This window comes from Indicator indicator, chromosome Z, assembly GCF_027791375.1.
Source record: "Indicator indicator isolate 239-I01 chromosome Z, UM_Iind_1.1, whole genome shotgun sequence".
Classification (NCBI taxonomy): domain Eukaryota; kingdom Metazoa; phylum Chordata; class Aves; order Piciformes; family Indicatoridae; genus Indicator; species Indicator indicator.
Genome location: NC_072053.1, coordinates 81,649,068 through 81,789,440, shown reverse-complemented (window position 1 = coordinate 81,789,440; position 140,373 = coordinate 81,649,068). Strand labels below are relative to the sequence as shown.

Below are 140,373 nucleotides of genomic sequence, written 5' to 3'. Positions count from 1 at the left end.
GAAGCTGCTGAACCCTCAGACAAGCACACTGAGTGACCTCACTTGCTGCCTTCCAGCCCAGCCCAGGTGGAAACATGATGAATGAAGACTGAGGCTCCCCATGCCTCTCACCCCAGACAAATTTTCTCTCCCATAGCTCTGAGAGATGGCCTGATTCAAACCCACTGTGAACTGATTTTCTTTTTCACCCAGAAGAATGACTACAACAGCTACCTCAAGCCTCCCTCATGAATATTCAGGTGATGCTTTCAGCAAGCAATTCTTTCTCCCCTGCAGCCCCAAGTTCACAGAGAAAACTCAGTCAGGGGCTGAGAAGCAGAATGAATTTAGAGAAACAGGGCAGATATAAACACCCAGGCACATGAACATCTGATGCAAATGTGCAGTGGACACATTCCACTAGTCTGTTGCTCTCCAGACCCTCATCTGGGGTGTGATGAGGTTCTCTGAAGCAGCTGCACACCAGTTCTCCCTCAGAGCTTTCACCTTGGTCCCCACACCACATTCTGGGTTTAAAATGTTTCCAAAATCCCTGTCATCACCTCTCTGCTTTTGCTTCCCACCAGCTCCAGTCAGGTGCAAGATCACAGACTCAGGGAATCAAACAATTGTTTTTGTTGGAAAAGACCTCAAAGATCATTGAGTCCAGCTGTCAACCTAACACCACCATGGACATCAAACCATGTCCTGAAAGACCAGGTCCACATCTTTCTTGAACAGCTCCAGAGATAGTGACTCCACCACCTCCCTGGGCAGCCTGTTCCAATGCCTGACCACTCTTTCAGGAAAGAAATATCTCCTAATCTCCAACCTAAACCTCTCCTGGCACAATTTCAGCCCATTCTATCACCTAATACTAGGGAGGAGAGACCAACCCCCACCTCATACAACTTCCTTTCAGGTAGTTGTAGAGAGTAATGAGTTGTAGAGAACAATGATGTCTTCAGCTCAATGACTTTGGACACTCCTTTGTGGACATATGCTCTGAAATTGAATGAAGGATGTCTTGTTCCAAGAGACTCAGGCTGGTGGTCCCCTCTCAGATCTTGATCATGAGCTGTGGCAGAGCTCCATGTCACACAGTGTCATGAAGGGTCAGTCTGTGATGCTCTCCACACTTCCAGCAGCAAAATCCCTACATCAAACACAGAACAAATAATAAAAAAGAGAAAAACAAACTTGTCATCCCATCAGAGGGCATCTGTCCTTGGGGTACAGGTTGTGCCATGGTCTTTGTGTTCTCACTTCATCTGTGTTCAGCCAGTCTGATCTGGGATTGTGGCTCTTTGACTTGGAGCACATTAAACACAGCTTTGTTCTTCATGAGACAGAAAAGCAAAGCAAAATGTTTTCTCCCTTCAAAAAGGAGAGGAATTCTGCTGGTGGAACTGAAACTGTGAATGTGTTGCCTCTGGAGGGGCTGCCCACACATTTATGTCCATTTCCCTCTGGTTTGGTTGAGGTGGGAGAAGCCACTCAGGTCACAATGTTAACAGAGAGCAGGGCTTCCCTGCTCTTTAGAGATGTCAGTGGTCTAGTATTTAATATGGGGACAAATGAATGGAAAATTAAGCCTAAAGGATGGGTGGAAATTTCTCTTGGACATCCAAGCAGAGGGGATTTTGGCTGGGGTCATTCTCTGGTTCCTAGTGGCACTGATTCCAGCCTTGAGAGGCCAAGGCACAGTGCCCCTGTGCAGGGTACAATGCAGTGCCTGGTCTCAAAAACAAGGAGCACTTTGATCAGCTGAAGACTGCAGACCTCTGTGTAGGCAGGGTCTGAGCTGGGAAACTGAGACAGAAAAAATAAAAATGCTGACTCCAAACTTGAGTCATAGAACAGTTTCAGTTGGAAAAGACCTCTAAGATCATCAAGTCCAAGCAATGACAAGCTTTATCCCAGAGACCAAAAGAAAGCCCAAGCTTTCCTGCAGATAGTACACATTTCCCAGTGCATTATGAACTCCAAACATTTAACCAAGGCATGGCATTTTCCATTTTACTCACCTTTGCCCCTCCTCCAAAATTAAAATTCAAAAGAACCCCCCAAAATGCTCACAAACATGAAAAGCACCACCTCTTCTGCTGTATCAACAGGCACCACTTTGATTCACAGATGGAGGAGGTCAGCTGCCTAAGATCCAGCTGAGATGACTCTGACTTTCATATTCTCCATAGCTCCTCGCCCACAGGAGCAGGCACTCAAAACCAATGCGTAAAACAGGACCTACTCCTGCTCCCAGAGCAGAGAGCTGAAAATGTTTTTTAAATAGTCTGGTGATAAAGTCAGACTTAGGATGGTCTCCAGGCCACCACATTATACACAACTCCCACTTCACTCACAAATGCTCGTGTTGCAGTTTAACCTGCACAGTGAGGAAAGAAGGAACGAGAGCCAGCTCATGCTGCTCGAGTATCCATTTCACCCTGCAGGGCTCTGCCAAGGAAAGCGCTTTCTTGGAAGAGGATTTTCATCACCAGCAGGGAGGGCAAAAGCAGCTGTTGAGCACCATCCTGCCTCAACACCCAGCTCTTCCGTTCCCCCACCCTCTGCAAAGTGCAAAGCACGATCTGACTTTGCCCTCTGGAGGCACGGAATTGGCATGGCGCAGAGAGACACAGCCCCAGAGCTCACTGAACTGCTGCACTGCCTGCTGGAAAATCTGATAGGAAAAAATTCATCCACAGCCTCCCATGAGCCAGAGAGCAGAGCACTGCAAGGTGAGCCAGCTTCCCAGCTCGCCTTCCACGCTGAAGGAGTCAGCTCCTTGGCTCCTCCAGGGCTTGGTGTGCTTCAAGAACATGGGTGTCAGTAGAGGAGGCTGGTTTTCCTTTTGGCATAAAACCCTGAGGTGTGTGATTTGAAATGCTGCCACACACCTGCAGCCAGCTACCTGGGGCTGCACACATGGGGCCACAGAGAGTGACACTTCATTACTTATCCTGCTAGCTCCATGGTTTCTTCTGCTAGCTGTGTGGGTTTTCCTGCTAGCTCCGTGACTTATCTTGCTAGATCCATGATTTTATTCTGCTAGCTCTATGGCTTACCCTGCTAGCTCCACGGTTTCTTCTGCTAGCTATGTGGTTTTTCCTGCTAGCTCCATGGCTTATCTTGCTAGATCCATGATTTTATTCTGCTAGCTCTATGGCTTATCCTGTTAGTTCCATGGTTTATCCTACTAGTTCCATGGCTTATCCTACTAGTTCCATGGTTTATCTTGCTAGTTCCATGGCTTATCCTACTAGTTCCATGGTTTATCTTGCTAGTTCCATGGCTTATCCTACTAGTACCATGGTTTATCCTACTAGTTCCATGGCTTATCCTACTAGTTCCATGGCTATTCTGCTATCTCCATGGTTTCTTCTGCTAGTTCCATGATTTATCCTGCAAGCTACCAGTTTGCTGAGAACCTGCTCAAATAAGCAGGTGGCTGAAGACAGAAGGAGAAAAATGTTTGACACTGAGGGTGGTGAGATACTGTCACAGGTTACCTAGAGCAGTGGTAGATATCCCATGCCTGGGAAGATTCCAGGTCAGGGTGGAAGGGGCTCTGAGCAACCTGCTCTAGTTGAAGATGGCCCTGCTCCTGAAGGGAGGTTGGACCACATGTTCTTGAAAAGCCCCTTCTAACCCAAACCATTACTCTAAAATCCTTTTATTTAGCTAGGAATCAGGGCTGGAGTTTGTTTGCTGCATGCAAATGTGTCCTCACACACACTGTTTTTTCTCCAAGGAGAGAAATAACTATTGGAAACCTCCAAGGGAGCCTTGTTTCACTAGGATGAAACACCTCCTACCCTCCCCTTGCTCCCCTGGCCATTGTGCAATGGCCAGGAGGGCTTTGGGAAAGGTTTTCCCACAGACATAGACTCAGCAGCAGAATGGTGTCCTGGATTTTGGCAGAACTGGCAGGAGGTACCAAGACATGGGCAGGGTCACCTGCACAGCCACCTCTGGTCAATCTCTCCTGTGCACACGCCTCTGCCAACATCCACCCCCACACACCTGTGGACACTCATTTGTTAGGTCCAGCCACACACCTGTGCACATGGGCACACATTCGCACACACACTTGCATGTCACACCCCCTGACAAACTCTCTTGCAGATACTCAACCCCACACTTGTGCCCTTGCACACCCCTGTACCTGCACAAATTGACCCTTTCCATTCTAGCTCTAGGATCTCCTGCCATCATCTTCATTCTCTGGCTGCCAAGGATCATAGTGCCAGCAGGTGAGGAGTCTTGGGCTGCTCCCAGCCCTGCAGATGGGTGACACAGTTCCTCACCAAGTGGGCACACTGGTGGCACTTGTTCTGACTCACAGTCCTAAGAAGGTCAGGCCCAAGTATTTGAGCAAGCTGGCAGGGAGGTGGTTGAATCCCCTTCCCTGGAGGTGCTGAAAAGATGCTGAGATGTGAAGCTGAGGGACATGGTTCAGCACCAGACTTGGTAGAGTTAGATAATGGTTGGACCTGATGATCTTAAAGGTCTTCTCTAACCAAAATGATTCTATGATTCTTTGTGATTTTGTCCCAGCAGCAGCCTGTGGAGAGCCTGGTGAACTTCCTGGTTGTAAGGATCATGCACCTGGAGGTCCTGTGCCACAAGGATCAGGGACAAGCAGGTCACATCAGAGATTAAACCTAGAGCATGGAAGCTTAGCTGCATGCCAAATCACCATGGAGGGACCAGAATCCATCCTACACAGCAGCTTGGCAGGCAGATTGCACTGCTGAAGCCCACCCTTACCATCTCTCCCCATGAAAATCTGTTTGTTTGCACATTTAATTAGTTACTACCATTTCCCTACCACGAAAGAATGTGAGGCTCCACGAATGGCACTGCCCTGTGCCACAGACCAGCAGCCTTGTGCAGCAGCAGCATGCCTTTCGGCCCCGAAGGGCTCCCAGTCGTGCGGGCAAAGCGCTGGAAAACATGTCCCATGCTCCGACACCCGCACCAGGACCCCGAAGCCGTCCTCACGCCGAGCCCGGTGCCCTGTGCCCCGGAGCTGTGTGCTCCGAATGGACGGGGGCCAGGGGACGGGGGGAGAGGGAAATCACGGGAGGGGAGACGGGGACCACGGGAAGGAGGAGGAGCGGGCGGGGTGGGGGGATGCCGGGGCAAGTCGCTGCCCCTGCCTGCAGCGGCGGCGGCACGCCCGGCCCTGCCCGCTCCTCCCGGGCTGCGGGGCGTTGCAGGGGGAGTGCCGGCCGACCGGGCGCGGAGCTGCCGGACACCGGAGCATAAAAGCCGTGGAGGAAAGGCTCTGTGTCTCCTCGGTTCGGCCCGGCCCCCACTCGGGGCCGCCCCGACGGCCGTATGACTGCCGAGAGCCGCTTGCCGCCGGGCCCCCCGCCGCCACCCCCTCCGCTGAAGGCGGACGCGGCACCGCCGGGAGAAGAGGCGGCGGTGGCGGCGGCGGCGGCGGGGACACGGGGAGGGCGGCGACGGCGCAAACGTCCGGCGGAGCGGGGCAAACCTCCGTACAGCTACATCGCCCTCATCGCCATGGCCATCGGGCAGGCGCCCGAGCGGCGGCTGACGTTGGGTGGCATCTACCGCTTTATCACCGAGCGCTTCCCCTTCTATCGCGACAGCCCCCGCAAGTGGCAGAACAGCATTCGACACAACCTGACTCTCAACGACTGCTTCGTCAAGGTGCCGCGGGAGCCGGGACGCCCCGGCAAGGGTAACTATTGGACGCTGGACCCCCACGCCCGCGATATGTTCGAGAGCGGTTCCTTCCTCCGCCGGAGAAAACGCTTCAAGCGCAGCGACCTCTCCACCTACCCGGCTTTCCTCGCCGAGCGTTCCGCCGCTCCATTCGCGCTGCCAGCACCGCCGCCCAACGCCGACCTGACCCCGGCCCCCACCGCCGCCTCCTGCGCCTTCGCCGCCGCCGCCGCTTTCCCCGCTCAGAGCTGCGCTGCTGCTGCCCTGCCGCACGCCTACGGCCCGCTACCCACCGGCCCCGGGTCCTACACCCCGGCCGGCCCTGGTCAGCTGTACACGCCGTCGGGGCGCATCGTGCTTCCCGCATCGCCACACGCCCCTGCCGGACTCTACGGCCGCCGCTCCCCCACGCCCTACCCGCCGCTGCCCCACTCCTACGGCACCAGCGGGCAGCTGGGTCCCTCCGATCCTGGACCGCGGCACGGCTTCTACCCCGGTGGACCAGACAGATTTGTCCAGGCGCTTTAATTTCTCTTAGCCCGGCGGCCCCGACGGCGCGGACCGGAGCCCGGGAAAGGGGCTGCTTGCAGCTCTTGCCCGGCGCCGCTGGACTGGCAGTCCATCAAGGAACATGCTGAAGGACCTTGGGCTGCGCCTCTGTATCCTGTCACCTGCCTGGGCCTCCCGGTGAAGAGCTCTTCTGCCAGCCTTAGGGCCGGGGGGGGGTCCTGCCAGCCCCATCTTCTCCTACCAGAGAAGTACATGGGGCTCCCAAGTGCCTTAATGAAGCAAACAGCCATTTTCTCTTCTACTGCCTTGTGTGGGGCAGGTGCTGAAAGCTTCCTGCTAGGCTCCCAGCCATCCCAGCACGCTCAGAGGGGCCAGTGGTCTATCCAGGAAGACCTCACTTTGAAATCCACTGTTGATGATTTTGTTTAGAGAACAAAACGTCTGCTGGAGCAGGGGAGGAGGGAGGTGGGAGGAGGTGGCCTCTCACAGCCACAGCTGTTACAGCAGGACGTATGGCTCTAGCACGGTGGTGTGTCTCTGGTGTTGCACAGGGCTACCACATTAGTGTCAGGCTCCACACCAACACCATAGCCAAGCCTGGGCAAGGTTTGGATGCTGGGTTTGCAACCAAACACAGTGAGTCGAGCCCCCCTGGGGTCATGATCTGTGCTGCAAGGATGAGAGAATGGTGGGATTGGATGTATGAAAACTTCTACCATGAGCATGCCCAGCCCCTCGAAGAGGGATGCAGGCAGCTCTGTGGGATCTCTGCCCTTGGAGGTCTTCCCATCTTTACTGGGCAGAGCCTGAGTGACCTGATCTGTCTTTGGAGCTGTATCCAATATTGGATTTGGACCTTCTTTGAGTGGAGTCCAGAATCTATGGAGCTTCTTTCATCCTAAATTGATCCTCAGCCCAGCCTGGCCCTGTCTGTAGCCTAGAGAAATCAGCATCTATGGGGGAAAATTTTACTTCCTGAAACAAATGAGGGAGTCAGGATATGGATTTTGCTTCCACTGCTCCCCTTTCAAGCTCTGCTAGGATGAAAACAAGGCTGGAGGAAAGCACAGAGAGGGATTGGAACAGCTCTGAGAGGTTGTGAGAGGATCTTAAAAATAGATCCATGGGGAAACTCAAGCAAATCTCTCCCAACAGATCCTACCACTCCTGGAAGCAGCCTGGAGAGGTGGTGGATGCCCAGGGCTCTTCCTGGTGATGTGAGCAGGGAGGGAGCAGATGTAGCCATGTTATTTTCCGGATCTCCTTATCCAGATCATTTTGTTGTGCAGGTGGAATCCTGTGTGTCCAGGAGGAGGTTGGTAAGGGCTCCTGCAGCATCATGGGGCCTTGAATCGGGAGAGGTAGATGGAAAGAGCAGCCAGAGCCTTGCCAGGAGCTTTGACAGAGCAGAGAGGGTGCACTTAGACCAGGATCTCTCTCGCCACAGAAGGGTACAGATCATAGCATAACTCAGGTTGGAAGAGACCTTGGGAAGTTTCTATTCTTGTTCTCAAAGCAAAATCAGCTGTGAGTCAGGCCAGGTTGCTTGGGCATATTGAGTTCTAACAGCCTCCAAGGATGGAAACAGCCACAGCCTCTTTGGGCCTCTTGACTGGTCTCATGGGGAAGAAGTTTCTCCTTGTATCCATTCAGCACCTCTCTCATCTCATTTCATCTCTGCTGTTTTGTGCTGCTGCAAAGAGCTTTGATCCCATGTAGACACCTGCACCTTCTGCTCAGTAGAGGACTTTTCAGGTAAGGTGCTCAGCAGGATGAAATTAGTGTAGATCCAGGTTCCTTGCTTTCTCTGGGTACTAAGGTCCAGGTATCCAAGCAGGACTTGAGAGGGAGGAAATGGAATGGAGCAGGAGGGTGGTTGGTTGTCCACACCACACAGTTTAGGGTGGAGGACATGAAAGCCCTCTGCTGTAGGTGGAGAGGGTAAGTTGTATATCTGCCTTCCATGAGGTTTTAGTGTAGGAGATGAGTGTTGGGTTCAAGACACCCATCCCTCAGAGCAGTCAGGATGGCATGTCATGGGCTGAGAGTCTGGGGCTAGTCTGGTACTGCTGCCCCTTGTCCATGTGGACCTCTCTGTGGTACTGCAGGCACTCTGCTGCCTGCACACAGAGCTGGGGAGGCTGGTTGCATTGCCATCAGTGTGAAGCACAAGGCAGTGAGTGTAGCCATCATTCAGATCCTTGGTGTGGTGAAGTTTTTGCCTTCCTTGCCTTCCCTCCTGAAGAGCTGTGTTGTCTCTTTCAATGTTCTCTCTGGTCCTGGTGTTTCCAGTAGCTGCTTCTATCCTGAAAAGAGCAGGGCTCTGCTCCTGCTACTCATCTGCCTCAGCTTGGGATAGGTCTCCTCAGAGGCTGTGCTGGCTCCTCTCCCAGCTTCTCTCTTCACCAGATGGAAGAGGAGCTCTACACCTTGCTGTACGAGCTCTTAGTTTTTTGGTTTTTTTAAACAGATGCCTGCTGGTTCTCTTTCATCTCCTGCAAGGACCAGACTGCATCCCTTTGGCTAGCAAGTTTTTGCTAGCTTCTTTCTGGTTTGGGGATAGCTAGGAGAGGAATTGTCCTTCCTGTTAATGCCCACCTTCCTTCATGTAGGAGCAGTTATCAGTGTGGATCAGATCATTTTCCTGAGCCTAGAGATCTTTTGGCCCTTGTTCCCCATTACTTCAAACTGATTTGATTCTCTGCTCCAGCCCTGATTCTAGCCTAAGATTCAGTTATGATACAGGTGGTAGGTAAGTAAGATGCTCCTGACCTCAGAGATAATCCATAGCAAGTCCAGAGAGTGAAACTAGTGGCTGGAGGACATGCATGGTAGATCTTGATGACTCAGAAGGCACAGGTTCGTTGTGTATTGCTTGCAGGTAAGGTTTAGGTGCTTGTTCTTAGCTCTCTCCAGATCTTTTATACCAACAAGCTAGGGAAACTAGACAATCCTAGAAAGTGTACTTTCTGCAGCAGGTGCAGTGACAAGCCTGTTGCATCAAGGACTTGAGACACATGGCCACATGCTACTTAAACTTCAGCCACAAGCAGCTGGAAGTCCTGGGCAGGAGCTTTGTGCTCAGTGGAGAGCTACATGGATCCTTAAAGGCACTCTATATCTCTGTGGTCTCTCTGTTCTTTGAGGTTTTCAAGAGCAAAACAGACAAAGCTACACCTCCTCTTTGCTGGTGCTGGCAGTACTCCAACCTCCTGCTTGTGGCAGGCCTGGAGACTCCAGAGATCCCCTCCCACCAGCTCTGCAATGATTTTGTGGATACTGCAACCTCTCTGAGCTGTCCTGCAGGCTCAGACACAAAGGGTGCACCGAACATCACAAGTCTGACCAGGCTCTGCCTGTGCTGACCCTGTGCTTGTGCATGTGGCTGTGTGTCTGATGTGACTGTGTGACCCCTGACAGAGGAAGATGTGGTTGTTGCATCCTTTGGGGGGCCATGAGGTTGGGCCTGTCTGCAAGGCTATGGGGATATGCCATGGGGATATGTTGGACAATTGGATTTCAGTCTATGCTTGTGCCATGGGGATATGCTAAACATTTGGATCTCAATCTATTTTTTTTTCTTTTTTTTTTTTTTTGGATGGCTCTTTGCCTGTAATTTGATTTCTAGAAGCTTTACTGTAAATATCTGAGGGCCTTCCTTTTAGCAAAGTTAAGTCTAAGTTTCAAACTTGTCTTTTGACTTCTGAGAGAAGAGTCCAATAAGTTTTGTGTTATAGCCCTGAGGGAACACTAAGTGTACACACTGATGAGAAAAGAGCCTTGAAAAGTGCCCATTCCTCAAAGAACAGAGCCTCTTGGTTCCTGTTCTGCCTGCGTGTTGGCAGGGTCAAGCTCAGCACTGACTTTGAGGAAGAGGTGAATTCTTATATCCTAGGAGAACATTTTATTATGTATGGGAGTTTTTGATTGTTTCGTTTTGTTTTGTTTACTCTTCTACTTCACTTGTAATGGAAATAAATCTCTGACTTCTTGTTTGTAATGAAGTGTTTCTCTAGAGTTTTTTCAAGCCTTCCCTGTGCTCCTGAGACCTGGAGAGTGATGGTACAGAACAAGATGATCACCACATGCTGCTCATTTAATTTCACTGTTTCTGTCCTTACATCAGAGGGAGGGAAGGGGCAGCCAGTCCAGGTGGTTTACCAAATGGCTACAGCAACAAGTCTGCTTTCAAGGTGTCCTGTCAGGCCATGAGTGTGCCCCAGACATCAGTGCATGAGGATCCAGCCCAGTCAGGTGCCTCTGCTAGAAAGGGGCAGGTAAGGAAGCCAAGGATACTCCTTGTGATAGGTACACAAGCTAAGGAATGAGCAAGGGAATCATGCTTGCTGTTACTACTCTGACTACTCCAGAGTGGAGCTGGGCCAGCTGGAGAAGGTTTTGATGCTGGAGACAGCGTTATGTTGCCTATCCTGTGGCAGCAGCACTAGAAATGCTTGGTCTTGCCTCCTGCACCCCAGGCCAGTGAGGTTTTTTGGATGCAGAGATGGATTTCCTGCAGCTGTGGGCTGACACCACGTTCACCTGGTACAACAGCAACATCTGTTGCAATAACCACAGCTAAGGAGGGGGTTGTAGTAGGCCTTCAGCAGTAGCTCCACAGCTCTGGGTGATGATCTGGCTTGCACATGGCTAAGATAATGCCCCTTCTGTCGTTGAGAAGGTGGTGACTGGCTTCCTGAGGGGTTTTGAGGGAAAGTGAGCTCTTCAGCTGGTGCCCTGTCAGCAGCCCAGGCTGCCTGGAGGGCCATGAATGAGTTTGGAGCAGGCAGTTTAATCTGCTAAATTATCAAAGGACAGGTAGGAAGATCTTCAACAGCTTTGGGACTCCCCTGTATGATTACTCTGCCTTTGGAAGAGGCCAAGAATTGCACCAAATTTATGAGAAAGAGGAGGCAGGGGAGGCAGCTGCCATTTGGCCAAGAGGGAGAACCTTGGAGGGCATCCAAAGCTTTGTGAGTTGTAGTTAGGTCAGTCTGTGCAGTTGGAGATGGGCTTTAGCTGCATCTATTGCCTAGAACTGTGATGCCAGCATTAGTGATCAGAAAGGATGTCCCAATCCTGCAACACCTGGGTGTGAACTCATCATGCACAAGGAAGGTTGATGCTCTTTGGGGGACTGACTGCTGTATGGAGATACAGTGACCCACGTTTGCACAGTGAATAGCTTCACACAGTTGTCTGGGTGTAGGCCTGGAGACACCAAGAGACCTGGCAGCATCACAGGAGACACCATCTAGACAACAGAGCTGCTTTCTCAACTCACTTCTCCTGTTTGAATTTATGTCTTCTCCCTGTTCAAGGCCAAGGAGTCAAGGTGGGAGATGGTGACATCAGTAATACCTGTAAGCTGGGCTGATTTCTGGGAGTTACTTTCAGATCTGGAGTGCTCACCCTAACCTTTCTTTGTGCAAGCAGACTGAGAGGAAAGGAACAGGAGTCTTGGTGGGGATCCCCAGCTCAGGGCTGCCAGACTCTGAACTCTCATCTCCTCCATCATCATTCTAACACAGGCTGCAGGTGGTGGTCCCTAGGGCATATAGGGTCCCAATAATGTAGTAAGCATCAAGTACTCTGGCCACACTGCTTAGACCAAGAATAAAAGCAGTCTATATCCTAACCTCTTCTGCTGATGGGAACTCCATAGGGTTGTTGTATGTTCAGGGCCAGATATCTGGCTGAAAGTGGCCACGAAGTAAGCAGGAATGGTGGGTGTGGGTTGGCTCAGAGGACCTCACTGAGCCCACAGCTGTTTCTTCTTTTTCTCTGATGCCAGAAAGCTCAGATTTGCTACCCCATGAGGAATCTGCAGAGCTGTTGTCTGGATGTGAACTACCCAAAAGAGACCTCAGCTGACAAAGGGGCTCATAAGCATCTTCTGAGCTTTCTGTTCAGAGACAGTCCTGAGCCAACAACAGAGCTCTGATGGCTGAGACAGGTCACTTGGTGCATAAAGCTCTATGAGTCAATCATACCTGTAGCTGGCTCTTGCCAGCAGACCACCTGCTCCTCATGTTGACCCCTTCTGCTTGGAAAAAGTGCCCAGGAGGCCAGGCTGTGACCTTTTGAGGTTAATGAGCTGTGCCCTAGCATTCAAATCACTTCTATAACCATGTGTTCCAGCACATACTCTGCATCAGGTTAGTGCTCACTGGAGTGCTGCCCCTGGAACTGACCAGTTAAAGAGTGCCAGTCAAGACTCATCCATCTCACCTGAGCACGTGGAGGATCTCCAGAGCTGTGGCAAAATGGGACATTATGTAGCTGTGAGCACTCAAACACTGGGTTGTGTAAGTGATAGCCCAAAAGAACTTCTGGCTCCACAAAAATTCCCTTTGTTTGAATGCTGCAGTGGGATGGATCATGGTCCAGTTATTTAGGCAGCAGCCAGCTGGATGTAGGCATGGGTATGCCAGCTACCTACCCCTACTTCTTGGTGCTATGTTAAAACTTTCTGTGTCCTCAGGTTGATGGCTGGCTGGAGTGGCTGGGAGGAGGGGGTCTTACAACAAGTTACCAGCATCCTGATGTCTTCGGTCAGGCAGATGATGATGTTCCTCATGAAGGTTTCTTCCTCTTCATGGAGAGACACAGATTAAATAATCATTATCAGTATAAATGAAAACAAATCTAAGTGATACCTGTCTGACCATTGACTCCTGTCACAGCCAAGCAAGCTAAAATCAGCTCTGGCCAAGACAAACCCAGCCAAGTCCCAGTCCTCAACACAAAGCCATGGCCCTGAACAATAACATATTTACAAGCTGCATTTAAGACCAGGTTCTGTCTACTGTCACAACCAAGAGACCTCACACCATTGGGCTGGGTAGAGGACTCTCTCTTGAGGTGCACAAGTTTGTTCTCCTTTCAGTTGTGTCTCAGGGCACTGCATCTGTTGTGGCCTGCTCTCCTCTGCTGCCAGTGGGCAGGTCTGGGGGGTGTGAATGAGACAGATGAAGCCCAGGGAGGGGGTTCCTCTGCTGGGATTGTGTCCACTGGCTCCAGCCTAAAGTCCCTGCTGTAGGATGGAGACTGGGAGCAGGAGCAGGGCTGGAGGCTGGGGGAACATGGAGAGGCAGTGGAAATCTCAGCACTTCAGCTGTCACTGTGAATTTTCTGCTGGCCAGAGATCAGCTGTGTGTGACTTTGACAAACAAAAGAAAACATAGATGGGAGAATCACAGAATGACAGAATGGTTGGGGTTGGAAGGGACCTCGGGGTATCACCTAGTCCAACCCCCCTGCTAAAGAATATTCACCTAGATAAATTGCACAGGATGGCAATGTCCAGGCAGGTTTTGAAAGTCTCCAGAGATGGAGACTCCAACTTTTCTGGCAGTTTGCTCCATGCTTTAGCACAGGAAAGTTTTCCCTCATGTTCGGACAGAACCTCCTGGGTTCCAGTTTGTGGCCATTGCCCCTTGTCCTGTCAGGGGGCACCACTGAAAAGAGTCTGGCCCCATCCTTATGATCCCTGCTCTTTAGCTCTTGTGAGCATTGATCAGATCCCCTCTCAGGCTGCTCTTCTCCAGGCTAAACAGGTCTCTCAGCCTTTTCTTCTCACAGAGATGCTCAAGTGCACTCAGCATCTTCATAGGCCCCCACTGGATTCTCTCCAGTAGTTCCTTGTCTCTTTTGAACTGGGGAGCCCAGAACTGGACACAATACTCCAGATGTGATCTCACCAGGGCAGAGCATAGAGACAAGAGAACCTCCCTCAATCTTCTGGTCACACTCTTCTTAATGCACCCAAGGACACTATGGGCCTTCTTGGCCACAAGAACACATTTCTGGCTTATAGTTAACTTGTTATCCATCAGGACTCACAGGACTCCTTCTCTGTGGAGCTGCTTTCTAGTAGGTCAGTCTGTACTGGTGCAAAGAACTAGCTAGGCTCATTCAGAAGAAATCTGAATGCAGCCCTGCACGTGAGAGCTACCATCAGTGTGGAATCATTGCAGCCCTAAATGCCAGTGCAGTGGGAAGGAGAAGGAGAGGAGAGATGGAAAATTTCCCTGAAAGATCTGCCTGAGTCTGTGGTTGCTGAGGTCTCATCACAGAATGGGTGGCCTGGCTTTTTCTCTCTCTAAGTGACCTACATCTGATGCAAATGGAGTGGAGTCAGTGATGCAGGAGAGTCTGATCTGTGTGCCTGAGTGAAAAAAGCTTTTTAGCAAATGTACTTCAGATCGACTGAAATAATTATCCTAAACCCAACCAACCAAAATGCAACAGAAAGTGCTCCAGGACCTGGCTCTTTGCCACCTCTGTAGCCCCTGAAGTTGCTCTGTGGGTGGAGTTTGGCTGGACAAAAGGCAAGTGGGCTGGTGTGGTTGTTTTAAGGCTATGCCTTTAATTTATTTTCACAGAGTTCAAAGAATGTAAATAAATCACAATTGGATGTAAGAAGGAAAATAATGATTATTCTAAACACTTCCACTGAAGAGACAGAAATGTTTAAGAGTCAGTACTCAAAACAAAGTTCAGTCTGTCTGGTGTTTTTCTGCTGGGCAGTCTAACAGAGTTCTTCTGCATTTCTCTTCTGGCTTAGCTTCCAAGATACTTCCAAGACACCTGCACACTGACCTGCAACGCTAAGTTCTAACAACCTCTCTGCTTCTTGTCTTTCTTCCTTCTGCCAGAGGGGTGTGGAGAAGGCAGGGAAGGGGGGGAGGCAAGGGGCCAGCTTTCCTGGCTTTGGCCAGGAGGGTTTTGTGCTGTTTCTGTTAATTGTACATATCTGTAAATATTGTAAATACTGTATATTTTGTATATATTCACAGTCTCACAGTATATCAGAGGTTGGAAGGGACCTCAAGACATCATCAGGTCCAACCCCCCTGCCAGAGCAGGATCACTCAGGGTAGTCTGTACAGGAATGCATCCAGATGGGTTTGGAAAGTCTCCAGAGAAGGAGACTCCACAACCCCCCTGGGGAGCCTGTTCCAGGGCTCTGTCACCCTCACTGTAAAGAAGTTACTCCTCATGTTGAGCTGAAATCTTCTATGTTCTAGTTTGAACCCATTGTTCCTTGTCCTATCACTGTGAACCACCCAAAAGAGCCTGGCCCCCTCCACTTGACACCCACCCCTCAGATATTTACAGACATTGATCAGATCCCCTCTCAGTCTTCTCTTCTCCAGACTAAACAGCCCCAGGGCTCTCAGTCTCTCTTCACAGGGGAGATGCTCAAGTCCCCTAATCACCCTTGTGGCTCTCCATTGCATTCCATTTTAGACTGTAGTTTTTGCTTGTAAATACAGCTACATTTGCTTCCAAATTGAGCTACTCTGGTGTTGTTAATGTGGGAGGGGAATTTCAGCCCACCACACTACAACAACAAAAATTCCAGGTACTCCAGATGTCCTCACATGGCTTCATACAAAGGCTGACTCCACACCATGGCTCCATTCTCCAGGCGAGAGCAGAAGTGACTGAGTTTGCCACAGAAACCTACTGAGTGGTCCCACGCTGCCATGGTGTGAGAGGCTGTTACCTAGAGTTGTTATTATTAATGCCAGTGGCTTTATTCATGGAGGAAGCAGAGGATGATTCAGGGCTTTGACCTTTAGGCAGGAAACATTAATCTAAAAAACAAAAATCATGTTGCAAAGAACAGTTTTCTGTTTTCTTCTGCATCCTTCTGGGTCACCTTGTCCATATCTTGGTCTTCATGGAGGTTTCCTCCTTCCCTTCCCTTCCCTTCCCTTCCCTTCCCTTCCCTTCCCTTCCCTTCCCTTCCCTTCCCTTCCCTTCCCTTCCCTTCCCTTCCCTTCCCTTCCCTTCCCTTCCCTTCCCTTCCCTTCCCTTCCCTTCCCTTCCCTTCCCTTCCCTTCCCTTCCCTTCCCTTCCCTTCCCTTCCCTTCCCTTCCCTTCCCTTCCCTTCCCTTCCCTTCCCTTCCCTTCCCTTCCCTTCCCTTCCCTTCCCTTCCCTTCCCTTCCCTTCCCTTCCCTTCCCTTCCCTTCCCTTCCCTTCCCTCCCCTCCCCTCCCCTCCCCTCCCCTCCCCTCCCCTCCCCTCCCCTCCCCTCCCCTCCCCTCCCCTCCTCTCCCCTCCCCTTCCCTTCCCTTCCCTTCCCTTCCCAAACCTTCCCTTCCCAAACCTTCCCTTCCCAAACCTTCCCTTCCCAAACCTTCCCTTCCCTTCCCAAACCTTCCCTTCCCTTCCCAAACCTTCCCTTCCCTTCCCTTCCCAAACCTTCCCTTCCCTTCCCTTCCCAAACCTTCCCAAACCTTCCCTTCCCTTCCCAAACCTTCCCTTCCCTTCCCTTCCCAAACCTTCCCTTCCCAAACCTTCCCTTCCCTTCCCTTCCCAAACCTTCCCTTCCCTTCCCTTCCCAAACCTTCCCTTCCCAAACCTTCCCTTCCCAAACCTTCCCTTCCCTTCCCAAACCTTCCCTTCCCTTCCCAAACCTTCCCTTCCCTTCCCTTCCCTTCCCTTCCCTTCCCTTCCCTTCCCTTCCCTTCCCTTCCCTTCCCTTCCCTTCCCAAACCTTCCCTTCCCTTCCCTTCCCTTCCCCCCCCAAGAACAAAAAAATAAAATAACAACAACAAAAACACCACAAAAGAAAGCCCCACCTGAAGCAAAGAGGTTAAATTGTTTCAACCCTTCGAAGTCCAGTCCTACCTGACCAACCTACTGGCCTTCTATGATGGAGTGACTACACCAGTGGGCAAGGGAAGAGCTATGGATGTCATGTACCTGTACTTCTCTAAATCCTTGGACATGATCCCCCACAATGTCCTTCTCTCCAAATTGGTGAGATATGGATTAGATGGGTGAACCATTCAGTGAATAAGGGTTTGGTTAGGTAGTCGCACCCAGAGGGTAGTGGTCAATGACTTGAAGTCCAGGCACATGGAAGACAGAGAGGTGATTGGAGGCAGCCACAGCCTTCTCCCTAAACTGGAGAGAGATGGATTTGCTGGATGAACAGTTTGGTGGATGAGGAATTGGCTGGACAGTCACATCCAGAGGGCAGTGGTGAATGGTTTGATGTCCAGATGGAGATCAGGGGCAAGTGGTGACCCTCAGGGGTCCATGCTGGGACCAATGCTATTTAATATCTTCATCCATGACACAGAGAGGAGGATTGAGACCTCAGCAAGTTTGCAGCTGAGTGGTGTGGTTGGCACACCTGAGCTACAGGAGGTCATCCAGAGGGAACTCCTGGCCAAGCACAAGAAGTGGTACTGTGGAACCTCATGAAGTTCACCAAGGCCAAGTGCAAGCTCCTGTACACACCTCAGAGCAATCCTCAGCATCAGTCCAGGCTGGGGAGTGAAGGGCTGGAGAGCAGCTCTGTGCAGAACGCATTGGGGGTGCTGGGGGTGCAGAGCTGGACATGAGCTGGCACTGAGCACTGCCAGCCCAGAGCCAGCCCTGTCCTGGGCTGATCCCCAACAGTGTGGGCAGCAGGGGCAGGGAGGGGATTCTGCTCCTCTGCTGTGCTCTGCTGAGACCCCCCCTGCAGTGCTGGGGCAGCTCTGGAGCGCTCAGCACAGCACAGACAGGGAGCTGGTGGAGCAGGGCCAGAGGAGGCCACAGCAATGCTGGCAGGGCTGGAAGGGCTCTGCTGGGAGGCTCCAGGCTGAGAGAGTTGGGCTTGGGCAGCCTGCAGAAGAGAAGGCTCCAGGGAGACCTTCTGGTGGCCTTTTGGTGTTTCAAGGTGGCTCAGAAGGAAGCTGGGCACAGACTGCACGGCAGGGCCTGTCGTGACAGGACACGGGGTGAGGACAGGAGGATTCCCCGGGGGTGGAGGTCCCACACACGCCTCCCGCCGCCCTGCCTCGTCCTGAGGCACGGCGCTGCTCCGCACTCCGCCGCAGTCCCGGCCGGCCCCGCGGAGGCCGCGGCCGCTGCTGCCGCTAGAGAGCACTGCGGGATCGTGCCGCAGCCGCCGGCGGGGTGCGAGCCCGCGCCGGGAAGCGGGGCCGCGGGACAGGGCTGGAGCGGAGCCACGGGAGGGGACTGCAGCTGCGAGTGGGACGTGACCAGAGCTGCGGGTGGGGTCTGTGCCTGCGGCTGGGAGGGAACCAGGGCTGCCGGGGACAGGAGGCGCGGGTGGGAGGTGATCAGAGCGGGAGAGGACCGCTGCTGAGGGTGGGGTGGGACCGAGGCCTCGCTCTGGGACCGCGGCCATGAGCAAGGAGGGACAGAGGTGTCGGGCACGGTCAGGGTGCTTGGGTGGGCACTGGAGCCGCGGTGGGTTGCGGCCGAGGCCTTGAGCAGAAGAGGCAGGACAGGACCATGACTGCGGGAGGGGACAAAGGCTGCTGGAGGGGACGGGGACTGCCGGTGGGAGACCACGGGTGCCACACGTGGGTGGGAGATCATCTCCGGAGGATTCCCAGCCCTTTGCAAGCGCCGCAGAAGCCCTGGCAGGACACGGGTGGCTGCTCTCAGCGCTGTGTTGGTTTTTTCTGAGGGACACGCTCAGTGTCAGCTTCCTGAGGGCTGGTGTGTTGCCTGTTGCTCAAGGAATTTCCCACTGGAAATGCAAAGTCAGTGGCTTGGGTTCCCGAAAACGGGTGAGTCGTTCTGCCACAGAATGTGGTGTTTGGCTATGAAACCACAGCAGCTCAACACGTAGACAAACGAGGAGTGATCTCCAAGGGCGTGCAGTGCGGTGCTCAAACCACGCTGGGTGCTTTTGCAAGCTGCTTGGAGGGTGTGTACAGAAGGAGGTTGGAAAAGAGTCATTATTAAAGCTGTGAAGCTCAGACCCTGCTGTTTACCACACAAGCCCTGTTTTGGTTTCTTTGTGCCTTCTGTGTTTTGTCTCTCAAGCAGGAGGACAAAGGCACCATCCATGCTCACAGCCCCACATCCATCCAGATGGATTGGGTTTCAGCCAGTGAGCTGAGGCAAGGGACTGTTCACCCCTTCTTTGTGTGGATGAGCCCACACAGTATTGGAATATGGGATCCAGTTAGGGTAGCCCAGTCCAAGAAAGATGCTATTGTACTGGAACCCAGGTGAAGCCATCAAGGTAGCATGCTGAGCATAGGACAGACTGAGGAAATCAGATTTGTTCAGCTGGAGAAGAGAAGGTGAACATGGAATCTTAACTTGCAGTCCTGAAGAGGTTTAGGGGGAAGATGGAGCTGGGTCTTCTCTGAAGTGCACTTCAATGGGGCATGAGGCAAGCAGCAAAAGCTGTGATGAGTGGTGGCTCCGTGTCCCAGTGGAGGCCAGTGACAAGTAGAGTCCCTGAGAGATCAGTCTTGGGACCAGTCTTGTTTAACATGTCTGTGACATGGACAGAAGCATTGAGTGCACCCTCAGCAAATTTGCTGATGACACCAAGCTGTGTGGTGCAGCAGACATGCTGGAGGGAAGGGATCCATCCAGAGGGACCTTGACAGGCTGGAAAGGTGAGCCCATGACAACCTCATGAGGTTCAACAAGACCAAAGGCAATGTCCTGCATCTGGGTCGAGGCAGTCCCAAGCATAAATCCAGGCTGGGCAGTGACTGGCTTGAGAGCAGCCCTGAGGAGAGGGACTTGGGGGTGCTGGTGGATGAGAAGCTCAACAGGAGCTGTCAATGTGCACTTGCAGCCCAGAAAGCCAACCAGAGCCTGGGCTGCATCAGGAGAAGTGTGGCCAGCAGGTCAAGGGAGGTGATTCTCCCCCTCTGCTCAGCTCTGCTGAGACCCCACCTGGAGTACTGTGTCCAGTTCTGGAGCCTCTGTTACAAGAAGGATGTGGAGGTGCTGGAAGGTGTCCAGAGAAGGGACATGAGGATGATAGAGGGCTGGAGCACCTCTCCTATGAGGACAGACTGAGAGAGTTGGGGCTGTTCAGTCTGGAGAAGAGAAGGCTCTGAGGTGACCTTCTTGTGGCCTTCCAGTATCTGAAGGGGGCTACAAGAGAGCTGGGGAGGGACTTTTTAGGATATCAGGTAGTGATAGGACTGGGGGGACTGGAATAAAGCTGGAAGTGGGGAGATTCAGGATGGAAGTGAGGAAGAAGTTCTTCCCCATGAGAGTGGTGAGAGCCTGGAATGGGTTGTCCAGGGAGGTGGTTGAGGTCCCATCCCTGGAGGTGTTTAAGGTCAGGGTGGATGAGGCTCTGGCCAGCCTGATCCAGTGTGAGGTGTCCCTGCCCATGGCAGGGGGGTTGGAACTGGATGGTCCTTGAGGTCTCTTCCAACCCTGACTGATTCTATCATTCTATGATAGTCTGGGAGGACATAAGGCAAAGCTTTCTTCCCTTGAGAATGAGGCACCCTGGGATGAGGAAAAGAGAGGAGAGGGTCTCTCATCTTGGAGATGGACAACACTTGGTTGGAAAAAGCCTTAAGCAGTCTGGTTAGGGTTATCCATACTTTAAGCAGGGGTTGGGTTCATATTCTCCAGACATCTTGTCCCTCTGAACTTTTTCTACATTTACATGATTTCCTGGTGGAACAGCAGAGCCAGGCCAGTTGGTGGAGCACTGCTGGGCCCAACCGGGCACGCTGCTGCAGTCTCTGGCAGCCCTGCTTAAATGATGAGCACAGGAGAGGAAGAATCAGAGCTAACACACTCTGAGAACGGGAGCAGAGCAGGAAATGGTGGCCACATAGGGAGTGGATATTTGCTGCTACCAGGATTTACTGCTTAAAGTCAATATTTGTAAATCAATTAGAAAGTTTTATTACCTCTGCAAGACCGGGCTCTTACAGGGTGGGATAGCATTTCATTGACCTCTGGTGGAATCTAAGTTGCAGACCCTTTCTCTCTGCTAAGGCTTAGCTATGAGTTCAGTTCTGCTAAGGACCAAAAAATTCTTCCTAGCTGAAAATATCATTCCTGAGCAATAGCCTGCCCCTTGTCACCCCTCACTTTCTGCAGAGGACCTTGTTTCACAGGAGGCATTTAAGAAGCAGGAAGCCAGAATGCATAAACCAAACAACCTCTTTTCTCCATAGTGCTGGAAACATGTTTCCTGGAAGGATATTGAAAGGTAATTGACATCAGAGAAAGGAAAATCTGATTCTCCTGGGTAAGATGTCAGCTTCCATCATCTTAGCTGTCCTGCCAGGGGCTGTCATCCCTCAGAATGGCTCCTCAGGCTCTGCAGGACATGTGGCCCAGAGATGAGCTCACAGCAGCATGGTCAGCCCAGCCCAGATCACATTAACAGACACCAAGTTGAATCTCATGAGTGAGGAGACTGCCATGGTGGTCATACCTACTACGTATCACAGCATGCTTGTCTTGGTTTGCATGGCTCAGGCAGCAGGTCAGAGCATCCTGGCCAAGCCTCATGCAGCCTTCTCACCAGTACAGCCCAGCAAGAAGGAGAGCAATGTGTCAGGCACTGATCCAGCTCTCTGTGCTACCCCCGTAGCTCAGAAACCATCTCCCTGCACCACTCACGAGCTCTTCATCTTCAACAGGGTCAGCGTCAAATGTTTCTTGACCCCCTCCAGCCTTCCTCTTCATGTCAGACCCAGACCTTACTTGTCAGCCTGTGGGGTGAAAATTTCCTTTCTTGGACACCCTGTTAATGGCTCTGGGTAAAGACCCTCGGAATCAGGAAGGAAGGAAGGGAGGGAGAAACTGATGCATTACACATGGGAAAGAGCAGCCTCCTTCCCTGAGATGCAGCCACCCTTACCAGCGCATCCCCAGCTCCACCCAGACAGCAGAAGCTCCCTCAGTGCTGCCCATGTGTCCAGCTTTGCATGTGAAGCCCAGCCCTGTGAGCAAGAGCCCTGTCACCTGTTCTCCTGTCAGAGATAGAGGCAGTGCCTGGCCAGTGAAAGTGCTGATAAGGAGACCTTTATCTTCCCCTGGGTTGGTTTGAGATATGGCTTCTTGCTTGCAGCAATACCTTTCTTCCTGGCTTCCAAAGCAGTCACTTAGAAGGAGAGCTGCTCTGAGAGCCCCCCACTACCCAGGGTGACTCCAGCACCTCGTGACCATCAAAGGTCACAGAATCATAGAATGCCAGGTTGGAAGGGACCTGAAGGATCATCTGGTCCAACCCTTAAAGAGGTGTCCAGAGATGGACAGAAGTGCTTTCTCTGGTTGCCACGAGCCTCTCTGCACACAGGGAGCTCACCAGATCCCCAGGATCAGCATCACTGCCCACAGCTGTTTCAGCAGTGAGATGTATCCTGTGTTCATGGAGACTTCACCCTGCCAGGCCTTTGCCACCTCACAACCCTGGAGAAGGAGGGATCTGGTTGTTTTGTGATGTCTTTGGCTAATAGGAGCTGAGATGAATCTAAATCCTCCTAGAAGTACCTTCTCCTCAAATTCTAAAGAAATCTGGAAACCAGGGGAGCCTAAATGTCTACAGACATGGAGGTGGGTAGCGTGGCTGATTCTCCCTCCCTGTGAGCATTGCAGAGGTTTGGAGAGCTGGAAGGAACCACTAGCTCTTGCTGGTCTGCACCACAACATGTGTGAGGCTTTGCCAGGTGGAAAGGCATCCTGGCCTGCCTGGCAGTAGCAGATTCTACATCCCAGACTCCTTGCAATGTGGTGCAAGCACCACACCTGCAGGAGAACCCCAGCATGTCTTGTGATGAGGCTGCACTGTAGCATGGCCTCCTGCTTCTGACTCTCCTTCAGGCCATCAAAGCCTCAGCTACCTTCACACACTGCCTTGGTCTGGGGTCAGCATCCCCCCTTGCTACAGCTCCCTCCATGCTGCAGGGCTTCCACAAGGCTCTTTGGTTATGCCTTAAGCATTTGGGGTTCTGAATGAGGTTTGAGTAGCTCGTGGCAGAAGAGATCCTGCTCTGCTCCCACCAGCAGCAGTCATTCAAAGGGAGAGTGCAACCTTGTGTCAGCTGAGATGGTCTGTGGAGACCAAAAGAGGGAGACTGAGCCCTCCAGGAGCTGGCCTCATCCCCCAGGGCATGGTTATGGGGCTGCTGGATGCTTTCTGCTTTGACACTCACCAGGTACTTTAGAGCTTCTGGTGGTGTAACTGCAGAGGTCATACCAGGTTTTCGGGGTGCTGGCTCCTCATATGATGGCCCTAGGGCCAGAGTAGGGGCAGGAGTCAGTGATGTCCATCCTGTCACTGCAGAGATGATGTCACTGGTGTCACTGGCAAGTGACAGCAGTGTCTCCAGAGCCATTAAAAAATCCCTAAATCATCCAAATTGACTGTGACCCAAATTGGCCAGCCCTGGCATGCAGGCCTTTGGTGAGTCAGATAATGGCAAGAGAGGACCTTTACCCCAGAGGAGAAAGGCCCTCTGTGTCAGGATATAACAGAGCCACCCTTCCTGCCACCCACAGGAGAGAAGGCCACAGGAAGACCACCAGACCCAAAATGTGTGAAGAGAGAGAGGGTGTTCCATTCATTCCTGCCTTCAGGAGAAATTCTGGGTGCACAGGGGAGTCAGAGAGAGGGCAGGTGTGCCAAGTGGCTCCTAGCTTTGCCCCAGATGACATCTCTTTGTCAAAACTGTGAGGTCCAGCCAAGTTTCAGGCAATCACACTCATCTATTTCCAACCATCTTTTGTTTGCCCAACACAGTGGCTCAGCAAGGTCAGAATGAAGTTGCCCAGGAACTGAAAACAAAACGCTTTCCAGGCTTTAGGAAAGCAAGCTGATGATGAAGGACTTCAAACTGAAGCTAGGAACACCAGGTGTAGCAAAAAGCCTGAGATGGGCATCTCCAGACAGGTGAAAATCTTGGTGGGTTTCAGCTTTGCAACGCCCCTCACATGTTTGCAAATCAGAAATGCCTTTCAGAAACACAGGTGGGTGCTGGTCTGTATGCTTGAACTGCACCATACAGCTCTCCATGGGACCACCAGCTGGGTGAAACAGCCTGCCAGCAGAGAGGGCAGGGGGGTTCATGAGCTGTAGGCAACAGGCAACTCCCAAGGGACTACCCCTGCACAGGTGACTGTGTCCCCCCTCATCATTAGAGAGACAAGGAACTACTGGAGAAAGTCCAATAGAGGCTATGAAGGTGATGAGGGGACTGGAACATCTCTCTGACAGAGAGGTTGAGAGACCTGGGGCTGTTTGGCCTGAAGAAGACTGAGAGGGGATCTTCTCAATTCTTATCAATATCTAAAGGGTGTGGTTCAAGAGGCTGGGGCCAGGCTCTTTTTCAGTGGTAGCCAGTGATAGGGCATGGTGCAGTAAGCATACAGTAGAACACAGGAGGTTCCACCTGAACATGAGGAATAGAGTTGCTCTGAGGGTGACAGAACACTGGAGCAGGCTGCCCGGAGGGGCTGTGCAGTCTCCTTCTCTGGAGGGATTCCAAACCTTCCTGGGCTTGTTCCTGTGCAGCCTGCTCTAGGCAAACCTGCTTTAGCAGGGGGATTGACCTAGATGATCCCCAAAAGTCCCTTCCAGCCCCCACCATTCTGTGATGTTATGATTCTGTAACCTGAAAGAAGCACAGAGACCAGAGACACCAGGAGAGTGTAGGCTTTATTACTCACAAGGCAGGAGCTGGCCAAAAGCGTTCTGCAATATTTTGATATCAAGAGTTTGTCAGGCAGGAGTCAAAGCAGAAAAGGAAAAAAAGGTGCTGGGGGGGTGGGGGAATCAGAAAATTAGAATAGAACGTGCTTGTGGAATTCATTATCCTGGTGGTCATATTCCAGAGGAGTGTTCAAAACTTCTGGTATTTCTGCTTCTGCTGGTTTCAGCACCTCCTCTTCACCTATAAGGCATGTAAGAGAGAGATCATTTCATGCTGGGGGAGTCTCATGTGTTACCCCTCCATGCTGTTCTAAAGCCCCCATGGCCAGGCTCCTGTGATGTTAGGTAGCTCCTGGTGGCCTGCTTGCTTTTCAAAGGACATGGCAGTCTCAAGGGGATGTAGGGGGAAAAGGGAGAGGGTAAAGCCCACGTGGGTAAAGGCAGGAGGCAAATAAACACAGTCCTGATGCTTGCCCATTTCAAGATCTGAAATGTGCCCCAACCAGCACCAGTTGCCAAGATGCAGGATGGTTGTTTTCCATGGCATGAGGACTTTGCACACCTTGCAGCAAGAGGCCTCTTCTTCTCCCCTGGCACAGACATTTCTGGAAATGCAGTATCTGGGGTCAGAGGATGCTCACATCCTCTGAAGCAGGTCCTGGGACCTCCTGGTTTTGAAGCAGCCTGCATGCTTCGCCCACTTAGTAAATGTGCTCTCCTCCTCCCAAGCCAGATCTCCTGCTGGCCCAAGCTGTCTTAGCTGTAAATGAATTTCTTGAGCCCAGATGCCAGTCTGCCATTCAGACCACCTTTGTCCCCATGATGCCCCAGTCCTGGCAGGTTTCAAAGGAGCAGTGCCCTGCAGACATCCATGCCTTGCCCTAGTGCCCACTTTTCCCTCCCCTCTACCCTCATGGTAGCCCCAAACCCAGGTGGACTGTGGCAAGAGCACATATGGGCTTTGACACTCCCTAGCCACTTCTGGTCTCAAGAGACTGCATCTTCTCTCCGCCGCATCTTCTCTCCTCTCTGCCCTGTCCAGAGCTGCAGAGGTGTCTTAGGACAAGGAGCTATTTAGGACAGCGACCACAGGACCCATGCCAGCAATTCTACTGACAGCAGTGGGCTTTTTATCAGTCTCCATGACTTGGAGAATGGTATCTGCCCTCACAGCCCAAACATCTACCCCACCTTTTCACAGCTACCCAAGTCACATGTGGTGGGGTAGGTACCCTTGCCCTAGTGGTGCCACGGGCTGGCTGCTGATAAGATGCATAGAAAACCTTGGCTGACAGTCCTCAAGAGGTGGCACTGCACTGCCTCTCGAGCACTCACGGGGCCAGCAGCTGTCTGGCAGCTCACCCACAGGATCCTGGCTCCTGACTGCCAGCTTCTCGTCTGCCACTCCTGGTTGCATCCCAGTGACCAGGTCGTGGATGGTCAGCATGGGCAGCTGCCCTTGAGGCACCGGCCCGGGTGGTGCCAGCTGGGAGGGTGGTGCGGGCTCAGAGGGTGGTGCCAGCTGGGAGGGTGCTGCTTCATCCTCCTTCTGTGGGTCAGGCTGGGGTTCTGGCTCCAGCTGGGGCTCCAGGCTGGGCTCCACCACCAGCTGGCGGCCCCGTCCTCTCCTGGCTCCTCTGCCTCTCCTCTGTCGTTTGTTCTTCTCTTGCTCCCTGCCAGGGGATTTCACAGGAGTGAAGAGTTGGGTGTATGGTAGATGACTGTTCCAACCATGCTGTGGTTGAGGATTGCTTGCCACCCAACATACCACCTAAGTACTACCTGCTCACCTCTGCCCCATGACATCTGCCTAGACCTTCAGCAGCTACCTGGTACAGGTCACTTTTCTTCACCAATGTGGTGGGTTGAAATTCCCCTCCCCCAACATTAAATTGCCAGACCAGCTCAGTTGGAAGCAAATGAAAGCTGTATATGCAAGCAAAACTGCAATCTACAATGAAATGCAAAGGATATGTACAAGATATAGAGTATTTACATGTATTTACAGGTATTTACAATTGATAAACAGCACAAGAACCCCCCTGGACAAACCAGGGGTGCTAATAGCTTTCCCCTTCCCTGCTCCCCCCACCCCTGTACACAAGGGACAAAAGAAAGAGCAGAGAGTTGTGTGTTAAGCCACGACAAAGAACACATCCAAGATCAGCAAAGCCAGCCAGAAGCACCAGTTAGTGACTTTCAGAGCAAGGAAGCCAAAGAGAGAGAAAGGTAGTTTATACAAACCCACTGTGTTAGTGGTCTGTCCAATGGGGTTGTTTGGAACTTATCATTATTTTCCATTTCAGACCCAATGGTGATTTATTTACATTCATCCACTTTCTGTTCAAGATCTGTGGAAAGTTTTCAAGGCCCAGCCTGAAACTACCACAACCGAAGACTAATGAGGCCTGACTTGGCTCAGTCCTTGTGTGAAGATGGAGGGTCTGGGCTGCTGTGCCTGGGCTCAGGTTAAGTGCACCAAGACAATGACTGCACAGCAGAAGCAAGGTTTACCTCAGATCCCACTGAATGGAGTCTTTCTCCTGGGCTTCTGCTTTTCTCTTCCGGAGAAGCTCCCGGTCTCTCAGGCGGTGGGTGATGATGACATCTACAAGGACAAACTGAGTGTCAGTGTGACATCCTGGACAAAAGACAGTTTGACCTCTCCCTGGCTGGTGACAGAAGACTGATGCAACAGGCCATGCTCTTTTTGTCATGAAGCAGGTCTTGGTGTGAAACAGCTTGGTTCTTCCAGCTCATCCTCCGTGAGCAGGGCTGTGGTGACACACCACTCAAAGCTCCCAGACTTCTGCACTGAAAGCTGCTCCAAGTTCCTGGTTGCAGTTTTCTTCCTGCTGCTGCAGCCTTGGAGTGACCCTTGTCCAACCTGCTCACCACTGTGGCCACCTAGGGCCTGGTGGAAGCATGGGGTAGGGTTCCCATACCATGATGACACTATGAAATACTTTGGCCAGAAGAAAATTCTTCCTCTTTGCTCCATTGTTACCCTTTTCCACAGACTGCTGCAACTGGTGACCACTGACCTTAAGGTGCTCCTAACTAACTTTCTAAGCAGAAAGCCCAGCCCTGCAGAGCATCCAGCCCTACAATGTAGGAACAGGTCTGCGAGGATGAGGGGATGGTCAAGAGGGCACAGGCTTTTCTGTAGGTAAATGCTCGTATGCACTAGGCAGAGACCCTCTAAGGGATGGTGACCCAACCAGAGACCAACCAAGTACCTCAGACCAGGTACTTCTGGGTCTGAGGAGATGGGTCCCAAAGACCACACAAGCAGCCCCAAGCTGGTCTGCAGCTATGAAGAAGACCATGGTGGGGCCGAAGACAGACTCCTATGAAAAAGCTCTGATGCTGACTTCACCATTTGGGGAATCTCAGAATCACAGAGTGTTAGGGCTTGGAAAAGAGGTCCAGAGAAGTCCTCCAAGTGTACCTCTCCTGCCAAAGTAGGATCATCAAGGGCAGGCCTCACAGGAATGCATCTAGGCAGGTTTTGAAAGTCTCCAGAGAAGGAGAGGATGTGCAGGTGACCTACAGCCACCAGGGAAAGGGCACTCCCCAGATCCCATTCATTCTGTTCAATGACTTCTTAGGAACAGGTGAGTTATGCCAATTTCACTGGCTCCAAAGGTCTCCAGATGGCCTTCTGAGGCAAAGACATAAACACATGCCTGAACTTCACTGAAGCCAGCACTGGACTTTCTCCACTATCTCTTTGTCCTAACAGACTTCTCTGATGATGTGGCGATAGGTCTTGTGGTTTCTGATCCAGCCAGCCCTGAGTTTTCTATCTTGGACTCCAAGCTGTGATAATAAGGACCTGGTTTAGATCAAGTAGCACAAGACTGCTCCCTTGAGACAAAGGGCATTGTTGAGGAGCAGCACCACTGCCCCAGGGCCTGGAGGGAGAGGAGACTCTTCCCACACATACACAGACTAGGTCACGAAAGTGCTGATTTTCATAGTTTGAAGAAAACCCACACAACGAGAAAGCAAAACTCTGACCTGCTCTTTCCACATGTAATCAGATACAGCTCCTTCCACAAAGAGCCTCAGTTCACTACTAAAGTACTAGGGTCAAACAGGTGAAGAATGGTCATTTTGTCATGCCTTGGTCCAGCTGGGAGAATTGGCAAGGTGAGATGGACTTCCAAAGCTGAGCTGGGACTAGAGCTTTTCTATCCCAGATGTCTGCTGAGAAACAGACAAGCAAGGCAAAAACATTTTCCATAACAGAAGAAAAGCAAAACTGGCAGCAGGAGACAGGTTTTACCCAGAGCAGTTTGGGTTGTTTGGGCTTTTTTTTGTTTGTTTTGCATGACACTTCTGATAATTAATAATGACCTTGCAGAAATGTAGTTTGGAAAGGTTTTCTGTTCATCCCTGTCTCACCAAAGCAGGGCCAACTTTAAAATTAGAGCAAACCGTCCAGGATCTTATCCAGGGAAGTTGGGAATACCTCAAAGACCACCTCTCTGGTCTCCACACCACTCACTGTTATTTTTCTCTGCCTTTCTACCCAGCCATGTTTGCAGCATAGATCTGGTGCCTCCTGTCCTTTCTCTTTGCATCCCAAAAAAGAGTTTGAGTCTCCCTTCTCTGGAACCCCTGTTAGGCAAAGGATGGATGCAACAAGGTCTCCCTCTCAGCCTTCTCTTCTCCTGGCTGAACAAGTCCTGTTTTCCTCTGTCTGTGCTGATGTGCCATCTACTCCAGCCTTTAGCAGTCTTGGAGGCCCTGCACCAGACTCATCCCAGTATGCCTTTGCCTTTCCTCTGCTGAGCTCTCCAAATCTGGGCACGGTATTCCAAGTGCTGTCTAATAATAACAACAATAACCACCATCACAGCCATAATATGCAAAATAATCCTACTTTCTGTTGTCTTTTCTGTTCTTTTATTGCCTTTTTTTTTTTTTTTTAATGGCAGTTCCAGGAGTCTCCTTTGTTCTCAGAGCAGTAGTTGTGCAGGAGAAGACAGCTCCTCTCAAAAAACCAAATAAATAAATTTAAAAAGCCATCCTAACCAGACCAAAGAAAAGGGGCACATCAGGATGTGGTACAGATGCGAAGGCCACATGCAACAACAGTGCCAGAGTGTCTCAGTTTTGGCAGGGGCATCTCAGCATGACCAGAGATGGTGTCAGCCTCTGAGACAAAAAATGCTGCACTTGGATTGCACAACCTTCAGTCAAGCAGGGAGCCCAAACAGGAGCCCAGTGTGAAGCACTATCAGAGGCAGCAGGGCATGACCAGCAGGAGATGACTCTGCCATCCACATAGCAAGCGGCAGGAAGCTGCCTGGGAAGATGAGGTTACAAGTTGCAGTAGCAGGATCTGCACAAGTCTTCAGTTTAACTACTGAAGCGTGTAATCTCTTGCACGTCCCTTTGCAGCCAAGGTCACTTTCTCTCCTTTTCCAAAACGCCTTGTGAGCCATAGAAGCATTTTTAGCTGCTTGCAACCATCCTCCTTTCCAAACCATCCCAAACAAATGGCCTTGCACAGGTAGCAGAGCCCCCCCCCCTATTCATTTCTAACTGGTCCAAGAGAGCACTTCCACAGCTGCTGCAAAGCTGTCACCTGCTAGGCAGGAAAGGCCACATCAAAACATCTGCACCCTGGTGAAAAATCATTTAGCAGAAGACACAAAGTTATAGAGGCAAAAATGAAATGAGACAAAGCCCTTCAAGCTAGGAGGACAATGAGCCACTATTGCTAGACTGGAAACAGACAACATGTTGATGCTGCCAGAGGGACTTTTTCTGAGCTGAAAAGCCTTTTTAGGTCCTTCTGCCATATAGGTTGGCAGCGAAATTTGCATCCTCCATCCCCCAAGCATGATTATTAATAATAATAATTAACTCCTTTTTTGTTTGTTTGTTTGTTTGTTTGTTTGTTTTGCTTTTTTAGAAACCAGAGGTGACAAAATTCATGCTCTCCTCTCTCTGAAAGCTCAAGTTAGGAGTGGTCTCACCTTTACCTACCTGGCACAGCGTACTCCTTGCGGGCTGCAGGAGGTTGCAGAGAAGAGTCCGAGTAAGGATGGTCTTTGCCTAAACTCTCCATTGCTCTTTGCAGTTTTAAATAGCAAGCAGCCTAGTTCCTTGGGAACAGCATCTGGAGATACTGGTGCAGCATAATGAGAGCTTGAGGAAAAAAAAAAAAGAGTCCAGACTGCCCGCCCAAAAACCTCTTATCTGGCCAGGCCACTAGTAGGGTAATAATATTCCTCTTATCAGAGTGCAAAGGTGTACGAGTCTCTGCCCAGGATCTACTGTGTGGATTCCAAAACATATTAGTGCTTTTATACAGCACCTAATTCCAGCTCAGACACTCCTGCTAAACTGTGGCTCAGATGCCCTCCTTTATGGTAGAGAGAAGCTGTCACGGCGGGGCGGGATGTGGCACTGCCCCACTGATGGTTGCCAGAGGTGCAGGGAGATGTTCTTAGTCCTTGAGGACCCCATGCAAGGTCTCAGATGGGATGTATGCTGTTTGAAAAGTGCTTGAACAACACCCTGAAGTGCTGTGGGGAAGGGACCTCTGTCTCCATGCCAGTCTACCTCACAGCAGGACTGTCTGCTGCATGAGATCAGGGTGGTTGTGGCATCATCTGCTTTGGAAACCCTTGGGGATGGAGACTGACAAATTCATAAGACTCAGCCAAGGGCTGCACCACCTTCCTGGAAAATCCAGAGAGAATAATTAATCCATTCCAGAACTCCAACCAAGGGTCTCTGGGTGTAGAGGCTTCCCAATGACTCAAAGTAATAGAATCATTCAGGGTGGAAAAGACCTTTAATATGAGTGAGTCTACTCACTACCAAGTCTGATGCTAAACCACGTTCCTCAGCACCACATCCACATGTCCTTTAAATACTTCCAGGAATGATGAGTCAATCACTTCCCTGGGTAGTTCCAGGGAAGTTCCAGGGCTTGACAGTCCTTTCAGGGAAGAAATTGTTCCTAATGTCCAGCCTAAACCTCCCCTCATGCAGCTTGAGGCTGTTGTCTCTCATTCTGTCACTTGCTAACTGGGAGAAGACACCAACCCCCACCTGGCTCCAACCTCATTTCAATGAGTTGTGGTGAGTGAGAAGGTCTCCCCTCAGCCACTTTTTCTCCAGGCAAAACAATTCCACTTTTGTCAGCTGCTCCTCACAAAACTTATGTTCTAGACCCTTCACCAGCTTCATTGCCCTTCTCTGGATGCAATCCAGCTCCTCAATGTCCTTGGAGGGACACAGTATTCAAGGTGTGGCCTCACCAGCACTGAGTACTGCAATGGCTTAAAGTCCAGATGGAGAGCAGTAACAGTGATGCCCCTCAGGGGTCTGTACTGGGACCTGTGCTGATTAGTATTTTTCTCACTGCTATAGGCAATGGGATTGAATGGACCATCAGCAGGTTTGCAGATGACACCAAGCTGAGTGGTGCTATTGATACACCAGAGGGACAGGATGGCATCCAGGGGGACCTGGACAAGCTGGAGAGGTGGTGCCCAGGTGAACCTCATGAGGTTCAACAAGAGCAAGTGCAGGGTCCTGCAGCTGGGCTGGAACAATCCTCACTGTCAATGCAGACTCGGGGAGGAGGTGATAGAAAGCAGTCCTGAGGAAAAGGACTTGGGGGTGCTGGTGGATGAGAAGCTGGACAGGAGCAGGCAGTGTGAGCTTGCAGCACTGGGCTGCATCAAGAGCAGCACTGCCAGCAGAGCCAGAGAGGTGATTCTGACACTGCTCTGCTCTGGTGAGACCTCACCTGGAGTACTGTGTACAGGTCTGGAGCCCTCAATACAGGAAGGACATGGAGCTGATGGAGAGAGTCCAGAGAAGGGCCATGAAAATGATCAGGGGTTGGAGCAGCTCTGCTGTGAGGACAGGCTGAGGGAGCTGAGGGTGTTCAGCCTGGAGAAGAGAAGGCTCCAGGCAGACCTAACAGCAGCCTGCCCGTACCTGCAGGGGGCTACAAGAAGGCTGCAGAGAGACTGTTTTCAAAGGGCTGTGGTGACAGGACTGGGGACAATGGCTTCAAACTAGAGCAGAGCAGATTAAGACTGGATGTTAGGAAGAAGTTCTTCACTATGAGGGTGGTGGAACACTGGAACATGTTGCCCAGGGAGGTGGTTGAGGCCCCATCCCTGGAGATATTCAAGGTGAGGCTAAACAGGGCTCTGGGCAGCCTGATCTAGTTGGAGATGTCCCTGCTGACTGCAGAGGGGGTTGGACTGGATGACCTTTGGAGATCCCTTCCAACCCAGACCATTCTGTGATTCTATGATTTTATACTGGGGTACAATCCCTGCTCTGGGGCTGCTGGCCACACTTTTTCTGATCCAGGCCAGGATGATCTTGTCCCTTCTTAGCCACCTGGGCACATGCTGGCCCATGCTCAACTGTCTGTTGATCAAAGTGCCACTGTGTTGGTCCAGGACTCAGTGGATCATGGCTATGAGCAAAGCACTTCCCTCATGAAGCAGAATGGCAATGGACAGCCTCAGTAAAACTAGGGGGAAGACCTAGTTTGTCCTTCACCACCACAGCAACATATACTTTTTGGTTGCTTCTAGCTCCCTGTTGCCTACTGCAGCCCCACACCTGCATAGCTTGCAGGCTGATGCAGGCTCTGTAGGACCACCTTTGGGGTCAGTACAGCTGCAAAGAGAAAGCTTCTGCTTGGTACAGTGGCTTCAATCCTGAGATCTTGCCACCCTGCTCTGCATGTCAGGCCCTCAGGGTAGTCTGCCTCAGTTTACTGCATGTGAGGTGAGGAGGCCTCCTCTGCAAACTGCCTTCAGGGTTCCTCATGCTGGGACAGCACAGAAAAGCTGAAGGTTATGCATGAGCTTAGCAATTCTACTGGACCAAAGACATCACTTAGGCCAGTTTCTTAACGTGCTCAGCACCAAATTGTTCAGGATTCAGCTTCCACCATCACTTTCCTCCATGAGATGTACAACTGCTTATGCTCTGCTGAAGTGCTCATGCCCCTAAACCCTTCCCCCTGTAATGAATTCAAAGTAGCTCTAAGGTTGGTAGAAGAAACCAACAACAGGGCTACACCCAGGCCCTCTGTGACCTGCCTGCCTTTCATGGCAGGGAAGACCCCACCTCTTTGTGCAGTCTCAAAACCTGCCCTGGAGCAGAGCAGCTCTTCAGGGAGGGGAGCAGATCTGGTCTGCCTCCAGTATGTGTTAGGGTTTGTTTGCTTGGTTCTTTTAATGTACAGCTTTTGCTCTCTGCAGGTTCTGTCTCTCAGTTCCTGGAAGCTCCAGAGTTTGACATTTCACGCATGTGGATTTCTTAAGATGTAACCTGGGGGACTGTGGTCATCTGCTGCCTTTCTGCTTATCCCTTGAGTTAGACTTTCTCTAGGGTTCCTCGCAAGTGTCCACTGCAGATTACATGGTACCTCCAGAGAGGTGGGGCAGGTTTAAGAGCCCCAAAAGAAGCATCAGGGTGGTGGCAGCAGAACAGATGTGGGAAGGCTCTGATATGGGATGGTGGGCCAGGAGCATGGATGGCATAAAGAGATGTGAGGCTTCCAAGTCATTCACAGGGGAGTTTCTTGTAGCTCACTCCCACGTGAAGGCAAGGTGTCCCTTGCTGGTGAGAGTGTCCATGTTCCAGCAATGTGTGGTGCTGCACATCACTGGGGTCACCCTGCCTCATGCAAACATCCTGAAAACTCTATCTTGCAGGATGTTCTACCAGGCAAAGACAGTGCTTGGGGAGGAGGAAAACATCATACCTCAAATACTGTGTTGAGGTTTGGGCCCCTTGCTGTCAGAAGGACATTGAGGTGCTGGAGCATGTCCAAAGACCTACAAAGCTGGTGAAGGGTCTAGAGAAAAAGTTTTACAAGGACTGGCTGAGCGGCTTGTTTAGCTTGGAGAAAAGGAGGCTGAGGGGAGACCTTCTCACTCTCTACAACTCCATGAAAGGAGATTGGAGCCAGGTGGGTTTTGGTCTCTTCTCCCAAGTAACAAGCAACAGGACAAGAGCAAACGACCTCACGTTGTACCAGGGGAGGTTTAGGTTGGACATAAGGAGCAATTTTATACTGAAAGGGTTGTCAAGCCCTGGAACAGGTTGCTCAGGACAGTGGCTGAATCACCATTTGTGGAGGTTAAAAGATGTGTAGATGTTGTGGTTAAGGCCATGGTTTGGGGGTGGACTTGATGATCTTTCCCAGACTATATGATTCTATCCTGTGGTTCTATATGCCTGGCCATGGTGGGGAATATCTCATCTGGAATCACTCTTACAAAGACCTTGGCATCTTCTGGTCTGCTTGCTTCTGGTACACCAGCCAGAGCAGGAAGGTTAGTGAAAATATACTCCCACTAATGAGCAAGAATGGTGAGGCACTGACAACAGCCTAGGAGCAGGCTGAGATATTCCACATCTCTTTTGCCTTGCTCTTCACAGCCAACTCTTTCCTCATACCTCCTCATACCTCCTGATCTGATGGCCCACAAGACCAAGGGGAGTCAAGTCTATTCCACTGTAAGAGAAGATCAGGTTAGTGACCACCAGAGGAACCTGAACATACAAAAGTCTATGGGACCTGATGAGATGTACCCCAGAGTCCTGAGGACGTTGGCTGGTGGAGTTGCCAGGCCACTCTCCATGATATTTGAGGAGTCCTGGCAGTCAGGTGAAGCCCCTGGTGACAGGGAGAAAGGAAACCTTGCATCTGCTTTTACAAAGGGTGGAGAGGAGTATTCTGGGAACAGCCAACCTGTCAGCCTCACCTCTATGCCTGGGAAGATCAGGAAACAGACCCTTCTAAAAGCTCTGAGGGCACATGGAAGACAGGGAGGTGACTGGAGGCAGCCACAGCCACAGCCTTCTCCCTAAACTGGAGAGAGATGGATTTGCTGGATGAACAGTTTGGTGGATGAGGAATTGGCTGGACAGTCACATCCAGAGGGCAGTGGTGAATGGTTTGATGTCCAGATGGAGATCAGGGGCAAGTGGTGACCCTCAGGGGTCCATGCTGGGACCAATGCTATTTAATATCTTCATCCATGACACAGAGAGGAGGATTGAGACCTCAGCAAGTTTGCAGCTGAGTGGTGTGGTTGGCACACCTGAGCTACAGGAGGTCATCCAGAGGGAACTCCTGGCCAAGCACAAGAAGTGGTACTGTGGAACCTCATGAAGTTCACCAAGGCCAAGTGCAAGCTCCTGTACACACCTCAGAGCAATCCTCAGCATCAGTCCAGGCTGGGGAGTGAAGGGCTGGAGAGCAGCTCTGTGCAGAAGGCCTTGGGGGTGCTGGGGGTGCAGAGCTGGCCATGAGCTGGCACTGAGCACTGCCAGCCCAGAGCCAGCCCTGTCCTGGGCTGATCCCCAGCAGTGTGGGCAGCAGGGGCAGGGAGGGGATTCTGCCCCTCTGCTGTGCTCTGCTGAGACCCCCCCTGCAGTGCTGGGGCAGCTCTGGAGTGCTCAGCACAGCACAGACAGGGAGCTGGTGGAGCAGGGCCAGAGGAGGCCACAGCAATGCTGGCAGGGCTGGAAGGGCTCTGCTGGGAGGCTCCAGGCTGAGTTGGGCTTGGGCAGCCTGCAGAAGAGAAGGCTCCAGGGAGACCTTTTGTTGGCCTTTTGATGTTTAAAGTGGGCTCAGAAAGAAGCTGGGGACAGACTTTTGAGCAGGGCCTGTTGCAGGAAGGGGTGTTGAGTTAGACTAAAAGAGGGAGATTCAGACAGGATAGAAGGAAAATCATCTACCATGATGAGCATGGTAGAACACTGGCCCAGGCTGACCAGAGAGGTGGTAGATGATGCCCCATCCTTGGAAACATTCCAGGTCAGGCTGTATGGAACCCTGAGCACCCCCCTGTAGGGGAAGGGGTCCCTGCTCCCTGTGGGGGTGTTGGACTAGATGATCTACAAAGGTACCTTCCAGCCTAAAGCATTCTATGAGTAATACAAAGCAAGGAGGAAAGGGTGTAAGGCCCTGGGTGTTTCAGTGCTCCATGGAAACTGGGTGCGTGGCAAACTCACACCCCCCCCCCTCCCTGACATCTACTCAGTCATTGCAAAACCTGGTGAGGTCTGATAAATGACTCTTGACTCAGCAAAACATTGCCACATGACACTGCAGAGCTTATATTGTCAATGTTTCTTCATTCCCAGCATCTTCTAGCTAGGTAGAAACCAAGAGAGCTGTCAAGAACGTTCGTAAAAGACAGAGTTGTTCGGCCACAGCTGTGTCCCCTTTGCTGTGGATGAACTTCTGCAAGTAGGTTGAGCTTTCTGGCCAGCAGCTGCTGCAGATGGACTGCTGCTTCCATCACCTTTCTCTCTGCATTGTGGTTCAGCTAGCTGTGGGTCACCTGCAGTGATGCATCCAGTTTCCTAGGTGAGGATCTGGAGGAGGTCAAGCAGGTGTCCAGCAAGCTGAGCAGCTCCAGTGTCACAGACTACTGAAGAGCCACTGGAGCTTCTCAGTAAGCCCCCATGGCTTCAACTACCCAAAAGCCCAGGGAATGTGTTGTCCAAGTGACAGTTGGACCTGGGGTCTGTTTCCTGGTCCTGTTGGGACTGCTGTCACTGCAGACACAGCAACACCAGGCTGGGGATCTGTGTCTAAGTCAAAGCTCTTTATGAGCCTCAGTTGATATCTCTGTTTACCCCTGTCTGGCAAGGCAATATCCACAGACCTGCCTATCCCTCCTTGCAGTCATGAATGCAGCCCTGATCCCAAGGTTATCTGAGGGATCAACATGGGCAGCTGGAGCAGATATGCTGCTGTCACTCTAGCAGGGTGTCAGGGCACTTCTTCCAGTTTTAAATTGCATGATAATGACAGAGAAGCTATTTTCAGGCTTGTCCTTCACTCCCTGACGTGAGGCATGTCTAGGGGGAACTTGCCTGGTTGCAACACTCTCCTCTGAGAGCAGGACTACCAGTAGTAGCTCTGTGTGGGCAGCTATGGTGCCTGTGAAAGCAGGTTATCCCTTCCTCCTCTGCCTTGGCTGAAGCATGAGAAGATGGGAAATGGATAAATCCAACAGGAAAACTGTATGCAAAAGTCTAAAACCATGTGCATGCCACCTGCCACTGCGTTGCAGGCATCTTCTTGTCCACCAGCAGCCTCCTGAGTCCCACCTGACCTTGTGAGACGCAGGTCTGGCAGGCTTCAGAGCCAGACTCTCTGCACCAGGCTGGACCCAGCCTGGCCCCTGAGGTCTGTGGTGGTGTTAAATCACTCCTGGTGTCTGTCACTTGCACTTGGGCTGTGTGAAATAAACAGGCAAATCCCTCAGTCCCTCTGGGGAGGGTGGGAGGATGGGTGTCTGAGTTTGATGTGTGTACAGTCAATGCCGACACTGTCCTGATGCTGCCCACGCTTTGGCTTGTGGGCATGGCCCTTCAAGCTCCTGAATAAACACTCCACGTTGTGCTGGAGGCCTGTGGTTTCCTTCTTCAGAAGAGCCTCCAAGTTGTTTGTGTTGTTTTTTTCCTGGCCTCTGCAAATAAACAGACGTGGCTCTCAGGGGGACACACAGCGATAGGCTGCTTGTGTGGTTCACCGTGGAAGGGTTTTGGAGGTGCACTTGCAGCCCAGAAAGCAAATCACATCCTGGGCTGCATCAAGAGAAGCACAGCCAGCAGGTAGAGGGAGGTGATTCTCCCCCTCTGCTCCACTCTGGTGAGACCAGTTCTGGAGCCTCTGTTACAAGAGGGATCTGGAGATGCTGGAAGGTGTCCAGAGAAGGGCCACCGGGATGAGCAGAGGGCTGGAGCACCTCTCCTATGAGGACAGACTGAGAGAGTTGGGACTGTTCAGTCTGGAGAAGAGAAGGCTATGAGGTGACCTTCTTGTGGCCTTCCAGTATCTGAAGGGGGCTACAAGAAAGCTGGGGAGGGACTTTTTAGGGTGTCAGGGAGTGATAGGACTGGGGGGAATGGAACAAAACTAGAAATGGGTAGATTCAGATTGGATGTTAGGAAGAAAGTCTTCCCCATGAGAGTGGTGAGACACTGGCACAGGTTGCCCAGGGAGGTGCTGGAAGTCTCATCCCTGGAGGGTTTTAAGGCCAAGCTGGAGGTGGCTCTGAGCAACCTGCTCTAGTGTGAGGTGTCCCTGGCCATGACAGGGGGGGTTGAAGTGGATGATCCTTGAGGTCCCCTTCCAACCCTAACAATTCTATGATTCTATGATAGCCTCACAAAGCTCTTCCCTGTGGTGCAAGGGAGAGAGTATCTGAATGTCTTGCATGGAGTGATTATCAATATGCCAGCAGACCAACCTCTTCACCTCTACCTGAGGACTAGAAGGGAGCAAAGAGTCTTGCAGAGCCCCATGACAAATGAATAGGTGGTGTCATAGCAGCAGCTGTAGACAAGTGAGCAAGTTGTGCCTTCTCTGAACAAGTGGAAAGGGTCCAGGGGGAAAACAGGGATGATCAATGCTTTGGACAACTCTGAGCAACTCTCCAGGCTAGGGTTTTTCAGCCTGGGGAGGAGCTTTTAATGAGGAAAAAGCTTGTAGTGACAGCAGCTGCCTCTGGGGCAGAAAATGTCAGATTCCAGGTCAGGTTGGACCTCACATCTGACCAAGCATGGCTGTTTTATGCTCCTCAATACTGTTTCCAGCTGCAGCATTAAGTGTATCAGCAACAGCTTTGTTGTGCATTTGTGGTGCTGAGGTGTCCCAGCTGGTGGTTCCAGGAAAATACAGAACTGGAAGAGGTGTGTGGGAATGGGATGGACTACATGACCAGCTGGCCAAGCACAGTAGCTATGGCACTGACACAGCTCCCAGACTCTCAGGGTGGTCAATGACTTCAGGGATTCACTTGACTCTGTGATCCACCCCAGACCTTTACTCAGATGCCTGCAAATGAGCTCTGTGTGTAGAGCAGCAAGTCAGAGCAGCATGATCCCCTGTGGATGGTCACAGGAGCTGTCCTTGGAGAGTTTCAGTTCACATTGAAGCACTTCTCAAAGCTGATCAGAGATCTCAACCAGTCATTCTGTAGAAAGACAACATCTGGTGCAGGACTGAGCTGAAGTCAGGAGGCGAGTCCTGAGTTAGCCAATGCCACTGCAAGCAAAGGGAGACCCTTGAATGCTCAGGTTGTGCAATCTCTTGAGAGGTATTTCATGAAAGGTGAGTTGTGACCCACCTGGTAGATGTGGGAGAGGGAAGAGCTGAGGGAGCCCCAAGGACTGCTGATGCTCACTGTTACCTTGGTTGGACTCTGCCCTGCCACACTCCCAAAGGTGGCCCTGACACCAGGAGCAACCCAGACCTGAAACTGGGCAACCATCTGGGAACCTGCAGTTCCTGGAGAGCAGTTCTGGGTAATTAGTTCTGTTTGAAGGTTGCTTTCAAGTGCTGGAGCAGAGATCCAGGGTCCTTTGCATTCAGGGTCTCCACCTGGTCCCTTTCCATGATTACTGTTGGGAAAGGCTCTTGAATAAAGAGCTGAGTCAACATCCAGTATGAGAAATGTGGATGTGACTACTTCCAGGTTACATCAGCTCTGGAAGTGGTGGTGTCTACTAGGGAGACAGGAGTTTGTCTTCTCCCATGCTGAAGAAACTTTCCCTTCATTAAATAGCCTCTTGTAGGAACAAAACAAAAAGGTACTTCAGCACCTTCTTCACCAAGATCTTGGTGTTTCTTGCTGCTCTCATGTGGCCTTTCTCACAGGAATGTGGGTGAAGTAATAGTCACAGTGCACAGCCCTGGTTTGTGAGGTGGATTTGAGATGAATGTTTTGACTGCAGGCTTTTAATAGCCCTTTGTGGGAACTGGCTCGTGCCTCTTTTCCCTCAGCCTTGCATTTAAAAAAAAAAAAAGAAAGAAAGAAAAAAAAAAAAAACCCTGTTGGAATAAGCTTGTGCACATCATTTTATTATTCACCATGGCTAACCTCCATGTGCCATCAGCATGGAGCACACAGGATCAATTAATCACCTGGTTCTAGGCTGAGGGAAGCTACCAGAAAGCTCAGACGTGCTGACATTCCCCATCTCTCAAAATCTGGATGTCTTGCCTGGTTTTCCTAGAATAACACAGTGAGGGGAGGGGAGAGGGGGAGGTGGGAAAAAAAAAATGTGAAAGCTCAAAAATATTCTCCCCAGTCAAACTTTGGCTCCTGTCCAGCTCATGGAACTCAGCTGACTGTTATAAAATTGGCTTGCTCGTTTTCCTGTCTAAAAAGCTGAGGTGGCTGCAAGCCACTCTGGCCCACAAATGTCCTCTCCCTGGGCATGAAGCACTGAAGCCCACCTTGCTCACAGCAGGACTGTCCCCAGTGAGAGGGGATGGTGGCCATGGCTCGCTCTGAGCCACAGACTCACAGAATGCTAGGGGTTGGAAGGGACCTCTGGAGGTCATCTAGTCCAGCCCCCCTGCCAGAGCAGGGTCACCCAGAATGGGTTGCACAGGATAGCATCCAGGCAGGTTTTGAATGACTCCAGAGGAAACTCCACAACCTCTCTGGGCAGCCTACTCCAGTGCTCCAGCACCCTCAGAGTAAAGAATTCTGTTCTTCACACACTCAAAAAATACAGCACCATGCTAGCACCACTGGAGCCTGCTCCAGTGCTCCAGCACCCTCAGAGTAAAGAATTCTGTTCTTCACACACACACAATACAGCACCATGCTGGCAGAATTTAGATTCTTCTTGGGTGCAAAACTTAGATTCATAGAATCATGGATGCCTAAGCAAGTAACAATTTGCTTCCTCAATAGCAAGACTAGCCCAGGAGGTATGTGTTCAACCTGTATTCCACACTGTCCCTCAAAAAAGGATGGTGACTCCCCACTGTATCCATGGTGCACCACTTTCCTGCGGAAGATGCTTCCCCTGTGTCCAGCCTATATCTTCTGTGGCTGCTGCTTCTGCCTGTTGCCCCATGTTACCTCACCTGAGACCACAAAGAGGAGCATGGATCCATCTCATCCGCAGCCATAGGCTGTTGCTAGATCCTCCAGATATCCTCTCTCCCAGATTAGTTGAGTGCAGTTCCTCTACACCTCCTCACAGCTTTCCTTGACAAACTAATCCTCCTGCAGCCCAGCACACAGGTTGTGTCATTTGCTATGCAACTGCACTGCTGACCTGTGTCCAACCTGATCTTCACCCTTTGTCCTTTTCTAGCAGGAACCTCTGCTCAGAGACTCTCTTGCCAGCCTGGATAAAATCACTGCCCCAAAGCAGCCCTTTCTCTTCCCATGAGGTCTTTGTTGCCCTACTTCTCAGGTTTATGATGGTACCTTTGGTTTGAAGCTCTGCCAAAGGAGCAATGAGGCACATAGTTGGGTGTCTGCCTTCCCATAAGTCTCTTTGAAGATCTTAGTGGTGCTATTTGACTGTCCAGACTAGATGCCTAATCATCTAAGTGCAAATCTCCCCTCTTTAATGGCAGGCAGCACAGGTTGTGGGACCTTCTCCCACTCTCTACAAGGCATCTGGTTTGTTGCCAGCTTGCAGGCACTCGTGTTGGAGAGTCTCCCAGCCACAGACTCCTGACCTCACCTCTTGGATATGCTGATCCTGCAGCCACAGGCTGGCCTGATTTAATAAGCTGATCCCACAGATGAATATTCAGCTCTTCTGTGGGATTAGTCCTTTGACAACACAATGCACTAAATCCCTCAGCCTTCAGCTGCACAGCAGCCACCAAACATGATGTCAAGGATGGGACAGGAACCTGCAGGCAAGGGCCTGGGGGCATGCCTGCACCTATCTGTGAAGGTGAAGCTCACAGTCCTCACAGCCCTGCCCCTGGCTCAGCTGATGTGGAGAAGTCCTCTTGCACTTCGCTATCAGGAGCACATGAGCATGTGGGAGCCTGAGTGACGAGTGCCCAGTTTCAGAAAGCCAAAATTAGACCCCTGGAGATCCCTGCCAAGGGCATGAGCTTACATTTGCTCCACACAGAGCTGGCATTCGTTGGCATAGGTGTTGCCATCAGTCCCACAGACAGGCAAGTACAGGAGGGGGCAGGCCTCCACCTGCGTCATGTCTCCACACACTGGCTGGAAAAGAGAAAGAGCAGCACACATTTCAGTGCCAGCAGCACCCTTTGTTCCTCACCCAGCACCCAGGGCAGGAGCATGTGCCACTGGTGCCCTGGTTCCCAGGCTGTGCACACAGAGCAGGAAAGCAGGAAACAGAGACCACCACATCTGTCAGTAGCACTCACAACCTGGGCTCTGATGAAGGTCTGACGTTGGAGCACCAGTACTGGTGAGGTTGGGGATGCTTGCTGGGAGCAGCCTTTCTCCCAAACATGCCAGGCACTAAATCCCATCTCAAGCCATAAACAAGGAAACCCAGAAACCTCTTACCCTTCTCAGGTCATTCCCTTCATACAGCTCTGCTCCTGAAACAGAGCAGAGACCTGTGAGTGTGACACTGGTGTCAGGAACATGAGGCATCAACAGAAGGTCACATCCAAACCAAAGGGCAGACAGGGTTGTGCAGGTCCCACTCAGAACCTGGATCACCTGTGTGGGTTTTGTGAGGGGAGGATCAGCCTGCAGCACACCACCTCCTCAACCATCCCAGCAGCACAGTGTACAGACTTCCATCCACAGCTGAGCCAGCTGGGACAAAGCTGTTCCCAACCTCCCAGTCCCTCTTCTGAGAGCCTTTTCTTCCATTCTCTGGACCAGAAGCTCCACAGAGCGTCCAAGGCAGACCCCATGTAGTGTTGCTCAGGCACATGTGGTATCCTGAGAGGCTGGATGGTGCTGCACAGACAACCAAAAGCCACCCCCAGGGACAGCTGCCCTTGGTGGGTTCCTCTTCTGCGGTCAGGCAGAGCAGTAGCCACAGTTCACAGCTCATCTGTGCCATACACAAATGTCCTGGGAGGCTGCTTGCAGGACCACCACTACATGCTAGGTCAGATTTTCCAGAGCCTACAAACAGCTGCTTCACACAGAAATATGCTGAGCATGTAGTGCTCTTGCAAGGGCTTGGAGGTCTTCATGGAGGCAGGAAGGTAGCTGCCATTTGTTGTCCTCCCAGACCCTGGCTCCCATTGGCATCGTGGCTGTCCTATCCCTCTCCTGAGTGCAGTGCAGTTGGTGAACCAGCCTGTAACCCTTGCCCCAAACTGCTAGTAAGACATGGTGTGTTTGCTCCAGCCCTTCTCAGGGAGGAGGTTGAGTCACCAAGCCTGGATATGTGTTTAAAGGTGGTTTGGTTGTGGTGCTTGGGGGATATGGTTTAGGGGTGAACCTTGTAGAGTAAGGTTCTGGGTTGGACTTGCTGATCCTGAGGGGCTTTGCCAACCTGAATGTTTCTGTGAATCTGTGATTCCACTATGCCACTGCATCTGTTTGCCTTCCTTGCCTCCTCTCCAAACTACCACTTCTGTGTCTTTCCACCCTCCCACCCGTTTCTGCTCCCTCCCTGGTTCCCAGCTGCTGCAGCAAGTTGAGCTTACCTTCAGCAGCCCCCAGAGACACCAGGGCAGCAGCCACCACCACCCCCAGCAGCAGCAGCTCCTTTGCTGGCATGTTCACTTCAGGTGCACACCCTCGTGCCCCTTGCTCTGCTCGTGGCTGGCTTTATAGAGGAGGGCCCCAGCTTATCTCAGCAGCCCTTGGGAAAAGCAGCACTTTGAGCAGTGTTTGATCTGTCCTGGGAACAGCTGGACTGTGCTCCCTGAAAGACCACTTGGGCATTCTCATGCAACTGATAAAGTCACACAAGTTGCCACTTGCCAGCTCCAGGTGCTGGCACTGGAGGCTGCTTTTACAATCCCTGTGTGCTGCAGTCTGGGTTGGGTGCTTGTGTGGAGGTTTTAGGCTGATGCCTAGGAAAATGTTCCACAGACTGAGTAGAAAAGTGGTAGAACGTAAATAAGTTACCATTGGATGGAAAAGGGAAACAATGATAAGGTCTAAGCAATCCCATTGGTCTGAAAAATAACATGAAGTTAGTTGTATAAACTAACTTTCTCTCTTTCTCAGCTTCTTTGCTCTAGCAGGTACTACCTGGTGGCTTTGCTTGGCTGTTGCTGACCTTGGCTGTGTTCTTGTTGAGGCTAAGTACTAACAAGCTACTATCTGCTCTTCTCTCCTCTGTACAGGGGGAAGGGGAGGAAGAGGGGGAAGCTGTTGGTAACCCCCTGATTTTGTCCAGGGGGAGGTTCTTGTGTTGTTTATAAGTTGTAAATACACGTATATGTCATATATTTTGTACATATCCATTGCATTTCATATTTCTATGTTGTAGTTTTGCTTGTACATACAGCTTCATTTGCTTCCCAACCGAGCTGGTCTGGTGAATTTTATTTTGGGGGGTTAATTCTCTCAAATTAGTTGGGGAGTAATTTCAACCCAGACAGCAGTACTGCTCTTCTCCTTTCCACCCAGACAGCTTCCCTCTGGGTCTGTCTTGCCTGAGCCAGCCCTCCAGATTTGTGGCTGCTGTTCTTCATAGGAGGCAGGTATCTCCATTTGGACTGAGAGACTTGGAACAGGTTGCCCAGGGAGGTGGTGGAAACCTCATCCCTTGAGGATTTTAAGGCCAGGCTGGATGTGGCTCTGGGCAACCTGACTTAGAGTGAGGTGTCCCTTCCTGTAGCAGGGAGGCTGGAACTGAATGATCCTTGATTCAGGATGGTTTGGGTGGCTATGCTATGGCCTGAGTGTTATAGTATGAGACCACAAAGATGGTCAGAGGGCTGGGGCACCTCTGCTGTAAGGACAGGCTGAGAGAGCTGGGATTGTTCAGCTCAGAGAAGAGAGGGCTTCAGGGAGACCTAACAGTGGCCTTGCAGTACCTGGAGGGGGCTACAAGAAAGCTGGGGAGGGACATTTTATAAGAGCATGTGGTGACAGGACAAGGGGCAGCCTTCTGAAGAAGATAATTTTGGTCTGTCAGTCTCAGGTGCAACCACTTCTGTGAGCAAGCTGCTGGTCAAAGCAAGGCACTGACCCACCCATGACGACGAGTAGAGCAGCACAGGCAGAAGATGTACCTCTTGCACCCTTCTCCCACTCAGCTGACTTTTTTTCACTCCAACCCCTCTGCACCACTCAGCAATGGGCTGGGCTCTTCATAGCAGGCTGGTAAGCCTCCTGTGTGCTCAAGATCACCCTCCTGGGGTCTTGCCCAGTGTGTCAGGCAGCTGGACATGTCTCACAGAATCACAGAAAGGCTTGAGTTGGAAGGGACTTTAATGATCACCTAGTTCCAAACCCCCTGCCATGGACAGGGACACCTCCTAGACTAGGTTGCTCAAAGCCTCATCCAGCCTGGTATTAAACATTTCCAGAGATGAGGTGAACACAGCTTCTCTGTGGCTACCTGTTTCAGTGCCTCACCACACTCAAAGAACTTCTTCCTAATGTCCAATCTAAATCTACCCTGCTCCAGTTTAAAACCACTGCCCCTTGTGTTCCCGTATGACCTGTGCTGGATTCTATGGTCCTGCAGCGGACACAATGATCTCCAGAGGTCCCTTCCAACCCCTAACATCCTGTGAGCCTGTGATGGGCTCTGCATGAGGCTGGCTCCATGCTTGCCTTTGGGAGATCCTTCCACCTAGCTCACAGCAGGGCTGTGAACAGACTTTGGGAAGGTGACCCATTCAAGGTTCTCCTTGTGGAACCATTCCTCTGGTGTGCTGAGCTGGTTGTGCACATGTTTTATATTCCCTCTTCACGGAGTTTACACGGACCAATAACCTTTGGCTTTTATTGCTCTTCAGCCCTGGAAATCCCTCAACTAAAATAAATATTTAACTGCATTAGCAGTCGTTCCTGAGGCACATGTGGGCCTGTTGGTCTTGTTTAGTCTAGTGTAGAGGAGGCCTAAGGGGGGATCTGAGAGCAGCCTACAGCTGCTGGAAGGTCACTACCTCTTCTTGGTAGTGACAGATGACACAAGAAAAAGTGGCAGGCACAAGCTGCAACCCTGAGATGTCCAGGCTGGGAGCTGGGAAAGAAACCTTACCTTGGAGGGTGAGCAATCTAGACCATCAATAACGTGGGAGATCTCCACCCTTGGTGGACTGTCTACAAAGTTGTGGGTGCTGTGACCAAGCCCTGCTGTGCTCAAGGATTGCTGGACAAGCCCTGGAGGGCTCTGCCACAAGCATCGAGGGTCCTGGAGACACAGCAGCTCTCACTCTCCAGAACACATGGATGTATTTCCTTAAGGTGCCTACCTTTCAAATCTGGTCCCAGCCAACACTCTGCTGTGTGGACAGCATGAGGCCACCTCCTGTAAGCTACTCCCACACCAGGAGAATCACAGAAGTCTTTTCCAACCGAAGCAACTCTAAGATCATTGAATTCAACTGACAGTTCAACACCATCATGGCCACGAAACCATGACCCAAACATCCATGTCTAATGCTCTTAGAACTCTTCCAGGAATGCTGACTCCACCACCTCCCTGGGCAGCCTGTACCAATGCCTGACCACTCTCTCTGTAAAGAATTTTTTCCTAAACCAATCCTGGTGCAACCTGAGGCCATTGGCCTTCCAGTATCTGAAGGGGCCTACAAGAAAGCTGGGGAGGGACTTTTTAGGCTATCAGGTAGTGATAGGACTGGGGGGGAATGGAATAAAGCTGGAAGTGGGGAGATTCTGACTGGATGTGAGGAAGAAGTTCTTCCCCATGAGAGTGGTGAGAGACTGGAATGGGTTGTCCAGGGAGGTGGTTGAGGCCCCATCCCTGGAGGTGTTTAAGGCCAGGCTGGATGAGGCTCTGGCCAGCCTGCTGTCGTGTGAGGTGTCCCTGGCCATGGCAGGGGGGTTGGAACTGGATGATCCTTGTGGTCCCTTCCAACCCTGACTGATTCTGTGATTCTATGATTTCCTCTCTTTGATCAAAGGGAGAAGAGACCAACCCTCACCTCACTTCAGTCTCCTTTCAGGGAGTTGTAGAGCGCAATGAGATCTCCTCTCAGCCTCCTTCCCTCCAGGCTGAACAACCTCAGTTCCTCAGCTGCTCCTCACCAGATCTGTTCTCCAGACCTTTCACCAGCTTCATTGCCCTTTCCTGTACCTGCTCCAGTATCTCAATGTCCTTCTTGTAGAGGGAGCAACCCTCAGCACAGTCCTGGCAGAGGGCTGCCATGGGCCTCTGTGGTCTTCAATGTTTTACTACCAGAACACCCAGATCCAGACCATGATTGCAACACCTCCAGTGCTGCCACTGCAGAGAACCATGCTGTGCCGTTGGTCCTGAGCATGGCCTTGCTCCTCAGGAGTGACAAGCTGGGGCTGTACAGCTGGGACACGTTGTATGCTCCAGACCACTCTCCTTCAGTGGAGGACAGCAATCTGCATCCCCTCTGTGCTGGAGGCAACAGGTCATGCAGTACTGTGGAAAAGTTGTTGGCCCAAACAAGGCTTGGTCTTCCTCCACCTGGTTCCTCAGTGGTATTCAAGCACTGTGGCCTTCACAGAGCAAATTTAAATGACACACTAAGAGGTGACAAAGTGGAAGTCACCCCTAGCAAATTGGTTTTGCCTTTTCCTTCTTTTCTCTCAAACACAGGCTTGCAGCCCCTGGTGAAGGTCCTGCCTACTGTCCTCCTTGAAAAAGAAGAGGGAAAATTCTCCCTTGAGTGGGACGGGAGGATTTCTGGTGGCTGTGTGCCCTCACATTGGCTGTGCTGCTTGAGCTATATCTGAGACAGATACACATTTGAGCCTGAGCTTTCCTGCTCTGTGCTGCACATATCACAAAAGGGTGTTCTGGGCTCCCAGTGGTACAGCAGCACATGGGAGAGCTTCTCCCCATCCCCCTCATCTGGGGCTTACCTTAGACTCCCCTCTGGCTTCTGCCAGGACAAAGACAAGAGTCCTGATTCTGCCAAGTCCTCTCTGCACCCTCACCCAGTGCAGCCCTGCAAGATGCACAGGAGTGGCAGGTATGACAGTCCTGGGCTCTCCTGCAAAGATGAAGGCTTAGCCTTACCACCAGCAAGACAGAGAAGCCCTCATGCAGCAGCAATGAGGCAGGAGACTTCTGCTTCCAAACCTGGCTTCATTCTTGTGCCCTCATGGTGCTGACCCTGCCTTGTTCCTTGCTCCCACACACCTGCCCATGTCCATGCCACCTCCCTGGGGTCACAGAATCACAGCACCATGGGATGGTGGGGGTTGGAAAGGACTTCTGGGGATCATCTAGACCAACCTCCTCTGCTAGAGCAGTGTCATCTAGATCAGATGGCACAGGAATGTGTCCAGGGGCGGTTTGAAAGTCTCCAGAGAAGAAGACTCCACAACCTCTCTGGGCAGCCTGCTCCAGGGCTCCAGCACCCTCACAGAAAATATTTTCTTTCTGTTCAGATGGAACCTCCTGGGTTTCTGTTGTGCCCTCTGCTCCTTTTCCTATCACTGGACACCACTGAAAAGAGTCTGGGCACTTCCTCTTGTCCCTCACCCTTTAGCTATTGATCAGCACTGAGAAGAGCCCCCCTCAGTCTGCTCTTCTGCAGGCTCAACAGCCCCAGGTCTCTCAGCCTTCCCTCCTCACAGTGATGCTCCAGCCCCCTCAGCATCTTCCTAGCCTTCCTTGGACTCTCTCCTGTCTCTCTTGAACTGGGGACCCCGGAACTGGACACAGTACTCCAGAAGTGGCCTCACTAGGGCTGAGCAGAGGTGAAGGAGAACCTCTCTGGACCCACATTGTTCAGTCTTTATAATGCACCCCAGGAGACCATTGGCCTTCTTGGATCACTTGTCTCATCATGAGCCCTTATCAGACCCTTGCCTCCCGGGTGACCAGGGTGCTGTTTGCAGGCTTTCCACCTGGCTGGGCACAGGTGGCAGGAGGCCAAGCTGGATTGCATCACATCTCTCTTGCTCCACCTCTGCCTGCTGCCCCTTATCTGCCGTGTGGCCTTGGTGTCGTCACAGCTCCACCCAGCACCTGCCAGTTCCTGGCTCTTATCTGTTGCCTTTCCTGGATTCCGTGGCTGCTCTCCACCTCCTGCCTCGCTGCGCTTGCACCGATATTTTTCACTCCTGTCCTGCTGCTCCTCCCGGGGCTCACCGAACGCCCGGGGACCCGCCTGCACCACACTAACCCAGACAGCAGAGTGCTTCCTTGCCCATGCAACCCACACCCAGAGCATGCAGTGCCACTGAATGAGGGGCACAGCCAGAGAGGGGTGCAAGCACCACACTCGTTTTTCACCCTTAGCTCCCTCCCTGCCTCCGGGTGGCTTTTACAGGGCATGAGTTCTGCCTCTCTGCTCACCCTGAGGTTTCCCCACAAGTAAGAGGGAGATTGGTTTGTTCTTCTCCTCTGCGCACACACACACACACACACAAACCCCCCAGATATGCAGGTGAACAGAGGTTTTCCTTTGGATGTATAGGTGAGCCAAAACCTCACATCTGAGGAGGTCTCCTTGTGTAACCAGGGCCAGCCATCACCTCTTCCCTTCAATTTTGCCAGCTTTTCTGGATCCAGACCACACCTTAGGCTGCCTCCCTCCTCTCTTTATGGCTGTGGGTAAATACTCCCACGTGGCAGATAGTGAGTAATGCTCATTATCTCTTTGATCATTCAGAAATTTCCTGGTGGCACCACTGGCTGCCAGAATGTAAGACAGGGTCACTTCTCAGATGTGTTCTCCTGCCTGCTGGCATCAACACCAGCAGAGAGGGCAGGGATAAGGTGGCACTGATCTGGAGAAGATAAGAAATTCCCACCAAGCCAGGCTGTGTGCTAGGTCTCAGAGGTGCAGCAGGCAAGGGGAGAGCATCTGTTGTATACCTTTATTCCCTGCTTCATCTGCCAGCTGGAGTAGAAGCTGTGGCTCACCCTGATTCAAGGACAGCTGCTACTCCTTCAGGCTGGTGCCCAGAACCTCAGTGCAGCTAATAAAACAGCAAAACCCCCATGGATTTCACATTTTTTTCCCTTCTTCCAGAAAATACTCAGCATGGGGCAAACCAAACCACTGTGCTGATGTAAGGGAGGAGATGGATCTGTGTGCCTGGGATGGATGGACAGAGCTCTGAGCTAGCTGGGCTGGCCCTGCTGCAGATCTATGTCCTCCTGCTCTCAGCTGACAGGGGGGGTGGGTGTATCAGTTGTCCCAAGCATATAAATATTCACCTTTGTTTATCTAGGACCTTGCACCCACTGTCATTTACCCAAAACTCAGATTTTTTTTGAGTCTGTCTCCCTGGAATTTGCTTCTGTATGAACAAACCTGCATGGAGACCTCGGTCTCTTATGCCTTCTGAGAACAGTGTTGCTAATTCCATTTTATGTAGGGCTGAATGCTGTCATCATCCCACATCTAGCACCATACTGGAGGAAAATAGATAGCACATGCCCCAGCTCTCCCCTTCATAGGGGGTCCATGTCCCAGTGGAGGCCAGTGACAAGTGGAGTCCCTCAGGGCTCAGTCCTGGGACCAGTCTTGTTCAACATCTTTGTTGGTGCCATGGACAGTGGCATTGAGTGCACCCTCAGCAAGTTTGCTGATGACACCAAGCTGTGTGGTGCAGCAGACAGGCTGGAGGGAAAAGATCCATCCAGAGGGACCCTTGACAGGCTGCAGAGGTGGGCACAAGCCAACCGCAGGAGGTTCAACAAGACCAAGTGCAGGGTCCTGCATCTGGGTCGAGGCAATCCCAAGCACAAATCCAGGCTGGGCAGGGACTGGCTGGAGAGCAGCCCTGAAGAAAAGGACTTGGGGGTGCTGGGGGACGAGAAACTCCACATGAGCCAGCAGTGAGCACTTGCAGCCCAGAAAGCCAACCAGAGCCTGGGCTGTATCAAGAAAGCATAGCCAGCAGGTCAAGGGAGGTGATTCTCCCCCTCTGCTCAGCTCTGCTGAGACCCCACCTGGAGTACTGTGTCCAGTTCTGGAGCCTCTGTTACAAGAAGGATGTGGAGGTGCTGGAAGGTGTCCAGAGAAGGGCCATGAGGATGAGCACAGGGCTGGAGCACCTCTCCTATGAGGACAGACTGAGAGAGTTGGGGCTCTTCAGTCTGCAGAAGAGAAGGCTCTGAGGTGACCTTATTGTGGCCTTTCAGTATCTGAAGGGGGCTACAAGAAAGCTGGGGAGGGACTTTTTAGGGTGTCAGGTAGTGATAGGGCTGGGGGGAATGGAGCAAGACTAGAAATGGGTAGATTCAAACTGGATGTGAAGAGAAGTTTTTCATCATGAGCGTGGTGAGACACTGGCACAGGTTACCCAGGGAGGTGGTGGAAGCCTCATCCCTGGAGGTTTCTAAGGCCAGGCTGGATGTGGCTGTGTGAGGTGTCCCTGCCCATGGCAGGGGGGTTGGAACTAGATGATCCTTGAAGTCCCTTCCAACCCTAACAATTCTATGATTCTGTAGTCATAGCACCAAGTATTTGTGGAGGAGGTCACTTGGCTTTTGCAGTGAAGGTTTGGCCTTCCTGATCTGCCAGGTGCTGAAGCCTCTGAAGCTACCCCAGAACGAAATAAAGAGGGATGTAAGAGAATCAGGGAAGTCTTTTTGTTTCTCCATGCACTGAAGGGTGCAGTGGTGCTGCATTTGCATGGATCTCTGGCAGCAGGCTCACCCAGCCATGCCTGGCCAGCTTCCCAAGTTGCTGCAGCTAACATTGGCTCTTGTCTCCTCTTCCTTCTACATGTCCAAGGCAGCATCCATCTGAAGAAAACGCAAGGAGTAGCACACTGTCCAAAGCACTGCTTACAGACTGGATGTGCAGACACACTGCTTGTTTGGTCTTCAGAGGAGGAGGTTGAGGGGAGACCTCATCACCACCTAGGATCATAAAATCAGAGAATCATAGAATCACAGAATCACAGAATCATAGAATCACAGAATCATACAATCATACAATCATAGAATCACAGAATCACAGAATCACAGAATCACAGAATCACAGAATCATAGAATCACAGAATCACAGAATCACAGAATCATGGAATGGTCTGGGTTGGAAAGGACTTCTGAAAGTCATCCAGACCAATCCCCTCTGCAGTCAGCAAGGACATCTCCAACTAGATTAGGCTGCCCAGAGCCCTGTTGAGCCTCACCTTGAATATCTCCAGGGATGGGTCCTCAACCACCTCCTTGGTGAATCTGTTCCAGTGTTCCACCACCCTCACAGTAAAGAACTTGTTCCTAAGTGATATTTAAGAAAAAAGAGCAAATGTTGAACAAATGTGTTTATAAACCTATGAAATAAATATCCTTTCAAGCCAACATGATAGCATATAGTTTTGCTTACAAAACCCCTCCTGGCACTCAGATTTTGTCATTATCTCAGGTATGTGTGCAGTTTGTATTTCACTGCAGCACTAAGGTTTAGGTGGAGCCTTTATATTTGGAGACACTGAGCACCCACAAACCAAGATGCAGCTTACAGATACAGGTAATCCTCTCTTCTAATCTTTCAGAGTTGTGGCCTTGTTACAACCTCAAAACTTATTACAGGGCTCATTGCAAAATCAGTTAGATTACCATTAACAAGAGAAGGTACACTAACTACCTCACAGTGCAGCAACTGAAAGACACAGCTCAAAACATTTTCAGGGTGGCTATGATTATACCAAGCCATAGCTTGAAGTGTGGGCTTTAATACTGAAAGATTGTTGTTTGGCTTTAACACTGAAAGGTTGATCACTGACAGGAAACATGGCACTGTGTAAGTGGTGCATCTATGCCAGGAGGTTCCACCTCAACATGAGGAGGAACTTCTTCACTCTGAGGGTCACATAACACTGGAGCAGGCTGCCCAGAGAGGTTGTGGAGGCTCCTTCTCTGGAGACTTTCAAGACCCATCTGGATGTGTTCCTGAGTGACCTGTGCTGGATTCTATGATCCTACTCTGGCATGGGGGGTGGAATTGATGATGTCTGGAGGTCCCTTCCAACCCCTAACATCCTGTGATCCTGTGATAGTTCTGCTTACTTTGTGGACTGCTAAGGAAAGCAGAGATGAAAAGAGTCAGTGCCACTCCTACCTTGAGAGAGAGGCATAACTCCTGCCACACACATTTTTCTACAGCCCATTCAATCTCTGTTATAAAGGGTGTCATCACCACACTAATTGTTCCTTTATCTCAAGCAATACCAGCATGCTGCAGCTGTTTGGCTCAGCTGATTGTACCCTATACAGGACTGAGTTCGAGTTAAGAGTAAAGTGAAATGAAAGGCTTTAATGTGGATGAACTCTGCTTAAAGGAAGTGAATCATAGAATCATAGAATCATAGAATCATAGAATCAACCAGGCTGGAAGAGACCTCCAAGACCATCCAGTCCAACCAATCACCCAGCCCTAGCCAATCAACCAGACCATGGCACCAAGTGCCCCATCCAGTCCTCTCTTGAACATCTCCAGGGTTAGCAACTCCACCACCTCCCTGGGCAGCCCATCCCAATGGGCAATCTCTCTCTCTGTGAAGAACTTCCTCCTAACATCCAGCCTAGACCTCCCCTGGCACAGCTTGAGACTGTGTCCTCTTGTTCTGGTGCTGGTTGCCTGGGAGAAGAGACCAACCCCCACCTGGCTACAACCTCCCCTCAGGTAGTTGTAGAGAACAATGAGGTCTGCCCTGAGCCTCCTCTTCTCCAGGCTAAACAGTCCCAGCTCCCTCAGCCTCTCCTCCAGGGCTGTGCTCCAGGCTTTGTTGCCCTTCTCTGGACACATTCCAGTCCCTCAACATCTCTCTTGAATTGAAGAGCCCAGAACTGGACACAGGACTCAAGATGTGGCCTGACCAGTGCGGAGTGCAGGGGAAGAATAACCTCCCTTGTCCTGCTGGCTACACTATTCCTGATCCAGGCCAGGATGCCATTGGATCTCCTGGCCACCTGGGCACACTGCTGGCTCATGTTCAGCTGCTGTCACCCAGCACCCCCAGGTCCCTTTCTGCCTGGCTGCTCTCCAGCCACTCTGTCCCCAGCCTGTAGCACTGCTTGGGGTTGTTGTGGCCAAAGTGTGGAACCCTGCACTAAGCCTTGTTCAATCTCACCCCATTGGCCTCTGCCCATCTGTCCAGCCTGTCCAGGTCCCTCTGCAGAGCCCTTCTACCCTCCAACAGATCAACACCTGCCCCTAACTTGGTGTCATCTGCAAACTTACTGATGATGGACTCAATTCCTTCATCCAGATCATCAATAAAGATGATCATCAGTAAACAGGATGGGGCCCAGCACTGATCCCTGGGAGACACCACTAGTGACTGGCTGCCAGCTGGCACTGACACCATTCACCACCACTCTCTGAGCCTGGCCCTCCAGCCAGTTCTTGACCCATTTCAGAATGAATCTGTCCAAACCACGAGCTGCCAGCTTTGCCAGGAGCTTCTTGTGGCAGACAGTGTCAAAAGCCTTGCTGAAGTCCAGGTAGACTACATCCACAGCCTGCCCCACATCCACCAGGTGGTAACCTGATCATAAAAGCAGATCATAAAAGTGCATCATCTCTGCACATCTCTTTTTACATCATCTCTTTTTACAACTCTCTGTATATCTCTTTTTACAACTACCTCAAAGGAAGTTGAAGTGATGAGAGTGTCTGTCTCCATGCAACAAGTGACAGGTCAAGAGGAGACAGCCACAAGTTGTGCCAAGGAAGGTTCAGGTTGGAGATTAGGAAAATTTCCTTCACAGAAAGGGTTCTCAGGTATTGGAACAGGCTGCTCAGGGAGGTGGTGGAGTCTCCATCCCTGGAGGTGTTTAAAAGACTCGTGGATGTGGTGCTGAGGGATGTGGTTTGGTGGTAGCAGCTTAGCAGCAGTGCTGGGATTGTGAGCTCTGGATGAGCATCTGGACTTGATGATCTCAAAGGTCACTTCCCACAGTTCTATGATTCTATGATGATTCTATGATTCTGTGCTCAGCATTTTCCCTCTAACGAAATTGCCAGAGGAAGAAGAAACATGTCTCAGACAGACACACTAGAAGCAGAACTGTGTCTCCTTGAGGCTGCCTGCTACTTCTGATTTCAGAGTCCACCTACTGTGCAGCTATTATCTTCTCCAAGTGACCTATTAATTACTTGGGTATGTATGAGTTAACACCAGGAGGCAGCCACAGCAAGCATTGTTAAACAGAGGGACACTGTCACCCCTGCTTTAAACCCAGCCTGTTCCATCCAGCGTGTTACTGCAGCTTTTGGTTTCTATTTCTCTCAAAAATTTCAGAGTAAACTTTGTGGTTTGTAGAGCAGAGATTTCTCTGAGGCATCTGTCAAGGGTCAGGTCTGGTGTGGCCACTAAATGAGTGCTTTTTATGGACATCTCTCCCTTCCCAAAGGGAAGATACAGGGAAAAGGGAGAGAGACTTATCAGACAGGAAAGAAACTTAAACCATGTGGGATGGAAAAAAGAACAATCCAGTGAGTCATAGAACCACAGAATCATAAAACGGCTTAGGTTGGAAGGGACCATCTACTCCAACCTCCCAAGCCCTCATCCAGCCTGCCCTTGAACAGCCCCAGGGAAGAGGCATCCACAACCTCCTTGGGCAGCTTATTCCACAGTCTCATCACCACCCTGGCACTGAAGAACTTCTTCCTAAGATCCAATCTAAACCTACTGCACCTCATCTTCAAACCATTCCCTCTTGTCCTGTCACTAGACACCCTCCAGCCAAGCCCCTCTGCAGCCTTTCTGTAGGATCCCTTCAGGAAGTGGAAGGCAGCTCTAAGGTCTCCCTGGAGTCTTCTCTTCTCTGACTGAACAACCCCAGCTTCCTCAGGCTACCCTCACAGCAGAGGTGTTCCAGCCCTTGGATCATCTTTGTGGCCTCCTCTGGACTCACTCCAACAGCTCTGAGGTTGCTCACCTAAGTGGGGTCTGATGCTGTCCCCACGGATGCTCAGGGCTGTTGAAACCACATTGGAGAGTGAGGTCGCAAGCCCAGACTCCCACTCTCCCTGGAGAAGTCAATGCTGAGCTTGGGGTAAGCTGGTAGGGGAGGTTCTGTAGGGGCTATGCTTCTCTGTGTCCTCACTGTTCAGAAAAAGGCTTGTGAGGCTTGACACAGAGATACACAGAAGGACTAGACCAGCTCCTGCACCTCTGTTGTCCCAGCCACCTTCATCTCCACGAGGCCACACACTCAGAGAGGCAGTTTTGCTGTGGACCAAGGGAAAGGGCATTTCCAAGGGCTGCTCTTCAAGGAGTGGTTGCCATCTGACAAGAGTTGGTGTTACCTCCATGGGTAAGGCACTGACCCGTCTGGCACATAGCCACATAGAATCGACCTTAGAGTCATAGAATCATTTAGGTTGGAAAAGACCTTCAAGATCATTGAGTTCAACCATTAACCATACACCTCTGATGGGAGTGCCTGTAACAAGGACATCTTTAACTAGATCAGGTTGCTCAGAGACCTGTCCCACCTGAGCTTGAATATTTCTGGGGATGGAGCATCTTCCACCTGTCTGGGCAACCTGTGCCAGTATTTCACCACCCTTATTGTAAAAAATGCCTTCCTTATGTCTGGTCTGAATCTACTCACCTTTAATTTAAAACCATTATTTAACTTTATCCTGTTGCACCGTGCCCTACTAAGATGTCTGTAACCATCATTTTATAGGCCCCCTTTAAATACTGAAAGACCACAATAAGGTCTCCCCAGAGCCTTAATTTCTCCCGGCTGGACAATCCCAACTCTCAGCCTGATCTCACAAGAGAGGTGTTTCCAGACATCTGGTCATTTTTGTGGCCCTCCTCTGGACCCACTCAAACATCTGCATAACATTTCTCTGCTAAGGACTCCAGAGCTGGGCACGATATTCAAAATGTGGTCTCATCAGAGTGGAGCAGATGAGTAGAATTTCCTCACTTGACCTGCTGGTCTCCTGTGCTCTAATGTAGCTCAGGGTGCAATTTGCCTTCTGGGCTGTAAGCATGTATTATCATAGACTCATCTTTTCCTGGGTTCTGCCATGCTCCTTGAGAACTTTGCTTTTCTTCTAAGGGTACAGGCCTTATAACCTCCCTCTTCCCACTCACACTTTGATGCCTAGCTACAAATGTCTCGCCACGTTGCTGGTGAACTTTCACTCTGTTACACCCTGGTGGCTTGTTTCAGCAAGTATTTTGGATGTTTATGATCTCTGCCAGCTGCCAAGTTTGATTAAAATCAGACTGCCAAGTCATTAGGCATGGAGGAGGAGCAGGCATTTTCATGTGCAGCAAAGCAGTACAGTCACACTACTTCTTTTTTTTTTTTTTTTTAAGGGAGAAAAAGGCAAAAATTTAGCTTCAAAGAACACTGTCACCACCACCCCAAGGAAACTGCTTCAAGTGTGACTGGAAAAGTGAGATCTCCAAGAACTCTTCACAGGTTGGGCTGGGGTGGAGATTGCAATGGTGAAAAACTGGAGAGGGCTGACGTGCAAGTTGCACGGCCGGAGGTTGCCTAAGGGTGTGCACACCTGCATTTTTCCTGTAGGTCCTGTGTCTCTCTTTCCTCTTTCACAGGTTCAAAAGGACATCTCTTACCTCTGTACCCAAAGCAGGTGTACCATTGTGTGCTTTCACTTACATCCTGGTGTTTCCCTACGGACACAAGGTTGCACCTTGCCCTTCTATGCAGAGTGTGAAGGATCCTTGGCTGCAACAGAGCCTTCTCTCATCACTTTCAGAGCCCTGCTCTACTTTCAGAGCCTTGCTAAGGGGGAAGAAAACAGTGGTTCCATAGGAAAAAAAAAAAAAAAAAGAAAAAGAAAAGGCAGTATTTTCACCAACACTCACATAATTCAGGGTGAAGTGCTTCCTGGTGGACAAGAAGTTCTCCATGGATCAGCAATGTGCCCTTGTGGCCAAGAAGGCCAATGGGATCCTGGGGTGCATTAAGAGGAGTGTGATCAGCAGATTGAGGGAGGTTCTCCTCTCCCTCTACTCTGTCCTGGTGGGGACACACCTGGAATATTGCATCCAGGTCTGGACTCCCCAGTTCAAGAGGGACAGGGATCTGTTGGAGAAAGCCCAACAAAGGGCTACAAGGATGATGAAGGGACTGGAGCACTGCCCTGTAGGGAGAGGCTGAGAGACCTGGGGCTGCTCAGTCTATAAAAGACTGAGAGGGGATTTAATAAATGTCTATAAGTATCTGAGGGCTGGGGGTCAAGAGGCAGGAGACAGGTTCTGCTCAGTTGCATCCTGTGATAGGACAAGGGGTAAAGGATATAAACTACAGCACAGGAGGTTCCACCTCAACATGAGGAGGAACTTCTTCACTGTGAGGGTCACAGAGCACTGGAGCAGGCTGCCCAGAGAGGTTTTGGAGTCTCCTTCTCTGGAGACTTTCAAGCCCCATCTGGATGTGTTCCTGTATGACCTGTGGTGGATTCTATGGTCCTGTTCTGGCAGGGGGATGGACTTGAACATCTTTGGAGGTCCCTTCCAACCCCTAACACCCTGTGAGCCTGTGAGCCTTGGCTGCAACAGAGCCTTCTCTCATCACTTTCAGAGTCCTGCTCTACTTTCAGAGCCTTTCTAAGGATGAAGAAAACAATGGTCCCATGGGAAAAAAAAAAAAAGGCAATATTTTCACCACCACTCACACAATTCAGGGTTGAGTGCTACAGCAGACCTGTGGAAAGATGTGTTAGACAGTTCCTGAGCCTCTGATATTTGCACTCTGTGCTGTGCTGTAACTTCTGTGGTGACTGCTAGCTGAATTTAAGACATGACATCATGGGAAATAACATTGACTCTACCTTGAGTCACAGTTGAAGCCTGATGCTCTGAGCACTGTGGGGAACTTTCCCTACAAGTGCCCATTTGAAAGCTGAAAGAAAGGAAAGGAATTTTCCTAGCACAAGCCCAATTATTTGCTGACAGCACTGAAACATAGAAGCTCTGGAACAACCAGGAAGCTCTAAAGAATGAATTATCTGATGAGAGTCACATTGCTGGGTTGCATTTCAGTAACTATAAAAGGTATCTGGAGAGCCTAGAGACCTTGAAAGCTGGGTTTGCTCTTTGAAGAAAGCAATTTACAAGCTGATCCTTAGTGAGAATGTCAGCAGTGATGACATTAGTATCGTTGGCACCAGCATTGTCATTCAGAAGGGCTTGTAGTGATAGGACAAGGGTCAATGGTGGGGGAGGTGGGAGAGGACAGATTAAGACTGGATATTAGCAGGAAATTCTTTACAATAAGGGTGGTGAGACACTGGAACAGGTTGCCCAGAGAAGTGGTGTATGCCCTCTCCCTGGAGGTGTTCCAGGCAAGGTTGCATATGGCCTTGAGCAACCTGGGCTAGTAGAAGATGTCCATGCCCATGGCAGTGGGGTTGGAACTAGATGGTCTTCAGGGTCCCTTCCAACCCAAACCATTCTCTGACTCTGTGATTTGATGATTATTGTGACTGATCTGCAGAAGTTGTCAGGAAGAGCTAAGAGACATGTAAGTGAACAGAAAAGATGAAGTGGAGGTCTCTGGTCATGCACCTTGACTGCAGGCTGACTCCTTCCTTTTGAGTTTCTGCATGGTGAAAGCAATGCCTGTCATTCAGAGGAGCTTTCAGGTGGCTGGTGGAAGAGACCTTGTTCTCAGTTCCTTGTTCTGTCAGGAAAAAGAAACTCCTTTGTCCCAGAGCAAGGTAGATTTCTTCATAATCAAGATTTCTCCTGGAGATCGCAGTCTATTTCACGTCTTAAAGACAAGTGCAGGCTCTCCCACTGATTCAGGGCAACAGTCACACTTCCTGGGCGTTCCCTTCCTGTTTCTGCTCTCTCAGCACAGCATCACAAACCAAGCCCATGACCTGATGGCTTTCACCACAGCCAGCAGTGAGGAAGCCTGTGGGTAGCATCAAACAGCTATGGGATCAGGTGACAAAACATTAGCCTGGTGAGGTCCAGCTGATGCAGACCTCAGCAGGAGCCACGAGAAACAGCCACAGGTATTGTCTGAGCTCACAGAAGAGTGTCTGAGTTGAGACTAAGAAGCAGATGTGTTGTTGGAGGTCAAGGGATGGGATATAGCACACTTCCTCAAAGACCACAGGGTGTTAATCTGAAGAAGTACCTGTGAGCAGTCATTCAGAGAACACTGAAGGAGCATCCAAGCATGCTGGACAAGAGCCCAGCTCCACAGACCAAGGTTTTGGCAGCCTACCAGGCAGCAGTGGAGGCCAATGAAATCACCAGACCATGAGGGCTGAGGGAAGTGGAAGCGGCATGTGAGTCTGTTGGGAAGTAGCTTTAACCAATGAGAAGAACATACATTCACTTCTCCTCATAGTGGCTTCACTTTCATGAGACAAACTAAACAGAACAATAAATAGAAGCATCAAGGACTACTAGCAGGAGTTATTTATTGCACTTGAAAACCACTTGAGTGTCACTCGGTGTCCGTGAAGCACTCTGAGGCTCTCAGGGCTGATCACACAACAAGCAAACCTGCCAGAGCTCCAGCAGGTTTTTGCCTGGTCAGCTGTCAGTCTCAACTACCCTGTGAGTCACTGATGCCCACTGACTCCTCTCCATTCAACCATCAGCAAGGTACCTGCTGCAGCACCCAGGGCAACAGCAGGGCTAGCACTGGCTTCATGACTGTCCTTGCTCTGGGCAACACTAAACCCCTCCACCATCACCCCCACCACGGCTGGCTGAGATAGGGTTACAGGGCAGATCCAGGGACATTTCTTTCCACTTGCCACTTGTAAGAAACAGATGTAACTTTGCAGGAAGCTGGATGGTGCCCAGACCCACTTGCCCAGACACTTCTACTGGCTTGATGATGGACATGAGGAAACTCCTTCCTTAGGAATGTGGGACAGCTCTGGGACAGAGCACCAGGAAGGAGGAGATGCCTATGCTGGGCAGCTTTCAAGGCTCTAGTGGCACAAAACCACAGCTGACTTCACCTACTGCTGGCAGTAGTCCTGCTCCAAGTAGGACACTTGGCTGGACACCTCCAGAGGGCCATGCCAGCAGCATTGCTGGGTTCCTGTCATATATTAACAGAAAAAAAGTGGACTTGGCCGTTTCGCTTTGTGGAAAATGTGTTGAAACAAGCCCCACCAAGCTGACAGAAAACTATCCTTCACTCTCACTTGTGCCAACGGAAGGCTACCTGTGACCCTCTGTGGGGGATGAACCCAAAATACAGCCTGTGCTACCTTGCAGCAGCTCACAGGATGCTGGGGTAGGATGCCAGGACAGGATGTCATGGGGCTGACGCTGGGGCAGGATGTCATGGGGTTGATGCTGGGGCAGGATGCCGGGGCAGGAAGACAGGACAGGGTGTCACGGAGGGATTGCCGGGGCAGAATGCCAGGGGATTGCCGGGTCGTGAGGGCTGTGATGCGGAAGGGGTGAGGATGCCGAGGCAGGATGTCGAGGAAGGGGCGGGGGGGCATGGGATGCTGGATCGGGCTGCCGAGGGCGGGCCCACCGGTGCTCCCTGCGGGGGCGGGTCGGCTGCAAGCGGCGGGCGGGGCACGGGACGCAGGTCCCCACCCCCGGGGCGGGCGGAACCGCCACCGCTCCCGCCCCCGTCCCCGTCTGTTCCCCGTCGTCGGCTCAGCTCGGCGCGGCGCGGGGCGGGCAGCGCTCCCCGCCAGCGCAAGCGGCATGAAGGAGTCGTCGCTGCCCGGTACCTCGCTGCAGCGGGCCTGTCGCCTCCTCGTCGCCTTTTGCGCCCTTCATCTCTCGGCCACGCTGCTTTACTACCTGGCGGGCAGCGCCTTGGGGCCACCGGGCAGCCCGGAGCCCCCTCCCCGCCGCCCTCCGCCCGCCAACCTCTCGCTGCCGTTCTCCCGCCCGCCGCTGCCTCCCGCTGGCCGGCCCCGACCTCCCTTCGCCGGTTCCTCGTCGGTCCTTTGCCCCGAGCCTTCCCCGCTGCTCGGTGAGTGCCACCCCGTCGGGGTTCAGGGTTTTTTTTTCGGGGAGGGGGAGGTGGGGTTGCGCCGTTTCCTCTCCTTCTGCCACCCGCTGCCGAGGACCGCGGTTGGGCGCGGGGTTAGGGACGCGGACACCGCGGGCGGCCCCCGCCCCGACGGCAGCTCCGGATGTCCTCTCGTTAGGTGTCTGTCCGCATGGGGCGGGTGTGACAGCGGCGTGGCTGTCCACGCACGCTGACGGGGATTGTGGGAGAATCCCCGGGGAGCCCGCCGTGGATGGGGAGTGGACTACCGGGACACGGATGCACTCGCCAGGAAGGAGCCGTCGGCCAAGCCGAGACCCTCTCCCTGGCGCTGAGCGCTCCTTCCCCGTCCGGCTAGGTTTCTTTCTGGTTGCCGGAGAGGTTGGGTAATTTCCTCTGGGAACTCTACCCAAAATACTGCCCTTGCGCAATCTCACGGGAAGGATCAGGCGGGCTGTTTGCTCTCTGCAGGCTCCCGCAGCCTTTTGTGTGCACCGACCTGCGGCAACAGGTTTTGAAGAGCCCTCTGAGGCAGGGTCATGAATACAGTTGTCATGTATCCATCCGTCCATCCATCCATCTATCCCTCCCTCCCAGCGTCGCTTCCCACACACTTGGTGCTGCTACGTGGCAGCTTGGTTTGTGTTTTATCTGCATGGGATCTGTGCTCCCCACAGGCCTTTTCCAGGACTGATTGGGTGCTGGCAGGCTGTTGGTGGGTTTGCAGCTTACTGGAGGTCTCATTTTCATGTTGGTCACCTGCAGCTGTTGTGATCTGCCCGCTTTGCCGCAAGGTAGAGATGAAGGAGGAGTGGGTTTCAGCTCTTTCCCTCTTCATAGAATCATGGAATGGTTTGGGTTGGAAGGGAGCTTAAAGATCATCTCGTTGTTTGTAGCTGTTGCTCGTTGAAGACCCTTACCTTACAATAGTGAGGTTTATTGGTGCAACTTTGTGACATCCCAGTTGACAGTTCCTTAGCCACAAGCTCTTTGGACCCTAGAGCCTGGGGATCATCTCCCTCTTCATCAGTGTGCCACGTTAGCATGTGCACCTTTATTACCAGAGATCACAGTGTGGAGAAGAGACTTTCAAGAAGATACCTGTGGTTTTCAACTAAAGAAACCCACACAGAAATTCACAGTTTCTGTGAGTGCTTGCTGGTCAGCTGTTTATGGATCAATGCATCTGAGCAACAAATGACTGGTTTGTTATTTTAGGAAGGTGGTTTTGAGGTCACTAAAAGGAACTGTGCTCTGTTTTGTTGTCGTTGTTGTTGTTTTTGATTCGTGTCTTTCACTTTTTTGTTTTCCCCCACCCTCAGTAGATCATTTAAGGTTGAAAGTGGCTGCCCAAGCCTGCCTTCATGGATTGTGGATTGTGGGAGCCCTTTATGAATATGGCTTTGCTTTAAATGGTCTCCACTTAGCCTGATCCTCTCAGGAGTGAGTCATGTGCTTGAGAAATGACTGGAGTTGAGAGAAATGCTCTTAGTGTCCCCCAGATTCAAGGAATTAGCAGAGTTAGTCGCTGAAGGATCAGCTGAATTTTTTTTCATTCTGCCTTTTGTAACATCTCTGGTGCAATTTACTGAATCTGCCAAAGGCCAAGTGAGGCTGCTGGAAGTGGTTACAGATGTTCAGATTGCTTACAGGACCCTGTGGAAAGTATCTCTTTGCAACACAGTAGGCAAATGGTTTCTAGCTGTATGACCCTCAGTGCTTGCAGGGTAGTGGAGTCAGATGCAGGCTGGCACCATCATGACCTTCCAGGGGCCTACAAGAAAGCTGGGGAGGGACTTTTTAGGATATCAGGTAGTGACAGGAATAGGGGGAATGGAACAAAGCTGGAAGTGGGGAGATTCAGACCGGACGTGAGGAAGAAGTTCTTCCCCATGAGAGTGGTGAGAGCCTGGAATGGGTTGTCCAGGGAGGTGGTTGAGGCTCCATCCCTGGAGGTGTTTAAGGCCAGGCTGGATGAGGCTCTGGCCAGCCTGATCTAGTGTGAGGTGTCCCTGGCCATGGCAGGGGGGTTGGAACTGGATGATCCTTGAGGTCCCTTCCAACCCTGACTGATTCTATGATTCTATGACTTAAAGGTTTGTAGCTGGCGTGTAGGTGAGAAGCTAGATGGGTATTTTGGGGGGGGGGGGAGGGTTTCCTGCTCTTTTCAGGTTTTGGTAGCAAAACATTTTCAAGTTTTGGGTATGTGTTTTGTTGTATTTTCCCTGCTCTTTTCAGGTTTTGGTAGCAAACAAACCATTTCAGGTTTTGGCAGCATTTGTAAAACAATCCTGTTGTGCCTCAGATGTTGGTCAGAGCTGAGTCTGCCTTGATCAACATCTCATGTATCTCCAAGGCCAGTGTGGGGGATGGACAGGTGTACACTCCATGGCTATTTTTGATGCTTAATTCACCCAGCCAGAATTCCTAAAAATTCTTCTTTTATTTTATTTTCTTTTTTTGTGTGTGTGCACAAAGGATTCTATCGTTACAAGTCTAACAAGCAGGAACCATCAAGGAATTTGCTTCAATTCCTGCCTTCTCAAAACCATGGAGAACTGCTCTGACAGAATCAAATAGCTCCAACTGCCCTGTTCCCTCCCTAAGTTCATTAAAAGTCACTTAATTTTTTCCCCCCATTTGTTTTCTGCCCCTCTCCTCTCTCCCATCACTGGAAAGCATGTAATGAAATCACACATGATGCATGCAACTCTGCTGCTTGGGCTTTTTTGCACCCTCAAGTAGCCAGGTAGTTTTTTCAGAGGCCCAGAGATCTCTCTCTGGTGATGTTTATAGAGAGAGTAGTTTACAATTCCTGCTGCCTGTCTCTGTAGCAAAATGCACTAGCTGAATGAGGCTTAGTCTCTACAAGAAGCTGCCAAATTTAAAATGCTTTTATGGCTCACTTGCCTTTATTTATAATTTTAAAAAGCACAGATCATGGCTAGGGAAATAATACTATAATTTAGCTTTGAATTAAAAGCCCTTAACAGCTATGAAATGCTCCAGCACCAGGTCAGACAAGCATTTTGGGCTTCTTCTCTAGGTTAGAGCTGTGTGCCAGTGAGTATCTTAAACGGGGTATTGAGAAGCAGAGGCTGCTTGCTGCCATGAGATTTCAGCCCAAAGGCAAGTAAATTGAGACCTGTCCTGTTCCCCAACTATTCAGAGTGAAAATGTTGCTCTACAGAAGCAGAATATATGTTGGCCTAAGTGCTTTCAAGGCAGTCAGAGTCTTTGTTCTACCCTTTCCATGAGGTATTTGCGTTTTGGTGAAGGGGAGATGCAAACTGTGCCTGCTGGTTTTGTGAGAGAGTGCAGAAGGGAGAAGGTTCTTGACCAGATGGTCTTTCAAGGTCCCTTCCAACCAGTAGACATTTTGTAACATTCAGCTGTAAGATTCCTCTCCAACAGAGCTCAGCTCGAAGCAGTTCTTATCTTTCAGTTCCAGAAGTCTGCAGAGCATAAAGTCATGGACAGGCTTGTCTGCATTTCAGGGGTGTCACATTCAAGTCCTGCCTGACCAAGAGCACATTTTGTTTATGAAGATTTATTTTAGAGTACAGCTGTCTCTGTAGCCATTTTTAACCCTGGTTTAGATGCCAAGTGCCAACTGATAAGGGATGGCAGACCAAAGAGATGTGTTCTTGCCTTCAGCCCCATGGCAAAGACAAAGTTGCAGGCAGGTGTCTGGCTCAACAGCTATTCACCCCCAGGTTTAAGATCATAAAACTGACAAACCCAAATCCTAGTAATTTAGGGATGTTGACGAAATACAGGTTAATGTACAACTGCCCAAAGCAGAGACCACTACAGATGCACTTATTTTCACTGAGGTTTAAAAAAGTAATGCCATTTCCTGACATCTGTTTGTTGGGAGGTCTCGGGCTTATAAGAAAAGCAACTGTTTCATAGTATCATAGAACAGTTTGGGTTGGAAGGGACCTTGAAGAATATCCAGTTCCAATTCCCCCACCATGGTCAGGAACACTTCCCACTGGCCCAGGTTGCTCAAGGTCTCATCCAGCCTGTCCTTGAACAACTCCAGGGAGAGGGCATCTACAACTTCCCTGGGCAATCTGTTCCAGTGTCTCACCACCCTCACTGTAAAGAATTTATTCTTCATATCTAGTCTAAATCTACCCTCTTCTGGCTTCAATCCATTCCCTCTCATCCTATCACTAAAAAGTCCTTATACTAAAAAGTCCTCCTCAGCTTCCTTGTAGGCCCTCTTGTTCCTTTGAGATTTCTTCTTTGGGTTTCTTCAAGGTGCCATAGTCCTGAGTAGAAACTGCTGCATGTTTGGTGAAACAAGGGTTGAGAGAAAGGAGCTCCCTTGGCCAGCTTGTGGATGAGCAGTCAGGGAAGAAGAGGACTTGTGTCCTGGGCAGTGCATTGTTTCTGAAGCCTGCAGTCACTCTAATTGGTAGATGATGAAGATAAGTGATAAGGATGTTGTGATGCTTTGAAGTTTGTTTGGAGGAGACAGAAGTGGAGGAGACAGTCCGGTCAGTGGTGATGCTTAATGCTTGTATCACAGAAGGTATTAGAGGTTATGTGCTGCCTGAGAGGTCAGTGAATTCACAAATATCTAGTTTGAGGCCCCTGCATACGTAGGCACTTCGTGGACAGGGGTAGAGGATGCTTCAGCAATGGCAGGATCCTAGCGGAGTGTAATTTGGGGAGAGAAAGCGATAAACTAAGGCTTGGTGAAAACATATTTTAAAGAGGGCTTCTGGTGGTGACTGTGCTGGAGTGGTTAGGTATCTCTGGCATGCTGGGAGTCTGGTTCCTGTCACATCACCCACCTGTGTCCTGGGTTCTTATCTCCCTCTGTGTGTGGGGTTCTGCCCCAGAAACTGGGGGCTTATGAATCTGTGGAGCCACTTAGGACACCATGCAGAGGAGAAAACATTTCCTTTACACACAGCATTTCCCTTTCCTCCCTGGACATGCTGTTGTCTGATTTGCCTTTTTTTTTTTTTTTTTCCCCTGGTGTCTTTTTGTTTGTTTGTTTGTGCTTTGTTCTTGTTGGTTTGGTTTGGTTTTTTTGGTGTTTGGTTGTTTGGTTTTTTGTTTTTGTTTATCTGTTTTTTAAATTTTTTGTTTATTTGGGGGTTTTGGGGGTGGGGAGTGTTTTGTTTGGTTTGTTTTTTTTTTAACCTTTCCAAAACAGCGTCCAACTCCACCCGCTACCACAACCCCAAAACTGAGTGCCACAGGCATTACTTTGCTGGGGTTGTGCTGTGTGCCTCCCCTGCCTTGTTTCAGAAAAGTAAAAGAGAAACTCAAAGAGGAGAGCATGAAGAGGGCTGGTGGGGGGAGGGGGAGCCTAACACGTGAATCAGTTTGTTCAAAGTTAGGCTTTCTTGGCCTCAAAAGAGAGGCTGAGAAACTGTGTTGAACTCCTCCAAAGCATATGTTTAAGATGTTTGGCAGGAAGCAGGACACGGGATCCTGGCAACACTGCTCTGCAGCTACCCGTGTGGTTGGGAGTCTGTTGCACCTCTGAAGCACAGGCTTGCTCGTCAGGCAGGGAGCAGCCTCTGTGGTGAGAGCAGCTCCCTAGCATCCTCTTGTCTGGTCGAAGTGAAGGTCAAGGACTGTTAATTGGGCTTGCAAACTAACTTGGAAAGGCACCCTGCCTTCCTGGAGAGCAGCTGCCTCAGGGACACGGCACCACAGAGCCGGGGATGTGCTGGGGGAGAAAAAGGAAAGTTCTTCTGTCTCGTGCATCTGGTGTTTTATAACGTGCTTGTTTCTCTGCCAGCACTGATCTGAAGCAACAGCTAATTTCCTTGGAAACTGGGCCAAGTTTGGGTTTGGAAAGAAGCAGGCACTCGCGAGCTTCCCGGACTGGCGCTTGGATGCAGAACTGGGTTGAGCTCTTGACTTTCCTCCTCAGCTCCTTAGTCTGAATTTCCTCTGCACTGTCAGTTGTGCAGAGGGACTCCCCAGCCCCAAAGAGTAGCGTGCTGTGCTGCTCTGGGTCTTCTGGTGGCCCTAAAAGCAAGCCTAAGGCACTGAGCTGCTGTATTCCACCACTCGCTGCCTCTCCTAGCTGGTGGACTCCCCGCTCCAGTTTTGCAAGCAACTGCTGTCCTCCCTCCCTCCTCGGTGCAGAAGGGGGTTTTGTTGCAGAGATTTTGAGGAAAGAGCTGTGCTGCAGTGGTGGGGCCAAAGATCTGGGTTTTTTCTGGACTGCAGGTGGAGATGTGTCAGTGTTCATTCAGCTTGCCCCTGTCTCTCTGAGCTAGAAGCAGACTTGCTGCTCAGCAGTCCCTACCAGGACAGTGTTTTCATTTATACAAATCAGTGCCTAGAGCCCCTGCCTGCAAGGAGAGATACCTGGTGAGCTATGTGTGGATCAACACATCCAGCTGAGCAAGTGGTGTCCACCAGTGATGGTGGGGCACACCAAACAGCCTTTCCATCTGCCTCCCTCCTGCTGCTGGAGGAGCCCAGGGCAGTCCCCAAGCCCCTGCAGATGTTTGTCTGAAAGAGGGCAGCTTTTGTCACCTGCCCCAGTAGCGGTCCCCAGGCCTCTGGACTTGCCTGGAAGACTCTTAACCTGCAAATGTGTCTTGGTGAAGCTGAAAATATACCTGTAAGGATCTCATGGCATGGGTTTCCACAAGCCTGCGTGCTCAGGAGCAGCTGTTTGCCCAGCCGTGCCTCACCCTGCTCCTGGCTCAGCCTCCTGTGTTGTGTTCCACTCTGCTGGCAGCACCCCCATGCTTTTGGAGGGGTGGGTGCAAGCCCTGGCTGAGTTTTGGCCAGACAGACCTACCCTTGCCTCACCTGGCACCCTGCACTCATCCATGCCATTCTGGGGAGCGTGCCCCAGCCCTGGGATCCAGGTGGTGGGATGGGATGGGGTAACTTGGGATGGGCTGATGAATGGGGATGGGATGGGATGGGGCAGAGCAGGGTCTGCCTTGCATTTTGGGGCTGCTTCTGGATTCCACTCAGCCTAGGAGAGTTCCTGTGTGCCCATCCCATCGCCTTGTCGGGGTGGGTGGGAGGTTCCCGGTGGGGGATGGGGGGCAGCTCATCCTTTTTCTGCTCCAGGCCTCTCTGTTTGTTTGTTTTGAGCTTGCTCTTTGAGGACCTGGAATTCAATTTCTCGGGCTGCAGCGAGAAAGGCTAATTGCATGCAGATTGCCCAGCTCAAAGGGAGACAGTTCAAAGCTGCTTGGACTTGAGCCACCACTCGGGGTTTTCCTTCTCTCCCAGGAGTACCTTCTTGTGGGAAAAACTATTTATATATATATATATATATGTATACTTTTAAATTTATTTTTATTTTTTTAAGATGCCCTGTGCTAGTGTGAGACCCGGTGTTGGAATAGGCAGTGTTTGAGGATGGATTAAGAAATTTTCTTCTCTGTCTGCAATTGCTCAGTTATTCCTGCACACCTCATGATGATACAGAGTGGACCCAGTGTTGCCAGTGTAGTGTGATTCCTCCTTGGAGGTTTTTTTTTCAGCCTGTTTTCCTTTGGGGGAGCACAGTTGTAGGTGCCAGGCACTGTGTGAGCCTGGCCAAGACAGGGCACGAGCTGGTATAGCAGACTGAAACCTTACATCAGCATAACTGACTTTTATAAGGGGGATGCAACCTTGCAAGTGTAGACCAGCAAAAGAAAACCTATCCTAGCCCTTGGGAAGAGTTTGTTGCTTTGGTTTGGTTTGTTTTTTTCCCTCACTGGGATATTTCTAGCCAGACTCAAGGGTTTATATTTAAAAAAAGAAATGTTCTGCTCTGCCCTAGTCAGGCTACTTCTGGAGTTCTGGACCCTCCAGTTTGAGACAGAGATCTACTGGAGAGAGTCCAGTGGAGTCTCCAAAAATGCTGAGGGGACTGGAGCATCTCTGTGAGGAGGAGAGGTTGCGAGCCTTAGGTTTTTTTGACCTAGAGAAGGGCAGGCTGAGAGGGGATCTGATCAATGCCCAGCAAGAGATAAAGGGTGGGGGTCAAGAGGATGGGCCCAGATTCTTTGCAGTGGTACACAGTGAAAGGACAAGGAGCAAGGGACACAAACTGGAGGACAGGAGCTTCCCCCTGAATGTGAGGAGAAACTGCTTTGGTGTGAGGGCCCTGGAACAGGCTGCCCAGAGAGGTTGTGAAGTCTCCTTCTCTGGAGAGATTCCAAACCTGCCTGGACACAATCCTGTGCAACCTGCTGTGGGTTACCTTGCTTTAGCCAGGGGCATTAGACTAAACGATCGCAGAGGTCCCTTCCAACCCCCACCACGCTGGGGCTGCAGGCAGCAAGGGGCACCAGCTGCCAGCCAGTTTGCAAGGAGACAGAGCTGTCCACGTGGCTGCTTTGGCTGCAGATCACATGCCAAGACAGGGAGACCCAGCTGGGCAAGGGGTGATGGGGCTGTCCCTTCCCCCAGTCCCATTCCCCCCGCACACACAGGGCTGAACCCCAGCTGAAGCCTGGCTGGTGCCACCTGCGTAGGCGCTGGCACAGCTCTGAACTTTGGCTGATTTCATAGGAAACACTTGCTCCCCTGAGCTGTGGGATGCAGCTACCTGCCTGCCCTGGAGCTGCCACGTAGGTCTAGGGGCTGGAACAACCCTGCTCCACAGCCCAGGGCTTGGAGGGCCATGGATTTGCCCCCACATTTTCCAAGGTGGAGCTGATTTTGGTTTTTCCCAGACAGGTTTTACTTGGTGCAGCCTGTGAGCCCTTCCCTTTTCTGCTGGGCCCCTGCAAAGAGAGATTTTTGATTTTTTTTTTCTTTTTTTTTTTCCTTTACTGTGAGTTCTGCTTTTCTTTTCCAGCTTTTCTTTTCACATGAGGTTTGTCTGAGCATGGCAGTGCAGGTATGCACATGGCTCAGTGGCTAGAGTGGCTCTTGGCCAGGGGTTGATGGAACTGTTCTTTTCTGCTCTTTTTTTTTCTTTCTTTCTTTTTTGGGGGAGGAGGGGTGAGATTTTTTTTGTTTGTTTTTCCAGCTTCCATGCTGCATGCTTTTTGATTCGTTCTCACTCAATTAAATATCAGAGATTCGCACCCAGCTGTAAGTGTGCAAGTGAATTTTGCTGGTTTTTTTCCCAGTGAAGTGCTTCAAAGGGTGATTCAGTCTTGCTGGATCACCTCTCCAAACCTGCTCAGGAGCCCAGCTGCTCTCCTTCCCACCTTCTTCTGCATTAGGCTCCAGGGAAGAGGATCCCCCCAATCCTGTCCTACCAGACACCACCTCCCACCTCACTCCCCAGGCTACCCTCTGTGGCTGCTGCCCCATGTTCCATTAGCCACTACCACTTTCTTGGATAGAAAGTAGCTGTGTCCCATTCACAGCCCACCCTGGGGATGCAGGAGTACAATTCTGGCTGCACAGGCTATTGCTGCTCGAGTTTTCCTCGCATTTCAAAGTATCTGTGGTCCAGGGAGGCTGGAGCAGCAACCAGGTTTATTGTAGTACCAGGCCAAGTGGATTTTGGGGCATTTTTATGTGAGTCCTGTTTGTCCTCTCCTTTGGGCCAGCAGGATGAGCACCAGGGAGGGCACGGGCAGATAGCCTCACCCAGCAAGAGGCTGAGCTGTTATGGGGTGAGGGGAATGAGAAGATCAGATGGTAGGGAGCTGCATGTCAGGTTCCTGGAGCTTGAGCACTGCACTTGCTCTGGCCTTTTGTAAGCCTCACCTTTTGCTTTGAATGAGAAGCTGCTTCCTGTTTTTGTGCACCGTGATGGCCCCTCAGCATCTGTGCCTGCACTGTGCTTTTCCTGTGCACCTTCCCTTTGAGCAGAAATGCTTCTGAGCGCTGGAGAGGTGGGGGTGGGAGAGGATGGGCTCGTTCTCTCTGTGTGTCTCTCTGTCTTACCTTACCACTGCCAGCTAAAACTAACTTTTACCATCCCTGAAGTGTTTGGGTCTTTTGGAAAGCTTGCAGCAGTTGTTCTTTTGTTGTTGTTTGGTTGGTTTGTTTTTGTTGTTTTCTTTTGTTAAAAATATATGATGGAGACTCTGGAAGCTGCTCTGTTGGGTTGTTGGATGATAGGTTGGATTTGATGATCTCAAAGGTCTTTTCCAACCTGGTTAATTCTTTGGTTCTGTGACTTTGTAGCTCTGAACCCAAAAAATGTCTGCCTGTGAATCCAGGGCTGTGTGAGTGGCTGAAGTCACAGATCCACATAGCTCCATCGTGTTTGTGGGTTTATTAGGAGGGGCTCAGTGTACAGTGGCTCCTAGGTCAGGCAGTCACCTTGAACAGAAGCAGGAAAGATTCAGATGGAGCTTATCAGGCTGCAAACTTTACCTAGTAAACACGGATAGGGATACAGTTTTGGCTGGTGGGACAGCACTCACAGCAAACTTCACACGCTTTCTTGGCATCAATAGATCATGTCCTGAGTCAGCTTCCTTGGAAGACAGCAGCCTTGGGGCTCTTTACTATCCAGGCAGTCAAATTTTGGTCAGGATGGTTTAAAAATTAACAGCTGTCACTGTGACTCTGGTCACCAGTTGGAAAAACCTCTATGTGCAGGTTTGGCTTTACCCTCCATCCTGCCTGGGGAAGTGAGCTTGGGAAGAGCTGTCAGGTTGCAGGGGGTGGCAGGTTCCTGTTGTTTCTTGGGTTTTTTGGTAGGGTTTTTTGGGTTTGGGTTTTGGGGGTTTTTCTTTGTGGGTTTTGGTTTTTTTTTTTTTTGGTGTGGTTTGGGGTTTTTTTGTCAGCCATATGGCTTTACAAAGGTCTATCTTGTTGTAGCTGTTCTGTACTTGAAAACTGCCTGTTCAGGTTTTTTTGCTTTTTGATACTCTTACTGACTCCTATGGTTGTATCACCTGGGTGATTTACAACAAGCCTGCTCCACAAGCAGACAGCTTGCTGGACATTTGGGGAATAGACCCTGCTGCTGGGGACCTGCACGTTGGCTGTGTCCCTCAGGGCAGCATTTTTTGCTGCCTTTAAAACTGATTTGGTTAACTGGAGGTCAGAGCAGTACAGATCATTTCTCACCAGCAGCCTTCAAGACACTGAATCTGTTAAATCTCTGTCTTCTGCAGCTGGTTTTTATCATGAATGTCTTTTTACTCTCCCATCTTTTACTTGCTGATGTTTCAGCCTCCTGAAGGCAAACAAGATCAAGCACTGGCTGGATAAGCAGTACAGGTTTGGCCCTGAGGGGCTGCTGGGTTCCAGCTTGCAAAAATCCCTGCTTGCAGTGCCCCAGCTTGTGGCAGCCTTTGCCCAGCTGGAGCTCACCAGCCACCAGCAGGAGATTTCCCCTGTAAATTCACCTAAGTGGCAAACCTTTGTTTCCTCCCCAACAACACTGTCCAAGTGCCAAACGTTCAAAGAGCCTTTGTTCCTCAAACCCACCTCCAGGGCTGCTGAGGCTTCCAGTTCTTTCTTGGGAACAGGGACTGGGAGCAGAGAGTTGCAGTGGCTGGGAGCACAAGGCACAGGACTGGGAGCTGCTCTGGGAGCACAGTGCAGTACTGGGAGCACAAGGCACAGGACTGGGAGCTGTTCTGGGAGCACAGTGCAGTATTGGGAGCACAGGGCACAGCACTGGGAGCTGCTCTGGGAGCAGAGTGCAGTATTGGGAGCAGAAGGCACAGCACTGGGAACAGTACTGCGAGCAGTACTGGAAGCAGAGAGTGCAGTGGCTGGGAGCAGAAGGCACAGCACTGGGAACAGTACTGGGAGCAGTACTGGAAGCAGAGAGTGCAGTATTGGGAGCAGAAGGCACAGCACTGGGAACAGTACTGCGAGCAGTACTGGAAGCAGAGAGTGCAGTGGCTGGGAGCAGAAGGCACAGCACTGGGAACAGTACTGCGAGCAGTACTGGAAGCAGAGAGTGCAGTGGCTGGGAGCAGAAGGCACAGCACTGGGAACAGTACTGCGAGCAGTACTGGAAGCAGAGAGTGCAGTATTGGGAGCAGAAGGCACAGCACTGGGAACAGTACTGCGAGCAGTACTGGAAGCAGAGAGTGCAGTGGCTGGGAGCAGAAGGCACAGCACTGGGAACAGTACTGCGAGCAGAGTGCAGTACTGGGAGCAGAAGGCACAGGACTGGGAGCTGCTCTGGGAGCAGAGTGCAGTACTGGGAGCAGAAGGCACAGCACTGGGAGCTGCTCTGGGAGCAGCACTGGGAAGTGGCCCCAGCAGGAAGGGGCCTGCTCGGTGGTACAGCATCCGCCCGGCGCCTGGTGCTGGCAGGGCCCCCACCAAGGGCTGTGCTGCTTCCGCCCGCGGCTTCCTGCATCGTCCCTGGTTCTGCCCCGCTGCTGTGCCAGGGGTGCAGGCAAGGCTGGAAAAGGACTTCCCCAGGCCCAGACATCCAACGTCATCCCCTTGGCAGGCTGTGGCCCATGAGGTGGCATTGTGCCCAGCGCAGTGCCCGTTGCTGTTCTGCATGCACAGCGGTCGAGTCATCCAAACTGCAAGCACCAGCTCCAGCTGCAGGGCACGCTGGGGGGCAGAGGGATGGGCAGGGGGCAGCAGGGAAGGAGGTGGGTGGGGGGCAGAGGCTGTTCTAGGAAGGTTCTCACTGTCATGGTGGGGAAGGTGTACTGAGATTGGGAGGAAATGAGGTACTCTCTCCCACTCCTGCTGGCCTCACTGGCCTGGTGCTACCCAATGCCAGTCTCAGTGGCATGGGGCTGGCCCCAAAGCTTTCCCCAGTCCCAGTCATGCCACTGCTCGCTCCTTCCTGCCCCAGTTCCTCCCATTCTTGTGTCTTCCTTCTGGTGCAGAGTGCCCCTCGAGCTTTCCCTGCAAGCTGCCCTTTGACTGGAGAAGCTTGGGTTCTGGCCATGGGTCTGCAGGACCCAGCTTGTGCCGTGGGGCAGAGAGGGTGTGGAATGGGGCAGGCACATCACAGGTGCAGCTGGGAGCTGTGAGAGTGCTGAGAGCCAGGGCAGACTCTTCCCAGTGCCTGCAGTCTCTGCCTCCTCCTTCTGTGAGAGCAAAATGTGCAGACCTGTCCATGTAACCTCTGCACAATGCAGAGATGTGGAGATCCCTTTGCATCCCACTTGTGATGCTGCTTTCTGCAAGGTCTTCCCTCCATGGTACAGGCAGAGCAACAGGCATCAAAGTTTCCTCACTGCTCCCACAGGTACTCTGAGCATCTCTGCCTGTTTGGCAGGTCTTCCTGCCATCTCCAGCCCCAGTGAGCAGAGGTTTGTGGAGCAGCACAGCCAAGCTGAAGGAGCTTCCTCTAGATCAATAACCAGGGAATGAGCAGTGTGCCTGGAGCCTTATTTCTGCCTTTTTTTTTTTTTTCAGTAGTCACGTGTTGGGCTATGCACAAGGTTGATTGTGATGCCCACTGCCTTCTAGAGTTCTAAAAGTCCTTGTACCTGCACCCCTTCTCAAGGGGCTCCATAGGTGCAGTGTAGTCACCACAGAAGTATCCACTCCATGTGTGCTCCTGGAGGGAACTGGGGGTATCTTCAGCACATGCAAAGAGGAGAGGGTGTTGGGTTGGAAGGGACTCTGGAGATCATCAAGTCCAACCTGCTGATAAAGCACATTCACCTAGATCAGATTGCCCAGGAATGAGTCCAGGTGGGTTTTGAAGGTCTCTAGAGAAGGAGACTCCACGACCTCTCCAGTCAACCAGGCTCCAGCACCTTCAGAGTAGCTCCAAGCCTGGTGTGTGTGTGCCTGCAGGCATGTACATGCCTTCACACCCAGATAGAGGAGACAGGGAGGGTACAGCATCCAAATCTTTTCAGGAGCAATCCCCAGGTGGCGTTGGTGGTGAAGACCTGCTGCCTCACATGCAGGAACTTCATCATCCCTACCTTCTGCAGAAGTGTTCATGGGAGCCACCTGTGCATGCAAAGCCCAGCTGAATGGCTGGGAGCAGGACATGGTGGTGGGATGGGTCCTCCTGCAGGCAGCTACCGTGCTCGGGAGGTTTTTTGCAGCAAATTCTGTTCATCAGGGCTGGAGCAGCTGGAAGAAAATAACTGCAGGCAAGGTGTCCACAAAAGGGCTGTGGCCAGTGATGGCATGTTTAGCTTCAGACCCATGTAAATCTGTATGGGAGGACCTACTTCAGAGCTGACTTGGCAGAGCAACGACAGCCTGGCAAGCAGAGAGCACTCGTGCAGACACATGAACCAGTCTGGCAAAGTAGGGCTCACCACCAGCTCTGCCAGTGCCTGGGGCTGTCCCTGTCCTCTCCCAATGGCTCACCCTTGAGCAGCCCAGAGGCTGCCATCCTCTCTGTGGTGCCAGGGGGGCTTCTCAGTTTGATGTGCCCATTTTGGCACAGATTGTTGTGTTGGTTTCAAAACCTACTGCTGTTGAAACCGTGCACAGGAGCTGCCAACTTGCATGCAAATCTGGATATGGCTTTTTTTAGCATTGCTAATACAGGACTTCCAATAAACCATGGGCATGCCTACAGAACACTGAAAGTATCTATAAGGGAAAAAAGAAAAAAACCCAAACCAGAAGGGGGTTTTGTTCACTTTGCATGTGGCATAAGTAATTGTGTTGGTATGGGGAGCAGGACTAATTTTGAAGTGCTTGCCTCTCATGCTGTATGAGGTGGGTGAGAATGCAGAGGGCATTGGTCTTCTGTAGGCTGGTTTCGTGGCACACATGCCAGTGGGGAGCACAGCTGTTGGTTTGCCACACAGATAGGAAGATTTTCAAGACTCTTTTGGCATCAGCAGCTTGAGTGGGGTCTGATACCAAGAGAATGCAGCGTTTGTAGGTTTGTCCTGATCATAGAATCACAGAATCATAGAAGGGCTTGAGTTGGAAGGGACCTTAAAGATTATCCAGTTCCAACCCCCCTGCCATAGGCAGGGACACCTCCCACCAGACCAGGTTGCTCAAAGCCTTGTCCAGCCTGGTCTTAAAACACTTCCAGGGATGAGGCATCCACAGTTGCTCTGGGCAGCCTGTTCCAGTGTCTCACTGCCCTCATAGTGAAGAACTTGTTCCTAACATCCAATCTAAATCTACTCTTCTCTAATTTAAAACCACTGTGCCCTTGTCCCCTCACCACAGGCTCTTGTATAAAGTACCTGCCCAACTTTCCTGTAGGTCCCATTCAGGCACTGGAAGGCCACCAGAAGGTCTCCCTGGAGCCTTCTCTTCTCCAGGCTGAACAACCCCAACTCTGTCATCCTGTCCCCACAGGAGAGGTGCTCCAGCCCTGTGATCATCTTTGTGTTCCTCCTCTGGACCCTCACCAACAGATCTATGAATGGTGTCGTGTGATTGTTTGGGGTATGTGTGGTGCAAGCTCTACCACCTCAACCTGGGATTTTGTTGGGATCCAAAACCTTTGCTTCCAAAAAAAAAAACCCCAAACCCCAACAAATCCCAAAGGTGTGCTGAGGGAAGCAGGCTGTGTGTGTGTGTGTGTGTGTGTGTGCACTAACTGGCTTCGTGCTGTGCCTCTCTTGCAGTCGGTGCACTACGTGTGGAGTTTTCCCAGCCAGTGAACCTGGAAGAAGTGGCAAGACTAAACCCAGAGGTCAAAGCAGGAGGTCGTTTTGCTCCGAAGGACTGCATAGCACTTCAGAAAGTGGCAATCATCATACCCTTCAGGAACAGAGAGGAGCACCTGAAGTACTGGCTCTACTACCTGCACCCCATCCTCCAAAGGCAGCAGCTAGACTATGGAGTGTATGTTATCAACCAGGTAAGGTGCTGAAGGGCCTGTCCTCACCAAGACAGAGGAGTGGTTGCTTTATCCTGAACAGCAGTGGGCTGGCAGGCAGGAATAAGGTTGGTTTAAAGGGGACAAGGGGGGAAGGGAAAAAAAAAGAGGATGTTACATCATAAAAAGGTTAAAAAAAAAAAAAAAGGCAATGAACATGAGTTATTTTGCTTCCATGAATTTGATGGGAACCTTAGGTTCTCTGAGTCAGGCACAAGAGCTTCTGGTTAAAGAAAGCACTTTGTGAGGTTCCATGATTTTGAAGGAAAACCTTAGGTTCTGTCTTCAAGTCAGGCACAAGAGCTTCTGGTTAAAGAAAGCACTTTGTGAGGTTCCATGATTTTGAAGGGAAACCTTAGGTTCTGTCTTCAAGTCAAGCACAAGAGCTTCTGGTTAAAGAAACCACTTTGTAAGGAGGGTAAAAAACCATAAATCCCTAATAGCACAACCCAATCTAACATCTCTTCCCAAATATTCCTTTTTTTTATCCCAGCTGCTGCAGGAATTGCAGCACCTTCAGGTGACGTGGTAGCATTAGTGGTCAACCTGGCACTGGGTGTGCCATAAAGCTGTGGGGTTTCACTTACACTTCAAGCCACTTCTGTTCATGTTAGTAGTAGTGCACCAAGTGTCAGGATGGAGAAGGCAAAGCTGTTGTCAGTGGAGCAGGTGGGTGATTGTCTTCAGGTGAACAGAAAGGAAACAAGGAGTGACAGTGACAGGGGGATGTTGTGGGGATTTTTCTCTTAATACCTGTCCCTAAAAATAAAATTAAAAAAAAAAAAGAGAGAGAGACTTGTTTCACTCCAAACAAGCTGTAATGGTAGTGAAATAAGTGGGTGTTGTTCACACTTGGGAACACTTCAGCTGTGCAGATATTTGCATGGGCTGCGGCGTGAAAGGAGGGCAGATGCAGTTCTGAGAGCCCCAGCAGGGACCACCCACCCTGGCTGGGCAGTCTTGCAGTGGAGTTTCTCTCTTGGATATGTATTTATATTCTGTTTTCTCAGCATTGTGTGGAAAAAAAAAATAAACAAACAACTGAGGTGAAACAAGATGCTTCTTTAGATGTGACTCCTTGAGCTTGCAGGCCAGCTGATGCCTTTCGGCGTGCCAAGCACCATGAATATTTAAAAATGGTCACCCAAGCAATAAATTCCCTTACAGAATTGAAAGTCATGGGGAGAACTATGTCTAGAAAGAAAAAAAACAGTGCTCTCTCTCTTACTATGAATTCTCTTCACTTTGCTCATTCCCAGGATGCCTGGAGATCCAGGCAAAAGCAGTTTGTGGGGAAGTTAGTGGTAACTCTCAAGCATGGCAAGCCAAGGTGCTCCAGTTGTTTGCATCTTGAAGACACCAGGCTGATTCTGCAGTGTGTGGAATGGCGAGCTGTGCCCTAAAATTAAGCCCTAAAATTTAAGGACACCTTTCCTGTGTAATACAAAGAGCAGCTGGTGCTGCTATGGTCCAGCAATGCAGGGCCAGCCCCAGCGCTTGGTCCTTCAGGCTGCACTTCCTTGCACGTGCAGCCTTTGTCTTGGTGCCAGGTGGTTGCTTGAGCCATGGTTCTTCACCATGGGGTGCAGGTGGGTGAAGGTGGCAGGGCAGCGTGCCTCCCCCTTCTGAGCATGGCTCAGAAGTGAGGGTGTGATGTGGCTTCCAGCAATGGTCCTGAAGCAGGGGCTGCTGTTCAGCTGCAGAGGACCATAGAGAGCTGCCCACCCACAACCCAGAGGCATCACTGCTGGGTGAGCAGCAGTACCAAGTTTGGGCTGCTGTTTCCCCACCAGTGGCATTCAAGGGTAAGGAAAGTGAAGGGCTCAATGATGTGGGGTTGTGCTGGTGCCCATAAAGCCAGGGCAGCATCCAAAGCCTGGTTGGAGTTCCTGCTGCTGCTGCAATGATGCATGCTGGCTTGCATTGCCCTGCATTGGCTGGCTCCTTCTCTTCTCTGGTCCTGTCCTTCAGTACTAGGGCTGTCTGTGTGCTCTGAAGTTAACCCTCACAGAAAGTACCAAAGGAGATGCTGGGTTTGGGGGTTTTTTATTATTTTTTTTCTCAACCCTTGAGCAATGTTGGAGCAGGAGTGGCATGCAGCACACAGGGTACATCCAAAAGTCAGATGTGGTTAGCAAGGAAGACTTGTAAAACAAACATGCTCCTTCTGCAGTTTTTGGAAGAGGCAGAGTGGTCAGTGGTGGTAGAACCCACTGGATGCATCCCTTCAGGGTGAGTGGGAACAGGGAAAAGGGAGAGCTGCAAGAAAATGTGTTAGTTCTGCCAGAAGTACAGTAGGAAAATGGTCTTATTTCTCTGCTGTCTTGACAATTGCTTTTCTCTTTTTCTTGTCTGTCCTTCCCTTTGCATCTGCCCTCTTTTTTTTTTCCTTTTTTTTTTTTCCTGTTTTGTTATTTTATTTTCCTTCTAGTGGGGAAATATTACCTTTACTTGTTAATCCTGTCTATATCACTCAATGAAGCAAGGAGAATTACTGTGTGATCTGGTTCTTACACGCTGCCTACGTGCTCTTCTGTGCTCTGCATCTCAATAGAAAGAAAGAGAAGCTCTGAGCCCTGCTACTGCTGCACTGGTAATGTCCAACTTCTTCCTTTCAGCGCAATGTGTTTCCCTCACAAGCCTCTTTGTGTCTCCACCACGCTGTCCTTGTGTGCCTGGATGCCTCAGAGCAGGATTTGGCAGGAGCCAAGAGGTGTGGTGTTTGTAAGATGTCCTGTGTCTAACAACAGGAGCCAGTGGGAAACATCTGTTATGCTTCACCTTCCTCTGCAGCTCTGTCCCTTGCAAAACCCCAACCTGGTGCTTGGAGTAGCAGTTGGGTCTTTCAGATGGATCTGAGATGAGGCCATGGGGCTGGGCACCTGTAGCACCTGGTTTTGGTAGCACCTGTTTGGTTTCCTGACTCAGGAAATGAGAAGGCAGCAGTGGCTTTGTGTGTGTCTTCAGTCCTGCTTGCTCCTGCCGCTGCCCACATGCTCTCTCATGCCTTCAGTCCTTGTCTCCCGGGTGCTCAAGTCTAGAAATGAGTTTCCTCATGGAATGGTAGGGGTTGGAAGGGACCTTTGGAGCTCATCTGGTCCAACCCTTCTCCTCGCTGCAGTTCAGCCTGTGCAAATGCCCATGCAGACAGGCTGAAGTTTGGGATGGGGGAAACTTAGCAGGTTCCCTGAGAAGGGTGCAGTTGCCCACGTGTTTTCCACTGGCCCCTGGCCTCACCTGCAGTGTCCTCAGTAGCAGTTTTCTAGCATGTGTGTGTGTGTAGGGTGCCTGGGACATCACACCTATTCGTATAATTTTGCAGAGGGTATCAGGACTCCCACAGGTATGTGGGTGAAGGAGGAAATGGTGCTTGGCTCCTGCTTGCCCTCACATTGATGGGACGGCAGGTTTTCCCTGTGGCAGCTCTGTCCTGCTGCCCCATGTAATGGTGCTGAGGTCTGAAAACACCCTCTGACAAAGAAACTGCAGAGTTGTCTCCTGGTATCTCTGTGGCCTTGGAAGTCTACTTCTACCTGCTCAAGTCCACTGGAGCATGGACTTTAACATGGACCTTGTGTGTGTGGTTGAGGCTGTGTTGCTGGGTCTCTGACTTAAGCTAGCAACCTGTCATTGGAGGTGATGGCTCTCTCCTAGCCAGCCAGAAACATGTGTCCTCACCATTACCTGTCTGAGACCTGGCAAGTTTAGGATCCATGCAGCCACAGGTCCTTTGTACTGCTGTGCTCTCCATAGGAGGAGTCACAGAGTTGCCTCCTAAATGGAAGTGGAAGGCAGGAGAAAATTTGGACAGATGGCTTCTTGCTGGTTTGGAATCCCTTTAGCTTGAGTGACCCTTCCTGAAACCATGATTTTATCTGGCTGGCTCCTTTGGTAAGCCTGGCTGAGCAAAGCTAAGGGGTAGGAAATAAAAAAGCCTGGATGTCCTTTTGCTCAGGCTGATCATCTCCAGGTTAAGAAGAAGAAGTCAGCTTCAGACCCTGCAGGACTGGAGCAGCAGGTTGCCCCTCTTTATCCAGCCTCTTGTGGACCAGGGGATGCACTTGGACATGCTGAGAGAGACAGAGTAAAATCAGGAGCCAGAAGCAGGTGCTGGATACCAGCACTGATCTTGGACATGGGTTGAGTTTCAGGATAAGAGAACATAGGGAAAAAAATTGTCAGGAGGAAAAAAAAAAAGGTAGGACTGCATCTTTTCTGGTTGAAAGCCTAGGAGGCAAGCATGGAGGCTGCATTTACATTGTGAAAGCAGCAGTCCCCTGTGCACTGCCTTGCTCCTCAGGATGATTCCTCTGTATGCAAGCAAGTCCAAACACATCCATTTCCTTGTAGCAAATAACAGGGAACCTCCAAGGGATGAGAGGCTGCCAGGCAAAGGTGAGGGCTGGAGGTTTCTTCAATTCTGCTTTATCTGTTCTCTCTCAGGTTGCCTGTGGTAGTGTGCCCTGTGCTGACCTTAAAGGAGCAGCAGCACAGAAGGGTATCTCAGCTCTGCATTTTTGTTGTTTCCTTTCAAAAAGCTGGGGAGCAGTCAAAGATGGAAGCCTGTAGCATGTTTCTGAGTTCTGGGAGATATGAATCTCAGAGGCTGCAAAGCACTTCCATGCTGCCTTAGGTAATGGAGCAGAGCTTTCTGCAAAGAGCAAAACCTCTTCTCAAGATTTTCTTTTTTATGTTGTTTTTTTTTTTTTTTCTCCATTACATGTTGCAAAGCTCTGCATACCTCCTAGGACTTAAAACCTACCTCCTGCAGTTGCAAGAGCTGCAGTTGGCAACAACACTGCAAGGTTTTACTGCCTGAGCTACCTGCAAAAGCACTGCAGTTACTAAAAAGTGGCTTGGAGATGGGGGTTTGCTGTTCTTTTTTTGGCTATGATATTGTGTGGGATTTTTATTCCTCAAGCCTTTGAAGGGTGAAGCTGTGTGGCCATTTGGGATGGGGACTGTTTGCCAGGTGTCTGGTTCCTCTCCATGCACAGGGCTCCAGCATGGGTTCTCCTGGGGTCTGGTGGGTGAGGCAGTGGGATGGGTCCTGGAGCTCTTGTTAGAGTCACTGTGCTGTCTGTGCTTTGGGATATTTTGGCTTGAAAACACAGCTCTTCATAGCACTGTTAATCCCCAAGTGTCACCCAGAGGAGTTAGAGGCTACCTGAAGGCATGGGTTCATTACAGCTGAGGCACTGCTGGTAACAGAATCTATCAGAAGTCTCCTTTGCCTTCAAATTTCATTATGAAAAGAGCCACCAAAGGATGTGAAGACTGTGTCTCCTAGACTGCACCCAGCAGGTGCTTTGAGGTGGGAGCTTTTTGCATCAGCACTGGGAAAAGTCCTTCTTGGGATTATGAAGCTAGGCCTGGGTTTGGTGCCATGGGAGCTGAGAAGTGCTAGGTGTCTAGGCAGTGCTGGGCAGCCCCCTCTCACGAGGAGAAGAAAACCCTCTGATCGTACAGCCTCAGCTGCTCTCTGTCTTCTTCTTTGGACTTGTCTTCCTTTTCTGCACTTGAGTTTTCACTGCTGTTATGTATGCACGATGGTGATCATCTTCCCACCACCTTAGTTATTGAGTGAACCCTTTTGTTTTGGGTGAGGATGCTGAGAATTTGCTCAGATCCTCTTCCACAAAAGCTCACTCCTCCCTGTGAAGTCGTTTATGCCCCGGGGCAGGTGATGAATGCTTTTGAAAACCTTGGTTTGACACTTGCATGTTAAAAACCTTCATTTGGAAGATACTTGTGGCTGTTTCAAGAGCCTGCTTGGGCTCTGCTAGCTCCAGATCCATTAACCAGTCTGGATTAAAAAGTTTCCAAACTGATTATTTATTAACCAGCCTGGGAGAAGTTGTTGTTGTAAATTGCTGCTCCAAGGACAGTATTTTAGCTGTCCTTGATTGGTGCCCCCAACGCTGGGTGCAGGCACAGCAGCATAGGGGGATGGCTTTGCACAGTGGGGGAGAAATTCAGCTCTACATGAAGAGAAAAAGGTGGGGGGTGATAGGAGAGAGAGAATTTGGCAGCCTTGGCAAAAGAAACTTAATCCTCCTTCAACAATGCCCTCTGAGTACCTTCCCCCATGCCTTGCCTGTGCTGCACAGGGTTTGGATTTGAAGCTGCTGCTGCAAAGCTGGGTCCTGGACTAGAAATTCCTACTCAAACCACTGGTAGTCTTGAGTTTGTGGGTATGATCCTGCTGGGTTTTTGCAAACACTCAAGAGATTTGCAAGTGTGTTGGTGTGAGCTGAAATTCCCCCCCCCACCGACAATAACCAGGCTAGCTCAGTCTGGAAGCAAATTAAAAGCTGTATTTACAAGCAGAGTCTAAAATCTACAATGAAATGCAATGAATATGAACAAATATACAAAATTCACAACATTCACAAATATATACAATCAACAGAAAAAGCACAACCGATCTCCCTTTGCTTCCCCCCAAGGGGACACTCCCAAAGGGGCCTCTCTCTCTCCCAGCAGCTTCCCCCCAGACCCCTCTGGACAGAGAAGCAGAGTTAGTTAAGCAGAAAGTTGTTAACTTAGCTGCCAAGGTCAGTGTGTTATCTTCAGCCAGAAGAGAAGAAGAAACAGCAGCCAGACAGCCCAGCAACTGCCCCCACTGCCGAACGCAGAATGTGCAGAGTGCCCACTTTGTTTTGGGTAATAGCTCTTAAACATTTCTATCTATCCAATGGAAGTGTTTAGAACAATCAGTATTTTGCTTTCTTACACCCAATAGTGACTTATTTACATTCTTTCACTTTCTCTGTTCTGAACTTTGCAAGGAAAAAATAAAAAGACAGTTTCAAACCATCACAGCAAGCCCATGCTTGTGCTCCAAAGCCACGTGTGCTTTTGAAATGTTTCTGATTGAGGGAGGCCAAACTGATTCTCCTCAGGTGCCTCGATGCTCAGGGAGGAGAGCAGAGGTCTAGTTAAAGATGTCCCTGCTGACTGCAGGGGAGTTGGACTAGGTGATCTTCAGAGGGTCCCTTCCAACCCAATGCAGTCTGTGATCTTCTGCCCCACTCTCTGCAAGCCCCTTCATTCATACAGGTCCCTTCATTAACTGTGCCTGCCTTGGAATAAATGTGCCTTGCTGTGGTGTCAGCAATTTTCCTATCAGGATGACAGCCCTCCTGGCTTTGTTTTCTCAGTGAGGTCCCTGAGATCATGCTGTCCTCTGGTTGGCCAGAAGAGCAGCAAAGACAAGGTTGTGCATTGCAGCAGAGGTTCGCAGGCTTGTGTTAGGGGTTGGAAGGGACCTCTGGTGAGCATCAAGTCCAACCCCTCTGCCAGAGCAGGACCATAGAATCCAGCACAGGTCACACAGGAACACATCCAGACAAGGATGGAAAGTCTCCAGAGAAGGAGACTCCACAACCTCTCTGGGCAGCCTGTGCCAGGGTTCTGGGACCCTCCCAGTGAAGAAGTTCCTCCTCATGGTGAGGTGGAACCTCCTGTGCTGCAGTTTCCATCCATTGCCCCTTGTCCTGTCACAGAGTGCAACTGAGCAGAGCCTGTCCCCTCCCTCTTGACCCTCAGCCCTCAGATATTTATGAACACTTATTAGAAACATTTACTATTTATTGGTTCAATGGACATGCAGGTTGGCACCTGGTGGGTGAGCTGAAGCCCTTGCAGGATGCAGCTGGCACCAGCCTGCCTCCCACCAAACAAGACCATGTGTCACCAAGTCCCAAACTAGCAGCACCCTTTCCAGGGCACAAGGAGTGTCCTGCCCCTGTACTTGCATGACTGCTCAGGGCTTGGCATGGGAGCAGGAGCCATTGGAAAGGTGTCAGACCTGAGCTCCTGGTGTCACCCTGTGCTTTGCAAACCAGGTCTGGCACGTGCTCACACCTGCTGCACAGCAGCAGAGGCTGTGCCATAGTCCCACAGCTGTGTGGTGGCAGAGCTTAAGGGGAGGGTATCAAAACCTTGGCCACAGAAAGGTTTTTGTTTGTGGTCCTTGTCCTGGCTTGTAAGCTAAAGTACTGCCCAGGCTTCTGTCCGTAGCATGGGTGCCTTCTTCCAGAGGAAGATCATCTCTCTTTGCTTTCCTCTGCTGCTCTGGAAAGACCCAGCTGCTTGCCTTGGTGGTCCATCAGCTGTGTCACAAAACATCAGCCCTGAAATGCCTGCATGGGGTGGGATGGAGGGGACCACTCAACATCAAACCTGCCCTCTTCGAGCCTCTAACAAGAGAGGAGAGCTGAGCCAGCTCCAGCCTGTCCTCAGCCATGTTGCCTGCCCCTATGGTTTGCTTGGATGCCTTCATGGGTAGCGTTCCAGAGGGGACAGACTGTGGACATCCCGTGGGCAACATTCCAGGGGGGTCACACTGTGGACATCCCATGGGAAGCATTCCAGGGTGAACATCCCATGGCCAGCATTCCAGGGGAGACATGCTGTGGACATCCCATGGGCAACATTTCATGGGGGACACACTTGTGGACATCCCGTGGGCAACATTCCAGGGGGGACGCACTGTGGACATCCCATGGGAAGCATTCCAGGGGGAACATCCCATGGCCAGCATTCCAGGGGAGACATGCTGTGGACATCCCATGGGAAGCATTCCAGGGGAGACACAGTGTGGTCACCCCATGGACAGCATTCCAGGGGGGACACACTGTGGACATCCCACAAGTGCTGCAGGGATGATGGAGCGCTTGGGCTCAAGTCCAGTGACAGGTAAGAAACTGTGGATGCCAACAGTTAAATCTGAGTCACTTAACTGCTTTTATTTGTTTTTAAATTAGGATGGAGAAGAGGAATTTAACCGAGCTAAGCTGCTGAATATAGGATTCACAGAAGCCTTGAAAGAGTATGACTATGACTGCTTTGTGTTCAGTGACGTAGACCTCATCCCCATGGATGACAGGAATACCTACAAATGTTACAGCCAGCCACGGCACCTCTCTGTATCCATGGATAAATTTGGATTTCGGTGAGATACCTTCTGAAGGGGGCGTTTTGAGCCTAAAAAAAACCTGCTGTTAGCCTAGGCACAGGGCTGCACGTCCACACCCATCCATTGTAAGCATGGGAAAACGTCTCTGGCAAAATCCTGCCTTGGCCTGTGTGTCCCTGCAGGGAGCAGGATGGGCTGGAAGGGAGGAAGGGGGAGAAGGCCCAGCCGAGCACTGTGTTGAAGTTCACAGCTGCTGGAAAGTGGAAGGTAGGGTGAGGGGAAAAACTGGGAGCTCGTCCTTCCACCCAAGCACGCCCGCCCCCTTCTTGTGTTTCAGGCTGGGAGCTGGAAGGCATCTAGTGTTTCCACCCAGTCTGAAAAGTGAGACACTCTGACACAGTGAGAGTTATGGGCAGCTTTAAACAGGCTGCATCAGGAACTATTTTAAGAGCTAAATGTAATATTTGGGGCTCTTTGGCTTCAGGCCACTTGAGGGACCTGCCCTGGTGTCTGAGAGCAGCACAAAACGAGAAGCCTCTGGGCATACGTTTGGGTTCAGCATGCTGCTCCAAACAGAAATTTGTCTTGCTTCTCCTTTTTATCTTTTTTTTTTCCTATCCCAAATCCCCAAGGGACAGTTTAAAAGCTCATCTATAAACAGAAGGCCATTTGTGACCCTGTGGCGGCCAGGAGTGCTGAAGATACTACAGTGTTGGTGTTGATGGTGGCACCCCTGTGCATCTCCACTCCAGACCCAAGCCCTGCCTGGAGCAGGACTGGAACTGGCACCCTATCAGCTGCATTTTCTTTTTCCTTGCAGCTAGATGAAGCTTAGAGCTGAAATGCAGCCTCCAGGTTTTTCTTCTGCTTGTTGAAGCAGAGTCAAGGTCTGTGGTAGGCCCTGGTGATGCCTTCCTAGGTCTTCTCATCGTGCTGTGGGTCTGAGTTTCATCTGTCTGCAGGCCCCTGTTCTGAGCAGGAGATAGTTGGCTCTCAGCATGCAGGGTCGTGCTGCCAGCTCAATTTTGAGTTTTAAGATGTTTTTTGGAGCACTGGGGAAAGTGGAGGCGAGTGGTGGAGCTGCAGGAGGAGAAGGCTCTTGCTGCTCCTGGGACATGCATATCACCCATCTGCCCTTTGGCAAGGTGACGTGCATTTACAGTGCCCTTCTTGGTGAGAGGCTGCAGCTGCTGCCATTTGCAAAATGCCTCCTAGCAGTACTTGGGACTGAGCCTGGCAGCTCCCTCTGCCTCAGCCAAGTCCTGGGCACCTGAACACAGGCAGGTGACTTGCAGCAGGTGCTGGTTTGCCATGGGCAAGGGTGAAGGCCAGTGCCAAGCCCTTTTTGTGTGGGCAGGCTGCTTCTTGGCTAGCACCTCTCCTTCTCTGATGCCTTTCTTCTCCCTGCTTCCCAGGCTGCCTTACAATCAGTATTTTGGAGGTGTGTCTGCCTTGAGCAAAGAGCAGTTCACAAAGATCAATGGTTTCCCAAACAACTACTGGGGCTGGGGTGGCGAAGATGATGACATTTATAACAGGTAAGTAAAGACTCCCCTGCTCCTTGGCACCTGGAGTGCCTCTAGGGTGGGGATGGACACACACCTGCTGCTCTCACATGGGTGTTGGGGGTGACACACGATGTCTTTCCACCCCGACTGTGGGAGCCTCCCCTCTGGCTGGCAGACAGAGGAGATGTGTGAGTGACTTCCTGCTGGGTGCTGTCCTCCAAGGTGTGCTGGGGAGTGGGTCTGGCTGGAAAAATCCAACCTCTGCCCCAGCTGCACGTCGCTTGTTCACTCTGCAGCCTTACAAACATCTACAACCAAAAGGCTGGAGCAGCACTTTTCTTCATCTTCCACCCAAAGGAAGGGGATTTGGGGTGCCTGGCAGGGTGTAGAAGGTCTTGAACCACCTAGCCCCAATGCAGCATGAGGTTTGACTGAGGCTGCAACCTGGTAATGCAGCCCTTTGTTCCCAGGAGAGCTTCTTTTGTCAGTGGCTCAAAATAATGAGCTGTGGGTTCCTGCCTGGAAGGAAGCTGAGCAAGGCTCAGAACTGCAGGAGAGGAGGAGGGTGCTGCAGGAGACAGGCTGAAGACCAAGGCAGAGGTGGATGTGGGGATGTGCTACTTTACAACTATGCATCCCCTGAGCAGTTGCTGTCAGAAATCATTGAGGAGAGGTCAGATTTGGGAAGTCCTCTTCATGTTTCTCAGTGGAAAAAAGGCACTTTGTGTGGTCTTTTCTATGGGCTTTCCAAGCTCTTCTGTGGTTCAGGAATCATAGAATCATAGAATCATAGAATCATAGAATCAAGAAGGCTGGAAGAGACCTCAAAGATCATCGAGTCCAACCTGTCACCCTACACCTCATGACTATCTAAACCATGGCACCAAGTGCCACGTCCAATCCCCTCTTGAACACCTCCAGGGATGGTGACTCCACCACCTCCCTGGGCAGCCCATTCCAATGGCCAACCACTCTCTCTGTGAAGAACTTTCTCCTCACCTCCAGCCTAAACCTCCCCTGGCGCAGCTTGAGACTGTGTCCTCTTGTTCTGCTGCTGCTTGCCTGGGAGAAGAGACCAAACCCCTCCTGGCTACAACCTCCCTTCAGGTAGTTGTAGACAGCAATGAGGTCTCCCCTGAGCCTCCTCTTCTCCAGGCTAAACACCCCCAGCTCCCTCAGCCTCTCCTCATAGGGCTTGTGCTCAAGGCCTCTCCCCAGCCTCGTTGCCCTTCTCTGGACATGCTCCAGCAATTCAACATCTTTCCTAAACTGAGGGGCCCAGAACTGGACACAGTACTCAAGGTGTGGCCTAACCAGTGCTGTGTACAGGGGTACAATGACCTCCCTGCTCCTGCTGGCCACAGGATTCCATTGGCTCTCTTGGCCACCTGGGCACACTCCTGGCTCATGTTCAGCTGCTGTCACCCAGCACCCCCAGGTCCCTTTCTGCCTGGCTGCTCTCCAGCCACTCTGACCCCAGCCTGTAGCTCTGCATGGGGTTGTTGTGGCCGAAGTGCAGCACCTGGCACTTGGATTTGTTGAATGCCATCCTGTTGGACTTTGCCCATCTGTCCAGCCTGTCAAGGTCCCTCTGCAGAGCCCTTCTACCTTCTAACAGATCAACACCTGCTACCAGCTTGGTGTCATCTGCAAATTTACTGATGATGGACTCAATCCCCTCATCCAGATCATCAATAAAGATATTGAACAGGATGGGGCCCAGCAGTGATCCCTGGGGGACACCACTAGTGACAGGCTGCCAGCTGGATGTGGCACCATTCACCACCACTCTCTGGGCTCGGCCCTCCAGCCAGTTCCTAACCCAGCACAGAGTGCTGCTGTCCAAGCCACAGGCTGACAGCTTGGCCAGGAGTTTGCTGTGGGGGACAGTGTCAAAGGCCTTGCTGAAGTCCAGGTAGACTACATCCACAGCCTTTCCTACGTGCACCAGACTGTCACCTGATCATAGAAGGAGATCAGGTTGGTGAGGCAGGACCTGCCCTTCCTAAAGCCATGTTGGCTGGGCCTGATTCCTTGGCCATCCTTCAGGTGCACAGTGATTGCCCCCAAGACAATCTGCTCCATGATTTTCCCTGGCACTGAGGTCAGGTTGACAGGCCTGTAGTTCCCAGGTTCTTCTGTCCGTCCCTTCTTGTGGATGGGTGTCACATTGGCCAGTTTCCAGTCTTCTGGGACCTCTCCAGTGAGCCAGGACTGGTGGAAAATGATGGACAGAGGCTTGGCCAGCTCATCTGCCAGCTCTTTCAGCACCCTAGGATGAATCCCATCAGGTCCCATGGACTTGTGAATATCCAAGTGACTCAACAAGTCTCAAACTAATTCCACATGGATTTCAGGAGTACAACACTGCTCCTTGACCCCATCAACCAGCTCAGGAGGCCAGTTATCCTGAAGTCCTCCTGCCTTACTGTTGAAAATGGAGGCAAAGAAGGTATTTAGAATCTCAGCCTTCTCCTCATCCTTAGTTACAATGTTACCCTCCACGTCCAATAAAGAGTGGAGGCTCCTCTTGCCCCTCTTTTTAGCATTAATAGATTTATAAAAATGCTTTTTGTTGTCTTTCACAGAAGCGGCCAGTTTAATTTCTAACTGTGCTTTTGCCTCTCTAATTTTTCTTCTACATGATCTAACAACATCCTTAAACATATCACTAGTTGCCTCCCCCCCTTTCCAAAGGCAATAAACCCTCTTTTTTTCCCTTAAATCCTTCAGGAGCTCCTTGCTCATCCAGGCCGGTCGTCTTCCCTTCCGGCTCATCTTACGGCATGTGGGAACTGCCAGTTCCTGTGCCTTTAGGAGCTCCTGTTTGAAGTAGGTCCAACCATCCTGGACCCCTTTCTTCTTAAGGGCTGTTACCCAGGGAACTTTCTGAATAAGTTGCCTGAACAACCTGAAGTTTGCCCTCCAGAAGTCTTCCTGAGCACATTCCTGAGGTTCAGCATTTCTGTTTGATAAATCAAACAGGAGACAACCTCCCAGTGGGGCAGGGCATTCAGAGCCAGGTAGTGGCCTACTCTTTTGGGGGATCTCAGGCTTTGAGGACCAGAAGATTCTCAATAGGAATGAAAAGGGAGACACAACAAGGAGGAAACCAGATACTTTTCCAGCTGTGAGGTGCCTTGCAGAAAGCATGAAAAGAGAGGCTGCCCCTTGCCCAGTGGTTCCCAGCTGGGACCATTGTGGCTCTGACCATGCATCCCCCCATTTACTTCTGCATCACCTTTCACTTCAGTTTCTACCAGCACTCCATCTTTCACTTTCCCCCAGAATGAATGCTCTTCTGGCTCCTTTAGAGGTGGGTTAAAAGCTAGCTGCCTCCCATTCAATTCCATCCTGCAGCCTGGAGCAAGGTTAATGTGGGTACTGGAGGAACTGGTGGTGCTGGTGAGGGTGCTGTGAATTAGCAGATTCTTGGTGTTAGCAGGGGGCATCTCTTCTTCCCCATGCTGATGTGCCTGCTTGGGAAAGGACTGACTTTCCCACAGTTTGGTGTTGACAAGCCTGCAAACACAGTTGAGATTGCAGAATCACGTAATTGTCAGGGTTGGGAAGAACCTCAAAAATCATCTATTTCTAACCCCTCTACCAGGAACAGAGACACTCTCCACTATGTCAGGTTGCCCACTGCCACATCCAGACTGCCCTTAAAAGCTTCCAGGGCTGGGGCTTCCACCACCTCCCTGGACAACCTGTTCCAGGGTCTCACCACCCTCATGGTGAAAAACTTCTTCCTGAGGTCTAATCTAAGTCTCCCCTCCTCTAGCTTGGATCCATTCCCCCTAGCCCTGTCACCACCCTGCCAAAACCAGTGGTCATTTGTGGGAGGTGTGATGAGTGTTTGATGTGGTGCTTGCCCTCCACAGGCTGGTGTTTAAAGGCATGGGGATATCCCGTCCGGACGCTGTCATCGGGAAGTGCAGGATGATTCGGCATTCCCGGGATCGCAAGAATGAGCCCAACCCTGAGAGGTGTGTCTGCCCCCTACTCTCCTGCAGCAGATCCAAAGGGCAACCTCCTGCCCTTGGTGCTCTGGCTGCTTAGTGCTCTCCTTGCTGTGCCAAAGGCCTGGCTGTGGAAAGCCTGCAGCTGTCTCCACCCTTGCTGACTGCTGTGTTCCCAAAAGCTGCCAGGTTGTTACCTCACTGTGAACCTTACACAGAACCATAAAGTCACAGAGCTGTTTGGGTTGGAAAAGACCTCTTAAGCTTAACTCCAACCATCAACCCAACATCACCGTTTCCCAAAGTGCTGTGTCCACACTTCTTGAACACCTCCAGAGATGGTGACTCACCACCCCCCTGGGCAGCCAGTTCCAATGCCTGACCACTCTTCCATAGAGAAATTTTTCTTAATATCCAGTCTAAACCTCCCCTGGCACAATGTCAAGTCATTTCCTCTTGTTGTATCACCTAATACTAGAGACCAACCCCCTCCTCTCTACAGCCTACATTCAAGTAGTTGTAGAGAGCAATGAGGTCTCCCCTCAGCCTGAACAACCCCTCAGCCACTCCTTATGAGACTTAATCTCAAGACCCTTCAAGAGCTTTGCTGCCCTTTTCCCCCCTCCAAAATTCCACTATGGCATGAACAGCTCCCATCTTTTTGGTTGTCAATGCAGCAAACTAAGATACAGGCAATTGTTTCCAGCCTGTCTTTGGTGTATAAAACCAAGCCCGGTGATGTAAAAGCTTGGCTGCTTTTTCCTAGCTCAAATCTGAGCCCATAACCTTTGCTGCTCAAATCTGGGGGGGTTATGGGATCTTTACTGATATTCAGATTGTTCTTTAAACACCAGCAACACCACAGAATCACAGAATGGTGGGGGCTGGAAGGGTCCTTTGGGGCTGATCTAATCCAACCCCCTTGCCAGAGCAGGCTGCACAGGATTGCATCCAGGTGAGATTGGAATGACTCCAGAGATGGAGACTTAGCTGGATGCTTACCTGGACTCTCAGGTGGAGATGCCACCTGAGAGGTTATGAAAACATCATGCCAGCTTTGGGTTGTTTAAACCTTTTCTTCCCCTTTCTTTCTTTGTTGTGTTTGTTTTTGTTTTTATTTCTCTTGTTTTTTTTTTTTCTACCTCTTTCCTTCTTTTCCTTCTTTGTGGGTTTTTTTTTTGGTTGGCTTTTTTTTTGGGGGGGGTGGCGGGGTGTTCCTTCCCCTTCTGCAGGTTCGACAGAATTGCTCACACGAGGGAGACAATGAACTCCGATGGCTTAAATACACTATCCTACAAGGTGTTAAGGACTGACAAGTACCCTCTGTACACAAAGATCACAGTGGATATTGGCTCACCAAACAGCTAACATCATGCAGACGGCAGCAGAGACCTTGCCTATGTTGCCTAGGACATCTGGCCTCACTGATGCTTTTATATCTGCTGGTTTTATAACAGTTTCAACGAACTACAACAACAACAAAAAGCCATTTTTTTGGCATGCCAAAGTGTCTCCAGATTGGTTGGACAAGTGCTTTTATTTTTTTTTTCTTTCTTCTCCTTCTTTACTGCGTCTTTTTAAATTCCAAACTTGACATTACACAACTTTCTAGCTCTCCACGGTTTTCTGAGTCCAGAAAAACTGTACATAAGAGGTGTAAATATTTTACTTTGCCAGAAAAAAATGTTCAGTCTGATCTATTTGTGGCAGTGCTCCCCATGTCAACTTGATTGCTGGACCCAAATTTTTTCTTTTTAAATTTTTTTTACTGATTACAACAACTGTGATGCCTCAAGCAATTAACTGCCCGTGGTATTTGGTGTTTTAGAATGAGGTGGGTGAAAACATTCCTTTGAATTCGTTCGTGGTTTTTACTTTATGAAGGACTGTAAAATGCTGCTAAAACTGTACAAGTTTACGCTTTGCATTAGATTTTATTGTTGTTTTGTTTCTTTCTTTTTAATGGAGACAATATCATTTAATTTTTTATTTGTTTCCCCCTGCATAGTGACCAAACCAAATCTCTGTGTGCAGAGCAAGTGTTTGAACAATCGAGTAAGGATTCAGTGTGTCATTATCTCTTTTTCAGTCTTTAAAAGGAGGCTTTGAGTGAGTTGAGACAGAGTTTCCCAGCGAGCAGGGTGGGAGCTACACAGATGTGGTTGTTACAAAATAAAGCAGGGGATGTTGACGGTAAAAACCACCTGGGCCAATCGCTTGTTTTTGATAAGGCCATTTGCCCGTGGGTAATGTGAGGTATGGAATACCCACTGAACTCCTTCACCTCGAGCAGGAATTCTTCTAGGTCCCACTGGAATCAAAAAAATCCATGGTTCAGGATTCTCAGCCCATTGACATGCATTTACAAAGAAGTAAGAGAGAGACCAGTAACAAACCCTGCCACGTTTAGTCTTTTGTACAGTCCGTAGATCCCCGTCAACGAGATGTGAAAGGGTTAACTTTCTTGCTCGGAGAAGCGGCGGGGGGAAGCCTCTTTGCAGGGGCGGCTGCCGACGCTTCTGCTGCTCATGCCTCTCGGGTCACTTTCTCTGCTGCCGATGCCGCTCGGGTCGTTTTCTCTGCTGCCGATGCCGCTCGGGTCGTTTTCTCTGCTGCCGATGCCGCTCGGGTCGTTTTCTCTGCTGCCGATGCCGCTCGGGTCACTTTCTCTGCTGCCGATGCCGCTCGGGTCGTTTTCTGTGCTGCCGCTGCGACTTTTGCTGGGTTTTTTTCCCTTAAAGCCTTTATCAGATACTTTATTTGCAGGTTGGGCATCTGCTTTAAAACATCAGCAGGCCTTCCCAATGTGGGTGCTTGTTTACACAAGCTTTCCTGCAGTGAGTAAGACCTTTTCACTTGGTGGGGGCAGTCTCTTCTTCTCCTCTTGTCTCTGCCTCTCCTTGCCAGGGTCATCTGTCCTATGCATTGGGCATCATTCAGAAGGACAAGGGGCAATGGGTGGAAGCTGAGGCATAGGAATTTTCAGGGAAACATCAGGAAAAATGTTTTCACTGTGAGGCTGACAGAACACTGGAGCAGGCTGCCCCGGAGGGTTGAGGAGTCTCCCTCTTTGGAGATACTCAAGACCTACCTGAATGAGTTCCTGTGTGATCTGGAATAAGTGATTCTGCTCTGGCAGTAGGGTTGGAGTGGATGAGCTTTCAAGGTCCCTTCCAACCCCTAACATCCTGTGATTCACCTGTGTGGTGGGTTGAAATTCCCAACATAAAATTGCCAGACAAGCTCAGCTGAAAGCAAATGAAGCTGTATTTACAAGCACACCTACAATCTAGAAATACAGAATGCAATGAATATGTATATTTTGTATTTACAATTTATAAACAACACAAGAACCCACCTGGACAAAACAACAGAGTCACTCATTAGTACTTAGCCACAACAAAGTAATGCAGCCAAGGTCAGCAAACACAGCAGAAACCAGAAGCTAGCATCTGCCACAGCAAATAGGAAAAAAGTGTACACAACTAGCTTTATGTTGGTAATCAAACCAATGGGGTTATTTAAACCTTGTAATTATTTTCCTTTTTTACATACAACGGTAATTTATTTACATTCTATCACTTTCTGTTCCAGATCGGTGGAAAATTTTCTAGGCACGGCCTAAAACTACCACAACCTGGTATTAAAAATGCCTTCTGTGTCAAGTCCAAGCTTGTAGTCCATTTCTCTGCCTCTCAAGGAGCAGAGGCATTCGGTCCTTCCTCCTCTTTTTGCTCTCATGCTCATGTTCTTTAGGACAGCTGCTGTCTGATGGCTGTTTAGAATCACCATGTTGCTTAGCTTCTTCCAGAAACTTGTCCAAACCAAATGGATCCTCTTCAGGTTGAACTGGACCATCTCTGGCCCTCCCTCTCCTATTATGATCTGAGTTAGAAAACTCTCTTTCAGAAACAAACCTGTTGTTCTTTATTCGAGCCTCTAGATCATCACCATACATGTCCTTGTCCAGATTTTTAGTTGGTCTGTAGATGTTTTTGGCCATAGACTTGCCACGTCTCCAAGGCTGGTCATAAACATTATAAATTTCATCCTCTCCTCCAGCAAAGCCACTGTCCAAACCCTTGCTTTGGTTGAACAGCCTCTGGTCATACTGGATTTCCTTAGATGGCCTGGGCTTGGGTACCCCTAGGGCAATAACTTCACTGATGTCTCTGTTCTCATTTCTCTGCAGCTTTGACCTTTTGTCAGGGGCTGCTCTGGAAAGATTTCTGTTATGCTGCCTCTCTTTGTGCTGGTCATGTCTAATTTCATCTCTTTCTCTGGCTTCTCTGGCTTCTTTTTCAGCATGGCTTTTGATCCCTGCTCTCCTCTCCCTGGCTTTCTGAGCCATTTCTCAGAGCTTTGCCTGACGTTTTTCCTTTTCTTTCTGAGCCATCTTCCTCTCCATCTGGGCACGCATCTCTACTGCCTCACAAGCCTTTCTGTCAGCTATATAGAGAGCCTCAGCAAGCTTGGCAAAGTTTTCATTGATATGAACAGTCTGCAGCCCTCTGCCATCTGCAGCCAGACGCTTATCTAGTGGAACAGTGTAACCCTTTGTATTTTTCCAGTTCGAAATGCATGGAGGAATCTTCCACTCTTGCTGCTCTTTCACAGTTATCTTTCTACTAGGGGAGTGCATTATGGGTACTGGAGGAGAAGGTGGTCCCCATGGAATCTTCTTGTTAATTTTGAACCTTGGGGGCTCCAGAGGGTCCTTCTGCATTTCCACCATGCAAATGAGTCTCTGTTTTGCCCCGGGAGTTGAAGGCAGCGCCTTGCTGAGATGGTGTGTACCGAATGTACTGCGCAGGAGCTGGTCTGACGGCTGCTCGAACTGGCATGGCGGCTGCAACTTTCTGGGAGACCGATTTCTCCAAGGCTGCTGTTGTCTTCTCTGTTATCTCTCTAATCACCTCCTCATCTGGTCTTTGCAGTTCAGGATCATCCAGGCTCGTGACCTCTTTTGGCACAAGGGCAGCACATCTGCTGTAAACGACCTTGTCCTTGGATTGCCCCTGTCGAGCGACTGCGTCATATTTTATTTTCCCTTCTGCGTCCACCTGAACAGACAAAGCGTTGGACATTTTCTTCTCCCGTCCCATATCCAATGGGTACTGGGCCACATGGATTTCTGGAAAAGCACCCCCATCTCCAAAGTCTTCTAGGACCCGTGGTATCCATCCTTTCCGGTAACCATAGTGGGGAGGTTCCCTTGGTGATGATACTAGAGCAGCCTGCCCATGTCTTTGAGGTCTTGCTCTTTCTTCTAGCTTTAGCTGGTCTGGAGACAGCTGAGTTGGAGCTGGCAAAAAGCTGGTGAGCATCATCTTGAGGCCTCTGTTGTCTTCTCAGGAGCCAGGCAGTGGTGGAGAGAGGCTTTATTTCACTAAAGGTAAAGAGACAATAACAAAAAAATATTTTAGAAACTATGAGTATTTGTTTTACAACTAAGTACAGCTGTTTCCACCTCCTTGTTCAAACAACATATGGCCATATTAAAGGAACACTGAAACAAACTCCCTAGCATCCATGGCAGTATAAGACCATGATTATATACAGCAGGAAAGCTTTTAGTCATAGAATCATAGAATTGTTAGGGTTGGAAGGGACCTCAAGGATCATCCAGTTCCAACCACCCTGCCATGGACAGGGACACCTCACACTACAGCAGGTTGCTCACAGCCACATCCAGCCTAGCCTTAAAAACTTCCAGGGATGAGGCTTCCACCACCTCCCTGGGCAACCTGTTCCAGTCTCTCACCACCCTCATGGGGAAGAATTTCTTCCTAACATCCAATCTGAATCTCCCCATTTCTAGTTTTGTTCCATTCCCCCCAGTCCTATCACTACCTGACACCCTAAAAAGTCCCTTCCCAGCTTTCTTGTGTAGCCCTCTTCAGACACTGGAAGGCCACAAGAAGGTCTCCTCAGAGCCTTCTCTTGTCCAGACTGAGCAGCCCCAACTCTCTCAGTCTGTCCTCATAGCAGATGAGCTCCAGCCCTCTGATCACCCTCGTGGCCCTTCTCTGGACCTCCAGATCCTTCTCGTAATATGGGCTCCAGAACAGGACACAGTACTCCAGGTAGGGTCTCACCAGCTACCCACAAACACTAAAGCTGTAGGAAGGGGCTACATTGTTACCCCAAGATACCAGGCCACAAGGAATCAAAGTCAAAGCACTTGCTAAAGAATTATTCTCTTGTGAAATGTTTCAAAGTGGTCTCGGTTCCTGGTGCCTGAATTACGCCAGACCCCAGGATACTCTCTGCTCTTTCCGTGGACTCTTGTGGAACTCTCCTCCACTTTCTGTTCAGTTGGTTCCGGTTTGTGCCTATTTTCCTCAGACCATTCTACATCCACCGCTTTAGTTTCACAGACAGTTTTCAGAAGCCATTCAACTGTCGAACACCCTGTGCCATTTTGTTATGAAACAAAGTGGGGGTGAGGCAGAGAGTTAATAAAAATATAAATTATTTATTAATTCAAACCCCGCCCCCCTCCCCTGCATGCAACTATATACGAATCATGAAAATCATATACGGTGTCTTTGCTCAGCTGTGAATGTCTCCAGAATATAGAAAGGAATAGGATATAGTTGAGGAGCAGTATTTGGAAAAGATGAAAGCCACACACACACAAAAAAAAATAAACACAAAAATCCCACCAGTGAATGTCCCCACTAATCATAGAATTGTTAGGGACGGAAGGGACCTCAAGGACCATCCAGTTCCAACCACCCTGCCATGGGCAGGGACACCTCACACCAGAGCAGGTTGCTCACAGCCACCTGGCCTTACAAACTTCCAGGGATAAGGTTTCCACCACCTCCCTGGGCAACTTGTTCCAGTGTCTTTCCCCGCAGACTCTAGGAAATATCCCAACGCTACTCACCGAGCGGCGTTGGTAGCTATGAGAATTCCTTCTTACGGTCTCCTGTTTGGGAAGGCCTTTCAGAGATGCTCATAGTCCAAACGCGCGATGCAAAGAGCCAGAGAGAGCAGGGAGCGCTATACAGAGAAGGAGCGAAGGGAGTTTAGCAGCTAGAGAAGCGTCCTCGGCTTTTCGGCTATCTCCCTTTAAGTATCTCCGAGCCTAATTACCGGCATAACGTTGCCAAAAGAAGCGGGAACCCTCAGCCTATAGCATCCCGGGCTTGCCAAAGGATCCCACGTGGCATGGGAAGGGGTCCCTGTGTGCACCGACCCCCCGGCCCTAGATGGGAAGGCGCGGCCTTCTGTCCCCCTTCCTATGCTTTTCGCTTTCCCCCATCCCCGCTCTACGAGCACATTACCACAATCATCTGCCCATTAGCACAATCAAATGCAAAACGAGCTGGTTGCAGATAACTTCTGGATAAGTGATAAGTGATTTTTGATAAGTGATTTTTTTTTTTTGTTTGCCTCAGTGCAGCACCAGCTTGGGTTCTTTGGTAAGGTGGAGATAAGGGGCGAGGGGCTGGCTTTGTGTGGTTTGGGTGATTCGGGTCTGGCTTTTTTTGAGTATTTTGGGTTTGTTTTGTGTTTTTTTTTTTTCTGGGACCTGAAATAGATCGGTTTAATTGTCTGGTGAAACGATGGGCTTGAAAGTTTGCTGAGACGTGTTAAGGTAGTTAACACGCTGTTTAAATCTGTCTGAAGCTTTTTGAAACAAACAAACAAAAAAAACACAAACCCCTTTCCTTAGCGAGATCGTGTGTAGAACTTGAATTCACTCACGGCTGTCGTTGTAACGTTTTTAATAACTTTTTTTTTTTTTTTTTTAAGAAAGCAATTTGTATTATCATAAACAGTATATTTAATACCAGATTAAGCTAGGGTGCAGCCTAATAGGATATGATTCAAGTCCTCTTTTATCTTCAGAACAGGAGGCTTTTTTGTGTGTGTGTCATGATATATAAGCCGTTGTATTATGTTTGCTCTGCATATTTGTCCATGAAATCTCCTGCGGTGCTGAGATACCCACAGCAGGGCTGACATCCAACTGATTTTTTTTTTTTTTTCATTCTTCGTTTTCTTCCTCTCTTAAAGCCTGTTACCACCACGTGTGTCTTACTCCCTTCTGGTTTCCTCAGGCACTTGAGGGACTGTGCACCAGGGCCAGCCCATCTTGTGTAGCCTACCCTGCTTTTTCTTCCCGTGAAACCTCGAGTGCTGACACCCTCAGAGCTGTTTTTTAAGTGACTTAAAGCTTAAGCAGCTTAAGCTCAGAACTTAATTCCTTCTGGTGAGTCCCTTTGCTACCAGCTCTGACCACAGCGATTTGCACTTCCTTGGCCTGTGCTGAAGGTTGTTAAAATCAGGGACACTCTGTTGTATTGGGGATCATCTTCAGCACTGCCTCTTTATTTCTTTTTATTTCTTTTTCTTCATTAGTTTTGTTTTTTTGTTTTTTTTTTGTTTGTTTGTTTGTTTGTTTGTTTATCTGTTGGGGGGGCAAGTTGTAGTTTTTGGGTGTTGAGGGTTTGTGTTTTTTCGTTTTTTTTTTAATCAAGACATGAAGCTTTTGCTGAACCCTTGCACTGCAGGGGTGGGATCCTGCAGGAGCCAGGGGCCAGCACATTTCATCTTAGACCAGCAGTGGCTCAGAAGTATGTATGGAGACTTTAATTACAAGGAAGGCACCCAGCTGCCTTTTCAGTCTCACTTTGAACAAAGTGTTCATCATCTTCACTTAAAAGCTGTTGCGGGCCAGCCTTACTGCTTCAGTCACACTGGGAGTTGAACAAAGGTGGTCCTGCATGGGCTAGGATTGAAACACAAGGAAGCAGCTCAAGAGCTGCTCACTTGTACTTAGCATTGCATTTTAAAAACTGACTTGGCAGTAAGGCTCTAGCTCTTGCAGATAGAAGGGGGTGCAAAGAGAGGATGAGTGACAGAAATCAGGTAAGAGGTAAAACATTGTGTGGTCTGCACCAGTAATGGAGACACAGGCAAGGACTTTATTTTTTTCATGCTTTCAAAGGTGCCTTAGAAGCAGGGCCCCACTCCCATCAGTGGCAGATCAGCAACAAAACTTCACCACAGCTCCACTGAAAGTCCCAGGTCTCTGCAGAGAGCACCTCAGTTGTGTGCTGAGCCTTTTCTCAGTTGAAGAGTTGGGACCTTCAGCTGTAGTGGTGTCTCTTTACTAACAGGCTATGCAGAGGGGTTCCCTGTTGTAATTGGGTGGTTGGTTTTGGTGGGTTTTTTTGTTTGTGGGGTTTGGTTTTGTTTATTTTTTAGGCATGGGGGATTTACTCCTTGCCTTAGGATTCTGTGAGGATTAGAAAAACGTTAGTGCAACAGCTCTGTGGTTTGGCTGTATGCTGAAGTCATTGAGTGTCTTGGAGGTGGTCTGGGCACTTGTTTTCTGCCTGCTGCAATCAAAGGTGCCTTGAAAGAGGAGAGAAATGGAAACTGGAAAACCAGGAAACCTGAAAACCATTCTCAGCAGAGAGATGCTAGAGGTGCAAGAAGCCATCCCTGCTGCTGAAGCCACCAGCCACGTGAAAAACGAAGCATCCTTTCCTTGCTTGTTTCACCCATTGGTGCTGATGATTTCCACATCTCATTGTGCCTGTGCAAACTGTGCTGGTCAAACTCCGTGAAGCGCTCTTGACTCAACCTGGCCATGAAATTTCTTTCCCTGGGTTTGTTTGGGGTTTTTTTGGTTTTTTTTTTTCTTTGGGTGTGACTTTCCTACAAACCCTCACCTTGCACAGAAGTGAATTCTGGCCATAACCTGGGGTGGGGTTTTTTAATTATTCCTTTCCCATACTGGTAGCAACACTCAGAGTGATACTGTGTGTTAACAGTTGAAACCCAGAACAACTACATGCAGAGGGAAATGCTAAGGTCTTGTTTTCTTTGGGATTTGCTGTTTGCTTCTTAGGATGAGGGGAGGATCCGGGCAGGCAGCTTTTCCCCAGGATGTTACATGTGTGCTGGACTGGGTTATTTTGGTTTTCTTTTTGCTTCTGCATTTTTATCCTTTATATATCAAGGGATGTATAATCCAATGTTTCTACTTTACTAATGATGTCAAATAAAGTATTTTCAGTTATGAAAATTAACCCTCTGGCTGGATAAGTTTCTGGTTGATGGGGTGGACTTGGACACGCTCTGGCCGGCTTGTATTCACTTTCTCCAGGTTTGTTCCCTCCTCACTTCCTCTCCTCCCCAAGTGAATTTCTCTCTTTGTGCTGTAAAGATTTTAACCATCATTAGAGAAATAGATCCAAGAGTACCCAGATGACACCAGAAAACCATAGCAGAGGTTGGAAAAGATGGTGTCCAGAGGTCCCTTCCAACCCTTGGAGGAGGCTTGAGGCTTGAGAGATGCTCAGCAGAGGAGGACCTGTGGGTGCTGATTGATGGCCTACATGTGACTGGGAGCCAACAGTGTGCTCAGGTGGCCAAGAAGGCCAGTGGCATCCTGGCTTGGACCAGCAATAGTGTGGCCAGCAGGTCTAGGAATGTGCTCTTCCCCTCTCTACTCAGAACTTGTGAGGCTACACTTGGAATACTGGGCAGAGTTTTGAGCTTCTCATTACAAGAATGGCATTGAGGGAACTGCTTGAAGGGAAGTGCAGAGCCACCAAGATGCTGAATGGAGTGAAATATCTACTTTCTGAGGAAAGGCTGAGGGAGCTGGGGCTCTTTAGCTTGGAGAAGAAGAGTCTGAGGGGTGACTTGGTTCATGTTTATAAATATGCAGGGCAGCGTTGGGAAGACAGAGCCAGGCTCTGCTCAGTGGTATCCAATGACAGGACAAGGGGCAATGGGTGCAAGCTGGAGCAGAGGAGGTTCCATAGGAACATAAGGAGAAAATTATTCATTGTGAGGGTGCCAGAGCCCTGGAACAGGCTGCCCAGAGAGGTTGTGGAGTCTCCTTCTCTGGAGAGGTTCCAAACTCACCTGGATGCATTCCTGTGTGACCTGCTCTATGTGATGCTGCTCTGGCAGAGAGGTTGGACTTGGTGATCTTTTGAGGTCTCTTCCAACCCCTGACATTCTGTGATTGAGGTGCTGGAGCATGCCCAGAGAAGAAGGGCAATGAAGCTGATGAAGGGTATGGAAAACAAGTCTTATGAGGAATAGCTGAGGGAACTGGGGTTGCTCAGTCTTCAGAAAAGGAGGTTGGGGGGAGACCTCATTGCTACCTGCAATTCCCTGAAAGGAGGTTGGAGTGAGCTGGGGGTTGGTCTCTTCTCACGTGCAACAGGACAGGACAAGAATAAATGGCTTCAAGTTGTGCCGAGGGAGGTTCAGGCTGGATATTGGGGAAATCTTTTTTTTTCTCAGAAAGGGTTCTCAGCCACTGGAACAGGCTGCCCAGCGGGGTGGTGAAGTCACCATCCCTGGTGGCATTTAAAAGATTTGTGGATGTGGTGCTGAGGAATATGGTTTAGTGGCAGCAGCTTATCAAGAGTGGTGGGATTGTGAGCTCTAGGTGAGGGGTTGGACTTGATCTTGGAGATCTCTTCCACCCTCAGCAGTTCTGTGGTTTTATAACCCCTACCATTCTGTGATTGTGGGGGTGGCAGGCCAGCGCACAAACCCCTTCTGAAATCAGGCAGGGGACAAAAGCTGTCAGCTGCCTGGGGGAAACAGGCCACTGCTTGCTCCCTGTGTGCTTGTGGTTTTGGCTGGAGGGTGGAAGCAGAGAATTCGTTCCTGTAAAGTTGATGCAAGCGTTTGCTTGCGTTCCTTGGCACTTTCTCATGAAAACAGTTTCCATGGAAGAGATCTTTCTGGCTGCAAGACTCTGGCAAAGGCTAGGCAGCTGGTGTGAGGTCCCCAATGGGCTTGTTCCTAGCTGGGACCAGCTAGCAGTCTCTGGGGCCCAGGCTGTCATAGTGGGCAGGACATCAAACCCCAACAGATGCTTGGAGGTATGCTCTGAAGACCATATTGACAGAGGGCTCTGTCAATGAGTACTGGCCTCTGCCTCTTTCAGCCTTCCAGGGCTGGGCACTGCAATACTATGGACAGTGCAGGAGCATAGAAGCATAGAAACACAGAATCATTAAAGTTGGAAAAGACTTTCAACACCATTACCTTGCTGTAATGAAGCTGCCAGCAGACCAAGGTGCAACAGAGGGCTCACACAGGGATGCAGTGGGGAGGGGTTGGTGGTCCCTGTGGCATCTTTTACTAGGTTTTGGACCCCACACACAGGCTGGAAAAGACCTTTAAAATCATCAAGTCCAAACCATTATCTGTCTCTACCAGGGCTACTGCTACACCATGTCCTTGAGCACCATATGTAGATGGCTTTTAAGTAGATCCAGGGATGGCTGCATATGGCCCTGAAAGGCCTTGCACAGGGATCATGGGCATTATCATCTCATGGTTCAAAGTCTGGTATCCATGGAGAGAAAAATGGTCTGAGAGGGACTTTCTAATTCCTCCCACTTCTGTCCCCAGAGTATTGAGCTGTGCATCCTCTCCTCTCCTCAGGTAGGTGAGGAATAGGCAGGAGTTACAGTGGCTGGAAGAAGCCCTGTATGGAAACACTGCCCCTTGCTGAAAGCAGCAGCTGAGAAGTGCCAGTGAGGTTTCACCCTTCTCCCCACTGATCACCAAGGCTTCCCTGGACCAGATGTGGCTTGTAAAGGCTCTTGCTGTGAGACCACACTTACTGTAACAGAGCTTTCTTCCCCACCTCCAACTCCACTTGCCTGCCAGCAGCCAGGATGGATAAGCAGAGGTCTCTGACATTTATCTCACATTTACTCTGCTGCACCTTCCTGTTCCTCAGTCCATGGAAAAACAAACAAACAAAAAAAAAAAACCCACCACAATGTAGAAAAGTCTGTTAGAAGGAGGAAAAGGACTAAGCTGGAGTTTGCTGACCCCTTTCACCTCCTTGGAAGGAATCTGAAGTGGGTGTGCTTGCCCTTTGCTCTTGCTCTGTGCCTCAGCACAGCAGTGCTGACACTGGATCTGTTATTTTTTGCCTACATCTCGTTTGAAGGATGTCCATGCACTCAAGGACAATGCACCCACACAGAAACTTCTTGTTTTCTGCTTACCCAAGGCAGCAGCCCCACTCTTGGAGCCTCTTTTCCAATCACTGCTCTCACTGTTACTACCAGCAACATGGGTCAGGGCACAGGGACATGATCTCTGCAGAGTCAGAGGTGACTGACTTCCTAAGATCTGCACTAGATCCTTCAGAGCTGACTGGGGTTAAGCCTAAAGCCTAGACCTGTGGACTCTTCCTGGGCCTTCCTGCCCTTCATGTGCTTGAAAATAATCTCCAAGAAATCTCTCCTCATGACTTTTCCAAGGATGGAGGTATTGCTTGCAGACTGTTTCCCAGATGAAAGCCTTTTCAGTCAGCCCTTTCCCAGTTGCTATGGCATTCCACCATGACCAACAGCAGCTTCATTCACATCAACCTTCACTGTTAGCTTCCATGAGTGACCCTGGTGGATCTGAATGTGTTGATCTTCTCTAAGCAGTCTTTAAACACTGTGTTTGGCCCTCACATCTGCTGTAGAGCAGCCCTGTGGAGAAGGACCTGGGAGTCCTGGTGGATAACAAGTTATCCATGGGACAGCAATGTGCCCTTGTGGCCAAGAAGCCAATGGAGTCCTGGGGTACATTAAGAGGAGTGTGGCCAGCAGATTGAGGGAGGTTCTCCTCCCCCTCTACCCTGTCCTGGTGAGACCTCACCTCACCTGGAATATTGCATCCTGTTTTGGGCTCCCCAGTTCAAGAGGGACAGGGATCTGCTGGAGAGAGTCCAATGGAAAGCTACCAGGAAGATGAAGGGACTGGAGCACTGCCCTGTGAGGAGAGGCTGAGAGCCCTGGGGGTGTTTAGTCTGGAGAAGACTGAGAGGGGATTTTATAAATGTTTATAAATATCTGAGGACTGGGGGTCAAGAGGGAGGGGACAGGCTCTGCTCAGTTGCACCCTGTGATAAGACAAGGGGTAATGGATAGAAACTACAGCACAGGAGGTTCCACCTCACCATGAGGAGGAACTTCTTCACTGTGAGGGTCACAGAGCACTGGAACAGGCTGCCCAGAGAGGTTGTGGAGCCTCTTTCTATGGAGACTTTCCATCCTTGTCTGGATGCATTCCTGTGTGACCTGTGCTGGATTCTATGATCCTGCTCTGGCAGGGGGGTTGGACTCGATGACTTTTGGAGGTCCCTTCCAAACCCTAACATCCTGTGAGCCTGTGATCTCCTTCCTGAGCCATGCTGGTGAATGCCACAGAAATCCATTCATCATTGCAGCCTTTTCCATGTTGTCCATTACCAAGCTGGTGTCCCCCATCCACAAGTGAATGTGCATTTTCCCCACCTTCTAAGCATGCCTGTGGAGTCCCATCATACTACCCTTGATTACCCTCACTACTCTGAGCTGTAGGTGGTCTTGGCCTGCCTGATGCCACCTCTAAGTACCCAAGAAAGCAATGTTTACCATGTTCTTTTGCTGGCTGTTGTATTTCCCATTCATACATGCATCTTCTTTTTGCATTTCACTGCCAGAAGCCCCCTTTTAGTCAAGCAGGACTTCTACTGAAAAAGCCTGCCTTCCTGCAGAGGGGAGAGCTTGGGAGGTTCAGGGTGGAGTCCCAAGAAACAGCTTCCCCAGGAGAGTGGTGCAGCCCTGGTGCAGCCTGCTGGGGTGGTGAGCAGTCTCCATCCTCAGCAGGTTTCAAGGGTTACTCAGCAGTTCCCCAGCTGTGTGACCAAAACATCAACAAACCACCCCCTTGGGAGCACCAAGCCAGAGGCAGTGGAGCAGCAGGAGATCCCAGTCCCTGTGCAAAAGGACTCTGCTGCTTTCGTGGCCAGGAGCTAGGGCCATAGATGATGCCAGCAAGCATGGAGAAGCCTGCAAAGCACTGCCAGAGCCAAATGTTTGCCTGGCTTTCCAAACCCATTTCACTCTGTGTTTCAAAAGCCTAAACTCAGCATGATCCTTTACCACTGTGAGCATCTGCCCAGCTGCAAAAAAAGGAAAACGAGGAGCTGTGGAGCTTTACACACTTGGGTCCAACTCATCCAGAGCTGGCAAGGGGACTCTGAGACTGTGTCTGGGAGTATTTCTGCCAGGCGTCTGTGGAGCTGCTGGCTGCTGGCACATGGAACATTGCAATAAGAGCTCACTGGCTGGGCTTGTTTTCACACCCTCCAACTTTCTCTTGAGAGGGAGAGAAGCAGCTTGGTTAAAAAAAAAATGCAAAACATTGGCAGATTCCCATGTGAAACAAGAGGCAAGCTAAAAGTCATCCCTCCAGCAGCACCCCACCTATTAAATTGCCCCAGGTTTTTTTTACCAAATCACAGCCTGGAGCAGAAGAAAAAAAAAAATCTTACTTGAAACAGAACAAGTAATAATTTAAAAAAAAAAAAAAGGCAGAATCACGGTATGATTTGGTTTGGAGCTCAATGGTCTTTAAGGTCCCTTCTAAATTAAACCAAACCATTCTGTGATCACCACATCCCTTTCCCATTGGATTTGGTGGCCACTCTAAAGGACATGCACTAACAAGTCCTCATAGGGAAGACTCCAGGGGCAGGATGCTATCTCTGAAGCATAAATATTGTGCTCTCCATTTGCAGAATACTCTGCAAGAGTATACTGCAGAGACACATGGACCCAGTGGAGAGTGTGATGTGCTGGAGATCAGCACTGGAGAAAATCAGATTTGAAGGGCAAAGAGATTATTTTTCTCTTGGTGGTCTGGTTCCTTTGTCTTTCCAACTGCAGAACAAGCAGGGCAGATGGGTCCTTGCAGAAGAGGCAGTGCTAAGTTCATCCCAGGTGCTGGCTTCAGCATTTGCAGAAGAGGCAGTGCTAAGTTCATCCCTGGTGCTGGGTTCAGCAGGTAGTTCATCCTTCCACTCATTAAACATCAATGCCTTGGGGAGATAAGGAAGTGTGAGGGGATCAGTGGCATAGGTGAGATAAAGTGTGGAGGTGGAACAAGTCCAGTTGTGTTCTCAGAATGTCTGAATGTTGCCCATTTCAGGGAGAAAACACTGAGTTTCCACCTGTATCTGTGCAACTCCCTTCTTCACCCAGCTGCTAGGAGTTTGCACCACATATTCTCCAGATTTGGTCATTTTTCCAAAGTTTGATCTGTGTGGGAGTCTCACTGTGAAGCACAAAGCTGAGGGGACGGGTTGGCTCTCTCTGCAGCAATAGGAAGGGGGAAGATTACAGCTTCTATCTCACCTGGACAAACCCCTGGGTGACATGATGTGAATTCAGATTCACTCCATCTTTGAGCAAAGGGATTGGTCAAGAGCCCTGATGAGATCCTCCCATGTCTAACTCATTCTAAACCACTGTCATTCCCTTAGAAAGCACAGTGGCTGAGGCAGCAGCTGACTGTTTTGGTTACACCTCACTTGCATGAACTTTGTGGTGCTTCTCAGCAGGAATCCTACAGAAATGAGGTCCCAGCATGTCCTTGTCCTTGCCAAGAAAATACAAGCAACATGAGTGGAAACTGGCATTGCCCAGAGAGGCCCACCTAGCAGCCCTCAAAACTGTGATCCTTCTGAACTGAGAATTTCTGGTGGACAAGAAGCCAGGAGGATGCAGAGATGATGTGGAACCAACGAAGGTACAACCCTTCACATGTCAGTGGTGGCAACTGCAAAGGGCAGGGCTGTGCCCAGCTGATGTGACATTCTGTCTAGGAGTTTGCCCTCTGCTTTGAAAATCAAGCTGTCTGAAACTGCCACTGGCCTCTCTGTGAAGCATTTTGTGATGGAGTGACCTGTTCCACGGGTGCCAGATGGTAGTGCTGCCCAAAATCGTGACTGGACACATTGACTTGATGCATAACAAAGCTTCACTGAGGACTACAGCACTAGGTAGGAGAAACATGGACAAAACCCCATGCTGAGGCTTGCTGATAGCACTGTTCCCCAGCCTGGGGTGACACTGGCAGCTCAAAAGGGTTTTGTCACAGTGTGCAAGCACAGTCAGAATCTCCATCCTTGGAGATGTGCAGATGCCATCTGGACATGGCCCTGCATGAATGGTTCCAGGTTGCCTTGCTTGAGCTGAGGGGTTGGACCAGATGATCTGTAGAAGCCCCTTCTGACTTGACCTTCTTGCTGTCTGCATGTGGTCCCCAGAAGAGCAGAGCTGCCTGGGGTGTTGGCACTCACAGCCCCACAGCCATCCTGCAGCAGTGATTCTGAGGATGGAAACCCCCAGCAACACACCACATCCAGCATCCTGACACTTCTTCAAGGTGTCCTGAGTTTCTTGACAGCTCTTAGCCCTCATCCTCCACCCCCTTTCTCCACACTGTGCTGGCTGCTGGTGTTTTCCCACACTGCAGCAGGTACCTGACCCTGTTGCTCAGATGTGTTCCTCACTGCTCAGCTGCTGCTGCTTTGCTTTGGTAGGTTTAACACAGGCTTCTCCCAGCTATAGAAGCTGCACACCTAATCAACTGCCACAGAATTATTTATAGTCCTGCAGCCTCTTGCTTTTGACTTGTTCCAGAACTTTCAAGGCTTCTGCTGCTGTCATGCTTATGTTGCACATTAACATCAGGAAACACCTGATACCAGGGGCCAGTTCACACAGCAGGCACTCATGAAAACCAGGCAGCTACTATGCCTGGTATGGAGAGCATCTGCTCTTTTAGTGTAAAGGCTAGGGCTGTTACCACCAGCAGCAGTGTCCTTCCTGCTGGAGCCCTGGGGGACAGCAGAAGATGGTAACAAAGCAAACCAAAAGCCTCAGTGCACCACAAAAATGCTGCCAAAAGGTTTATCCTGCTACAGTGCAGCTAAAGCCACTCTGGGACCCTGTGGGAAGTAGGGGATATTTGTTTTGAAACTGAGACAGTTTCCTCACTGCCACCCACTGTGTCACAAGGATGACCAAGATGGGAGCATCCAGAAGTGGGTTGTCCAGGATGCCCAGCACCAAAGTGCAAGAAATCTGTCTAGGGACACTTAATGGCCGTGCAGACTAAATGGGACACTTGCTGCTGAGGTTTTACCATGGGTTCTGGATTGCTGCCTCAGGAAATGCAAGGTGCCTTTTTTGGTACCCATCAGGAGCTGATGGAGACTGTTGGCTGCCTGTCTCTCCACCCTGCCTCTTCTCTGGGAACCATTAAGATGCACTTGCTGCTCTTTGTCTTCCTATCAGGACACTTTAATGTGTCCTACCCTGTTCCCCGTCTTCCAAACACCATTTTTAATGGCTTCAGTATAGCCTGCTTTAGGTTGTTGCATACTTGAAACCATCTCTGGTTTTGGGGTGGTCTGGAAAGCACTCAGACCCCTGTAATCAGCTAATGCAGGTGCCCATGTCCATGGCTGTCCTGCCACTTGTTCCTGCAGGTGTTCCTATAGAATCATAGAATGGTCTGAGTTGGAAGGGACCTCCAAAGGTCATCAAGTCCAACCTCCCTCTGCAGTCAGCAGGGGCATCCTCAACTAGATCAGGTTGCCCAGCAACCTGTCGAGCTTCACCTTGAATATCTCCAGGGGTGACCTGTGCTGGTCCTGCTCTGGTGGGGGAGTTGGACACGATGATCTTCAGAGATCCCTTCCAACCCCTAGCATTCTGTGATCCTGTGACCTCCATACCCACACACTTTCCATCCACTACAGTCAATTGCAGTTCCGGGCTGACAAGGAAAACCAGCTCAGTACTTCCACACATATAAAAGATGAAAGGGCAAGGGAACAGTTGGCCACTTAACCACACATCGGTTTGGCACTCAGGATCAATGAAGAGGTTGAAAACTGCTATTAAGCGTCAGTCCCGAGGCACTGCCTCGTTAAACACAACTTGCTTTCTTCTGTTTTCCCCCCAAATAAATAAATAAATAAATAAAATTAAATAAAGCAGCACAGGATTGCTGCTTCAATCCAACAAAGGGCACGGTGTTTCTGTTACTTAATCGGATTTCCTCAGAGCGTTTGGGGGTTTTTTTTGGGTTTTTTTTTTTTTTTTTTTTGACTTCACATCACCTGATGCTTTGGTAAGAGCCATGCCTTATGCAAAAGAAACAGAACTTTAAAAGTGGGTTGAGTGACCTTTGGCAGAAAGCAGCTGTTGCAAAAGCCTTGGTGGGAGTTGGCAGATGGCAGGAACCGCGGTGGCACAGCAAATAAATGGCTCTCTTGTTGCGGGAGGCTCCGGACCTTAAACAAATCATTACGGTCTGGTGAAATTGACTTCAGTAAGTAAGTTACAGAAATGTAACTGGAGGCAAACGGTGCCAGATGTGAGCTCTGCCTGGGGCAGCCGTTCTGCAGAGAGGCTTGCAAGTGTTATCTGTGGGTTAACACCATGATCTCTTTGTGCTGTGCTTAACAAGGATAAAGCAACCTCCAGCTGTAAGCGAGTGGGTGAGGGCATTAGAAACGAGGATCTCGCTTCTGTGCACAGCGCTGCTAGGAAGAGCACTCAGCTGCTGTTTGTATTTCCAGAGGAAGAAGGGAACATGCGTGTTCAGAGCAGCAAGGAGTGCCACAGCAGCAAGATTGCCTTGTGCTGCACATCTCAGAGGGGCACCCCTGTTCAGTGGTACAGTGCAGCAGAAGGAATTGGCTCCAATATGGACAGACCATAACCAGTTGTGCTGGTGCCTTCAGGTTGGTTGGGTTGGGCTTTTTTTAGACACCTCAAACCCTTGGCTCCGTTCCTTCTAGAAGGGAATTCATGAAAATTGTATTGCCTTTTGCTGTGAAGGGCAGTGAAGCTGGTGAAGGGTCTTGAGATTAAGTCTTATAAGGAGCATCTAAGGGAACTGGGGTTGTTCAGCCCAGAAGAGGGGAGTCTTCATTGCTCTCTACAGCTCCCTGAAAGGAAGTTGGAGTGAGGTCACAGGATCACAGGATATTAGGGGTTGGAAGGGACCTCCAAAGACCATCAAGTCCAACCCCCCTGCCAGAACAGGGGGTGGGTGTTGGTCTCTTCTCACAAGTCATAACTGATAGCACAAGAGGAAATGGCATCAAGTTACCCCAGGGGAGGTTTAGGTTGGACATTAGGTGAAACTTCCACACTGAAAGGGTTCTCAAAGACTGGAACAGGCTGCCCAGGACAGTGGTTGAATTACCACCTTGGATGTATTTAAAAGCCATCTAGACAGGGTGCTCAAGGGTATGGTGTGTAGTGGCCCTGGTTGGGTTAGATAAGGGTTGAACTTCATCATCTTTAAGCTCTTTTCCAACCACAATGACTGTGTTTCTGTGAATAGTCCTCTCTGGCCTTCAGTCTTTCCATCAACAAGGTCTCTGCTTTGCTGTTGTTTTTTGCTTATTTGTTTCCCTGACACTGGGCTTGTCTCAGGGGAGGAGGCATTGACAGCTCTGCAGGTAACTTCTGTGACTGCATTGCAAGAAGAGACTTGAAACCAGAGCTCTGACTGCAGAGCTGGTGACCTGCAGGGGGTTAGGAACAATATCTCCTTTCCTGGCCAGCTGCATTTTCTATTTTAAATCCTCACAGCTGATTTATCAGAGATGAAAGTGCTGAGTGGGTTTGGCACAGCAGTGAGCTGAAATCACCAGTGTGTGCAGGATGCTCAAAAGGCACATGGTGGACAAGCAAAGCTGAGCACTCCTGCCTGCTGGGATGGAGCTGCACACCTGAAGCTGTTTCTTTGGGTGGACAATTTCACCTTGAATGGCTAACATTTTTAATTCTTTGCAGGCTCCTGATGAATCTCAACTATCAGGGCACCCCCTTCATATCTGGATGTGCAGCATGAGCCCCTTGCATCCACCTGCCTGAGCACTGTCCATCTTTCCTTCTGCAGGCTGTCCAGCCAGGCTGTACTTTCTCCTGCCATTTATCTGCCAAGCCACAGATGTGCACAGTCCTGGGAGAGTGACCTCTGCTCTGCCAAATCCCTTATAGCCTGTCAGCAAGAGAACACTCTCCCCACAAGCATTAGGTGTGAAAGCCCCAGCGTGGGATCAGCAGAGGTGGATGCAGACATCTGGTTTTAGCAGACCAGTTCTTCCTGAACTCCAAGCCAAAAGCAATGCAGTTTTTTTCTGTCTGTCCCTGGAAGGAAGGGACTGGACCCCAGACTTCAGATGTTCTCCAGCACAACATTTCTACAGAACCTTCAGCAGTTTGCCAGAGCAATGCCATGTGGCCACAGAGAAGTTAAACAGAGCTGGTCCCACAAGGGAACACTGGTGAGGGCTGGGGAATCTTGGCAGCTGAGTGAAACACAGGGAGAAAAACAAATATGTCCCCAAATATGCTGCTGGGAAGACAGAGCAGGGCAGCTGCATGGCTCTCTGAGGAGATGCTTGAAACCTGTGTGTGCTCTTAGCAACCACAAAGCCAGAGGGAAGCCTGGCAGAGGGAAGCCTGGCAGATGGCTGCTGAAGAGAATAGCAGGGGCAGCTCATACAGAATCACATGGAAGCACAAAAACATCAAGGTTGGGAAAGACCTCCAAGATCACCAAATCCAACCATCAGCCCAGTATCACTATTCCCACTAAACCATGTCCCAAAGTTTCACATCCATGCTTTCCTTGAACACAGCTACAGAGGGGAGTGTGGATAGATGTTGTCCCACCACCCCAGCCCTTTTTCTTTCCCTGCATCTGCCCTAGAGCTGCCTCCCCAGCCCCTCCAGCAGAGCTGATGTTACACAGCTGGCTGCCCCAGGGCAGGGGGGTGGGGGTGGGCTGCAGGATCCCATATTAAACCATCCAGAGCCTTAGGAGCTGGCTCGTTGCAGCTGTCAAGTCGACTGACTTCCCCTTATCTCTGTTGTGATTATTTCCTCCTCCCTGCTGCATTCCTTGAATAGCAACGTTTGTTTTGGAAATTCCTCCCCCTAGCCCCCACCCCCTCCTCCCCGAATGGTTTTAGCCTGGAAATCTTGGAGGATGCAGGATAGGGACAGAGGTTGCACTTGTCTTGGTCCTGTGTCACAGGCTGCTTGTGTTTACTCACATTGCACCCACCAGAGTGGCTGGGGGAGGAGGGAAGGAAGCAATGCCCCAGTCCTGCAGCTGCAAAGCATGTGGGCTTTGTTGTCCCATCACTCATGGTCCCTCTGTGGATCAGCAGAATCACAGAATCAATCAGGTTGGAAAAGACCTCAGAGATCATCAAGTCCAACCTATTACCTAATACCTAACACCTCCTGACAAAGAAACCATGGCTTCAAGTGCCACAGCCAAGCTTTTTTTGAACACCTTCAGGGATGGTGACTCCACCACCTCCCTGGGCAGCACATTCCAATGGACAATTACTCTTTCTGTGAAGAACTTTCTCCTCACCTCCAGCCTGAACTTGCCCTGGCACAGCTTGAGACTGTGTCCTCTTGTTCCGCTGCTGGTTGCCTGGGAGAAGAGACCAACCCCCACCTGGCTACAACCTCCCCTCAGGTAGTTATAGAGAGCAATGAGGTCTCCCCTGAGCCTCCTCTTCTCCAGGCTAAACACCCCCAGCTCCCTCAGCCTCTCCTCACAGGGCTGTGCTCCAGACCCCTCCCCAGCCTTGTTGCCCTTCTCTGGACAGTTCAAGTATCTCAATGTCCTTCTTAAACTGAGGAGCCCAGAACTGGACACAGGACTCAAGGTCCACGCCTCACCAGTGCTGAGCACAGGGCAGAATGACTTCCCTGCTCCTGCTGGCCACACTATTCCTGATGCAGGCCAGGATGCCATTGGCTTTCCTGGCCACCTGGGCACACTGCTGGCTCCTGTTCAGCTGCTGTCACCCAGCACCCCCAGGTCCCTTTCCATCTGACTGCTCTCCAGCCACTCTGTCCCCAGCCTGTGGTGTTGCATGGGGTTGTTGTGGCCAAAGTGCAGCACCCAGCACTTAGATGTGTTCAATCTCATGCCACTGGACTCTGCCCATCTGTCCAGCCTGTCAAGGTCCCTCTGCAGAGCTCTCCTACCCTCTAACAGATCAACACCTGCTCCCAGCTTGGTGTCATCTGCAAACTTACTGATGATTCCCCTCATCCAGATCATCAGTAAAGATATTGAACAGGATGGGGCCCAACACTGATCCCTGGGGGACACCACTAGTGACTGGCAGTGGCACCATTCACAACCACTCTCTGGACCTGGCCCTCCAGCCACTTCTTAACCCTGCTTAGAGTGCTCCAGTCCAAGCCACAGGCTGACAGCTTGGCCAGGAGTTTGCCATGGGGGATGGTGTCAAAGGCTTTGCTGAAGTCCAGACAGACTACATCCCCAGCCTGCCCCACATCCACCAGGCAGGTCACCTGGTCACAAAAGCAGATCAGGTTGGTCAGGCAGGACCTGCCCCTCTTAAATCCATGCTGGCTGGGCCTGATCCCTTGGCCATCCAGTAGGTGCAGGCACTTCACTGCAGGACAGTGGTGGCATGGCAGGCCAGCCCACTCTCTCCACTCTTACTGCTCCACATCCCACTCCCTGACCTGGTTTTGAGACTGTGTGAACCAAAGCAGAAAGTGCTTACTATGGCAGAAGGACTGCAGCTCCTCAGAGGGATTGCAGCTTCTCAGAAGGGATCAGGCAGCAGAGCTGCCAAACCCTTTGGCACATTTTGCTCTTTCTGGTGGCTTCCATACTCTTTTGTGCTATTGCCCACCAGGAATTCATAGCTGTGCTGTTTGGGGAAAGCCATGCAATGCATGGTTTGGAGGACAGCTGGTGATGAAGAGGCTGTTGGGGCAGACTGACAAACAGACTTTTGGCTGAAAACTGCATCCTGGGAAGTAAAGAATCACAGAAGGGAAAGGGGTTGTGGCATGCTTGTGCACTTTTCACCCCTGAACAGCTGCTTGGTGTTCTGGCCCCCTCCAGAGATAGCTGCAAACCAAGTACACAAGGATCATCCTGACCCAAAGAGGGCTCCATGGAGAAAAGTGCTGTTGGCACTGACCTGGGCAGTTGTGCTCTTAACCTCAGCCCAGTGCCAGCAATGGCTTGTTTGATTATGGAGCAGATCAGCATCACAGATCAGGGACTCATCTGCCACCTTGATGGAGAGCAGAAGACATGGAAATGTGCTCATGAACAACACAGAGCCCTGCCACAGCATACGCAAAACAGCTCCCCACCTCTGGAACCCTGGGCAGGCTGAAAGGAAGGACATCCAGGTCTGTCGCTGTGCACATGCAGTCAGAGCACATCTCTTGCTGGCAGAGATCATGGAGATGTCAAAATGCCACTCAGCCTGGAAGCTGGGACCCCTAAAATCTGCCTGCTGCAAAGCTGTGCTGCTTCCAGTGAGCTGTGAGCTTTCTTCAGTCACAGAGGCGTCCACCATCCACCAAGGAGGTCCTTAAAGCAAAAGGATTGAACTGCAGCCTGACCCCATCAGGTGAGCAAGAGGAGAAGGGAAAGGGCCTGCAGGATATACCAAAAAAATAGCAGCATGAGGATGGATCAGAGGCTGAAAACCCTTGTTCATGTCCACACTCTCACCTGCCCTAATCCTGCATTGTGCTGTGGGCCCACACTATGTCTGGAGGAAGATCTGTGTGTATCTTAGCCTGATGCCACCATATGTGTCAAAACATCATCCTGAGGATCAGGTACTGCACATCTGTTCACCTCCTCTCTATGAAAAAGCAGCAGGGACATCTTGCATTGGACCACAGGACAGAGAAGAAGGCAGCTGGGCTCGGGAGCTGAGATTATGACAACTCCAGGAAAATCTGGGTAGCTGTGGAGGGTCAAACCTGTGGGTTTGGGTCAGTCCTGGGTGTCAGAGCATAAAAGGCAAACAATACCCTGCACAATACCAGAAACTTATGTCAGAGAAAGCCTCAACTTTTCCCTTTTTTTTTTTTTTTTTTTTTCCTTTTGGACAACATCCAGGAAATAAATTAGGCTCCTTTGACTGCAAACAGAGAAGATTACAAATGCATGGTGAGACAGCTGATGAGTCCCCGGGGCTGTGGCTGTACTTGGGAGAGGAGCTTGGGCTGTTCTGTCCCCAAGGGCATGTTCCAGTGGTATTTGGGGCAGCATCCCCAAACAGCTGATCACAGGAGTTTAAAGCAGGCTGGCCACCAATTTGGATGTGGGGAAGTGTGAAACCAAACCAACAGGCTGAGGGCAATGGCCCATTAGAAGCAAGATGCCATCATACTCATAGAAGAGAGGGACACTGATCTAGTGTGAGGTGTCCCTGCAGGGGGGTTGGAACTAGATGAACCTTGATGTCCCTTCCAAACCTAACAATTCTATGATTATTGCAGTGACCACATGGACAAGTGACAGGGAGCTGGGGGGACACCAATGCCTTGGAGGATGGATGTGGAACAGGTTTGTCCACCTTCACTTCATTTGGGCTGGTTTCTGCTCACAGTCCTGCAATGAACCCTAAGGAAGCACAGGATCTTTCTCAGAGAAGTTTCATGTTTCAAGAACAGCTCAGCTCCCAGCACACCACTATTTACTCAGCACTCTCTGGTCTCAAAACAGAGCACTTACAAAAACACTGGGGAACTTCCCCACATCCTCACCATGCCATTTGCCACCTGGACCTGCTGCCCAGGGGGAACAAGGAAGTGCTAACCTGCATCTGTTCACACAGCCTGTGGGCAGAGACTGAATTCTTCACACGCCCCACCATCAGAAGAACACATATCTTGTCACACAGGTCAGGCTGAAGCTTACCTGGAGTGCCAGAAATGTGGACAGCACTTGCCTGTTTAGTGGCTTCCCACGTTTTCCTGGCCTCTCTGTTTCTTCCTGGCTTGGTTTTGGCTCCTTGCATGTCCTGAGCAGAGAAACCAAACCTCTTCTGGCACCCAAACCCTGCACAGGGACTGCCAAGAGTACTGATCACCAGGTGCACAGCTTGGGAAAGGAGGCTTAGCATAGGTGTGTACATGCTGGGTGAAGTCCTGCTTTTCCAGACACCTTCTCCTGACCTTCCTTTCCCCTCATTTCAAGCAGATGGTCACAGGCCAGGGTGGTGTGGTGAGCTGCCTGGGAGTTCTTACACCTTCTGACTCCCATAGCTACAGAAGGCAGAGTTTGTGTTGCTGCTGCTGCTGCTAAAGGGTAATTTGCAGCTCCCTGCTCTGTGCAGGTCACCTACAGAGCACAAAGTGGTGCTCACTGGTCCTTCAGACTGGTGTATCTTGCTCTTGAGGAGCAGCTGTGAGGAGAGGCAGTTATTTCTGTGCTTAGATAAGGGCAATGCTTCAGCTCCCTTGTTGCTTTTCTCTGTGAAGCTGAGTATGTGCCTGGACACCACACTTTGCACCCTTGCACAGCCCCAGACAGCACATGGCAGGAGCACAACCAGATACACTTGGAGGAAGCTTATCTATCAGATGCTTCCCCAGCAAGCATGAGTACATGTCCTTCAGGTGGGCGTGGGCAATCAGAGAATGATGGGGCTTGGAAGGGACCCCCAAAGATCACCCAAGTCCAACCATTTTACTAAAGCAGAAGGAAGGACATCCAGTTCTGGAGCCCCTATTACAAGAGGGATATGGACATGCTGGAAGGTGTCCAGAGAAGGGCCACCAGGATGATCCTGGAGCTCCTCTCCTATAAGGACAGACTGAGAGAGTTGGGGCTCTTCAGTCTGGAGAAAAGGCTCCAAGGTGACCTTATTGTGGCTTTTCAGTATCTGAAGGGGGCTACAAGAAAGCTGTGGAGGGACTTTTTAGGATCTCAGGTAGTGACAGGAATAGGGGGAATGGAATAAAGCTGGAAGTGGGGAGATTCAGGCTGGATGTGAGGAAGAAGTTCTTCCCCATGAGAGTGGTGAGAGCTTGGAATGGGTTGTCCAGGGAGGTGGTTGAGGCCCCATCCCTGGAGGTGTTTAAGGCCAGGCTGGATGAGGCTCTGGTCAGCCTGCTCTAGTGTGAGGTGTCCCTGCCCATGGTAGGGGGGTTGGAACTGGATGATCCTTGTGGTCCCTTCCAACTCTGACTGATTCTATGATTCTATGATTTTGCAGACGGCATCCCCCCTCCCCCCCTACTTCTCCCCCATGTAGCTACCAGGAAAAAACCAAACAAACCAACACACAGTTTGACTCTCTCTTTGAAGTATTTCCTGTTCGCAGGGCAGCTCAGACCTTTGGCGCACTGGGGGGCCCTGCCCCAGCGTCGCCTTTCTGTGCTCCAGGGCCGGCGCAAAGCTGGGGCCGGCGGCGCCGCGGGCTCCGGGGCACCGCCGCAGCGGGGAGATGCTGACTCACGCCCGCAGGTTGCCATGGCAGCCGCAGCCATCGCGCCCGAGACTCCGTCATTCCCCTCCCTGCAAACCAGCTTTTGCCCAGCCCCGGAAAAACTCAGACATGGGGTTGAGTCACCCCCTGGGAGGCATGGTTCCAGCCCACCACCGGCAGCTGGGACCGCAGGGAGAGGCTCATCCTGGCACTGCTGCCTCTGGAGCTGCTGGGCAGAGCGGGAGGGCAAACAAGGCAGGTTTGAGCTTCCGGAAGCTCTTTGTGTTTCTGTCTTGGCCCCACCACGTACTCAGGGACTTCGGGCTTCCTTGCTGCTTCCCTGTGCAGACAGGCAGCGCTATGTAGCTTCCTCCACCCATCCTCCAGACCTGCTCAGCCACCACGTCCTGCACCAGCATTTCCTCCCACCACGTCTCCTGCACCCCAGCTGTGCCCATGGCCAGCCACTCTACCCTAATGGACTACAGCTTTACTTCCTGCTGGGAAGGTGACTCCTCCATGCCCTGCCCCTGCCTCAGGCTCTCAGTCCTAGCAATCCTGACCCAGTCTATCTCCCAGGGATGCTCAAGCAGGTGGAAGTGCTGGCAGTAATTTATCATTCAAGTTGATTACACATTCCTGGTTGACTAACACCCCCCAAAACAAATGCTCTTCTGTGTTCACATTTAAACACAGTAATGTCTTTCAGACCTGGTGTTAAGGAAGGTGACTGATTCACATTTGGGACAGAAAGAGGGCAACTGTAGAGGAGAAAAGGGGAGCCTGTTCTTGAATAAACAAATCTGATTGTCATAAAAATGCCTGGATGGCTCTTGGTCCTCTTGGATCTGAGTGCAGAGAGAAGACAGATGTTGCTGATGCAGTGTTGTAGTAGCTGTTGGTCCAACATTTGTGCCTGGACCTGATTAAACAGAAATCTTTCTCTTATATCTCCTCTGCAGTATTCCATCTATGGTAATGTGAATACACTAGACACATGAGTCCAAGGGAGAAAAATCTTCCTCATTCTGACATTTCTGGACTAGGAAAAACTATCTGCAGGAAAAACTTCAGACCAAGGCCCTTCTCACTCTAAGAAAAAAGTCCTGCATCTTCCATCCCCCCACTGGGGTTTGCTTGTAAGTGAGAGCAAACACAAAAGCCAGAACAAAGGGAGAAATGTAATGACTTTGTTTAGGGAATTGGGGTTGGAAAAATAAACCAGAAAGGAGTTCCTTTGTTAGCAAAGGCTGTGGCTGCTTTTGTGAGAGGCTTCCATGTGGTCGTTGGTCCTACATGAGTAAGTGATTATCGGGTTTCAAGAAAGATCCAGGAAACTCTGAAAAGGCACCAGGCATAATGACATTGCAATGTCCTAACAAGCCAGATTTCTAACCCCTGCTGTCAGAGTTAAAGCATTGCCGAGGCTACAATACAAAACCAGGGCAGAGCCATAAATGTCCTCCTTTAGGGGGAGATTAGTGACTCCTGCTAATGTTTAACTCCATGGGCTGCTGTTGCACCAACAGCTTGGGGTGGAGATTGTGCCAGCGTTTCAGCGAGCCCTCCTCTGCTCACCCTAGATGGTGTGATGGTCAGAAACCCACCCAGGAGGAACCACACTGGGTGTCAAGAGCAACCGTGGAAACATGGTGTGCCAAAGCATCCCAGGCCTCCAGAGAAAACAACGCCTAGCAGAAGCAAAACACAAGAACAAGCTGAAGGACAGGGCCAGAAAACTCCTCTTTTGATGGAGAAAGGAACAGGACGCCTTACAAGATCCACCCTAACCTTTGCCTTTCCACTCTGCTGGGAGTGCTGGCCCCAGGAGGGAGCAGAAGGGATTGGTGCTGCTGGCAACCTGCAGCCCAGCATGGCTCTCATGGCTGCCCCATCCTCAGGCCACTGGTTTAATTCTGTCTCGAAGGAGAAGCTTGGTTTTGCCAAGGTCAGTTGTATGAAGCTAAACAAGGCCAAGTGCTGGGTCCTGCACTTGGGTCACAACAACCCTCTTTAGTGCTCTAGGCTTGGGGCAGAGTGGCTGGAAAACAGCCTGAGCAGAATGGTCCTGGGGATTTTGGTCAACAGATGGCTGAACACAAGCCAGCGGTGTGCTCAGGTGGACAAGAAGGCCACCAGCAGCCTGGCTTGCATCAGGAATAGAGTGGCCAGCAGGAGCAGGAAAGTGCCCCTGTACTCAGCACTGGTGAGGCTGCTCCTCAAGCCCTGAATCCCTCACTACAAGAAGGACATTGAGGTGATAGAGCAGGTCCAGAGGATGCAATGAGGTGCTCTGGCTGTGCCAGAAAGCTATGTAAGTGTTCACTCCAGTCCCAACACACAGCAGAACATCTTACACCAGTGTGCCTGCCCATTTGGTCTCCCTGCTGAAGTGTTTGGATTTCCACCAGTCTGACAATCTGCCACCTCAGCAGGTCTGTAGAAGGTTGTGAGGGTCATCAGAGGGCTGGAGCACCTCTCCTGTGAGGACAGACTGAGAGTTGGGGCTATTCAGTCTGGAGAAGAGAAGGCTCTGAGGTGACCTTCTTGTGGCCTTCCAGTATCTGAAGGGGACTACAAGAAAGCTGGGGAGGGACTTTTTAGGCTATCAGGTAGTGACAGAACTAGGGGGAATGGAACAAAGCTGGAAGTGGGGAGATTCAGACTGGATGTGAGGAAGAAGCTCTTCCCCATGAGAGTGGTGAGAGCCTGGAATGGGTTGTCCAGGGAGGTGGTTGAGGCCCCATCCCTGGAGGTGTTTAAGGCCAGGCTGGATGTGGGTCTGAGCAAACTCCTGTAGTGTGAGGTGTCCCTGCCCATGGCAGGGGTGTTGGAACTGGATGATCCCTGAGGTCCCTTCCAACCCTGACAATTCTATGATTCTATGATTCTTGCACTTTGCCTTCATCCATTACCTATTTTTCCTTACTACAATGCATTGTCTTGAAGAGGCTTTAGGACACCACCCCTGGAGCTGTTAAAAAAAATACATAGACATGGCTTTGGGACATGGCTTAATGGCCATGGTGGTGTCAGGTTGATGGTTGGACTCAGTGATCTTAGATCTTCAGTCTTTTCCAGCTAAAACAATTCTATGGTTCCATGAAGCAAGCTGGTCATAAACAGGCTGAAGATGCTGTCCTAAGCTACTCAGTGAAGTGTGAAACATGGTCTCTGGTACACAACTGAAACCAAATGCCTAAGCAATGCGTACAGCTTCTCATCTTGCAGCAAATAAAAGAAAATCCTGCTTAGATGCAAAATCCTGCTAAATCTGCCCCCTTTTTTATGAGATGTGTGTGCAAGCTGACACACCATGGCAGCTGTGGCTTTCCCATCTTGGCTCAGAGGGAATTTTGCAGGCAAAGAAGACAACTCAGAGACAGCTCTGCTTTTTTCTGAAGGTCAAGTAGCTTTTCTTTTCTGAATGTCAAGAGCTTTTTCTCCTTTGGCAAGAGGAGTTGGTCTTTCCTCCCCACCCAGCTCAGCTTGGGGTCTTGGCTGTAAAAACAACATATGAGGAGAGTCCCAGCAGATATTTCCAAGACTCTCAAACTTTGGCTTTAGCCCTTCTGAGGTGTGTGCTTCTTAGGGAGGGGAGCAGGATACTCACCCAGCCACCCTGCTGCATGCTGATTTTGCAACTTTTTTGGGGAAAAAAATAAAACAACAAAGCAAAACCACAGAAAGACCCAAAACACTTTTAACTGGAGGATTCTGCTGGTTTCCAAAGTGTGCCTTGTTGACTGTGAGGTTCATGGTGGTCAGGCTACACACAGAGCAACAAGAGGACACCAGCTCCCCCACTGCCAGCCACACCTGGCAAACAGTACAGGCTGCTGGATTGTCCCTCTCTCCTGGTAACAGTTCCTCCCATCAGCTCAGCCCTCCCTGGCTGACTGGGGAAAAAAAAATCTGGCAAGTTTTCCCCTGCCCAGGCTCCCACACAAATGGGGGAGAGGAGCTGTTGTTCTGCACACACTTAACTTGGGAAGAAGCATCCTTCTGCAGTAAGATGCTGCTCGTTCAGAGGGACAGCAGCAGGTCCCCTGTGGTGCACCCCCCGAGAGACACTCAGAGGCAGAGATATGGCCAGACAAAGGGCACTGAAACTGCTTTGGATTGGTGTGTCAGGGAGGAATGGCCTGAAGACAGAGCTCTTGATTACGCCCCTGGTGTCTGAAGTCGCAGCCACCCAGATGCTCTCCTACTGTGCTTGCACAGGAAAGCTTGGTGGCCATCGAATAGCAGCCCTCTGAGTCTGCAGCTGGGTGCAGACAAGCCTCAGACTGTCTGGTTGGCTCCAGAGCCAAGCCTCACTCATGGGCAAAGGCATTTCACACCCGAGACAAGCAGCAAGACCACAGCTCCTTGGAGAGGAGACTGAGCACCTTGCTGAGGATCCTGAAGCAGGGACTGAGGCTGGGACTAACCCTGAAGAAAGGCTGCTACCTGCCAAGCCACCAGCGTTAATCCCTGTTCCTTCTTTGCTCCTGTGGCTCCTGTTATCGCATCTCACCTCATTTGTGAAAGCATCCAAAAGCCCAACCCAAGATTAGGACTTGGAAATTCAACACAGCCTGCAAGTTAAATATACTCAATCCTATTTAACGTCACCAGGGAGTGCCGTTATTCATTATTAGTCTCCAGTTACAGAGAAATTACTCTTCTCATAGTTCCCCAACCCCCACCCTGCTGCCTGCAGTGCTCAAAAATGAAAGGCAAATGTCTTGAATAAATTCTTGCCTGTGAGGCACAGCCCTTTCTACCTCATTTTCAATTTCATTTCTGACACAGAAGGAGTTTTGACATGAGTCACGTGTTAAAAATCACTCCAACAGGCTGCAAGGTCCAGCTTCAGAAATAGATCTGTAACACGGTCTCCCTCTCCAAGTCCATAAAGCCTAAGTGCATCATGACGTCTTTGGGCTCCAGGAGGTCTCCTCTGCTTTGTTATGTACCCAGATAAATGATGTCCTCACATCACAAGCCACTTAGGACTTCAAGCTTCATGCAGATAAGGAAAAAAAAAAAGTGGACCTGGGGGTGCTGATTGACAGACAGACAAACATGAGCCAGCAGTGTGCCTAGGTGGCCAGGAAGGCCAACAGCATCCTGGCCTGGATCAGCAACAGTGTGGCCAGCAGGAGCAGGGAAATGATTGTGCCCCTGTACTTGGCACTGGTGAAGCCACACCTCAAAACCTGAGGGTGGTTTTTGGGCCCTCATCCCAAGAAGGACATTGAGGTGCTGGAGCAGGTCCAGAGAAGGGCAACAAAGCTGGGGAAGGGTCTGGAGAACAGGGTTGGGGAGGAGCAGCTGAGGGAAGTGGGGCTGTTTAGTCTGGAGTAGAGGAGGCTGAGGGGAGACCTCGTTGCTCTCTACAATTCCCTGAAAGGAGGTTGGAGCCAGCTGGGGATCTCCATAGTATCAGGCGATAGAATGAGAGGAAATGTCCTGAAATTGTGCCAAGAGAGGTTTAGATTGGAGATTAGAAAAAATTTCTTTACTGAAAGAGTGAAACAGGCTGCCCATGGACGTGGTGGAGTCACCATCCCTGGAGGTCTTCAAGAAAGGTGTGGACATGGCACTTTGGGACATGGTTTGATGGCCATGGTGGTGTTAGGATGACAGTTGGACTCAATGATCTTGGAGGTCTTTTCCAAGACAAACAATTCTGTGATCCTATAAGAAGCATATCAGGCACCTCTGTGAACTCTGTGCAGGGGTACCTGTGGCTCTGTTGGCTTAATGTACCCCCTTGCACCCAAACCAGTTGCATGCCTGGCTTCTGCAGATGCTTTCTTGAAACACTTCAGGGTTGGGAGCTAGAAACTGTTCCCCCTGGGAAGTCCAGCAGCTGCCTGGCTGACTGCAAGTTGTGCTGGACCCACTGCTGCTCCTCACTGCAAATGGCAGAGAACTTCCTGCACAACCTTCACGGACCTTGTCCTTCCAGCACCCCCCTTCCCTAAGTAGCTGTTGCAGATGGAGTGGGCACACTTCTCTTGTGAAAAGGAAGCAGCAGTGTCTTTATTGATACAAAACAGTGATTTAACAAATTTGACAATAAATCTGATGGTGGCTTCACAAGATTCAAAGGCAAGGGACACTTGATTTTACTGCCCAGGGGACAAGGTCAGAAAAAAATCACAGGGAGACCCTGCCACTGAATCATGAGGTTCAGAAAGGAAGCCTTTTGGTTCCTAAGCTTCTCAGAGAGGAATCTGGGTGTGTCTGGATCCACTCCTGTTCCCAGAGCTGTCAGTGGTTTATATCTAAAAGGTTGTATATGTGCAATCGATTCTTTATGTCACCTAGATAAGGTTTCAAAGGGTAGCAGGATGTTAATCCCTTTCTGAGAATCCATTGCAGCAGGAACTCTCCACCTTGAGAAGCAACCTTGAGAGGTGTCCCTCCTCAAGGGGAGATCCTGGCATGCAGCCCAGTGCTGTGCAGGAGAGCTCAACAGGCTGTCCACTGCTTATGGAGATAAGATAATTCATTTATAGTCATATATAAATGTGGCTAGGTGGGTGCATTGCTCAGACCAGCCTTTGGGTGATGTGTTGTTACTTGGCCTTCCCAGAATCCACACCATCAGACACATCCTTTACAATCAGCACTGGTGGTTACCACTCAAGCAGCCTTATAGGAAGTACAGGTCAGGCTGGGGATGTTGGGGAGCACACCACCACGTTGTACCTTGTGACTGTAATCAGTTCATCTTATCTTCACAAAGTGGTGGTGTGGTCACCTCTTGTCTCTGTGCCATAAATGTGCTTCCAGATCCACAGTAAGTAGGTAGTGAAGCACTGATATTAATTATATATTACCTGGCATGCCTTGGGTGGTTGGAGTTGGGTTCTTTGTTTTGTCATGTGCCAAACCTTTATATACACCATATAATTATTATAAATAACAGACAATATTAGTCTTAAGAGTTAGAAAAATCACAACCAGATAAGGCAGGAAATTAAAAACCTCCATTGCTGTCCATGGCCTTCCAAGAAAAATTCCTCCCCAGTAGTTTGTCCATGCTTCTTCCCTTCTTCCAAGACATGGTATACCTCTTCTGTATCATGATCAGTGTGGATTAGTCTTTTGTGTGCATTGTTTTTCATGCTTTGTGGCAGCTGACACAGGTCATCATGCTGGAGTAGTTTATTCACCAATGTAAGACTGATTCTGATGGGGGTAGGTAATTAAACCCAACTCAGTGTCTGAGTTGTAGCAACTGGTAAGAGTCTGAATAATTAAGAGTTCCAGCCCATAACTTTTAGGAAAGTTACAAAAACCCCTCAAATATTTCAGAGGTTAGTGGTAGACACAGAATGTTTTCTCTGAATATAAAATCAGAAAGGGTTTGAGAAGGGTTAAGGCTGGGCTGGCTGGCCACTCAATGAGTCACAAGTGGCCTCTATGAATCCCTCTGCCTTCCCAAATGGGAAGAAAAGGGAGTAAAGGAAAGAGACTGGTGGGCTGTGAAAGAAAAAATAAATTACTTTAATGAAAATAACAACAGAATAAAATACACAGAAATACATGCAAACTGATATCAAACCAAACACCTGTGATGGCAATTAATAATCATCACCACTGATGATTATTAATCACCACCAGGCACTGGGGAACTCCAAGACTGGATTCAGAAGCAAATGACAACAGGATGCAGGAGCTGGATTCAGGTATTCATGGACTGGGATCAAAGGCAGAACAGACAGAGTCCTCCTCAGACACTGGTAGCTGAAGAAGAGGTTTGACCCTGGTGATCCCTCAGGTTTACAGTGAATACAATGCCCATGGGATGGAATCCCTTGATGGTCAGTTTAGGGTCACCTGTCTGCTCCTTGCAGGTGCCAGCTCTGACTTTCTCCACTTAATGTGGCACAGAAGATTTAGCAGTGACCTGGGTCTGTACCCCAACCTTTGGCAGGAGCTCTGCCCATCAGCATTCTCACTGTTAGAAGCAGCCACAGTGCAAACCTGCCCTGAACATCAGAAGGAGCCTCACTGAGCAGAGACTGAGATGAGAAGCCAAATCCCCAGTCAGAGAATTAGTTCTGTTCTCACTCAGACCAGGACAGCATTCCCATACAAATAAATCCTCTCCCAACACACACAAGCACAGTTTCAGGGGTTTAATCTGGATCTGTTTCAAAAGAGCAAACATTTTGCTCAGTGACAAGACAAACATCTTGGTCTTTGAAGGTGTTGCTCTCACAAATAAAGCCTCTTTGTTCCTCTACAACACAGGTGTTAAGATCAATAGTTTGCCATTTGTTTCTGCTTCACTGAGCCCATGCTCTATGCTCTGGTCAACTGAGCATAGCTCCATCATGATTTAATCCCACTGCAGTGGCATGCACCAAAGCATTATGTACTATTAAGATAGAAGTTGTGGCCTGCTTCTTGCTGAGGTCGTGAGTAAAGCTGACTAAACACCACCAGGACTGGAATTCTTTTCCAAATATAGTTGCATTATCCCAAATTACCTATTGAATTTTTAGTGGGTAAGGTGACCCCTTCACCTTATAATTGCTGCTACCACAGATTGCATCCATAGCTGATCTTAGATACAATTAAGAGCTAGGGAAACATTATCTTGGGCTACTTGAAGTGCATCTGCAGTCAGCTGGTGACCCTTTCATTAGCCTCTGATGCAATACATCAGACTAGATTCATGGGTTATCTCCCAGCACTAATAGAGAAGACCACAACGGGCATTCTAATTTGTTTGAATCACTCCTTGTTGTGCTCACTTTGCAGCCCCATGAACACAGCATTTCCATTTGACATCCTGCAGGGTGCTGCAAGAGAAAGCAGAGACTTGTTTTGGTGGGGAGGCTCCAAACAAGTTACATCATTGCAAGGGGAGATCCACCGTGCATTAATGCTCTGTCTTGCAACACCGTTGTCAACAGCATCCCAGGCAAGGGAGCCATGGAAGTTTAGTTAGAGTCAGAGTATGGGTGGGTGGTAGATCAACCATCCCAGGCTCTCCTGGGTGTTCTCTTTCCCCAGGAAGTGGAGTGCTATGCTTGTTTTTCACAAGGAGTGCTCGGGTTGTGGGAGTTGCAGTGGGCCTGCAGCAGTTCTTTAATTGATAGAGTACTTTGGTGACTCCCCTATCCCATCCAGTCTCATGTGGTTTTGAGATTCCTTTTCAATAGGCCATTAGCTCTCTACCATTAGCTCTTCCATCCATGAAGGGTAATTTGGGGGGGTGGTCTGTGTGAAACAGCTTTTAATTCCTTATTGTTCTGCCTTATCTTGCACTGCCTTACACCAAAAATGGGTGCCATTAACACTTTGGGTAACATGAGGAACAAGCAGATTTGAAGACCAGAAGGAAAGACTTCCAACATCTTGTTGCCATAAGCAAGTTAGGGACCACTTCCACCCCTGTGAGGATGTTCTGGCATCCCCCAGAGCATTTGATGAGATGATCAGTTTGCCCTATAGACCATTGATATGCAGAGGTGGTCCTTTAGCAGGGTGATCTGCTTGTAATTTCTGCCCACACCTGGCACATTCCCTAAGCACAGGTTCACAAGGTTTTCTCTTTTTAGAGCAGCATTTTATTGTTCTTATTTCCATCCTAGCCAGTTTATTTCCCCTTTCTGTTCTTATCTCTTTCCCAGCCCAGCAGTCTCTCTTCTTTATTCCCTTTCTTTTGCCCTTGGGAAGGCAGAAGTATTCATGGAGAGCCTCTGTCCATCTTTTAGTGTCCAGCTCAGCCCTAACCCTTGACACTGTGTGGCCTAGGTTTCAATGTAACCATTCCTCCAGTCCACACCACCCAGGATTTCAGCTGGTTTTCCTAATTTTAGTTATCTGATCTGCCTTTTGATTCCTCTTTGTGACTGGCTGATTACCCTCTGCATGAGCTTTTACCCATCCCACCTTGAGAGGTGTTCCCCTGGCTGTGTTTAGTAATAACTGCCAATCTTTGCTTCTTCAAACTGGGGATCCATTTACTTCCCAGTTCAAGCTCTCCCACTGACAGAGCCACTGCATGGCACCAGCCCTCACAGCTATAAGTCCACCTATAGTTCGGGTGCTGCCAAAACTTCTCTTCTTGTTTCTCCTACTTGTGCATTGCCTTCACCTTCTTCTGTTACTTGTTTGCCCGTGGTAATACCTAACTATCCTCCTGTATTGCCATTTATCATTTACCCTTTTTGCTGAAGCCTCCATAAACCTAACATTTGCTTGTTGGTGTGCCCTCAGTGAGGGGTAGTGCACGAAGAATGGGTGAGGGTTTAAAAAAGGTTGTGACACTCAAAGGACTGTATTTGTGGGTATCTGCAGTTTTGGAAACCTTAGTGAGTCATTCAATCAATTGCAGCTTTTCTGATGTGCATATTGTGATGTGTATATTCTGATAGTGGGGTGTTGTGCAACTCCTTCCAAGGGAGCAGTTCTCTTTGGAATTGCTATATTAAACAGTCCTCTGGTTTGCACAGGTTGTCCCTGATGTATTTACTCAACTTGTTTAACTGCTCAGATTAATGATAAAAGTCCCTTTCCCTGTTCAGAACATGGTTGTTCTGCTTCTTTAAATGCAGTTAAGATAAACAGTAAAGCTCACTTTGGCCCATCAGGTCCAGCCTGGAACAGGTTACAGCAAGCATTGTGTTGGGTGAAACCTTATTTGTCTATAATAGGATGGCAGGGTGTACTGGTCCCAGTGACTGATATATTCTTAATTAATGAGTTAGGAGTTTCCATTGCCTCTTTATGTTCTAATTTCAACTCCCAGGGTTTGCCCTTCCGTGAGCACAATGGATGGGAAATTATAGAAAATCCAGGTGCATGCTTCCATCAGCATCCTAAAGCTCCCTATAATTGTTGTAACTCCTTCCTGGAGCACTGGAGGTTCCACAAAAACATAAGGAAAAACTTTTTCACTGTGAGGGTGACATTAGAACAGGCTGACCAGAGAGGTTGTGGAGTCTTCCTCTCTGGAGACATTCAAAACCCACCTGAACATGTTCCCCTGTGACCTACTGTAGGTGATCCTGCTCTGGCAGGGGTGGGGGGTGGACTGGTTGATCTTTTGAGGTCCCATCCAACCCCTAACATTCTGTGATTCCTTGATTGTGGCATTTGCAGCTCTTCAGTATTTCTGAATGCATCTGGAGGAATCACTGCACTGCCTGCTATCCACCAAGTACCTAACAATTTTACTTCTTTACCTTCTCCCTGATATTTTCCAGATGGAATCTCCAGTTCCGCTTTATTTAGTGCTTGCCACACTGCTGCTGCTGATTCTTCATAGAATCAGTCAGGGTTGGAAGGGACCACAAGGATCATCCAGTTCCAACCCCCCTGCCATGGACAGGGACACCTCACACGACAGCAGGCTGGCCAGAGCCTCATCCAGCCTGGCCTTAAACACCTCCAGGGATGGGGCCTCAACCACCTCCCTGGACAACCCATTCCAGGCTCTCACCACTCTCATGGGGAAGAACTTCTTCCTCACGTCCAGTCTGAATTTCCCCACTTCCAGCTTTGTTCCATTCCCCCCAGTCCTGTCACTACCTGAGATCCTAAAAAGTCCCTCCCAGCTTTCTTGTAGCCCCCTTCAGATACTGGAAAGCCACAAGAAGGTCACCTCAGAGCCTTCTCTTCTCCAGACTGAACAGCCCCAACTCTCTCAGTCTGTCCTCATAGGAGAGCTGCTCCAGCCCTCTGCTCATCCTGGTGGCCCTTCTCTGGACACCTTCCAGCATGTCCATATATTCATCCATATTCTTCCCCAACCTTCCCAGGGGAAGTTCCTCTGATCACAGTATCATCTATAGATTGGTACAGCTGCATATCATGCAGGAGTGAGACTGCCTGTAAACCACAGAATGACAGAATAGTTTGTGTTGGAAGGGACCTCAAAGATCATTGAGTTCCAACCCCCCTGCCACAAGCAGAGACTCTTCCCACTAGACCAGGTTGGTCAAGGTCCTGTCCAACATGGCCTTGGACACTGCCAAGGAGGGGACATCCACAACCTCCCTGAGCAACCTGTTCCAGTGTCTCACCACTCTCACTGCAAAGAATTTCTTCCTTAAATGTTCAACAAGTGCTGCATGAGCTCTCACCTCCATGAGTGTCTGTTAACTGTGGGTGATTCTGTTCCCCCCCTAACAGACAGCAAACTTCTCTTTACCTTCCCCCTTTAAGGGAACCACAAAGAATACATCCTTTACACCTAGAGATGCCCATCCATGGGCATGCAGTTGCTGGCAAAGTAGGTGTTGAGCACCCAGACCGTGATATTTAATTGTTAAACGCCACCTCCTGTCCGGTTTTCAGATTGGCCAGGCAGGTGAGACTCAGGGGCTGTGGGTTCTGCAGGTAATTTGTCATTTCTTCAGACCAGCACTGCTCTGGCTTCATAAATGCCACTTTCTGCTGCAGCAGAAGTCAGGTGCTATGGTACAACAGTGAATTTTTGAATCAGGGAGTACGTGGGCTGCGTGGAGCACCCACACTCGTAGCAACTGCTTCCCAGCAGGGTTGGGGTTGATGTCTGAGACCCAAGGACCTCACGGGCCTGGGCCAGGCTTGGACATTTAAAACATCAAAACCTGAAGTGTTTTTGTGATGGTCTTCAATCGGAAAGGCAGCAGCTGACATGTGCTTCTTGCCCGGGAGCCATAAATTAACCCAAGCAGCTTCATGCCAGTGATGTTAACTCTTTTTGTTCAGACTCCATGCCCAGCTTCATGGCTTCTTGTGGTGTTAGTATTGAAATGTGTACTCTTGCATCTATTAAACAGCTTCACCACTTGTCCTTGAGGAGCAACTGGAATTAAAGTGTCTGGAGGCCTAGCAGTGAGTGCTAGTAGTATCGCAGTATGGGTATCACTCAAAGGTTTTTACTCCAAGTCCTGCAATTCCTCCCTGAGGGGAGGAAGGGGTTGTCTCTCTTGCTGGGCACTGGCACAGGAGCTGAAGCACCCTCCTCCATTTCACCATTATCTCTTTTCTGGAATGCTTCAATTAGACTCAGGATGCTGACCTTGAATGGGGACCTCTTGGGATGCCTGGGGCTAATGCATTCCTCCCTAATCCTTTCCTCCATTCCTTAGATGCTGTTTGGGGTATTTAAATTTGTTTGCCTTTGATCCAGGGTCTGTTCCCTGTTTCGCAGGTATTTGTGATCTCCTTCTCCCTGGAGCTTCAGGTTTTGCTTTCCAGCCGGTGCACCGCCCAGCCCGTTTCAGGGTTGTAGTTAACAATGCCCTGTGTTAATTCTGATCGTTATCGCCCAGGATCTTGCAGATAACAGATAACTCCTTTATCTTCTCCATCTTTTGTCAGGCCCCTCGTTACTTTTAGGCGCTCTTCAAGGTCTTCCCTGTTAACGCCAATTTTCACGAGCCCGTTCCTACGAGGAGGTGGGACTCGATGTAAATAATCAGTGACACTGCTGCCTACAACGGTTTGTGGTGGATAGAGTGGGCACACTTCACTCGTGAAAGGGAAGCAGCAGTGTCTTTATTGATACAAAACAGTGATTTAACAAATTTGACAATAAATACGTTGGTGGCTTCACAAGATTCAAAGGCAAGGGATTTCACTGCACAGAGGACAAGGTCAGAAAAAACTCACAGGAAGACCCTGCCACTGAATTATGAGGTTCAGAAAAGAAGCTTTTTTGGTTGCTAAGCTTCTCAGAGAGGAATCCGGGTGTGTCTGGATCCACTCCTGTTCCCAGAGCTGTCAGTGGTTTATATTTAAAGGGTTGTATATGTGCAATCGATTCTTTATGTCACCTAGATAAGGTTTCAAAGAGTAGCAGGAACTCTCCACCTTGAGAAGCAACCTTGAGAGGTTTCCCTCCTCAAGGTGGGATCATAGTGTGCAGCTCAGTGTTGTGCAGGAGAGCTCAACAGGCTGTCCACTACTTATAGAGTAAGATAATTAATTTATGGTTATATATATATACATATCAGCTACAGGTGTGAGTTCCTTCCAGTTCAGCTCGAGTGGGACATTGACCAGCACTGTGGCTAGGTTATGATCACCATAGGTGGTTATGACTTCAGCAGAATTATGGGAAATACAGGCACAGGGACACAGCACATCACCACACCAACCTTATGTCAGATGCTCCTCGCAGCCTGGGGAAGGTGCCAGGGCTTTAGAGGTGCCCAAGTCAGAAGTTAGAGGGCTGAGATGAAGCCAGTGGGCAGCCTGAGAACGGGCCCTTCCCCTGCTGCTGCCCTTAAGACCCCAAGGCACACGTAAGCATCGGCCAAGCTGGAGACTGCCCAACAGTCACCCAAACCAGACCTCAGGCCCTGTGGCAGCCAGATTCAGTCCTTGTCCCCACAGCAATGGGGAAGGCTTGGTCTGCAAGAGGATGTGAAACCTCTGTCTCAGGGACTGCAGGTGTCCCACCACTGAGCATCAGTGAAGGAAATCTCTGACCGCACTCAGGCTGTCCTTTCACCTCTCAAAAGGAGAAGTAAGAGTGGCTCCAGCTCTAACCACACGATGTGCAAGTCACCTTTTTCAGCAAGGCTACCTTCCAGGGAAACAGTGGTTCCCATGGCTTGCCTTGGATGCTTAGTCAAGAGAGAAGGAAACCCACGGCAGCTCTCAGGACCCTTGCTAACCTACATGCTAGAGAGGTGGGTTTCAACCCATTCCAGTAAAAGATGAGAAAATCCCCCAGCTCTTGTCAGCTGTGGGGGCAGCCACTCTTTTGGGAGGAAGGCCTGCTGCCTGGTGTGGCCTCAGCAAGCTGGAGGAATGGGCCACAAGCAACCTCACAAAGTTCAGCATAGGAGGGGTGATCCCTGCTCACCACTTCGTGCTTGCTGAAGACTCATCTCTGTACTGTGTCCAGGTCAGAACTACCCAGTACAAGAAAGTTACTGAGAGAGCAGAGACAGTCCAGCAGACACCACCAAGGTGGTGGTGCTGCAGTACAGAGCATATAAAGAGATGCTGAGGGCAGTGGGCTTCCCCAGCCTGGAGAAGACACAACTGTGGGGCCCTCACAGGGGTCATCCACTGCTTGAATGCTGGTTATGGAATAAACCAAGCCAGACTCTTTTCAGAAGCAGATAAGAACAGGACGTGGGGCTGCAGGTACATGGTGATGGATGAGACATTACAGCTGGGCACGAGAAATTCCTCTATGAAAAGGTGGTGCATCTCAGAGACCAGATCTCTATCCCTGGAGATGTGCAGAACTCAGCTTCACAAGGCCCAGCACAACCTGATCTAGCTTTGGACTGGGGAGGTGCTCTAGAAAGCCCTCTAGAGGTGCTTTCCCTACAGGACCTCCTGCTGATTCTGCATTGTGGTGGGAAGAAGGGAGGGAGGGAATATGGTTGCCTTCATTGGTGCCTCTTTGGCTACCTTGTGCTCTGCCTACCGCCCAGGACAGTTCTGAGCTACTGTGTGCCTCTCACACCATGTCTGGGCTGCTTCCCTCCTCATGCAAAGTTAACAGGGAAGGAGGGATGTTTGGTGTGGTTTCTCCATGGCCTGATGAAGGTTGGAGCCTCTGTATCCCCTCAGAGTGGCCTGGAAGAAAGGCCTGAAACTCCAGAGCTGAGCTGGAGCTGGCACCACTGTACTGTGTGGTGCTGTGCACTTCCAGCCAGCCCAGGAAACAACACAGCTCCTGCAACTCAGAGCACCCTAACACACTTGGGGAGATCTCCTCTGCTACCTCTTTGAGGAGTATTTCTGTCTGCATTCATGGTTTGGCTGAGGCAGAGCAGCAACTGAGCAGCCAGAGCAAGGAGCAGAGGGAGGAAAATGACTGCAGGCATGTATTAAAGTATTCAGCTTGTGCAGCTGAAAGAGATTTCTGCCAAACGATTTTATAAGGAATGAGGCATTTTACAGGAAAAGCAGGGCCTCTCCTCTCATTTCCTTTCCCCTCTTCTCTGTGAACTTCAAAGAAAAGAGGGGTCAAAACAGAGGCCAGGCGACTGGAACTGAGTTCCTGAGCCCCAAAGCCTAATTAGTCCAAGATACATTTCATTGGATACCTCTCAGACACAGCCCTAAATTACTAATCCTCCCTGATGAGGGTTGGATAAAGCCAGCATGTGGGCTGCAGCAGCACCAGGGCTCTTGGGGTGTGTAAGGGGGGTGTTTGGGGTGTGTGTGTGTGTGTGGGGAGGGGGAGTGGAGGGTGTCTCAGCCCAAGCCACACTGGTAGCAGGGCTCTCCCAGTGTGGCCACAGCTAAAAATCCCCTCCCCAGGACAAGGATCCTCTCCACCTCCCTGGTGCCTTGTCCCAGGGCTGCCGGTGAGGCTGTGCTGCGTAAAACCCTCCGGCACCACGGTGTGGTTGTGGGCCCTCCTTGCATCAGCTCAGGCTACCTTCAGCCTCTTGCAATTGACCTTGCAGTAGTTTTAGGCTGATGTTAAACCTGCTTCCCTTCAACCAGGCAGGCCAAGCCTAGCTCCTGCTAGCTCTGCCTGCACACCATGTGCCCTGTGTCCCTTCCCCCCTTGCGGCTGCTTGGTGACACCCCTCCATCTTCTCTACATCCCTCCCTGATGGATGCCAAGCAGAGGGGGGATAATCCTGCCCCTAGATCTCCTCACATGGCCCAGCATGTGGTTTGTCTCACCAGCAAGGAGAAACAAAGCTTGGTCTTGCACAGGTTTAAGGACTTTCTGAAACTGCAGGCCAGTTTCAAGTCACACATCTCTCCCTGCAAGATGTCAGTCTTGGGGTGGGGTGTTTTTTGAGGGGACACACACACCCATAATAGGTCTTCTCAAGAAGGGAGAAACAGAAATGGCACAGGCTGTTTTCCCCACGCAGCTGGTGCTGGCCCCAGAGGGGTGCATCTTATTTTGAGACCACAGCAAATGTGCTCAGACGGGAGGACTCGCTTCCGGCCCTGTGGTTTGAAAGCTGAGGAAAGCAAAACTCTTCTGCAGGTCACCAGAGCCTTTTGGAGAGCAGAGAAAGGACATCACTGCCACCATATGCTTACGCGGGCTCCTGGTGCCACAGCTCAGCTCTGGAGCGCGGGACATGAAGTCCTGCAGCCTGTGAGGCAGCACACAGTTGCATGTGAAGCCAGATGGCCATCTGGTAGGGAAAATGAGGTCCTCATGGGTGTACAGAGACCCTAAGCTGCAGGCTGTGAGTCTGTACCCCAACTGGAATGTGCACCCCAGGAAGGTTAGTGTAAGGCAAGGCTCACTCCTAGCTTGGTGCTCAAGCTGCACTCCCAGGGAAGCAGGAAAGCAGGAGGGATGTGGGAGGGGAGTGCAGAAAACTGACTACTTCTGAGCTGAGGGGGATCTGAGAATTGTCTTACTAGATTTTCCATCAGGAAAAAAAAAAAGGTAAAATTAGTTCCAAGGCACTCCTTCAACTCAGCTATCACATAAAGAGTGGGTCTGGGACCAACAAGGACTAGGATCAGCTCACTGATCCCTGCTAACTGCCTAACTGCAGCCTAATTCTTCACCTCCCTTTGCATCCATTTTCCAGTGGAGACAAAATATAAAATGGAAACCTTCTCTTCCCTTCTGCAGTGCTCTGCCAGAGCTGGCATCCTGCATCTCTTGGCTAGAAGGACCCCTGGAGATCTCCAGAGGCAAGACTACTGCCAGCACACGATCAGGTTGGCTGTAGGTATGTCTAGCCACAAAGCCAAAGTCTGCTTCTCATGTGCTTGGTGGATCAGGACCCTTTTCTTGGCTGAAGTTCATGGAGAGCTCTGACTTGCTGCACAAAAGGGTTTAGCTGGGGTGCCCACATCCCCCTGCAGCCACCAGGGATGGAAGGGGTATGTAGCACCAATATCTGCCCAGCCTCTTAGAGTGTGTCCCTGTGCTAGTTTCACCTTCCAGAAAAAAAAAAAAAGAAAAAGAAAAAAAAGCCATCCTGAGGACTGTGACGGTTCAGGAGTGAGGGAGGGCAAGGTAGGAAAGCACCAGTTGAATTTACTGGTGGATTGAGCCAGACTGCCACACGCTGCCAGCATAAAAATAGCTGCCATCTTTGGGTGTTACAGCTTTGTTTTGCCACAGTCTGGATCAAGGCTTGTTTTCAAAACAACTTTCCCCAGCCATAAATACACCTGTTACTGAAAACAAATCTGCCTGGGTCAATTAACCGGCAGGAATCCCTGCAGCTCGGTAAGAGCAGCTGAGAAAAATGAGTTGGGATCTGGGAGAGGAGGCAACAGGATGCAGAACATCAGCCATGTGCCTCTCTTGCTGTTTCTTCAATGTGATGCTGTTGGATTACTTTCTTAAGCACTCTGGGGAGAGAGACAGAGAGGAACAGCTTGGGTTGGCAGAGGCAGGCGGTTTCTCACACACGGCTCTATTTTCCATGGCTCATCCAGCAAATTGTAGGCTAAGCCTAAAACAACAGCAAGGAACAAGGCCATCCAAGAGAGGCTGAGTAGATTGGATTTCACATCCCTGCCTGCTGGCAGTTTAGCACTGGGATCAGGTACTTAACTGGGAGATTCACGGAATCCTTCAGGCTGGAGAAGACTTTTCAGATCACAGAGTCCCAGTGTTAACCCAGCACTGCCAGGTCACTAAACCATGTCCCCTAGCACCACCCTTTGAAATCCCTCCAGGAATGATGATTCTACAACTGCCCTGGGCAGCCTCTTCCAGGGCTTCACAACCCCTTTCAGGGAAGGTATTTTAACTCATGTCCAACATAAACCTGCCCTGGTGCAACCTAAGGTTGCTGCTGCTTGGGAGATGAGACCAAACCCCACCTGGCTTCAACCTCCCTTCAGGCAGTTGTAGAGAGTGAGAAGGTCTCATCCTCCTTTTCTCCGGGCCAAACATTCCCAGTTCCCTCAGCCACTCCTCACCAGACCTGTTCTCCAGACTCTTCACCAGCTTTCATTGCTCTTCTTTGGACCTGCTCCAGCACCTCAACATCCTTCTTGGAGTGTGGGCCCCAAAAATTAACACAGTACTCAAGGTGTGGCCTCACCAGTACATGGGTGATAATCACCTCTCTAAGCCTGCTGGTCACACTATTCCAGGCCCTGGGATGCTGTTGGCGCACCTGGGCACACTGCTGGCTCATCTTCAGCCAGCTGACAACCAGCACTCCCAAGTCCTTTTCTGCTGGACAGCTTTCCAGCCACTCTGCCCCAAGCTTGGAGCACTGCAGAAGATGCTGAGTGCCCCACAACAGGGAGACGTGAACAGTAAGGTCCTTGGTACTGCTTATGGAGCAAGAAGGTTGCTTTCTGACAAGGTCACCTGAGTCTACATGCAGCCAGGAGGGACACAGTCAGCTTTACTTGTCCTCTGGTGCTAGCTGGGCTTCCTGACTTTTGGCCTTGGTGAGAGTCCAAGCAGCCAAGCAGATGATCTACCACAGACACCCCCTGTGTGTTTAAAGGCCAGGTGTCTCTCTTGTCCCTCCTTGTCACCAGAGGGCTTTGCCCAGTACAGCTGCATTTTCCCAATTCTTAGTCCATAATTACAGCAGCCAAGATATGCTATTAATTACCCTGCTAATGAAATATGACATTATGCAGTGTCATTCGTTCACTCAGGGACCACACTTGAAATCCAGAGCTTGCACTTAAGGCTTGCAAACAGCAAGTGAGATGCCTGGTTTGCATCTGCAAACCTCACACGTGCAAAGGAGCAGTCAGCCAAGGGACTGTTCCACATCCATGCCAGGCCTCATCTGCACTCCAACACGTCTGTGTCACTGCAGGAAATCTGAAATCCTGATGAGTGAAAGGACAGTGGGTGGACTGCAGCTCTGTGGGAAACCAGCTGGAAAACCTCAGTTCTGTATTCAGGCTGCAAAACACTCAAGCAGGGCTTGTGCTGAAGGCACAGATCACAGGTCTAAGCTAACACTCAAAAGCCAACCCTAAGAGTAACTATGCAGGTTAACTTTCATTAGTGCTCTTACCTTCATTTTACTGTGAGCTGTGCTCACAGAAGTGGCTGTTCTGTTTCAAGTGCTGCTATTTTGAGAGACAGGAGAAAAAAAAAACCAACCAATCAACGAACTACCAAAAATAACCCCACCCCCCAAAAAAACAAAACACAGAAAGAACCCCCAAGTAACAAACAAAACAAAACAACCCCCTCAAGCCCCTTTTCAGTTCCCAGAGATGATAGCTACTCCTGAGAGGATATTGGTCCCAGTTTTAGGGATTTTGTTTGTTTGTTTGTTTGTTTTTCCCTCACACATTCTCTCTCAGCCTTCCTGTCCAGGTCAGGGCTGTACTGAGCTCATCAGTAATTCTGCTTCCATGAAGTCTGTGCTGGGTGCATGCTATGCCACAAGCCCTAATCACAGTATTAAGTGAATGATAGAATCATAGAATGATTTGCATTGGAAGGGACATTTAAAGGTCATGTAGTTCAAGCTGCCTGCTTGGTCAGAATCCCAACCAACCTGACCTGGAATGTTTCCAGGGATGGGGCATCTTCCACATCTCTGGGCAACCTGGGCCAGTGTTTCACCCACCATCACTGTAAAAATTGTCTTCCTTACAAATGGGCTAAAGCTCTCCTCTTTTTCATTTCAAACCATCACCTCTTGTCCTGTCACAACAGGCCTGGCTCTCAAGTCAGTCCCCAGCTTTCTTATCAACTCCATCTAAACACTGCAAGCCCACCAGAAGGTCTCCCTGGAGCCTTCTCTTCTGCAGGCTGGCCAAGCCCAACTCTCTCAGCCTGGAGCCTCCCAGCAGAGCCCTTCCAGCATTGCTGTGGCCTCCTCTGGCCCTGTTCCAACAGGTCCCTGTCTGTGCTGAGGGCTCCAAGTTATCT

The 140,373-nt window shown here is 50.3% G+C and overlaps 5 protein-coding genes across 7 annotated transcripts; 2 read left to right on the top strand and 3 right to left on the bottom strand.

Annotated features, from left to right (window-relative positions):
• The first annotated feature begins 5,325 nt into the window (after positions 1-5,325).
• Positions 5,326-6,207, top strand: FOXE1 (forkhead box E1). The gene has a single exon (XM_054398130.1). It carries the CDS (start codon positions 5,326-5,328, stop codon positions 6,205-6,207), a length of 882 nt encoding a protein of 293 aa, XP_054254105.1.
• Positions 6,208-24,599: 18,392 nt separating this feature from the next.
• Positions 24,600-30,744, bottom strand: HEMGN (hemogen). Of its 3 annotated transcripts, none has more exons than XM_054397874.1 (4): positions 30,608-30,744; positions 27,119-27,212; positions 25,940-26,277; positions 24,600-24,845 (listed from the first exon to the last, which is right to left on the bottom strand). In XM_054397874.1, the coding sequence occupies exons 1-4, from the start codon at positions 30,687-30,689 to the stop codon at positions 24,736-24,738; spliced, it is 624 nt and encodes a 207-aa protein (XP_054253849.1). In that variant the 5' UTR covers positions 30,690-30,744; the 3' UTR covers positions 24,600-24,735. The 3 variants fall into 3 exon arrangements, with proteins under 3 accessions (XP_054253849.1, XP_054253850.1, XP_054253848.1); XM_054397875.1 differs by having other exon boundaries at positions 25,967-26,277; XM_054397873.1 differs by lacking the exon at positions 24,600-24,845 and having other exon boundaries at positions 25,696-26,277.
• A 9,851-nt stretch (positions 30,745-40,595) lies between these two features.
• Positions 40,596-44,124, bottom strand: SPINK4 (serine peptidase inhibitor Kazal type 4). Its single transcript, XM_054398201.1, has 4 exons — positions 44,052-44,124; positions 42,946-42,980; positions 42,521-42,633; positions 40,596-40,650 (listed from the first exon to the last, which is right to left on the bottom strand). The coding sequence occupies exons 1-4, from the start codon at positions 44,122-44,124 to the stop codon at positions 40,596-40,598; spliced, it is 276 nt and encodes a 91-aa protein (XP_054254176.1).
• An 18,015-nt stretch (positions 44,125-62,139) lies between these two features.
• Positions 62,140-93,998, top strand: B4GALT1 (beta-1,4-galactosyltransferase 1). Its single transcript, XM_054397699.1, has 6 exons — positions 62,140-62,413; positions 77,836-78,071; positions 86,861-87,048; positions 88,428-88,550; positions 92,405-92,509; positions 93,715-93,998. The coding sequence occupies exons 1-6, from the start codon at positions 62,140-62,142 to the stop codon at positions 93,848-93,850; spliced, it is 1,062 nt and encodes a 353-aa protein (XP_054253674.1). The 3' UTR covers positions 93,851-93,998.
• Positions 93,999-94,937: 939 nt separating this feature from the next.
• Positions 94,938-97,882, bottom strand: LOC128979431 (SNW domain-containing protein 1-like). Its single transcript, XM_054397645.1, is given in 4 exon segments — positions 94,938-95,236; positions 96,136-96,398; positions 96,400-97,241; positions 97,243-97,882. Coding segments are annotated over 4 exon segments (1,974 nt in total). The 5' UTR covers positions 97,813-97,882.
• Positions 97,883-140,373: the final 42,491 nt, after the last annotated feature.

Excerpts from the sequence above, each read along its gene's own strand:
- FOXE1 (XM_054398130.1), top strand. The coding sequence starts at position 5,326 with ATGACTGCCGAGAGCCGCTTGCCGCCGGGCCCCCCGCCGCCACCCCCT.
- HEMGN (XM_054397873.1), bottom strand. The coding sequence starts at position 30,689 with ATGGAGAGTTTAGGCAAAGACCATCCTTACTCGGACTCTTCTCTGCAA. Across the intron at positions 27,213-30,607 it reads CAAGGAGTACGCTGTGCCAG|ATGTCATCATCACCCACCGC; the intron begins GTAGGTAAAGGT and ends TTGTCCTTGTAG. Across the intron at positions 26,278-27,118 it reads TCCATTCAGTGGGATCTGAG|GGAGCAAGAGAAGAACAAAC; the intron begins GTAAACCTTGCT and ends ATCCCCTGGCAG.
- SPINK4 (XM_054398201.1), bottom strand. The coding sequence starts at position 44,124 with ATGCCAGCAAAGGAGCTGCTGCTGCTGGGGGTGGTGGTGGCTGCTGCC. Across the intron at positions 42,981-44,051 it reads GTCTCTGGGGGCTGCTGAAG|GAGCAGAGCTGTATGAAGGG; the intron begins GTAAGCTCAACT and ends GCTCTGTTTCAG. Across the intron at positions 42,634-42,945 it reads AAGGGAATGACCTGAGAAGG|CCAGTGTGTGGAGACATGAC; the intron begins GTAAGAGGTTTC and ends TCTCTTTTCCAG.
- B4GALT1 (XM_054397699.1), top strand. The coding sequence starts at position 62,140 with ATGAAGGAGTCGTCGCTGCCCGGTACCTCGCTGCAGCGGGCCTGTCGC. Across the intron at positions 78,072-86,860 it reads GAGTGTATGTTATCAACCAG|GATGGAGAAGAGGAATTTAA; the intron begins GTAAGGTGCTGA and ends TTTTTAAATTAG. Across the intron at positions 88,551-92,404 it reads GATGATGACATTTATAACAG|GCTGGTGTTTAAAGGCATGG; the intron begins GTAAGTAAAGAC and ends TGCCCTCCACAG.